The 144,179-nt window shown below is 37.2% G+C and overlaps 4 protein-coding genes across 5 annotated transcripts; 3 read left to right on the top strand and 1 right to left on the bottom strand.

The window, feature by feature from the left end:
* Positions 1-3,830: 3,830 nt before the first annotated feature.
* LOC128854980 (uncharacterized) lies at positions 3,831-70,485 on the bottom strand. 2 transcript variants are annotated; one of them, XM_054089512.1, is made up of 2 exons: positions 69,967-70,485; positions 3,831-6,834 (listed from the first exon to the last, which is right to left on the bottom strand). In XM_054089512.1, the coding sequence occupies exon 2, from the start codon at positions 5,279-5,281 to the stop codon at positions 3,965-3,967; it is 1,317 nt and encodes a 438-aa protein (XP_053945487.1). In that variant the 5' UTR covers positions 5,282-6,834; positions 69,967-70,485; the 3' UTR covers positions 3,831-3,964. The 2 variants fall into 2 exon arrangements, with proteins under 2 accessions (XP_053945487.1, XP_053945486.1); XM_054089511.1 differs by having other exon boundaries at positions 69,979-70,484.
* On the top strand, positions 17,087-84,729 carry LOC128854981 (caspase-3-like). Its single transcript, XM_054089514.1, has 5 exons — positions 17,087-17,295; positions 77,917-78,264; positions 78,321-78,496; positions 80,225-80,387; positions 84,233-84,729. Exons 2-5 carry the CDS (start codon positions 77,934-77,936, stop codon positions 84,619-84,621), a joined length of 1,059 nt encoding a protein of 352 aa, XP_053945489.1. The 5' UTR covers positions 17,087-17,295; positions 77,917-77,933; the 3' UTR covers positions 84,622-84,729.
* A 10,545-nt stretch (positions 84,730-95,274) lies between these two features.
* On the top strand, positions 95,275-111,792 carry LOC128854982 (caspase-3-like). Its single transcript, XM_054089515.1, has 4 exons — positions 95,275-95,756; positions 110,707-110,882; positions 110,953-111,115; positions 111,176-111,792. Exons 1-4 carry the CDS (start codon positions 95,414-95,416, stop codon positions 111,442-111,444), a joined length of 951 nt encoding a protein of 316 aa, XP_053945490.1. The 5' UTR covers positions 95,275-95,413; the 3' UTR covers positions 111,445-111,792.
* Positions 111,793-120,066: 8,274 nt separating this feature from the next.
* LOC128871689 (putative gustatory receptor 89a) lies at positions 120,067-121,278 on the top strand. The gene is made up of 2 exons (XM_054113646.1): positions 120,067-121,056; positions 121,120-121,278. The coding sequence occupies exons 1-2, from the start codon at positions 120,067-120,069 to the stop codon at positions 121,276-121,278; spliced, it is 1,149 nt and encodes a 382-aa protein (XP_053969621.1).
* Positions 121,279-144,179: the final 22,901 nt, after the last annotated feature.

A 144,179-nucleotide genomic window follows, 5' to 3' on the forward strand; every position in this document is an offset into this window, starting at 1 on the left:
AAATCCTTTCGAAAAATTTTCGTTGTTGAGTAACAGAGGCCCAATTGCTGCGAACCGCGACGAATCGATAATTAATGGTCATCATTAACACTGGGCGATACAGCAGCGATATTTTCTTCAGTTCGCACTCTACGTAAGCGTTTTGGTGGTTTAATGTCAAATAATGTAAATTTGGTTCTAAATTTAGTCACAATAGCTCGAATAGCCGCTTCAGTGGGTCGATTAAACTGGCCATAAAATGGAAGAAGCGCGCGATAAACTTTCTTAACCGAACACGCATTTTTATAATAAAATTCAATGATACGCAAGCGTTGCTCGTTTGTAAGACGATTCATGGTTAAATTATAGACCAAACTGAAGATGTTTGACAGTGAAACAAAACACGAAACGTGCGTCAGCTGTTTAAATCAACTGTTTAAGAAGATAATAGCTTAAAAAGCACCCGTTAGAAACAAGAGGTGCTTTGTTCTGAACACTTCGAGCCTATTTATTCAAAATAGTCCCGTCTGGCCTAGATACACTATTTTGCGGGATCTAAAAGCTTTTCGAAAGAGTGTTTCAGGTCATTGACCAGAATGTCCTCCAGGATATCGGTACAAGCCTTTTGGATAAAATCTACGGATTCCATTGGAATCGTAAAAACAAATGAGCATCGACTTGATTTTTGACTTTTCCAAACTCGATTTTTTGGGTGGTGTTTCGTCTGGGGCCTTCCATTCGGCCTTTTGACGCTTAGTTTCAGGTTCATGTTGGAAGCACCACATTTCATCACCAGTTGAAATGTTGTAAAGGAAGTTATCGTCTTTTCTCGCCTCTTTAATGAGGTCTTTCGATTGTTGAATTCTGAGCAATTTTTGGTCCTCAGTTAACTTGTGCGGAATGAAACGTGCACAGACCTTTCGTAAGCCCAAATGATCAGTTAAAATGCGATAAATCGATGTTTTGGAAACATTCAACTCCGATTCCATGAATTTCAATGATGATTTCGGTTAATTTTCAATAAATTTACCAACAATTTCGATGGAGTTTTCGGTGATTACTGATTTTGGGCGGCCCGTACGACCCGTTCATTGTCATTTATGTCCTCACAACCATCTCTGAAACTTGTAAACCACTCATGAACTCTAGAACGAGATAGACAATCATCGCCATATACTTTTTTCCATCATTTCAAATGTTTCGGTAAACGTTTTACCGATTTTACATCGAAATTTGATATTAGCTCTTTGTTCGAAACTCATTTTTGTACCAATGACACAAACATACTGACACTTTAGACGCAATAACTTCGCTTCCAGTGAACCGAATGTCACCAAGCTTTCACTGGATGTCAGCTAGGGATGTAACTTCCAACGCACTAACTCACTAAAAACATTTTTATGACGCCAGTCTCGTTTATTTTGCATTTCAACTTGTAAATGTCGATGGAACCAAACTACTACTTATTTTATCCACTATGAACTAGTTCAGTAACTGGTATGATACTGATTAATATTTAAATTTAATTAAAATACTACCTCAATAGCAAAGCAAAGTGGTCGTAAAGCGGTTGAGAACTACTAGGTTTGTCTGCAGTGATGTGTGAGTGTACAAATGTATGTATGTATATGGAATCAATAACAGTCGTATGTACATATGTATACATTGGAATATTTAACCCATAATTTACATACATTTAGCTTTGGCATTAGGTGTATGGATTTCGCAATCAATGCGTAATAACTCAATTATTATTTGGAGCGAGTTATCTATGTATAACCAGTTTGGTCGGGACTGGGAAATTACACCTCCCCAATGGCCCAATGTAATAACATAATTGGCAATTAGCACCTAGAATTGCCGTTAAAAGCCAAGAAATGTCCCTCCAAAAGCACACCACAAAATATGCCCATAGTTAGTTGAGGAAATTATTAAGCTCATACAAGCCACTCAAGCACTTTTCAATTCTTAATTTATCTCATTCAAGTAAAGTAACCAAGAAATAAAGTTAAAAAGTAAACGAAATATATTTTTACAAACCTAAAAAATATTTTAAATTAGGCAAATTGTACCTAATTACGCTTTTCGAAATGCTTCGACGATAAAGCCACCTAACATCAACAGCTCCTGCTAACACTATTCCGATGAAGGATACGCTATAATACTCTCTGAAAAGTTTTCTACTTATGAGCTGTAAAGTGATAATGCATATTGTCGATACATAAGAAAGTTCAAACCAAATTCGCAAGATATCGGAGATATCAGATAAAAAAGGTGTGTGTGTCAGCTCCGACACGCGACTGGAGTTTACTCCTTAAGAACGTTTACCGTGATATTTAAAAATATATTTAATGTGCAAAACGAGTAAATGAAGACCTTTTCTATATTACTGGAAAAATATAAATTTATTTATTCTATTCGCTATAGTAAGCCACCTGGAATGAACAATTTTTTTGGGGTTTTTCTTTTTTAAGCTGTCGTTGCAATGTCCACTTATAATAGCACTACAAATATCAAATAGGTATTTTTGATCCGTACTTAAATCTTTTTCACTGGATATATCTGGTAGTGTGAATATAATTGGTTTATAATTGACGAAAGAAAGCTTCTCACAATCCTTCAATTTTTTCTCTATTTCACCGTTAAAGCTTTCAGACGTAGAGCCATCAATGTATTCAAACAAATGTCTAAGCGGTAGTTCATTGGCGTGTAATTGGCAGATGAACCATTGTAAGGGTTTTTGAAGACAATCTCCTCCAAAGGTTCAGACGATATCACTGGTATATGTAGGTTCTCAACGAACGCACAAGCGCTAGATAGGAAACGGAAATAAACAGCAAAATGTGGGCAGTGTTATTTCTGACTAGAAATTAGCAACCACAAGGAAATATATATTTCTGACAAGTTTGCACCAACAAAGTAGCGCCACAAGGTAGGCAGTGCTTTTTCTCACTAGAATATAGAAAAAGGGCAACGCGTCACTTCCGTCAGCGTACACTTCCAGTGATTCACACGATTTTACTACCCATATTTTTCATACCATGGGCTTATATGTATATCGTTTCTTAAGGAGTAAACTCCAAAAACGTGTTGCCCAAAGGAGGTTCAGTTTACTCATAACCCTCCCTAAGGGTAAACTGCGAGTGCTTACGGGTCACTGCAGATTGCATAGTCATCTGCACAGGTTTGGGATGTGGTCCACTGACTCGTTTCTGCTTTTGCACTTTACAGTCCGCCTCTAAACTCACCTTTTTAATATGACTAGGAAATTGTCATTGGCTCACAGTTCTCTATAGATTGCGCAAGCATCTGCATATGGTCCACTGACACTGACACATGACGTTTCTATGATGAATCCCTGGAAGCTCCTGCTCGATGAATTAGGAAACTCGGCTGGATGCGGTCGGAGAAGAGCACATACACTCTATCCGACTCTATCTTAGGTTTATTGAGGTAACTCGGTTTGGATGAGGTACAGTTATGATTAGAGGGCACAAAAGACAATGAGGTCGAAGTGCAAACTCATATTCAATCACTCATTCATCAAAGCCTGAATTACTGAGATATACAATTAAGTAAGCCGGCGTGATTTCCAATTCGTCAGCGTATGTAATTTAAAAATATTTTAATAATTTTTGTGCCGGTGAGGTCTCTAAATGCGACCCTGTAATTTGAAATTTTTTGGGATATTTAGTAATTTTTGAAAACTAATTATATACATAAAAAGCTCGACTTTGGGAGTTGTTTTCGAATCGATCCAGCTCATGTAAATTTTAGTAATTTTCTTAAATATTTTGGTGAAAGTCTTTAAATATAATAAATTTCATAGCAGCTTTGCTTGGTGAGGCCCCCTGCTGTGCCTACATTGACAAATTCGTATTTAATATTTTTATTTTATTTAACTCCCAATCTTAAGGTACTTAAAAAAATTATATTTATATTTAATTCTGCACATACATACACAATAAGATCTGCGTTTGTGTAGTTAGCACTCACCTGCCGTACATCCACATTCACCCGAATGCGCTTGCTGCGTTGTTGGTAAGAGTAATCCATCCGCTGTGGTCACCGTCGCCAGCCCCGCCTGCCGTCGCTGTTGTTGACGACGCGACAATTGCAAATGCGAAACATCGCGTCGCAAACGATGCAAATCGCTCACCTGCCGCGACAATCGGTGCAACGTCTGTGTCACATCTTCGGGCATTTGCTGCTGCACCGACTTTGGTTGCTTTTCTTGCTGATTATGCAAATTACTGACGTCCGGCTGAATACGCTCAGTGCTGTCACGTTCATTATTTAGCGTTAGTTTCATGCCTGCGTCGGATTGTTGTTTCTTTTGCTGATGCTGTTCTTCACATAATTGCAACCTCAACTCCAATGCATTTATTCTTTCGTCCAGTTGCCACACTGCCTTCAACCGCTGCTCGTTACGTGTATGCCGGTTAATGCTGTAAAACGCCAATACCAATGCAATGAGGCACAGCATGAAAACAAACATATTGAGAGAGAAGATAAATGCGCTGCATTTGTGGTTTTTGGGATCGGTCCAACGGTAGCATTTGTTGAACAACGTGAAAAATGTTGATGTGTACAGTGCGCTGCCCTTTGCGTCACCTGCTGTTGCCGCTGCTGTTGCTGCTGGCGTTGATTTTGTGGTCGTTGTAGTTCGTTGTTGGTGATGATGTTGGTGGTGGTGCTGCTGCTGCTGCTGCTGTGCCAACAATGTATTGCTGATACTGCCGCAGCCGCTGTTGCTTTTGTTCTTGCTCTTATTATCATAGCCGTTATCAAATGACGGCAGGCGACAAGCTTGCACTGATGTTGATTTCATTGTTATTGTTTTTGCTGCTATCGGCAATTCAGCTGTTATGGTCGCTTGTGCTGCATTTGGCAGCGTTGTTTGTTGAGCAGCATATAATTTGTGCGTCGCTTCCTCTGTTGCTGCTAACAATGCGCTGCTGCTGCTGCTGCTGTTGTCCTCTAATGTTTCATTGCTGCCCAAGGACATGCCTATCGTGGGAATTTGTTGTTGCTGCGCAGCGTGAAAAATACTGTTGGGACGTTTCATGTCAACACCATCCTCACCGATCGCCGTATTTCCGCTTTTAGTTTCTGTTGCTACCCTTGTGGTGCCAGCTGACAGAGCTGATGCTGCTGCTGCTGCTGGTATTGTGGACTGATGCATGTTGTAATGTTGCTGCTGTGACATGGCTGTAGACACTTGTGTTGCTGTTGGTATTTCGTTTTGCTGGCTGCTCCTGGCTGCCATCGTACCAACTCGCAGTGCCTTGTCCTTGCGCATTATTTGCTGCTGCTGTCACGTTCTGCCCTCGCTGGTTGGCTGAATGGATCACTAGCTGATACTGGCCGCTTGCCGTTTGCTGTTGGTGACGTTGCAACTGCTATGCTTGCTATTTGCAGCTTTTAGCTTTCAGCCAGCTCACTTACTCTACACTTGGATGTTTTTGTATGCGTTTTCTACTGAGGTAATTGTTTAGTTTTTTTATTTGTTTGTTTGTATTTTGATGGCAACAATCTGGTTGTGCTTTTTTGCTGCTACTGCTGCTGTCAAATCATGCAAACAAACAAAATTCACCGTCAGCAGCATAATATTACATTCCGTTTATCCTACTGTGCGGATCTCTGACGTTGTTGGCATGGAATTCCAATGTCCTTGCGGGCATGTATCATGCAGAGTGGTCGCAATGCGCTCGTTTATTCGTGCCCTTGGCTAGCGGGTGTTGTTATTTCAGCTGCCAAAGTTTCGATTGCTTTGCTTCTTTTGTGTGGCTCAGAACTCTGCCACTTTTCACCAACTTTGCGTACTTATTAAGGTTTGTTCTATGTTTCAAATTGTCTGCTGCTTATTTTTTAGTTTGTTGTTTTTGTTATTGGGATTTGAAAATATGCTCGTATTATCTACATGACCACATATTGTAAGCCAACGTTACTGTTTCCATCACATGCATACAACCAGTGGAAGACTTTTTTCTAAGCACTTGAGCTTAAACCCTTTTATAACTTTTTTTTGTTTTCTGTTTCTTCAGCTTTCACCCGGATATATGTATACAGCAGTAGCGTTGTCGCATCAATCTAACATTTATTCTTCTTTTCCACACCTTCTGCGCAACTCAATCACTCTTAGGTCTATGTTGCCTTTTTGGGGTTTTCAATCCTTCAAGTGCCCTCGGTTCAGGTTGCTGTTCCTTTTCGTGTTCGTTACTGGTTTTATGTCCTCGCTCCGCTACACTTTATGTTTTGTTCGAATAAGGCTTGTACTACTTCTTTTGTTGATTTTATTAGTTGTACTGCTTCTTCATGACGCCCAAGACAAAGAAAAGGACTTTGGTGAAAAAAGGATACAATAAAATATATTTTTTTTCTGCTGCTTGTTTTTCTCTACAAAAACTTGTTTGAGCAGTGTTCTGCTTCTTCTTCATGCGCTTCTTAGCTTCCTCGTACTAGTGACGCGCCGCTTTTCTTGTTCTTGTTCGTTCTTGTTTTTTTGCTTTCATAGCGTTGCCACTTGTGTGTGCTGGTTTGACAAGTTTTTGACAGTCTACGCTACTTGCAACAACTGGTAATTGTCGTCGTTCCAACCATTTTCACAGCGACCTCACTACACATTTGTTCTGCGTTTTCCGCACTCCACGCGCCCTTCCACTCTTAGCTCAGGCCTTTGGTCTATCAAGTTCGCTGCTATACTTGCTTTATTGCTTTTGTTTTTGCCTTAGCCCACTTGTTTTAGCTCGGCTGTAGCAACTTTGGTATTTGTTTTTGTATTTCGTTCGTTTTTTCTGATTACTGCTCCGTATAACGAAAATTGTCCAGTTGTCATTCTATTTATACATTTTTCTAGGGAAGAGAAAGGGAAAAATAAGTTAAAATGCAATCGGCACATAAAATAAAATATAAAATCAAGTGTACAAATTTCGCAGACGATGAAAGTTTCGAGAACTTTTTTAACTTACATGCATACAAAACAAGCAAGCTTTCATTCACACACGCACATATACATGCATACACTTATTTAGTGCATACACACATATGGAGGTAATAGTATGTCTCACCGAGGAGCGGCCTGGTCAGTTCACATTTATTGAAAGCCGTCGAGCGGTTGATTTGCACAACGTGCTGACTGAGGAACAACGACATGACACGTGCCACATTGTATGTATGTATGCGTATCTAATAAACAATATAAAGTTTTCAATCGAAATTTCGGAAATCATTGGCATTCTAAAGATGTTTAACAAAAAGAAGAAGAAGATAAAATAAAAAGACATCTGCGGCTATGCGAGAAGTTGCAACCGCATTTTCAAATTTTCTTGTTATATCAAGGCGGAACCATAATAATACCTATGTATTTTTATAGTGCTTAAAAGAATAAAAAAAATACTTTAATGCTTAAAAAATTAAAAAATGTAAAAAAATGTGTGAACTAAAGAAATTCAGTGACATTATGAGTCTATTTTAAAACCAACAATTCTATATAAGGTGCCTTACTAGTCAAGGCTAAGTGCGCTTGATCATAAAATGAGCGGCAGATACCTGAAAAAGTATTTTCTTAACTTCTTGTTAGCGAAAGCCCTTAAGGGGACCCGGTAGTCTAGAAATTTCAAAAAGTCTATTTTTTGTTTATTCGATATTTCGAAAGTATAGCATCTTAAGAATATATTGTGAAATTTTCATGCGGAAATTCCCAATATTATAGCTTCTACAGCCCATTAACTAGGTAGAGAGCGGTCCGCGCACCGTCCAATTTTTCGAAACAGTCAACTTCAGCGCCATTTTTAAAATTATGAAAATTAAAAAAATAATTGTTTTTTCATTTTGGTATGTAAACAAGTTAAATAAAAAACCTAGAAAATTTAAATATCGTTTTTCATTTTTTGTATTGTAAAAACCTCCTGAAAATATCCTCCATTTTCGTGCCCTAGGCCCCTTAAGATATTTAGGTTAGGTTACGTTAGCTTGGTTGGTAATAAACCACGCATAGATCTTTTGGTCCCTAGCGATACCAGATGGAGACCGGCCTCTATGAATACCGAAAGTAGACATCATGTAGGATGGCAGCGCTTTTGGCGGATCTAAGCAGAGCTGGGAGATCCACTTTTGAGACGTCCTCCAGACCCTCAAACAATGGGGCTCCCATTCATCTTAAACGCGTTTTTAATAATGCCGGACAGACGCACAGAAGGTGTTTTAAAGTTTCTTAAGATATTTAACTTCCGGTAAATTTTATCTGCCAGTTAAGTTCTGGTAAAGATGAGCTACTAATATAATTTGCGACAAACCAAAACAAAATTCGCAGTTTATGACAGTAAAAAAGTAAAAAATACATATATGTTTTGCCACTCATGCAAGTATACCGAGATATTTTTTTTAAACAAGGGCACATTTAGGATGCAGTTGTCTTCTATCTATATTAAGTGTAAAATGTTCAACACTCTTCACATCCTGCAGCTGTGACAAAAGTCATTAGAACGAACCCCCCTACATTTCCCATGTGTTCCTGGCAATGTCCAGTGATGATATCAATTACTGCACTGATTGAAAGCTGGACGAGGTTGATGGGGGTCCTAGCTTTGCTTCTATTCATTCTAGGATCGACGTGTCTAGTTACCTCGCAAGTGGACGCCGTGGTCTATCTACTATTGGCCAGCCCGATCCTAACCTTGCTTGAGGATAACAAAAAGAGATTACTACATTCTAGGCAGAATTTACTGATTTAAGATCAGTTCTAGTCCTAGCCAGCACATCGTCGATACAATTTCCAGGTATGTCTTCAGGGACTGAGTTCATAGGGCATCACTTATCCAGCTCAACTAGAATAGCTCTATATTCCACTACTATAATACTTTGAATGAAATATTTTGAAACTGCAGAATTTTTATGACAGCTTGACTATGAAAGAAGGAAATGAACCGCTGTGCAGCGACAGACGAGTCCCTGACCCACAAGGCAGCTTTTCTTAAAGCTCTTAGTTTAGCTTGAAGGACACTTCAGGAGTCAGGTAGGCTTAAGCTCAGCTGAGTGAAGCAGCTGCCGTTCCCATTATTTAGTCTTAAGCCATCAGTGAAGATAGACACTAAGTCTGGTGCAAGGTCCTTAACGTTATCACATACAAATGTGTGTGGAGTTCTTGTAGAAAAATTATTATCAAAGCAGAGTTGTGGTGCAGTTTTGCCTAGATCCCTGTGTGTTGAAAAAATTCATAAAATTTTGGAATGCCCAGCTTAAGTTTTAGTTATCGTGTACTCACAATAGGGGGTTTCGAACTAACTTTCCAAAATATTCACAATGATTTAACTTATCCGACGTCAGGACACTAAATCTGGGTGAAACTTTAATTGCTATTTCAAGCCATCATTATAAGTTGCCACCGCTTAAAAGCAATATTAATCAGACATTGGAAAAAGTTCCTAAGAATTTTGCTTGGACATTTCTTCGATTAGAATTTATTCCGGAGTACCCGAACTGATCCTTAACCGTTTTATCTATTCTAGGGCGTGTCTCATTTTAGCCTGGTCTACGCACCGGAATAACTAGAGTTTTTGACTAGAGTTAGAACTGCTACCCCAGCAAACAAACCCTATCAAAAAAATGTTCAGCAAAGAGTTGGGCTTTGAAACAAATTCCCACGAACTTAAATTGCTCTAGGTTTTGAAAGTTTTTTCAAATCGGATTTTCGCAACCAATCTAGTAAGGAATGTTCTAACAACCTTTAGCTTTTGCAAAGGAAAAACACAATAATGTGTTGGCTAAAAGTTCAAGATTGCAGGCAATGAGGCCACCGATAATGTATAGAGAGAAGGTGTATCAAAGAATCTGTGGTCAAAGTTGATGTAGGACTAGGGAACCAATAATTGAGTGGACATACTCAGGGCGTATTAAACACAGTTTGGACGCTTGAGCAACGCCCTAAATATGTTAGGCTATTTGCTTTTAAACCATAGATACTCGTACAATTTTCAATTACCTACCGCATTATTATGCAGTCGAAATATACTGCGCACCTAGTGCAAGCAGCGCAGTTGACTCAAGCAATGCAACCGCTGCACTAGCAGTTGATTACACTCGCCCACATGCTGTTAATTTTGCTACACTGCAATGTGAACACTTCCTAGTAAGTCTCCTAAATACTTAGTACTCGTCAATTACACCGACTTACTAATTACATTTTTTTCGTTACTGACCGCTCAACTTATACGAATGCCTTTGTCCCATGAAACGAAATAATTACCCGTTTTTTTATCGGTGGACCGCACAATTACTCGAGCTCGCTTGCAGTCGCCGTAGTAAATTAAGCATTGCAATATTGCAATTGAATTTGATTCGAATTTTAAAAATGAAATTCTTTGTATTAAATATTGTATATAGTTTTATATTTATTAAATTTTGTACGTTTTATATAAAAAAGGATTGCTCTATATCTTTTTGTATGAAAAAAATATTATAAAAAATTAACCCCATTTTTAAGCTACTTGAAACTTGCATTTTATTATACTAAATATACCAAAAATCTTAATAGAAACTCGGGTCAAAAAGTTTGATTTTTAAATTTAAAAAAAAATTGTTTAATTCGTACAAAGTTTGCAGTGCTGATTAATATGGTTTTTGTAGTAGAATTAAGATTAAATAAGGAACAGATAAATTGTCGAAACTTGTCAACTAATCTTTCCGCCTTTAGTTATGAAACTATTTACCTATATCTATTGTATGTAAAAAAATAAGGGATGTATAGGTAAACTGTGGCGTTTTAAGCTTTTTGACCTGGAAAGAAACATAAAAAATTTGTATTTCTGAGAGAAGAAATAACGCTTGAAAATTAGTTGAATTTTTTTATCAAAAATTATTATTCTGATTATCATTATTTTTATGGAAAATTTTAAAGCTCAAAAACTAATGACTATTTCTGATCAAAAAATAGGAACTCACAAACCATTCAATATTTCAGAGCAAAAAAAATAATAATACTTGAAAAACTTGTTTTATTTTTAACAAAAAAACAAAAAAACTCTGTATACCATGATTCATTGATAAAAGGTTTGCTCAGTAAGCAGCTTTCTCTTTCTCTCTTGACAAATCGGTTCCCTTAGCAAGACACTGGGTCGCTAGCTCTAGAAATGTTGAGTAAAAGTGGAGGATAAGTGAAATTTGTAGAAAAAGCATTTCATTTTCAAAATGGTCTGCCTATGAGCAACAACTCTCTAAAGAGTTTTCATCGGTATGTTCAGGACTATGGTAGTATGACATGAAATACATACCGCTTAAGTCAGGACATGATAGAGTAATTGACGCAATCCGGGATCGATGAGTGGAGAGTTCACAAAGCTTTATTTCTTATGATGTGGTGATTTAGACGGAATTCATATTTTGCAAAGAGCTAGCATTTCCCAAAGAGTTACAACATTGAGAATAATTGGATAGTCCCGACGCGATCGGTAACATTGCATACTTCTGTCCAGAGAAGGCTTAGCAAAGCACAGTACCAGCATGAAAAAGCTCCCCATAAATAACCATCTGCCGGAAACTGTGGGTCCTTCCATTTGTGAAACAACAACAAGACGCGCGCTACAAATAGAAGGAGCATCTCGGCCAAACACCTAACAGAATTGTACGTGCCAACTATGTATTTATTTCTTTTTAACAAAATAGTTTCATATTGGCGAAACTTCGTAACTTCGCGATCGGTTTTAAATTTAATAATTAATTCACAAAATAAAATCTGGGATTAGGTGAAATATTTTCTTATTTTAATATTAGACTTGGCAATATCCGCTAATAACTTCTATTTTTACCATTATTTACATTCAAATATTAATTAAATTTAATTTTTTAAATCATTCATAGTTTGTTTCCATTTAAGTAAGAAAATAATTTTTTGCTACCACTTTTACCAAAAAGGATTTAATTTGTTTCACTTTATTCACCTTCTTCAATACAACCTTTTGTAAAGGAGTGTCAAAAATCGAATGCCACTAGTGAGCAAATATCAATGGTTTTGATAAAATTCATAATGATTACGGCCTTGCTGGATACTACCCCAAATGCGTTGCGAAACTGTATGCGATACAGGAAAATTAGGGCTTTGATTTTAGCAGTACATACATGGCTAATTTAAAAAAAATTAAATATACTAAATTTCGGTAAATTTTTTATTAATACTGAGCTTGTGATAATAATTAAATGCCCAGTTAAAATTTGTTTCTTATTCTTCTCCTTCACTGCTCAAAATGTCTTTCGATTCGGAATTTAGGTAGATAATAGGTATATTTAATTTCTCATCGACGTATCTAAAATAGAGCGACACCCAGTAGTCAGCAAGGCCATATTTCTCGCAAAAGATTACAAAGACTGCTTCGATCTGAATGAAATTTCATTATACTAAACTTTCGTCATGCAGAATTCAAGTACACTAAGAAATTCGTACTTTGAAAGTCTTGACTTTCTTAAAAAAAAAAGCAACTTTCCAAATATCACACCCCTTAGGTTCTAGGAATCGTTAACTATGTACGAATTTTAAATGTTGACAGTTTTTAGATGTCAAATAAATTGTTATTTCATCTAAAAATAAAAAATAAATTTCGATAACATGACGCGAATTATGTTTTAGAACTCACTGACGACGAAATTTATTTGAAACTAGCGAAAACCCGCCCGTTCCGCTGGTCGTCTTTAAAAAAATCTAGATTAATTAATTAAATTAAGCCGAAAAATACTGTGTGTATTTTATAAAAATTCTCGCGGATGAATAGTAATGAAAGAAGTTTTAAATAGTAGTAGCAATTAAAAAACGTTTGATGTGATTTACTTTATTACTTTTTTATTGTAATGCTCTTTGGTATACAATATTCTTCGTTTTTCCATGCGTTGTTGAATAAATGAACAATACCGATGGCTTACCAACTCTTGAGCATGAAACATAAAGTTGGCCATGAGAAAAACATGGGTATTCTAAATCAATACCACAAATTGATAAAGTTTGGCCTTGTGACTTATTAATAGTAATCGCGAATGCAAAGCGAACAGGAAATTAATACTGCGAATACCAATGATACCATCGGATATGCCGTTTGAATTCAGACGTCTTCACCAGAGTATTTTCCATTAAAAATTGTTGCTTCAATGACGTTATTCATCAATCTCTTAACTGTTAATCGAATGCCATTACATAGTCGTGGTTGATTTATGTTTCTCAACATAATAATCGGTGCTCCTATTTTCAAGTTTAGCATGTGTGGCGGTAATCCAGGTAAATCAAAGGAATTCAAAAATTCAGTGGGATAATTTACAATATCATCTTGATTTGTAACAGTGTCAACGGATCGATATGTTTCTTCTGGACTTGGTATGTTAGACAAAATAGCCGCATTCATTTCATTCACATCTTTATTTTTGCCAGCCATAATGGCTCGTTCACTAAGCCAATCATGATTTTTGTAATTTTGAGGCAAATTTGGGAAAATACTTTGAATTAACTGTTCTTTCGTTTGACTTATTTGACAAAAGTTTGGTTGTAAAGTTATTAAGCCAGTTAAATTATCGACAGGAACTTTGCCATTTCCAATATCCAATAATTGCTGTGAAAATTCAGCAGCTCTCCACAAATATGATGATTTCAAACATGCATCCAATTCATCTGCTACAGTTGCTCGAGGAATAACAGGCAGTGTTTGTCTAAAATCACCTGCCAGCAGCACCAAGGCACGACCAAACTTTTCCTTTTTACTACGTAAATCTCGTAATGTCCTATCAAGCGCTTCCAGTGACTTTTTATGTGCCATCGTGCACTCATCCCATACAATTACGTGTGCGAAAAAGCGGAGAAGGAGAAGAGAACTATTCTATTCCCCCCAGCTTTAACCCAGCTATGTGTTCAGGTGCAAAGGACTTTTTTGCGTGAAGTCTGATATAAAAGAAGTTCTATTTACTCTTCTTAAATTTATATAAACTTTTCCAGGCGAAGTAAAAAAACTGACATATATTTGCTTCAACCGTATATTTGTGAGTACACAGGTAATACGTAAATATATGAATGAAATAGGTGATATCTCATATTAGCATAACCTTTCTGCAAAAAATTAAGGAAACGATCACCAATCACGCCAGCAATGATACAATGAATTTTTCACTATAACTGACTTCAGATTAACGTTTATATAATAAGCGTATATGTAACATTTTAAAATTTTTTTTTAATTTTTTTTTTAATTTTTAATAATAAGTGGTCTTCCTCTTCCTCTCCTTCTTCCTCTACCTCTTCCTCTTGCTCTTCCTGTAGCTATTCCTTTTCCTCTTCCATCTCCAGCTCCATCTCCTTTCTTTATCCCGGAAACGGGCAGTAAAAATTACTTCACTTAAAAGCTTTCATCAACAGCTTCCATCTGATACCCATATTGTACAAACACATCCAAGGGTACCTTGGTCCACCTTTTCGGCTATATCTTGAGACCCTGGTCACTCAGAGATCTAAAAAATACTCTGTATTAAAGCACTCATCAGTAGCTTTGATTTGATACCCACAATGTAAAAACACATCCTAGAGTTACCCGGGTCCTCGTTTGGCCTTCGGCAGCATATTATACTAACCTTCACCGTGGAAAAATATATATACAGTAGGTTCTGTTTTTATGCGGCTTTTTTTTATGCGATTTTGAAATAGTGCGGTTTTTTTTTAAATTACAAAATGCATGTCGACCTATCGGGAATGGTACATATAAACAAGATTCTAAAGCAAAAACTCATCACAGATTACATCAGAAATGCTAACCCTACAAGTATGGAAGATATATAAAGATATAATTTTCAAAGATACAATATTTTGTTTATGCGATTTTATTTAATTATTTCAGATTCATGCGGTCTATAGAACGTATCTATAGTAATAATATGGGACTAGTGCCCTTTTTTATGCGATTATTTCAGATTTATGCGGTTTTAGCATTTGAAACGCATCTATAGTTTTACTATAGAACTAGTAGCTTTTTTTATGCTGTTTTTTTTTATGCTGTTTCTTGTGGAACGTATCTACCGCATAAAAACAGAACCTACTGTATATACCAAATTTCGTAAATGAATGATACCTATGTGCGGTACAAAAAATACGTGCGGCAAATAGCAAAAACACACTCACTTAACCGACGCACCGCACACACACGCGTTATCGGATTTCAACCACACTTTACAGAAACTTTTGCCAAAGCAACAGCAACAATGTGTGAAACTTTCATTGTTTTCCTTAAACGCGTTGCTGAGATTACCGGCGACAAATGCACACTTTTTTTCGGCTTAATTTTTATATATATATATTTGTACCTAAATAGTTCCCAGTGACGTCAGTGAAATCTGCCGCAAAATGAGGGAAGCTCTCGCTTGTCTGTACGCTGCTCATCGCAAAAGCTCATATTTGGTATATCCTTTTACGAGTCTGGTTTACAAAATTTAGTCAGAACTCACAGGAAATCGTTTCTTTACTCAAAAAACCTGTACCTGAAAGCACTTCCGCGAGAGTTACTGAGCAACTCTTTCTAGTCAGAATTTATAGGATTTAAACCAAAGTTTATCTCCTGGCAAGCTGATGGAAAGTGTCAAGCAATCAGCTGTTTTGCATTTGCCGTAGATATATGTTTGTATATATTCTTTACTATGTGAAAATAGTACAGTGACCAAATTTACTGATTGGAATGTAATGGCCTCGTCAATAAATTTGAAGTCCAGAAAAAGTTCTGAGTATCAATTCAGTGCACAGAAAAGAAAAATGTAGCACCTTTACACCTTAAAACAACATGTGAGAAACATCATCCTTCTTCCAAGTCAAAAATAAGAACCTCGTTTCAAGAACGCTCATTTCACATGTATTTTTACGCTCATCCAATCAGTCGTTGTTCAGATGGCAACGAAGTAACATTCGTAGCAATCAAGCTGATTTTTTCCTATATCACCAACACAAGCTCAGTTTTTTCCCAATTGTAAACAACACACTGTCATTAGATTTATTGTTTCAGCAAATCAGCTTATTCCTTCGCGTTCGCTGAGAGTCTATGAACGGTGTAATGTTGGCCACACCTTTGCGTTCTGTACATCGTGGGCTCATCAACCACGGCAACTACTTAAGTCACGGAAAAAGTACCACAACTTCCTGCTTCATCAAAAAAACCTTTTAAAATACTGTGCAATAATGATAGGGTCATTGCCTGCGCGAAATGACTTCAATTCAAGATGATTCATATACCAAAACCTTCAACGCTTTTTTGCATTAGCACGTAAAATTTGTTACGGTCTAATGAAGTTTTAATTCGAAAGAAAATGGGGAAAACCTTTAAATTGCATATTTAATGTATAGTTCGCTCAAGAAAATGCCGTTGTGATCGTTTTTTTTTTTTTTTGTTATTAGGAAAATCATTAGTTATTTTACTTTCCTTTGGCTTTTGCTTCGTTTACAGTTATCTCATGAGAAGCCTAGTGAAATTTTGTAGGAAGTAATTATTTTAAATATTTTATCCCTCCAGCTATACCGCACTTTTTTCAGACTTCAAAAATGATCAAAAATACCATTTAGTGCGAGGACTAATGGGTCAAATTGTTCACAAATATTTTTCAAGAAGTTTCAAGTATACAACCAAAGTATTTCACTCTGATATGGATTTCAACAGCTTTTTTTCAGATTTCCAAAAAAAAAAAAAAAATTTATAACTAAAAGTTAATCAATCATAAAAAAGCACAAAGCTTTGGGGGCTTCACTTTATGCATCGATCACAATACATACAAACACTCGTATAAAATGCGTATGCGATGTATAATAAGTATATTAAAACAATGTGTGCAGACAGGCTGATAAAATGTGATTCACAATATAAATAAAATAAAAAATAATGAACTGCTAAAATTTTATTTTGCGCAAAAAACATAAAAAATATATGCTTGTGTATTTCCCCGGAATGAGTGCGAAAATTACATGAATACATGCACACATACGTACGTACATACATTAGAGCTAATACCAATGCTTATCTACATATGTACATACATATATTAATTTTTTATTGTACCTTACTAACTAATTGTGAAATCTTGCAACTCTTGGCAGTCTGGCCACAAGCAGTGCGCTCAGTTGAATTTTTACTATCGACCGGTTTGCACCGCATGGGTATTAGTAAATAGTGGCACGCGAGTTTATATTTTGTGAGAAAATTTAATTCAAATTAAATATAAAAACGAAAAGTAAACAATAAAGAACAAATGACAATCATTTCCGTAGCCTAACAGCTGTACGCATTTTACGTTGGGTTTTCCATTCAGTTCAAGTTTAAGGTATGATAAGGCGATGCTGCATTGTGCTCTGTGTGTGTGTGTATAAACATACATATATGCGTACAATCTCATATTTATGTATGTATGTACATTAGAGTGGGTCAATGTGTATGAAACGATTTTTCACGACATGGTTCACAGCAAAATTGGATTGGATATAAACTTGTAAGAAAAAAGTTCATTGGAGCATTATTTTAAAGTCAATTACGAGCCCCCCAAATTTTAAAAGAAGCAATCTTTAGTTCACATCATAAATAGGAGAAGGTGCTCGACCAAACACCCAATAAAAGGTTTGGCGCCAATTCTACATATACATATATACCTTAATTAAAGCGGGGTTATGGCAATGAAGATAGCCGGAAAAAAAAACTTGTGATTAGAAAACAAATTATAAAAATTAGTTTTTAAAATATTGTAAAAATTTATGGTTTGCAGTTTTTTGTAAGTTTTAGTTGTATTGTATTTACATATAAAAACATTGCAATATTAAAAATTGCATTAAATTTGCTTTATCGCGTCATCCTGGGGTCCTTTAAATAAAAAATATAAATATTCAAACATAAACTTTTCACAAAAAATAATAAAATACAAATTCGTATTAAAAAAAATAGCATTCATCACACTTTGATAAATAATAATCTCCATATTAACTTCAAGTTTTGCATTATTTGGAGAGCTCGAAATTGACTTTAGAGTTATGCTCTAGTGAGCTTTTTTCTTAGTATTGTATGTAGCAACCGATTTTGCTAAGACTGATTTTGAAAAAAAAAATGGCCCACTCTACTGTATGTGTATGTATAGATGTACGCCTTTAATTATTCAAATTTATATTTGCTTAAGTTCTACAGAAATTATCATTCATCGTGCAAATATAATTGGGAACTCAAATGATTTTTTTCTAAGAAAACAGTTTAAAGCTACAAAACGCCAGCTAATTTCTTGAACCCATGAAAAAACTTAGTAATAACGTCTTGTGCGAACTTACATTAAAAAATGTGTATATTCGAAAAATGTTTTGCGTATATTCTAAAAGAGAGTATGTTCCATTTTTTTTTAACTTTAAAACCAATATAATGAAAATATTTTCGCAGCATATAAAGAAAGCGAGTCTTATATAGGCGGTACATGTTTCCAGTGAAATTCGTGATATGAGCCATAGTCATTTTACGATCAAAAATTCTTCTGGCTCAGGTACAAGAGATGGGCCAGTCTAGCTCGTACTTCAGTGAACTCTTAAATTAATAAATTAGTGATACAACTTTTGCTTGCAAAAACAGTATAACAACCCGCGACAAAATTATGGCACCTCAAAATTGTGACGTGTTTTGCCCTTTTTTTTTGTTTTCTTTCTAAATGCTCATTATGTTTTTATAAAAGCTTAGTTCTTTTTAAGACAAAAAACTATAAGTGCAAATTTCAAACTCTATGCAAAAATTAGAAAAATTACTCAAACTTTTCATCACAGCTTCATGGTTTTTACATAGTTAGAGCTTCTAGAAAAATTCTTGGTATGCAGTTTTATAGCTCATTAAATTTTCGGATAACAAAGTGCAATTTTGAAAGTGCTAAAGTATCCCGCTCTGAGTGTACGTGCCAATTATATATATAAAGTATCCCGCTGATTTTTTAAAAATTGTTAGCTTAAGGTGTTATAAAAAATTACTTTGTACATACGTACATATATACTTATTTCTCCGAAAGGGCAACACTCAAATGCTACCACCGTGATTTTAAAATTTTTTACAGCGTTAGAAAGCGGCAAGTTCGCAAAAAGTTAGTATGTAAGACGTTGTTGCCACCTGTTTGTACTTAACAAAAATTAGTATGGTAAAAAATAGGCACTACAGCAAGGATAGCAAGGCTTTTACTTAAAAAAAAACAACAACTTAAAAAAAAAAATTATAGTGTTGCCACCTGAAATTTATTACACACACGTTTAAAAAAAATACAAATTCCATTGAGCAGCATTATGACATTTTAATTTCCATATATAATATAAATAAAAATATATATGTAGCTCATTTGAGAACAAATATCACGATTTAAAAACCATAGTATTATAGCTAGGCAATTAATTTTAAGAAGATTTTTTTTTATAGTTTTTTTATAGCATTGCCACCTGAAATGATTGCAAACATAGTAACTTATCAAACAAGTCCCTCGAATATTGGGCATGTTCTAGTTTTTTTTTCTTGTTCACTCCTCTCGGGAGCATAGGGCGTCGACACGTTGGTTTGGTTAATCTGTTTTGATTTCTGACAGTGTAGGTGATTAGCCTGCTGCTACCAGTCCTAAGTAGTGGGATTGCCCACCTGTCGTTACTTAGGAACAACGCTTTCTTACTTCTTGGAGCGCCATCTGTGTTTCACATTTTTCTGGCAGAAGGATCACACAGATGGTTCAAGACTTCGCTAAATTTCGTTTGTCTACGCTATTACCACGGTCGCCCGCTAACTCTTGCTGGCGCCACTGATGCAATGTGTAACTGAGTGTTTTTCTGTTTTTGCTTGTTTTAGCAGCCACAATGCAAATAATGCGCAGACCATTGTACGAGAGTAAGGATGAAAAAGATAGGTTTTTGGAATTGAGGAATGGAATTGGAGGAATTTTTTTTTATTTAGAAACAGGGAAAGTAGGTAAATTTGGAAAAGTACGAGAGCCGTCCTTTACGTGGGGTGTAACTCATAGGAAATATTAAAAATATACGGCATTTTGACCAGTTTTAATTTTCATAAATTAAAAAAAAAATTATAGGTACCTTTAGAACAAATATCACATATGTACATACATATATCAAAGTTTAGAACTTTCTAGAAAATTTATAAAAGTTTGAAGTTTTTCAGTTTTTATCGAAATTTTAAGCGTTTTACTCAGAATTAAAAACAATGGGTATGCAGTTTTACAGCTTATTAAATGTTAGCAAAATGAAGTGCAAGTTTGAAGTTACTAAAAAATTACGTTGATTTTTTACAATTTTTTCTAATCTTGGCGAATTTTCTTCATTTAATGAATACACAACGCTTATAAAATTTTATTATTTTCTTTTTTCAGCATTATTTATTTACATTTTATAGAAATTCTGAATAAAAAAACCGTGAAATTGTGATGAAAATTTCTTGGAATTTTTCAAATTTTATAAAGTTTGAAATTTGAATTTATATGGTTTTTGCTATACAATGAATTAAACTTTTAGGTGTTACCGTTTTGTTTGGGACTGTATTAGTTTAGCATTTTCTGCTTTCAAATAAAAATGATTTCATTCTGATCCTGCACAATTAATTTTTTTAACTGGTGTGTCCCGTGAATCCCGAACATATCAGTCTATCGAATTTTAAACCAAAAATCCAAACACTATGGAAGCGTGATCAGCCAACAATTTGTATTAACAATAATACATCAACCGCTGAATAGCAAAATAAGTAGGCATACGTACACTGAAGAGCAAAACTGTAACAAAATGTAATACTTTCTATTTCAACACATTTTTTTTTAGACATGTTTTAACAAATCAAATATTTTTTTTGCATAACTTTATTGGCATGTATGTACTCTCTCTCTCAAACCGGTTTGGTGTCAATGCAACAACAACAACACTAGTAGCAAGCAATAATGCAAATAAAGACAAATGTTACAGTTTTGCACTCACTCTTAATTTTCAAATTTTCCGTTATTTTTCTCGTAATTATATATTTGGTGGATTTTTAATTATTATAAACGTGACCGTGAATAAGACAAAATGTTAAATCGGGAAGTACAACGCCAAATAATTGATTTGCTGAAGAAGGGCGAGTCTATAAGAAAAATAGCTAAAAAATTCGAAGTGAGCCACATGGCTGTGCAAAGGCTGCGGAAAAATGTACCAGACGCTGTTCCCAGTAACAAAGGAGGCCGGCCAAGGAAGATAAGCGACCGCGATGCCCGCCATCTGGCAAATTTGGTAACAAGCAGCAAGGCGGTCACTCCCAAAGAAGCACTAAAGATGCTGGATATTGATGCCAGTCAGTGGACAGCCAGGCGCAGCCTGTCAAAACTGGGGCTAAAGGTAGCGGAGAAGAAAACCAAGCCAATGCTGACAAAAAGACATGTGCGGTTGAGGAGGGATTTTGTTGCGGCTCACCAAAGCTGGACAGTTGAAGATTGGGATCAGGTACGTCTTTATAAATGGATTATAAAAGACCTTTTTTCATAAAATTTCAAAACGATTGCAGGTTATTTGGTCTGATGAAACCAAAATCAATCGATTTCAGTCAGATGGTCGGGCCTGGTATTGGGTTAAAGACCCAAATGCAGTCCAGCCACATCACATCAAGCAGACAGTAAAACATGGTGGTGGCTCCATTATGGTGTGGGGCTGCATTTCCAAAAATGGTGTGGATCCTTTAGTACGAATAGACGGTATAATGCGGAAAGAGGAATACCTGGCCATATTGCAACAAAATCTGCCGGGTGTAGTGGAAAGTATGGGTCTTGCTGCTGAAAAAGTAATTTTTCAGCAAGACAATGACCCTAAGCACACCGCACATGTTGTACGAAAATGGATGCAACGCCAAAAATTTCGTAACTTGAAGTGGCCTCCACAATCACCGGACATGAACCCAATCGAAAATTTATGGAGTCATGTAAAATCGAAGCTTGCCGAATATTCAAGTCCGCCCAGTGGAGTTAATGAGCTGTGGGAGCGAACACGCGATGTATGGGATGCTATTCCGACTGACTTTGTCTTGAGGTATACACGAAGTATGCCCAAAAAACTATTTGATTTGTTAAAACATGTCTAAAAAAAAATGTGTTGAAATAGAAATTATTACATTTTGTTACAGTTTTGCTCTTCAGTGTACATACATATATATTACCTTCACACACAACACACCCATATATAACTTATTATTGCTTGTTTCGCTCACAGGTATTTTTAGATGAGAAAAAAAAAATATGAGTAATTTTCTCTCGCTCTCACTCTCTTTCTCTCTCTCTTTTATCTATTGTATGCATTTATTTCTGCTGGTTTATGCTATTCACCTGATCATCTCTACTCTTTTCTAAATACACACTGATAAGTTCCGTTAACTTTTTTGTTGTCTGTACTAACGGAGTCTGTTTTTGCATTGACAAACAGTGAAAATTAAAATCGCGGTTGGTTTTCGCGGAGTTTTTCTCAGATATTCAGTGTTAAGGTGCCAAAAATATAGAAGTTACAAAAAAATAAAGATTTTTAAGTGTTTACAATATCTGCATGTAAGTATTTATAAAAAAATATAGTTTTCCACTTATTTCTACATATGGTCTTATAATTACTACATAATGGGATTCTTCGTTTTGATTAAAATTTATACTATCCCTAGAAAATTGATCCTGGAGATATCCGAAAAATCCTGGAAGACAAAGCTGATAGTACCAGCGACTCAGCTAGGAGAAGTTCCGACACTTTTCTTCCAATTGATTGCACTACTTCGAGTGATAGCGAAGATTCAGTAGATGAGGAGAATGAGGCTGCTGACGAGAGATTCTTACCTAGTGGTGTCTTGAGCTCTAACAGCGGTAACGATGATACTGAAAGCGACATTGATGACGACGCTTCAAACCCCGGTGCATCGAAAATTAATATTATTTGGAATATGCCTGATGAAAATTTTGCACCAAAAAAAAACTGTTTATAGACTTCAGAACTGCACAATATCAATGCCCTCGGCAGGCAATGGCAAACCTCGGAGTGTATTTCTGCCATGAAAAAGCTCCTAAAATATCTGCCGTTCGGAGACGGCTTAAAACTGTAGGTCCCTCCATTTGTGGAACAACATCAAGACGCACACCACAAATAGGAGGAGCTCGGAAAAACACTCAAAAAGGGTGTACGCGCCAATTATATATATATATACTTTCCCAAAAAAATATACTGCTGGAAAACAATTTTATATTTTTGTTGAAAAGTCTTGCGAACAATTTCTTTTGTCAGTGCCACCTTTCGAAAATATTTATAAAAATCTCCTCCTCAAATATTTGAGAGTGCGGTAATAATGAAAATTTAATAGCCTCATAAGCATATTTAGAACAATAATACCATATAATTAAAACTTTAAAAATTATTCTGCAGCGAAATTACAGAACTTGTTCAACTTTAGTGTCGGTAATTTTTTGATTTCCGAAGAACGGTATATTTAGCGCAAAAATGGGTAAATTGGCAACGCTGGTTGTTGAAGAAACTGCACAACGATATATTTCTGCTCTTCTCTCTGGCGCATTTTATTTATTTAATTTTTTCTCGTTTAGCAATTGCTCTTTTGCAAACGATAAGGCTTTTAGAGCAATAACTTACACTTTGTCGCAAAATATACAAGTGTACATACATATATGAGCGTAACACGAGGGGCGCTATTCATTTATTGAATTTATTGATTTTATAGAATAAAAAAGGTATTGTACGAGTATTTTTCATCAACTATGCATTTGCTGTTCTCTTATGGTATTCTAAATACAATTGAACCAATTATTTTCCCAGCAGACATTTCACCAAAATAAAGTAGATCAAAAATATATCAGAACTAGCAAACGTTTACTGTGCACAAAATAACTCAATTTACTCCTTCCAATTTTTATACCATTAGTAAAAATTTCAATACGCATGCATCGAAAGAAACTCAAATAACGTAGGTATAAAAAATTAGTTTATAGATTTATATACAGAAACTAAGCTCTTGAATGTCTTAAGATAAATTATTTCAGAGCAAAAAAACACAATAAAGGGTCCTTCTTTTATCTCGAAAAGTATTTATTTATATGATACATACGAGTTTTCATGAATGTTTTCGGTTTTGAGAACAAAAAAAAAGTTGCAGAAATTCAAGACATGAACTACTTATATAAATACGGTGGTTGGGACATGATTATTGTGCTATTTTTGGAGGAGAGGAGCTCCGTAGCCCAAAAACTAAGAAGAGAAAGGCAGGAAACCCCCAACTGGTAGCAGATGACTTCTTCCCATATTTGCCACATATAAAAATCTCTACAGCATAAAATCCAATCCATCGACGAAAAAGTAGCCGCTATCGGTGTTTAGTACATTCCCCAAAACAAGGCACTTGACTCAATTAACAGCCAAACCAAAAATGTCAATATGCTTCGCAACTGCAGTTTACTTGTGCATGTGAAAAAATCAAAAGATTTCGGGGGATTGTGTCCAACTTCAGTAACGCTTCACAAAGCATTAAACTCCAATAAAGGGACAATATGCCAAAAAAAATCTCATCCCAAGCCATGAGGAAGAAATACTGCAAGACCTTAAGTTCCAAAAAGTCGCACAATTAGAAAAAAAAAAATGAACGAAAGAATTTCTCCGATTATCCTAAAATTTTGATTTATTTGAGCCACCGTAGTCCATAAACATTGCTTGGTATAAAATTCGTTTTTCGCTCAATTTCGTTTTTCACTATAGCTTCGAGCTACCATCAAGACAGGCATCAAGGCAACCCAAGGATGATAGATTACCAGGTTTGACCACTCTGGTATGGTGAAAAACAAAATTGAGCGAGCAGCTTCGGCTGCCATGTCACCGGGTACTCGCCTTATGCCCGCTCATTTCACACGTATTTACACACAATCAGTCGTTGTGCAGACGGAAACGAAGAAATATGAGCGAAGATGGTGTTGAATTTTTTTGTATATCACCAACACAATCTCTGTTTTTTTCGTAAAAAAAAACTGCTGTCATGACCCCGTTTATGACAGCCAATCAGCTGATTCTTTCAAATTCTGGGAGCCGGTTAACGGTCTTATTTTGCTCACACCTCTGAACTCTTTTCATCATGATCAATTATCTATATATTTAATGCATTCAGTATCAATTTGAAAATTTGTTTAGAAGATGAAAAATCAATTTACAATTTTATTAAATTATTTCAATGGCCTATGTATCGGAGCAGATCGCTGCAGAACTAATAAAGCCAAAAACTCCGCAGTTTTTTTTGCAGAATTTAAAAATAAATGCCATCTAACAAGAGAAGGACAGTAAATTACACCATCGATGATATCAAAAATAAAGCTGAGTGAAAGGATACTCCTTCTATTTTGTAAGGCACATCTTGCGAGATACGACAGAATTGGAGCAACAAAATTAGGCGACCTGAGAGCGAAACGAATGAGGTCCTTCTTAATTCTCTTAAAGTCTATTAACATGGCAAAGGTGATGTGGCCTCCATCTAAAGACATCCAATTTAGATCCTAAAAATAAGAGTAATTCTAACGTATATGGGCCAGTAAAGTCTTAAATAATGGGCCGATTTATATAATTTAAAGAAGTCAGAAGTTGATAAAAAACTTCTTCATTCATAATGACGAGACGCCAGTTCTTTATAAGCGGTAACTGCCTAGACTTAGAAAATGACTTCTGAAAACATATCCTAAAATTTAAGCGAAGGCGATTTTTATCACACCGTGGACGTTAGCTAAAGCTAAAAGTACAAATAAAAATGTCCATCACTTAAAATCATTTTATTTATTTAGTAAAAAATGTATTTAAAAATAAAATTGGATGATTAATTTTGCGCCACCTTGCGCATAAATGTCAATATCAAAGCTAGAACAAACACCTGAACAGTTAGCTTCTCTTATAAAAATGTTATGTGTAAGTCTTATTTATAAATGATTTTTAAAAAATAAATGAATAAAAAATGTTTACAGTCCGCACCAAAACGCACCCGGTAGCTCACACCTGCCCACCTACTCAGGGTTAATATTCCTAAGGTTATTAAATTTGAGAATAAGTTAAGGCTCCAAAATTGAACCCTACACTGGTATGCAGATGGATCGAGGACATCTGAAAGCTTAGGGGCTGGATTATATGGGCCTGTGAGGATTGCCATTAATATCTTCAAGACGAAAGTATATGTCATCTGTCTACATGTAGAGATCAACTTAGTTAGAAACCTTCAGAATGAGGGATTGCCATTTTGCGGTTATGTACTTTTTAGTTATTGAGTGGATCAAGAAATTGAATTTACTAGGGTTACAGGACCTAGGTGCAAACCTGCGAACAAAGTAATGGATGCAGTGGCTGCGGCCTCACTATTAATAAAATCAGATTTCTTCCTTGCTATGGGACAACACACCATCAAAGAGGAGCTTAGAAGCGAAGAACTAAGGCTACGAGACGCGACCTGGCACTAAACTAAACGTCGGGCGAAGTCCTTACTATACACCCAGCAATCAAAGAACCGCATTCTCACAGGTCTCTCCAGATTGTGTAGCCATCTGCACAGGGTGGGGATATGCTCCACTGGATCCTGGTGTTTGTCTGAAACTTCAACACACCTTCTTCTCGAATGTGATACTATAGCGAGAAGAAAGATTAGAAGGATATCTCGGCCGGATGCGGCACAGGAAGGCACAGATGCTGAGCGCAACATTGTTCCATCTTCGCTCTGATCTAAAACAAGTTCGCCAAAGACTGAAAGATTCTCAATTCCGGTTAAAGGCGTAGAACCGACTATTTTGGCTCATTTTCAACTGAAGCACTTCGGATTGCAATATTTTTAATATTTCGTTCGGCGTCACAAGAACATTGAATAGTATTTCTTCAAAACATTCACTATACTCCACATATACTGTCTGCTGAGACGATCATCACCACCAACTTAAGGGGTCACGGTGGTCTAGAGGTCGAAAATTGAGGGTATTTTCCGGATTTTTTTTACAATAAAAGAATTAAAAACGATATTTAAATCTTTAAGGCTTTTTATTTAACTTCTTTTACATTCAAAAATAAAAAAAACAAAACCTTTTTTTGAAACACAAAAATTAAAAAAAATTATTAACCGGTACTAGAAAAAAAGTGACAAAATGGCGCGGTTTTAACTTTGAGACTCTAAAAATCAGTTTTGTTTTTCAGTTGTTTAATAAAAAAAATACGAAATAATAGAAATATTAATATTATTCTAGTACGGGCAATAGCCATTGATGTTGTGACAACATATTAAAAGTTCGGACGGTTCGGTTAAAATTTTTTTTTTTTTTGACAACACCAGGCCGAAAAAAGTAGTTTTGAGATAATTGAGTTCAAAGTTTTGAGAGTGGCCGCTTGATGGATCTGACTCTACCTACCAAAACGGCTGTATAGTCGAAAATACAGGGAATATCCTTCAAAAAATTTAACGGTGTATTCTTAAAAGCCTATACTTTCAAAATATCAAAAAAAATAAAAATCAAATTATTGAAAATTCTAGACCACCGGGAGCCCTTAAACGACTTCAAATGACTCAGGATAGTTGCTTCGGAAATTTCACCCTGATAAAAATGTCAGTTTTGAATTTCATGACGTTTTCACATCACCTTATCATAAGAAAAAAAAGTATATTAAATATTCAATTTAAGTAAATATTAAAAATTATTATTTGTTCTATTGAAATCGCCCATATTTGGAGGTCTGCATATTTAGCTGACCTCCTTTGTAAAATGTCCAATATACCATTCTTGTTTGACGAAAGTTCAAATACAATTTCAATTCTAAAATTGTTTGCCCATTACATCACAAATTTCCAATCAATCCTATAAAATATTACTACAACAACAAAGTTCACTTGAAATTACATTTCTGCCCTTTACCACTTTCATTACACTTCTGCCACAAATAGTTTAAAGGCTTTAATGAAACTAATTGAAAGGCCAAGACCAAGTCGTTGCAAGTGGCAATAAATCCGTTATACCAATGAAACCCTTAATTTAACAAATGCCGTAAAGTAAATATATGGATATGTGTGTGTGTGAAATGGCATTTCAAAGAGTAAACACATTTATGCATACAGACACTTACACACGCACACACACATGAATACTTTATATTTGTATTTTGCCGCTTCTACTACCGCGTCTTCAATATGCATTTCATCAAAACACTTGAGTGGCATGATTAAAGGCCCTTGGCGTTGCGAGTAGAATCCAATTTCAGTACAAATACAGTACAGTTTAATGCGCTACATACCCAGTAGAAAATTGGACTGCTTCAAACGCAAAATACCGCGCGCAAAGTAACCCTCAGCAGAGCTGAATTGAATTCATTGCCTTTAAGTGAAGATTTGACTGCCAGTGTCATTATTGGCAAATGTATTTTGAAAAGCTTTTCATAAAATTAAATATTTGTACGAGTTTTGGTTCCTGCTGGAAGCTGCTGCCGTGAAAACCAGTTTTGTACGTATCGAATGCCGGTGTGTGCCCGCAAAATTTCTAAATAAAAATGGCATTTATTTCAAACCGGTTTGAAGGCCTTCACGAAGTGAATAGAGCGGAAAGAGTTGTTGTGCTGCCTACTTGTACCCGTATGTATAAAAAATATTGTCAGCAAAAAAATACCGACAACCTTTTTAGTTAGATATGATTCTTCCACTCCCTACAGCTCCGACAATTCTCCACAGTTGTCTAAGGCGAGGGATGGGATGCACGAAAATATTTGATTCTCAGCAATCTGGTCCGGTCTTTAAGTACATAAAATTAAATTAAAAAATTGAATGTGAAAATCTACATATATCTTTTCGACGTGTGTATTTTGAGCAAAGAGCAGGTAGCAGCAGTAGATCAGCTGGTCTAATTTTTTGTGTTTATTTGGTTTTTAAAATGTGTCAGTTTCTGTTTCGATTTTGTCACGTTTTTTCATTCAGGCTTTTTGCTGCCTTAACATTTAATTTTCAAAAAGGCATCAAACAAATCGGATCGCTGTATTCGCGCATGCAAATGGCGCTGTAAAATGAAAATTAAGTTGTCAAATTACGAAATTACAGCTGATGTTAAAACAGTGATGCCAAGAATTTCTGTAATTTCGGAAATATTTTGACAGTGAAATGCACGGTCTCCACATACATTACAAAGAATTTTTAACACAACCTGTTTGACGGTGTTGGGTGTTTTCTTCCTTATAAGAAATTCTCAAGCATTCGGGGAGACCGATATTAGAAATAACTTGTTTCAAACTTTTAGTGCTTCTAGGCTACAGTGGGTTTCGAGCACGAGCCCTACCGAGTGGTGATCACTCAGAACCCCATACGGTGATGGGGTCCGACGTAACAGAATTTTACGAAATTTCTATTATTTACACAAAATGTTGCTAAGTAGTGAAAAATATTTATTCTTTGCTGTTAAATTATGGTGAGCGGCTGTGGGATATGGTGGGAATGGTGGGAATATTGACATATAAGAAGTTTTTAATAAAAAATATTTTCAAAATAATGAATAAAAATGTAGTTCATTATTTAATAGAAGCTATATAAGATACCAGATAGCATCACGAGAATGGCACTGAACTGGAACCCACAAGGGAGCCGAGGTCGCAGTCGACCAAGAAACACTTTTAGAAGGTCGATGCTGCGCGAACAAGGAAACAGAAAATTAGCCAAATCTCCAAACATTGCAAGAAATTCTGAAGGTTTGGTTTGGCAGCCGCATCGCACATAGAGACAACGATGCCACTTAGACCACGAAATGGGTCCGTTGTGAAATTCAGAAAACTTCATAAAATTTTCCAGCATGACTTTTAACTTTTTTTAGAAAACTTTTGAGTAAGCAATTTCATAGGCCATTCAATTATAATACAATATATTGAAAATTTGAAGTACTTCAAAAATCCAGTTGATTTTCAAGAGTTTATATGTTCATTGTATCCTACCTTTATAAAACACGTATTCTATATGAAGGAATAATTCAACACCGTAGCAAAATGCATTTACCAAAATCAACACGATTTTTGAGGTACTTTAAACTTTCACTTTATTAAACTAAAAGTAAATCGGGCATGCACATTCTAGAGTTTTCAAAAAATTCTAATTGAAAAGTTGGGAATTTTGATGAAATTTAATGAATTTTTTAAATTTTTTCCTTATGAATTTTCATTCATACGGCTTTTAATAAATAATAAACTATATCTTTATTAAAATTCGTTAAAATTAAATTTAAAAAATTTATAATCACAAGTGGTGCGTGAGTTTTGTTTTCGACAATGGATGTGGAGTTCAATGCCAACAACTCGCCATCTCATCACTGCTTTGTTTAGCCTCCAAAAATTAATATCAAATTGGAGGTTTCTGCGCAAAGCCTGCTAAAAGGCACAAGCATTGAACATCGTAGTAAATTGAACTAAAAGGAAAAACATACTTTTGAGCCATCTCTACACAAAAAAATGCTTAGTGTGTTTTTTTAATTGTAACCACCCAATTTTTCATGACTAATCGGAAAAATTTATTCTAATAGTGGTTGCCCCTCGGCAGGCAATAGCAGACCTTCGAGTGTATTTCTGCCATGAAAAATCTCATCATAAAAAAATATCTGCCGATCGAAGTCGGCTTGAGTCTGTAGGTCTCTTCATTCAACACGCACGCCACAAATAGGAGGAGGAACTCGGTCAAACACCCGAAAAGGGTGTTTGCGCCAAATATATATATAATCCCAAACAAACATTTACTGATGTTCAAAAAAGTATTCTATGTAAAACCCAATTAAATACAAGTGTCATTTAACACAGTTGGTAATTTTAAGACCCCTTAAATACAAACCCAGAGATTCAAAAGCTTTTTGCTTAAACTCACGAAGAGAGGCGTGCAAAACAACCAAATATATTGTAAATCTAACTAATATTAGAAATATTGATTTGATATTCAATTTAATATCGACAATCATACAGGATGGTCCAAGTACCAACATCTTGACCTCCATCTCAGTCGATGTGAGGATCGGAAAACTTGCGTGTAGAGAAACTAATTCATCAGCGCAAAATGGATTGTTTGGCTATTTCGACTACGAAGCAGTGGCTACTTTCTGGTACCAATATAAAAGAGTATGGCTGCTTCAGAGCTGCAATTTTACAAAGTTGTTAAAGTTGTTATTAAGCAGGTAATCAGGAAATGCCGCAGGTGCTTTCCATTTCAATTCAACCGGGCTATTCGGGTCATCTTCTTCGATTTCGATGTTACTCAAATATGTTGCTCTATGGTCAAAATAATGAGACACGTATTTTTTTGTGCGCCCGAAAAAAAATTTTTTCAAGCTTTATCGGCAATTTTGTTTTTCGGCTCAAAATCGATTATTTTTAATTATATAAGAAAAAATTCTTTTAAATGCTCATAACTTAGACAAAAATAAGCCCATTTGAATGAAAATAATCGCAATTACTTACACGAGCGACTTCATGCAGAAACCATTGCAAAAAAGTAGTTGAAAATGTTTTATTTTGGCAAAAAACAAAAAGTGCGAAACAGGTTTTTTACTCAAAAACAACTCATTTGAGCTACTGGGCATTCAGCTCAATTAAAGTTTGAGATGTCCTTTTGATTTGGAAAAAGTTAAAAAAAAAAATACACTTTTCGAAATATTGAATTTCGAAAAAATTTCAAATTTTTTTGTTTTTTGCAAAATAAAAAATGTTCAACTACTTTTTTGCAATTGTTTCTACATGAATTCACTCGTGCGAGTAATGACGATCATTTTGAACCCAGAATCATTAAAATCGGTTCATTTTTGACTAAGTTATGAGCATTTAAAAAAAAATGTTTCTTATATTATTAAAAAAATTGACTTTGAGCCAAAAAACCAAATTGCCGATAAAGCCTGAAAATAATTTTTTTCGGGCGCACAAAAAAATACGTGTCTCATTATTTTGACCAGAGAGCAACATATTTGAGTAACATCGAAATCGAAGAACATTACCCGAATAGTCCGGTTGAATTGAAATGGAAAGCATCCGCACACTCTTTCAGCAAATATCGTTCAAGTCACGCGCAAGCTAGAGAGATCTTTTTTGGAAGAGCATTCTATAAATAATTGTAATATTTGACACTCTCCCGAATAAAGGCGCTAACACCCTTTGTGGGAATTTGGTCAAGCTCCTCCTCGTATTTGTGTCGTGCGTCTTGATGGTGTTTGACAAACGTTTGGAGAGACCTTCATATTTAACCCTACTTCGCACGGCAGACGTTGCTATTTTTTTTCTTTTTTTTTTTTAATATTAAAATATCTAAGTTGAATTTATGTAAACAAAGATTTTATTTGGCACACCCTGTATGCATGTACAATATTCAAATTCATTGAGGTGTAAAAACAAGATTGTTAAACACAAACATATTGATGGGCATTACTGACGTTATTCCTTTATTGTATTTGTTATTTCCGCACAAATGAACAATTTCAAATGCGCCCCAAATATTAGACGTACATATGTATGTAGGGTATGTACGCAACGGAAAATATAAACGAGTTAAGAAACATGGTGGGGGAACAGTCAAAATTTATAGCAATAATAATCAGCTTTATTCTGGTTGTCGGAATAACAGTTGTTCGACAAAAATTTAAATAAGCCAAATTCTCATTGTCGATATTAGCAACTATCAACATAATAAACATAATAAACATAATATTCATATATATATATATATATATATGTATTGTATATGTACAAGGTCCTTAAAATTCTTGTATCTTTCTAGCGGTTTTTCGTTTTGGCAGGCGGCATCCCTTTTGATAGATGTTAAGTGGCAAATCTACTATTTGATTTGAATAAGTGCGATTTGTATCGAGAACCGTATGAAAACAATAGAATTAAAATCCACCACGAAAATAGTAGGCCATTGAAAGTTGTAAATGCTAGATCATCGTGGATTGTCGCCATTTTTGGGTGTTATTATTCAGCAGACACCCGTATAAGAAAATGTAAAAAAGTTGTTATAAAAATTTACAAAAAAAAGAGAATAATGTTGGGCATTGCAAAATCCTCGACAATTTGCGCAGCAGCTTTTACATTACTGTGGTTGGTGCCCACGTCAGTTTGCTGGTCGAATTTGTCCATTTTTCAGCGAAAATGCAGCTGGAAATGCGATAACAATGATTTTTTGAGCTATTATTAATGGTACGGGCCTTGGTACCAATAAGTGATTTCACTAAGGCGGTGTGGCATGCAACACATTATTCCTTCACGATATTTTATAAAAATTTAGACGCCAAGATCGCCTATAGCTAACGCCTTTGGACAATTTGCTGTGGGGGATCTCCACAATAGAGTTTATATGAATAAACCAGAAACTATTGTAGTTTCGGAAGCTAACGTTCACTGCAAAATGGCCAAGATAATTGCCCAATTATGCTTATATGCTATGAAAATGTTCACCCAAAACATCGAAATTCCTGAGCTTTTAAATTGAATTTAAAAAGTAAACTCAGAACTCGAACCACCCTGTGTTATGAGCAAGCAATTTTATCGTCGCGTCGTTATGGCCAACGACATAGAAAGATGTCAAATATTCACTTCACGTCAAATACGAACTTCTTTCAAACGATAAACTAGTGGATTTGGATATGTATGCATGGAAAAGTGTTCAGAATGAAAATATACTGAGATAGATGAGTCTTAGACGGTCATTGTCGTTAAAATTATTCCATTTGTAGGCATGAGTTTAATAAGAAGAAAACTGAAAAAAATTTAATACATTTGAAAATTTTGGTAAGCTGTTTTTAAGTGAAATATCTTCGGTTAGTTACAAATATTGAAAAGCGAGCAGTTTCACATATCTTGGCTGTAAACGGACAACAATAAATAATACAGCGAGTCCTATTATATATTAGAAAAACGAAATCAATCAGCTAAAACGGCATACGCATCACTAATAAAACTTTGCAAGCTGATACTATATAAAACCGTAGTTCGACTGGTCCTGTGCCACGGAGCTGAAACATGGATATTGAGTTGAAAAGATATGATTGAAACTACAAACATTTGAAAGGAAAGTTCTCAGAGAAATATTTGGCTCAGTCAGAATTCCTCAAGACGAATGGCGCCCACGAAGAAATGATGAACTGGAGCAACTAATTAAAGGCGAAAATCTAGTTCGTTACATTAAAGTGCTACAAATACGATGGCTAAGTCACGTCACGAGAATGGACAGTACAAGAGAGCAAAGGAAACAATTAGAGACGAATGCGTACAAAAATAAAGCAAAAGAAAAACCAAGATCGAGATAGATAGATGACATGAAGGAAGATCTGGAACAACTTTAAGAGAGGTACTGGAAGGGAACGGCAACGGACAGTGCAGCATGAAGGTGTACTGTTCAGCAGACCAAGGCTCACAAGCAGCTGTAGCGCCAAATAATGATGATTATGACCTTCGGTTATTTTTATAAATTATATTTTTTTTGTTTAGGTCAAATGTACCTGCTACAACATGTTTTATTGTTTTTAGGGAAAATGTTTATTTTTTCTTTGTTTTACATTTTTAGGAAAATGTTTTTTTGCACTTTTTGAAAAACAGCCCTCGCCTGATTTTTATTTTTATTTTTATAATTAATATCTTAGTAATCCCTGATAATAGTGGTATTATCATGACTGTACGAGTTATATTTAGAGTAAATATATTTTTTCAAAAAATTATTTAAAAAAAATTTTTTGAAGAAATGTTTTTTCTTTTTTTTTAATTTTGTTTTAAAAACACCTTTCTTATAATGAAAAAAAACTTATTAAAAATGCTAAATAGAACCGAGAGATAGAAAGAATATATACCACAATTTACAACATTTAATAAATCTCAAAATTAATATTTTTTTTTTCAAAACTTTCTGAGATTACTTCTTATAGCCTGTGAACAAACCAATTTTTAGAAGAATTGACGATAATGTCCAAAATACTTAGACCACTTCACATAAATTCGCTCACATATGTATATCATTTCAGTTATGTCTGTCTGTTCATTCTCTAACCTCTGCTCTGTACAGCAAATATCGCAAACCAATATTGAAAATGTGTTATACTACAAACACTTTAGGTATTGAAAATAAACAAAATAGATTGATAACCACATCAACCTTCCGTAATTTTCAAAATTGGAAAAAAATCGATAATTCAGTGCTAAGGAAATAAATTTAAATATTTAGTATAAAGGTTGGTACTGACAAGGAAAAGAAACGACTGTTGATGCTTTCCATTTCAATTCAACCGGGCTATTCGGGTCATGTTCTTCGATTTCGATGTAACTCAAATATGTTGCTCTCTGGTCAAAATAATGAGACACGTATTTTTTTCGCCCAAAAAATTTTTTTTCAAGATTTATCGGCAATTTTGTTCTTCGGCTCAAAATCGATTTTTTTTCATAATATAAGAATTATTTTTTTTTTAAATGCTCATAACTTAGTCAAAAATGAACCGATTTTAATGATTCTGGGTTCAAAATAATCGTCATTACTTACACGAACGACTTCATGTAGAAACAATTGCAAACAAGTAGTTGAAAATTTTTTATTTTGCAAAAAACAAAAAGTGCGAAACAGGTTTTTTACTCAAAAATTAATTACTCAAAAACAACTCATTTTAGCTACTGGGCATTCAGCTCAATTGAAGTTTGAGGTGTCCTCTTGATTTGGAAAAAGTTATAAAAAAAAAATACACTTTTTGAAATATTGAATTTCGAAAAAATTTCAATTTTTTTTATTTTTTGATAAATAAAAAATGTTCAACTGCTTTTTTGCAATTGTTTCTACATGAAGTCGCTCGTGTAAGTAATGACGATCATTTTGAACCCAGAATTATTAAAATCGGTTCATTTTTGACTAAGTTATGAGCATTTAAAAAAAAAATTCTTATATAATTAAAAAAAATCGATTTTGAGCCGAAAAACCAAATTGCCGATAACTCTTCAAAAAAATTTTTTTCGGGCGAACAAAAAAATACGTGTCTCATTATTTTGACCAGAGAGCAACAAATTTGAGTTACATCGAAATCGAAGAACATGACCCGAATAGCCCGGTTGAATTGAAATGGAAAGCATCTGTTACAAAATGAGTCCAAAGTTATGATTTTTCTCAATCCGACTATTTCTACTTGGACTAGGTTAGGTTAACCAGGTTGCTTGTCTAAGACAAGACTCTCGGTAGCCCTAAGGTCCGTTGTGATACCTACATTTCATGTCACTTTTTAAACCACTTAGATCTTTTTAAGAAGAGTCCCATTTTGCAAATTTCCCAGGTATTCAACGAAATAGTCGCCAAGATATTTGGCACGGTTTCTTTGAAGTGCGGGACATTCACAGAGGAGGTGTTGTACCGACTCAATTTTTTCTTCATCTCCACAACTCCTGCAAAAGTCATTGTGAGGTACACCCAGTCTACTGGCTAGGGTGCCAAGAGTGGGGACGTTGGTAGTTGATATGCTGAATCCAAGCCATTTTGTCCTTTTAAGATTCAGTTTTGGCCAGATCGCTTTGGGGCTCTGCTGTTAGTAGTCAGAGACCACCTACTATTGATTTCCGTGCTTATTCTCAAGTCAATCGCAGTGTATAACTCGTTTGGAAGTATGCCTATGGCCTCTACCACTCGTTGAATGTCAAACTCAGCGCCTTTCCCTGCACACTCATCCGCACTTTTATTTCCCCTCACTTCCGAGTGGCCGGGGGACGCAAGAAAGTGTGGTGTTGTGTTGTTGGATAAGCGGGAGCGACTTCCTGCATTCTCTGCACATCTTGAACTGATGTGCGCTGAGGCCAGTGCCTTGATCGCTGCTTGACTATCAACAAAAATGGTAAGGTTTGCCGGAGGTTTTTCCTGGTTTATCTATAGCGTAAATCTCAGCTTGGAAGACGCTACACTGGTTTGGGAGTCGAAAGCAATTTAAGGATAGTTGTTCCGTGCACACACCCAGAAGGAGTAACTCAAAAACAAAAAATGCCTTTCGTTGGCGAAACTTGGTACCCATATATGTAACTCTTATCCTATATCCCATTCCCCCACATAATGGTAATTGTAAAATATTCTAAATAAATGGAGTTTTACTTCACGGCTCTATGGAAGAAGTGTTAGGATAGGTTAGAATGGTTGCCCAAGAGTGGGCACACTTGGACGAAGAAAACGAATTCTTCCTTTGTGATACCATTGTGAAGGAAGAGGTAGCATGGGACGAAAAGAAAGGGCGGAGAGAGGTGGGGGTGGGGTGGTTAGGAGTATGGGTTTAGCGTGTGTGCTATAACTGTGCTGCGTTCGCGTCAATCGCTTTATACTGCCGATAAAGTTCATCAGATTTTTAACGCCAAGGCCTACTAGATCAGCAAGCGTAGCAAAGAAGTAGGAGCCAAGATGCCTTAATCTTAGCCCCGTGAGAGCAAGGCAGCTAAGCTGAAGGTGCTGAGATGATTCCACCTCATCCTCCAAACAACCGAAAGGACTCGAGATAATTCCAAGTCTCACACCTTGTACACCTCGTGGATAGTGTCCTGTGAGAAAACCCACGAGATTCGAGAGCTCGGATTTGGCCAACCTCAGAAGCTCTCTCGAGCACTTCCGATCCACATGTGGCCAGAAGGATTTCGCGACCTTACAAGTTTGTGTACTTGCCCAGCGCTCGCTAAGTTGGCGCGAAGCCAGACCGCAGGTAGTCAAGAGGATCCCGATTCTCTCCCTTCGCGGAGAAATCTCCTCACATGCCCCTTATCTGGTCAGCTCATCCGCCACACGTTGTCCTGCAATGTCGCTGTGACCAGGAACCCAGACGAGCCTTATGTCAAAGAATTCGCATGCAATCGAAAGTGAGGCGAGACGAGGCATTCCCTAACCAGTTTCGAATGCACCATAACTGACATGCATCAAATCCCAGTGTACACCAGCTATCTGGCGTAAGGCAAAGGAATCGAAAGGTACTGCGTTGGAAAGAGAAGTCCAACGCAGTACCTTTCGCTTCTAAAGAATAAATTTAGACATAACCTTAGGGTATGTTGTTGTTGTTTTTTTTTCGCCGGACAAATATTCAGTGTAACAATAAAGCAACGAAGTATTGTGAAAATTCCAAAAAAATATTCACTAACATTTGCTCATTATATTAAATTTCAGGCCTGAAAAATTTGGCGACTTTACATAGTTGTTTTTTTTGCTTAGGTTACCGTTTTTTCAATTTAAATTTGCTTGTATTTTACATTCTATCATTTCCTAGTCATGCTTTGAAATTAGCAACAATCATCAGAAGACTAATCATAGCTGGACTCATCATTAATACCATGCACTGTTTCACTTTCAATCTAAATTTTTCCAGTTTGCAGCTGTATGTAAACTCGCTAGTGAATCAAAAATTTCCCATATTCGATTATTATCACCTCTATCGGTGTTTCATTGCTGGAATTTCAATTTTGCACTTGTACTGCAACAAAAGTAGTTATGAGAGTATGCGTGTTTGTAGGTATGTACACGTATGATTGGAAAGTCAATCCACACACGCTTGCTTGCAGGTATATGTATGTTTTTTTTTCCAAAAGTTCGCAAATGTGCACTCGAAACGCTTCCGGAATTTCTGTGGCACCTGTCTATGTATGTAGTATGTATACACACACGTACATATGTAGCATCCATATATAGACGCAAGCATGGGCATGCTTCAGCTACTTCAACCGGAGCTGCTTTAATTTGTTTCTTTTTTATTTGTATTTTTTCACGAATTTCATGTTTTATTCTTTTTCGCAAATTTGCGCTACTGGATGTGGTGTTGCAAGGAATTTTTACGAGCTAGCATTGATGCCGCATAGTGTTGCAGACCTCGTTGCACTACACAACTGCAAACATGTATGTACACAAGTACAGTTACGGACGTAAAAATTCGGCACCAAAAACCAAAAACAAAAATTTCTGCTGATGCTACAATTTTTTAAATGTAAATTTTTTTTTTTATCTTCAACGGGCTCTTCTAGTATAAATTTGGGTGCCGTCATCTGGCAACTATCCGCTCTTAGTAGGCTTTTTCTTTTATGTTGGGGGTGGAATAAAAATGTCAGAAATATTCAATTGGTACCGTCGCCCCAATGATATGTGGGGCATGCTCCGACTAAAACAAGCCTCTTCTCTTCGGCGGACTTTCCCCCGGGACTGCATGTGTGCATTACACCACAATAGGAACCTGCGTACAAGCCCTCTGCCTGGGACGAATGGAGGTAATATGTCAAAGATGGTATCCAATTGCTTCCACTGTAGGTGGGATGAAAAGGAACATCGAAAATACGGTAATGTTATGACCAATAAAATCTTGTCTTGATAAGAGAGTGATAAGGCTTCCTACGAGAGGTAGGTTAGCACAAGTAGCTGTAATTCTGAAAAGAGGGACCTTTTCTTTAGTTTAGTCAAAGTTTGAAGTCAGCAACATATAATATTTGGAATATATTTTATGCGTACTTTTTTGAAAGCAGGTTCGTGAAAATAAGAAACTCAGCAATTAAATTTCTACTGAAATATTATCGCATTCAGAGCTACAGCAGTGATTGAGTGAGTCAGGTAGTCAATGGAAATGTGACCTGGATATTTGAGCAAGACCCGCAGATACCCGCAAACAGATTCAGCAGTGGATCGGAAAGGCTGTTGAGCGACTGTCAATGAAAGCAAAGATGTCCAAATCGTAACTGAAGGCAATATTGATAATGGCTTTTGCTGGACAAGCAGTGACTGAATGATTCTATATTAACATTCTGGAGTAGCTGCAGGCACAAATTTTCCGTCTGCTGCCGAGAGCTCATAGGCAACAGCTGGATTTGCAAAACTACGCAACTGGACCGACCACGTGCATTGTTCAGTTGTTTGCTGAAATAAGGCAGTATTATCGCATCCACCCTATAGTTCCGATATTGGCTTCTATGACTTTTCCCCATTCAACGAAATCAAGTCGCACTTCAAAGTAGGCCAAAAGCCGTAACCGCAGTACTGAACCGGTTAACTTCGGAGGATTACCAAAGTTGATTTCCAAAGTAAGAGGAACGTAAATTATAAAAAGTATGATCAATAAAAATAGCACTAAATTTCATATTCTTATCTGCTTAATTGGATGAGTTATAACGCAAAGCCACATATCTGAACAATCAGTTGTTTGGAAGTGATTTCGATGACTTTCAGAAGAAGTTAAATAAGCAAATTTTCTAATACCGTTATTAGGGAAACTGGTGCCAAAACAGAGGACACCACTGAATTTAGAAAAAGCCAATTAACTGAAATCAACCATCAGAAGCATTTTATGTGTAAGTATGTAATTTGCGGTTACACCCTTTTTGGATGTTTGGCCGAGCTGCATAATTCGAGGCAGTGTAATTAGCGTTCACGTAAGGTTCCACCATTGCCGAATGGGTTGGTGCGTGACTACCATTCGGAGTTCAGAGAGAACGTAAGTTCGAGTCTCGGTGAAACGCCAAAATGAAGAAAAAGTTTTTCCTAACAGCGATCGTCCCTCGGCAGGCAATGGCAAACCTCCGGGTATATTTCTGCCATGAAAAAGCTCCTCATAAAAACTATCTGCCGTCCGGAGTCGGCTTATTTTGTTTTTGAGTTAGAGGTGAAAATTGGATAGAGGAGAAAACCTTCCCCGAAGCTTGCACCTCTGACTCTACTGACGGATCCAAGATGGAATCGGAAGTAGGAGCGGGGGTTTTCGCTAAATCAGCCAATTTATCTATCTCCCTTAAACTGCCGAGTACTGCTGTGTGTTTAACGCAGAAGTCTTTGTGATCCTGAAGGCAAGTGGGAGATATTAACATTTTCTCCGATAGTCAAGCCGCGATCAAGGCTTGATTAATGACGCCATGGTGCAGAACGAAATTAGTAAACTGCTGTATGGAGGAGATCAAATCTCTTGGGTGTGCGGATAGCATTTCTCTAATCTGGGTTCCAGGACAGAGGAACATAGAGGGAATGAAATTGCTGATGAGCTTGCCAGGAAGGGGACTGAATTAGCCTCAGGGACCTCCTATCCGGTCATCAGCATCCCCCTGACAGTTGTTTAAGGGGAACTGCACAAATATTTTCTCAGGAAAGCGCAAAAAAGATGGAACTCTGGTTCTTCCTGTGCTATTTTTAAAATATTTTGGACCCAGTACAATAGACACAGGATTCAGAAAGTCCTGGTGATTCTACGCCCTTTAATTTCCAAACCGATAGCTTTGTTTAACGCTCACTGGACACGCGGAAAAGCTAAGTTTACCCATTGCAGAAGCTGTGGGACCTTTCAGGGAAGGCGACTGTGCAGCACTTTCTCTGTAAATGTACGGGTTTGGCAGCTAGACGATTACGATCACTGGGTGCTCCTTTCTTCGATAGCCTAAGACAGTGCGTCAACCTAAATACCACCATTCTTCTCCATTACATCAACATCTGTAGATATCTTTCTGTTGTAGGTCTCATAAAGGTATCAAAACGGTGTTTCACTGCTACTTGGGGACTGCCTGGTACTTCAGCCATTTCACCTACCGAGTTGGTGTTTTTGTTTTTTCAAAAAAGCTCAACAGACGGCTTTTATAAAAAGAAAGTTCTGTATGACCAAGTCTACCTACACGAAATGCAATAAAAGCATTTTTGCGGCGAGCATAAAATTTTAAACGGCAACAATTGCTCTTAAAACGAAAAAAGTGTTATTTTTTAAGCATTGTACGGATTTTAAATTTAAATTTATTTATTTTTTTTTTTTTTTTTTTGATATATGCATATATTTATTTTTTTAATAATAATGTATTTATTATATAAAACTTTTGCTGATTATTGATGCCTAAAAAGCGAAAAAGAAGTAGTGTTTGCACATAAAAATATCATTAGTACTCTACAGTTAAGTTGACCTGTCCGAATTTTTATATTGACAACTGTATCTCAGTATTGACTGCGCCTGCCCTGTGTTGGCTGTTTTCTTCATATTTTTACTTCACTTAAATTTTGTCGGTACGCACACTGTGTGTGTTTTTACTACCTTCTTTGTTTTGGTTTCCATTTTCTACCTCAGATCGTACGTGCAACCCACACACATGGAAAACACGTTTGTATATTTGTATGTGCATGTATTTATGCCTGCCAATGCTGGCATTTTTGTTGTGCGAGAAAAAGGTGCTTAATAAAGTAAAGCGGAATCACAATTAACTGCACACCATTGCAAATAAACCGACAAGTCGAGTTGAATAAACAGCAGACAAACGCACGAGCAGACATCTCGGCGGTCATATCCTCACATTCTCAGCTAAGTCAGCTACTCCAAGTCTTCCAACTGGCATGGAATATTTGTGCGCGTGCAAAAAATACCACACGCGTATACGAAATTTCCTGTTAGTAAGTGCATACATACATACAAACAACATATGTACATAAGTATGTACTAGCTTAGTAAACTCATACTTAGCGTAGTTGTTTTAGAGCTGTGCAAAGAACGCACGAATGGAAAACACGACAGCGACTGCGATGAAGGTTTCTGAGGTTTTCGTTTACTAAACAAACAGAGTTAATGTTGTGTGTATATCTAATAAAAAAACAAAAACAATGCGCCTCATGGTACCACGCACTGCATATCTATTGTTTAGCATCAAATATGTCTGCTCACAAGTTTTGCGTACGATGGGAAATGAAAATATAATTTACTTTAGCTCTAGCAAGTGCAATAGCAAGTGCAAGTGCCAGTGTTGATACTCCGTAAATGCGTATAGAGTAAGCGCATGCTCGTAATAAATGTCATGTGACGTGTCAAAACTAAGTGAATGTTCTTATAATTGCATCTATTTCAGACTGCTCAAATTATTTAAGCGAGTTACACCAATTAATTTATTATTTAATACGCTAAATGCACATTCGTGACTCTCAACCAGCTTATGAAATAATTTATTGAAAGTGCGTGCTATTTGGATCTCCTAAACATAGTATTTGCACAGCAACCAACGACAGATTAACTCAGAGTCCCTAGCCGGAAGGCCAACCCCTTTTAATACAAATATAGTGCACTAAAAATTATAGAAAGCGAAACAAGCGCCTAAAACCATGCAAAGAGTTGGCATTTTGCATGATTACGACTGGCTTCACTAGATTAGCAAATTTGATCTTGCTGAGTAAACTAAATAAAATAATTCTAAAGACATCATAGTTGATATTTCTGATACCATAATACCTCTTTCGAAAGTACCTTAGGCTATACTTGGGGATTTTAGGTACTGTTTCCATGGTGAAAAGATTTTTAGAAGTGTGCTTTTTAACAAACCGTTCTTCGGCTAAGAGCAAATCAGACAGAATCAGATGATGGGCTGGGATGACAGGAGTTGTGTTTACAAAACAACTGAGATTGTGGTGGTGATATACGAAAAAAATCAATACAATGTCACGTCGTTGCCATCTGAACAACGACTGATTGTACGAGTGTGTGAATATATGTGAAATAATCGTGCAGAATCCGGCTGCCGAATCTCCCTTGTGACGTGGCAACCGAAATTCCCCGCACAATTTTCTTGTTCACCATATATAAAGAGCAAACCTTGTAAATCTATCATCTTTGTACGGTTTCTGTAGGAATTCTGCCCCCTCATTTCACACACTCTTCCAATTAATCGTTGTGCAGACGGGAACAAGGTGACATGAACCTAGACTGTGTTGATGTTTTTCGTATACCACCAACATAATCTCAGTTTTTTCGTACACAAACCATTTTCATGACCCCGGTAACGTCAGCCGTTCAGCTGATTAATTCAAACGCGCTGAGAACTAGTTGACGGTATGATACCGATACTCAAGTTAAACTTTATGAAGAACTAGCTGACCCGACGAACATTGTTCCGCCCTAGAGGCAATAAAAAGCAGATTTTTGATTTTATTAAGTTAATTTTTTTATTAATCAAGTATTTCAATGGAGCTTTAATAGATTGCACTCTTCAGTTAAGCACCTTGTGATACACGACATTTTTTGTTTTATTATCAGGTGCAACAACAAACAACGCAGATGGTTGAATGCATTATTCCAATGATATCATTTTGAATTATGTAGTTTAGGTCACCTACATCTTTATTCTTAGCCGCTAAAATTGCTCGCTCACTCAACCATTCATTATTTTTGTATTTATTAATGATGTTTGGGAATACTTTATTGATAAGTTCGTCTTTCGATGAGAGAAATTTACAGAAATTCTGAGGAAATGAAATCAATCCGCTCGATTCGTCGGCAGGTTCTCGACCTTTACCGATAGTCAGTAATTGCTCAGAGAAATCTTCAGTAGATGTATCATTAAGTAATGCAACTCTCATGCTTGTTGTCAGCTGAAGTTTCTTCACATAGCGCCATAGATTCGAGAATTTGAGGCAAGGGTTTATTTCGCCAGCAGCCGTTGACCTTGGAATTACTGGTAGTGTTAGGCGGAAGTCGCCAGACAGTAAAATCATTGCGCCTCCAAAACATCGCGAGTCATTGCGTATATCTTTCAATGTTCGGTTAAGTGCTTCTAATGCACGTTTATGCGCCATTGTGCATTCGTCCCAGATGATGATTTTCGATGCTGATAAAACGTTGGCCATTGCTGAGTTTTTTGAAATATTACATGTTGGTTCTTCAATTTTTTGAAGATTTAACGGCAACTTTAATGCTGAATGAGCCGTAAGGCATCTTTCTAACAATGTGGCTGCAATTCCCGAAGAAGCAACTGCAAGCGCAATGTTGGATTTCGCACGAACTGTGGCTAAAATTACTGACATGCGGAATGTCTTACCAGTTCCACCAGGGGCATCAAGGAAATATAAACCACCATTTCCATCATCAATTGCCTTCATTAATGTATCATAAACTTCTTTTTGTTGGCGATTCAACAGTGGTACATTCGTTTGAACTACTAAATCTACTTGTTGATCTCTGTTATTCGCTCGACGATTTCGCATTGCCAACCGAGTCATTTCACGGGCTGCCTCGCTTAGCTCTTGTGACTGAGAAGCACGAAGCCGAGCGGTACTAACGCGGCGCTCTTCACGGGCAATTCCTTGTGCTTCTTTAGTCGTTTCATTACGGTTAGCTTTCATTTGCATTTTGTTATACCACATTTTATAGTGACTTCACGGAAACGCGTTCGAATGGGATAAAAAGTTTCCTATGTCCGTCTCCAGGTTCTAAGCTACCTCTCCACCAATTTTCAGCCAAATAGGTTCAGCCGTTCTCGAGTTATAAATAGTGTAACTAACATGACTTTCTTTTATATATATAAATTTTAATGTATAAATTATTACAAGCAATTTTGCGGTGACTTCCGGAAGCGATTTAAATTTAATAATTGTTCAAAAAATTAGATGTATTCTTTTGATTTCGACCTGCAAACGAACGCTCAAAAGAGTATGCATGAGTACGGCAAGAGAGAGAGATCTATAGCCATTGCAAGATAACTTAAACTCATTACATAGTTACACTCATTTGTAGCAAAAGGTGCTAATTGAGCCTGCAACTTAACATTAGCTCTGTTCATGTTCGTGATAATTCGTAACAGTTGTTACAAACTACCGCAAACTATCATATTTTGGTGTTTTCGCACGCAAAAATTTACACAGAAAGGAAAATTGAGAGAGCAAACTGAGACTTGATTTTGAGGGAAAGCTGCATGTTTTTACTGGTTAAATTTTTACTAGTTAGAATTTGCGAGTAAGCATAACAGCTGTTCACAAGCATATGCTCAATATGCAAATAAAAAGCTGAATTTTGAAAATTATGTAGTGAAACAGTTTAAGACGAAAAATGTTAATATAGGGAAAGTTTATTTCGTAGTATAATTTGCAACCTTTTAACTTTTTTAGATAGCGCGCCATGATAACTTGCAAAAGTTCTTACTAATAGGTCTATTTATAAGTTCGTGCGGTTTTACAACAGATGGCGTAACTTGATTATTATTCCATCGATCCACATTTCCAAACATTCATTGGAGAGCTACTGTCGTAAGGCACAAACGTCAGTATAAGTTTTTTATTTGAAGCGTAAACAACAATATTTTTACCACACTTGAAAATGTCGAATTTCGTGCCAAATAATGTGTTTTTGCGGGGAATTCTTCTTCATTATTTTAATATGAAGAAAAAAGCAGCCGAAAGTCATCGTATCTTGGTGGAAGTTTATGGTGAGCATGCTCTATCTGAGCGAACGTGCCAGAAGTGGTTTGCACGCTTTAAAAGTGGTGATTTTGGCTTGGAAGACGAAGAACGCGAGGGTGCGCCGCCAAAGTTCATGGATACCGAATTGGAGGAATTGCTCGATCAAGATCCGGCTCAAACGCAAGAAGAGGTTGCAAAAACTTTGGGAGTTGATCAATCAACCATTTCCAAACGTTTAAAAGCCATGGGAATGATCCGAAAGGTAGGCCATTGGGTGCCGTATGAATTGAAGCCAAGAGACGTTGAAAGCCGTTTTATGGCATGCGAACAACTGCTTCAACGGCACAAAAGAAAGGGTTTTTTGCATCGAATTGTGACTGGCGATGAAAAGTGGGTCCATTACGACAATCCAAAACGTCGGGCAACGTATGGATACCCTGGCCATGCTTCAACATCGACGTCGGCGCAGAATATTCATGGCCTGAAGGTTATGCTGTGTATCTGGTGGGACCAGCTGGGTGTTGTGTATTATGAGCTACTGAAACCGAATGAAACGATTACGGGGGATGTCTACCGACGACAATTGATGCGTTTGAGCCGAGCACTGCGAGAAAAACGGCCGCAATACGCCGATAGACACGACAAAGTTATTTTGCAACATGACAATGCTCGGCCACATGTTGCACAAGTGGTCAAAACATACTTAGAAACGCTCAAATGGGATGTCCTACCCCACCCGCCGTATAGTCCAGACCTTGCGCCATCCGATTACTATCTCTTCCGATCGATGCAACATGGCCTGGCTGACCAGCACTTCCGTAATTACGATGAAGTCAAAAAATGGATCGATTCGTGGATTGCGGCAAAACCGACCGAATTTTTCACAAAGGGAATCCGTGAATTGCCAGAAAGATGGGAAAAAGTAGTAGTAAGCGATGGACAATATTTTGAATATTAAATTTGTAACCATTTTACGTCAATAAAGTTTCAAATTTCGAAAAAAACCGCACGAACTTATTCATAGTCCTATTAATTTGGCGTTTTTGTACTTTTTGCATGATTTGCTCTTAGGGAAAGAAAAGTTAAGAATTCTTGGAAAATTAACGCTGGTACCAGTTAGAAATGGTGAGCGCTGATATGATCTTCAGCACTTGATGTGGTCTGCATTTTCCTCGTCTTTCTTTTTGGGGTACCGTTTCCTAGACTCGTCTTGCTAGAGCGTCTTCGTTTATACGAGAGAAATAACCAAGCCAGCGTAGCCGCTATATTTTTACACGTTTAACTATGCCCATGTTCTTATATAGCTCATACCGATCGCTGTTCCACAATTTCCAAAACTTTCTCATCTGCTATTAACAGGAAGGAATAGTGAGAGGAAAAGGTGTTCTAGTATTATATTTGCCCCGTATTTCTCTCGTAAGAAAATTTTTCGAAATTCATTTCTTTCATACACAAATATGCATTCCTCAGAAATGTTGCATGCTATGTTGAATAGGTCAGAAGAGCATTTTGCTTCAACGAAAGTGCTGCAAAAGCTAAAAATTCATTATGTGCTTAAGCAGGTTTTATATCTAAGCATGTTTGACAGCAAGTACATATGTATGTATGTATGCAAATGAGACACGCTGTGAATCTGGTTTACCTAATGCCAGAACGCACATTGAAGGGTACATCTGTATTTGTTCATGCAACGTTAACGCCGTACAAAGAGATGTATCTCAACAAAGGCGGCAGTTACACTTACTTAGCCGGCGTTAAAAGGACAAGGCGGCAAGCGAATACCCACTCACATATGTACATATGTACGTTCATACATACATAGTTAAGTGCATACAAGCGAAGACAAAGGTTATTGCGCTGTTACGCAGGCCGACGTGACCACCTCCGTACAGCCATTCACATGTACATATGTATGTAAATGTATACTCGTGCAACCGCAAATGGTGTGAAAAACAAGAAACGACTCCAACAAAAGCAAGAGAAACAGCAATTACTGCCCATAACAAAAGACAAAATGTAAATAGTGTAAACAGAACGACCGAGACAGAGTAGCAAAGGTCTCGCGCAGTGACACCTTACCCACCTAACTATCACGACGGCCAATCTACCTAGTGAATGGCGAGATGCTTAGCTGCTTGGTTGACTGGCTGACTGGCTGAAATACTGAAAATAATTTTGAAAAAATGCACCAAATGTACGTACATATGTTTGGACGAGTGTGTAGTACCTCGGCCTGGAGACCTGGAGACTGAAAGCCGCAGAGAATGCGTTGGCGCTATTGGTTTTGGTGAAGAAAGAGCATCGCATGGCAAACAGTCGAGCCGGTAACCAAACACAAGTTGACGACGGAGGAACAGCAGAGTCGAGCCATTGAGCGGCCGGTCCGAAGAACAGACGTTCATTTTGCATTGCGATGACTTATGCTGATAGCACAAGGTGAGCACAGCAAGTGGGCTTAAGCATTTATGTTTCCTCCGAACAGCCAGCAATTCAGTAAACCATAGAGTCGCATGCCAGAGGTGTACATTCAAATGGCTACTAATAGCTATACCGCCACCATCAACACACCCACCTAGCGAGCGACATGTGCGCAGGCCAGGAGTTAGTAGCGCAGTGGCAGCAGGTCACATTAGCTGCCGAAATGTGCAAAGGCAGTCAGAACGCAGAAGCGAAACGAGAGCGGTAGGCATAGTTGATGTGAATGTGTTGGAATATGTGTGCGTGTGTGTGTGTGTACATTAGGGCGGATCAGCTAGGGCTAGCTTTTTAAATTAAGTTCTTAAACTTTTTAAATATATAATAATTCCAAAGACATCAAAATCTATTCGCCAAAATGCAATAACAATGAATTTGGCTTGGAGGAAAGTTCAAAATTCTTCTGAAAATTGTATTCTTATTCATAAACTAGCTGGTGCTTACGGCTTCGCTTGCGGATAAACCTTTTAACTTTCATTTTAGGTTTTAAATTTCTTGAAAGTATTATCGGCTGTCTTAGCTGAATGGGTTTGTGCGTGATCAATTCCGTCTCCTGCTATTTAAAAACGAAATAACAAAAAAAAAAAAAATAGTTGTACTTTCACCCTATGAAATAAACCATATGCAATGGATACTACTTATATAAAAATCTATAATTGTTCTGGTGAAAAGTGAACAAACAATTTTTTTGCATAGCTGGGTATATCTTCTCTCGTTTGATGTTCATATTAATATCATAAAGTCAATATAAGTATTTAAAATTATTTATTGAAAATTTAGTTTTCTGAAACTTAAAAACCTTTAAAAAAATAAAGTTAATAAAAAAATAAAAAAACTGAGTATGCAGTAGAACTGCAAAGTGTTTTGCGACAAGCCCGAACAGAAAACTGCCGAACTTTCTTTTTAAACTTGGAAGAAAAGCCGTTCGGTTGATGGCCGGTATTATTACAGTACATAATCCCAGTGGCCAGCATATGACCACCATTGAAATCATTGAGGACACGATTTGCCTGTCTCGCTTAGAGGAGCATTTTCTCTGTGAGTGCCTTGTATTTGCTAGAGCAAGGCTGCGAATTTTGGGTTCCGATGTCACGAGAATGAATAAAACTCGCTCTCTCAAAATGAAGGATATTTTCAGATTTTCCAAAGAATCTGCAAAATTCTCACAAGTCTAGCCACCTCTATTTCTTTATTCTATACTATCTTTTTACTTCTGTTACTTCGCTCCTTTCCTCTTTGACTATCTACCCGCACAGTTTCCAGAGCTTTAAGTGCAATGGGCTTTTTGCCTCAATGTTTTAGAAGTGGCTTCTGGGCTCGACTTTCAAATTTTAAATCAAAATGCAGCATTACTTTATAAAATCTGTAGTTTAACTTGCATGCGAAATTTTTTTCTAGGCATAAAAAAAAGTTGATTTTTGTCACACGGTGTGTTCGCTGGCAGCTCATTTACAATCCCAGGGATTTCTTCTTCTATAGTGCTTTTTACCTGCAAGAGTATATGACATATTTAATATTATAAGGCAATTCCAATACTTTTTGATTTTGAAAATAAGTGGCAACGCTATTCAAGAAATACTATTGAACTAAAGCATTATCATTCCTAATTTGTGTAATACTCGCAGCCAAATTATTTTTGTTTTTGTTTGTTCTGTTATTTACCATAAGGTGGCAACGCCAAACACTAATAATTTTGATTAAAGCTTTGTTTTTTGTTTTTAATACAGTTTTTTGATACACATATACCAACTTTAACTAAATTTTGGTGTTGTTTAATTTTTTTGGTTAAAATTACATAGCGAAGCCGTTTACACATTTTTTTCAAATTGAAACTATTTCGACTTTTGAAACGATAAATGTATGTACGTATATACATTTTTATATGTATATGCTATTTTTGAGAACAATTTGTAACAGTTAAAAAAGCAGTGTGGCAACACCAGCAAAATTTTGTTTAATAAAGTTTGTTCAAACTCCTTTCATGTGATACTTATATTTTAATATGCATATGAAATTTAGGATAGTTTGCAATTTTCGCAATTAAAATCATGTGGCAACATCAAAAAAATATTTTTTTAATAAGGCTTGTTTAAAGCCTATATTTTAATATTGAAATGCGTTATAAGTTGCTTTTTTGCAATAAAATTCAGGCGGCAACTCTACGAAAAAAGGTTTTCATTGTCCAAACTTGTTTGCCACACAGTAGAGTAAGAATGACGAAGCGCAAATAAAGTGTGATGTTTGCTCATGGAGAGAAAACTTTACTTCTCAGTTGCCTACTGAGTCCAAAGTAGCACCTGCTGACCCTATTTCAAGTCATTCTGACGTCCTAACACACCTATATACACAAAAAATGCTCAGAAATACTATAAGATACTTTCATTAATATTTTTGTCAAATTTTTGTTGGGATGTTATGACCCGGCTTAATGTATTTTCAGCATTTTTTACAACGATCTAAATATGCATGTATACATGATTTACGCACACGGGTATATTGTGGCCGTGCACTTATGTATATACTATGTATGGTACGTTGGTGTGGATGTATGTATGTATGTGCGTTCATGCCGTTGCGTCTTCACATTCTTCTGGGAGCTTTTGTGCGCACAAATGGGCATTTAAGTAATTTGCACTGCTCTCCGGTGGCATGCAATTTTTCAAATATGTAATACGAGCTGCTTGTCACACTGTGGTTACTGTAGCTTTTTTCTCGCCCTTGTTGTTGTTTTTTTCTACCGTTGGCACTGCTGCAGCAGGAATCTTTTGTTGTCAGCTTAACTTGAAACTACCGATGCAGAGATTTAAGCCGTTCCAAGTGCGTGTGCGTATACATAATTGCATTGTACGTGGAGCGCAGCGAATACCCGTTGCGAAATTGTTAGAATAAAAGCAACAAATTTGAAGAGAAGAGTCGCTACGGATAACTATAGACAGAGAGTCACAGTTAACTATAATATTTAGAATGACATAAGTTTTTAAAATTTTCTTCTTTTTTGGCCTGGGGCCTGGGCCGACTACAGCGATTTTGGCTGAGTGCCAGTCAAATTTTTTTAGCTCCAGTGAAGGCAAGTTCTTCTCCATTTGGGTTTTCTAATATGGGCATCCATTTTTCGCCAAGCACTCTACCGTGTGGCCGAATGCTTTAATATAGAGTAAAAGGGATAAATAATATACCTAGCAAAACTCAAGCTTAACCCTCTATATCTGAATTTGGTACAACTTTATTATTACTAATACCGATCTATAAAGTGAAGTTGAGCAATAACTCTACCTATGTCGGAGTTATAAAGGATCTCGCCGTGTTATTTGGTATATCTGCACTCTGCTCACTTGACGAAAAATTTACATTTGAAAGCAACAATTTAGTTCGCCGCTAGAGAGAGAGGTGGTTAACGTTATGCGGTTAGCTTTCGCATGCCGGAAAATGAATAAAATCGAGAAGTGCAGTATGCTACACTATCCGGAACGTCAATATGTCAGAGTAAGACGCGTCTCACGAGGAAACCGAAGCTCTTCATCTGCTGAAGATCGGGACTGCACTCCGAGAATGGCATTTAATGGGTTCAATAGCAGATAAATGTACGTTCAGATTTAATCGGTCTTATGGAGATGATGGCGAAGTGTAACTTCTGAAGTGCCGAGGAGGTTCTTCTCAAGTTTCAGCAAAAAGCTATTCTGTTGGCTCGTTTGCTCCTTTACAGAGCGCATGCACGCCTCACGACGGAGCTGATGTTCAGGTGACATCACAAGTTCCTAGCTTCTTCGCTGTTCTCTGAGTATCAGAAACGTACCAAACCCCTAAGTTCTTAGGAAATATTCTAGGGTTATTGCTTCCTTACAAACCCCCCTAAAGAAAAATGACCGAACAAACAATGGCGCTAAATTCAAAATATGAAGCATAGGCAATATTTATCGAACTCGAAGAAGCGTGATGAAAATTTGCCACTAGCTGAATTGAAATATTTTGGCTTATAGGTCCGTTAGTTAAAGTGAATACAGTGATTGCCATCTTCGCATAGCTTGAAACCTTACAAACCTAAATAAAAGTGTTACGCATGAAAATGCGATAAATTTATGCATTTTGTTAGCGCTTTTGGAAACATGATGATAAAAAAACCTAATTCACGGCAAGTCTTTCCACTTGGGATTGCACACCTCGGCTTTTGGCCACTTTGCGCCCAACTACCGCTCATTCGGCTTAAGCAGCGGCATTAATCCCGCACTAAAATGATTTGTTGCGTCTTGTAAGTGCGGTTGCTGCTCTTTTGAGAGACACTTTGCCTTTTATATGCATTGTTCTGAAAGTTTTCTACATTTCTTGCATTGCCCTTTATGCGCATTAAATTAATTACGTTCACAACGGTGGCTTTTGCGGCAGCACGCAGTTACTGGTTGTTGTTTTTTCACTTATTCTGAGGCTACTAAAAAATACAGATTTTTATTACATCATAGCGATGCAGTATCACCTTTTTTGTACTTTTTTACTAGCTAGAAATATTTATTTTCCATTTGAGCGTGTGCCTGCGTCTCACAAGCAATAGGAGGCTTACGAGGTGTGTCATTTAAGTTCCATGAACTTAGTTATAACTCAGGAACTGAAAGCACTTCGTCGTACAGAAAAAAACAAGGATTTTGTAGGGAAGAGGGGACCTTCTTTTGTTTCTAGTGGAAGCTTGAAGCTGATAACCCACTTTATTTGTGTTTTATGTGGGTTTTTCGAAAGCAACTTTTTAGTTACGTTACGAGAATGAGTGACTCAAATTACAAGCAACGTGTTGTACATCCAATTTTTACTGAATTCTTTGCACATTCAGAGTGATAAAACGGGATTCAATGAGTCAGATAGTCACTGAAGTTCATATCTGTATATTTGAGTATAACTCCAAGGACCGCAAATAAAGACAGCAGTGAAATGTCGCACCCACCCAAAACCCTGATATCGCCCCTTACAGCTTATTTGTATTTCCCAAACTGAAGTCGCAGTCAAGGCAGCTTGCCCTGAATGAGTTAGCTTCGGTTGATTACAAAGTGTGCTTCCAATGGTGGAAGCAAAGCTGGAAACATTACGTAGAGTTAAAGAGAGACTAGTACTGAAAAGAGTCAGAAAGTGTGGCCAATATCACACCGTTAACCGGCTCTCAGCAAACTTGAAAAAATCAGCTGATGCGCTGACGTAACTGGGGTCATGAGAACGGTTTGTTTACGTAAAAAATTGGCATTATGTTGGTGATATACGAAAAAATCAACAGAGGTTACCCATGTTGTATCGCTGCTATCTGAACAACCACTGACTGCAAGAGTGTGTGCATACATCTGAAGGCAGGCAGAACTCTGCTGTCGAGTACTTGGCGATTTCGGCATTCAAAGTTACTCGCTTAATATCGTTTCTCACTATAGCTGCAGGACAAACCTGGCAATCTTATCATCCTTAGGGAGACTATTGAAAAAAAACCGATTTTAAACAATTTCTCACGAAACTTAATTGCCACACCTCGTAAACAGCCAAAAAATCATACATATGCCAAGGAAAACAACAAACGCTATGCCGCTGGAAAAATGTCATGTATGACAAGTCAGCAAAAATACGCGTAATTAAGTTGCAAGTTGTGCTAACCAACTGCAGCGGCAATGTGGCAGTATACGCCGTATAAAAAACATCAAGCGAGGCATTACATGCAGGCATTTTACTGTAAGTAGATGTATGTATATATGCACAAGTTGATGGTCATATGCAGAAACGTTTAAGTCGAGAATGATAATTTTTAGATACCTTCAGTTTTCCCTTATTTTTATGGTAACTTGAGCTATAAACCCGAAACAGTTTTAGTGAAAAGCATTGCAAATAATGCTAATATATTAAGTAGTCAAGATGATAACTGGAAAATAAAATTTATTAATAGATGTTAAAGATTTAATTGCTTTTGATTTCTCCTTGAACACGACTTACGCTTCTTTTCCAGATATGCACTTCTAGGCGCACTCAGTTACATGTCTACAGACATTCATATGCGCAACATGCATGTGTTTGTATGCATGCAGTGCCATACAGCAGCATAAGTTTAATTTCAAAAGCTTTTTATTGCAACCAATTTAAGCCACAATGGCGGCTACATAGCATCGCAAAGCCTTAATAGTAATTTTGTTCCATGCTCAATCGCCACAAATGCCTCATATATATAGAGGTTTATGTATGTGCGTACATACATATGTGTATAAACTGGTATGCATGCAGTTTTAGTCGTTCCACTAGGCGGTAATAATTTCTTAATTTTCACCTTCCGTTAAAGCGCTGATAGCAGTCCTTCAATGCTGTTTAGCCCTACGCTCCTTTATGCAAATTTACATGTACGTATGCATACAAACATACGTAATACCCTCATACATATTAGTACTGTTAGACTTCTTTCGCATTAGCTATGGCATTCGCATTCACAAAACGGCGCATTTAATGAGAATATGAATCTGTGAGTGCTCCACCTTCAAGTTGCCCATGCATGCGCCCAATGCATCGACTGTCTGCTCGTTTTGCAGAATATCGTCCATTACTGCATCATTTAAAATAAATTTCTATCTTTTGATGATGCATTACGTACTACTTATTTAGTTGGCCATATTTGTATGTGGTAATGATGATTTGAAAAGTGGAGAGCAAAAGCCTCAAAAGAAATGTCATTGAATAGAAGAGTTATTCTGTGGAATATGCACAGGATTTCATTAGCCTTATTCAAAAATGGATTTAAACCTTGTTTTCTAATGGCATAGCGTAGACAAAATGAGAAACTGAGTACGTTCAGAAACAAATTTCAGGGCAAATCAATTACCTATATGTTGGTAATACGAAAGAAAATACATGGTTTTCACTAAACAAAACTCAAAACCACATTTTACAGCTTTTCAGTAGCACTTTTCTCGGGCAGTTTTTTTATTTTTATTTGTTTTTTGTGTGACCTGAAAGAGGTACAATAGTTTATTATCTTTCATGCTTCTACTCTCTCCCTTATTTAATTTTTTATTGATTTTCATTTGGCACAATAATGGCTATGAGCTGTTTTAGTGCTGCCAAGTAAATTTTAACGATCTGATCAATAAATGGCGGATCGTTATTATGTTGGAAAACCACTTAACCAAAGTAGAGCGGAGAGTTAGAGAGAGGTGTGTGAGTAGAGAACCAGTATATTACCAAGAATAATCGAATGCAAGACTTAACCCAACTATAAGGGTGTGACGTCACACTGGTGCAGTTACGTGAGAGAATTGAGAAGATGCGAAAAAGTATGCAGAAGAAGACGAAATTACACAAACAGCACACGAAAAAATTGCAAAAGTGTGACGTCACACATGAAATTCACACAGTGAAATTCCCCAAGAGTGAAATGGCGGTACGCGATGGGCACCACATTTGTATTCTGAGATAAGGGGGCTGCCCTAAATGCATTCGAAATTGTTCAAATTCTATAGTTAAAGTAAGAAACACTTTCTATTGATGAACTTATAAACACTGCTCCGATGTGATTGAACTTTCTGAATTTCAATGCCTTATTCATGCTAAGCTAATAAAATTTGTACTCTGAAAACTGGGTGCCATCAAATTAACCCTCAATTTGTACTCTGAAAACTGGGTGTCATCAAATTCACCCTAAATTTCTCTAGAAATTAAAAAAACAACTTCCCAAAGGTGACACTCTTAGGCTTCAGGATTCATACATCGCAGCATAGTTTGCATTGACAAAACTGCCCAATAAACAAATGAACTATTCACTAATCTGCGTCACAACTGTCTGTCACACGACAATTTTAATCAGAATTAGCTGCGCCGGTAATCCCGATTAACGCCGCAGTCTGTCTGGACTATTAGAGTAAGAAAAATCAAAGTCTAGGGAAGAAGAATAAGCATTAAATTCAGCTACCCTCCCAAGAAGGCTTTCACCGTCACTAATTTATTACTTCAAATCTCATTTACCACCACAAAATATAAACAATAATGTCACACTAATATTTTCCAGCTATTGAGCGAACATGTCGCTATTTACAGGCAGAAGCTTTCCATGCCGGAGATAGGATAAATGGCTTCCAGTGCGAGTGGGCCCACTTGGACAAATACTCAAAAGAAGGAAAAGAACCATACAGGTGGCAAAGAAAAAAAAGGCTTTCGATTAGAGGAGGACGATCAACAGTGGCTAGTTGCGTTCGTATAAACCGTTTCAAGCTACTGATGAATATCATCAGGTGTGTGATATTTAAAAACATAATATCCGCGGATGTAGCATACAAACGAGAGGCCAGATGTCTAAATTATTCAGATGATTCCTGACATCCTCCAAACAGCTTCTGCAGAAAGGACTTGAAGCAATCCCATATCTCACCGCATGGACACCTAACTGGCTACGACTTCCTTAGTCGTAGAAGTTCTCTCGAGCGCCACGGGTTTACCCATGGCCATTCGGATATCGCGACTTTGCATGTTTGCGCCACAGGAGTAGACCACAGGTCTTCAAGGGAGCCCCAATTCTCCCGTTTTGCGATTAAACCGTCTTCAGGGCCCCCTGGTGGAGAACTCTTAATAGTTTTAAATTTGTTATGAATGCGAGGGGTGCCTTTTATATTTCGGGATTAGAGAACAAAAACAAATTTTAATCATCGAAAATCACTTTATTGTTTTTCAAAATATTCTCCATGAAGATCTTTACACTTTTGCATGCGTTTGAACCAATTGTCGAAGCACTTTTGCCACTCTGAATAAGGTACCTCCAAAACATGCATTCTGAAGGCCGCAACCGCTTCTCTCAGTTTATTTTTTACGTACGGAAATAAAAAGAAGTCATTCGGTGCCAAGTCAGGACTATACGGCGGATGACCCATTAATTCGATGTTTTGGGTGCTCAAAAATCCAGTTGTTTGAGCCGATGTGTGAGAGCTCGCACTGTCCTGGTGAAGAGTGATCCGTCTTTGGCGATTGGTTTTCCTAATTTCTTGGAAGACAACTGGCAAACAAATGGTTGTGTACCACTCAAAATTTACTGTTCTGCGTTGTTCTAGTGGTACGGTTTCGACATGTCCAGTTTTTCCGAAAAAACGGGCGACCATTTGCTTGGAAGTGCTTTTATTGGATTTGGCTCATCTTGAAACACCCATACAGTCGACTGTTGTTTACTTTCGCGCTCATACGCGCAAATTCATGATTCATCACCTGTCACGATGTCATAGACGTGTTTCGAAGCCCCGTGATCGTATTTTTTGAGCATTTCCTTCGACCAATCGACACGAGCCTTTTTTTGAGCGATTGACAAATTGTGTGGGATCCAACGCGAACAAATTTGTTTGACAGTCAAATGTTTATGCAATATTGAATGTATGCTGGTCACACTAATGCCTAAGATTGTCTCAATCTCACGATAGGTCACATGACGATCTTGCAATATCAGTTCGCGCACAGCATCAATGGTTTTCGGAACAGCAACTGATTTTGGACGACCTTCACGAAATTCGTCTTGGAGTGAACTACGACCACGATTGAATTCACCATACCATCGATAAACACTGGTCCTTGATGGAGCTTCATCGCCAAAAAATGAATTAAGTTCATCCATGCAATGTTGCTAAGTTAATCCACGTCGAAAGTTGTAAAAAATAATCGCACGAAAATGTTCACGATTTAATTCCATTTTTGGACCGAGATGAATCTTTTAAGTTACTGTAAACAACACAAATAGCGCTGCTATTTCAAAACGTTCTGAGTACGTAAAAGCCAAAAAATGTCAAACTTTGCGATACAGCTGTCAGTTGCCGGATTGCAATATCAGGGTTGCCAAATCCTACCAAATAAAAGGCACCCCTCGTTCTAACTAGCCAAATTCCTGTACATAAAAATATTTCATGCTCAAAACTTCTGCGTTATATAAACAAAATTTGTATAAACAATTTTTTTTATTATTTTCTATGAGGGAAAACCGTTTATAGAATGATGTTAACTATATCGAGATTTTACTGTTGTTTTGAGAATGAGAAAAAAATATAATCACCAACAATCTTGATACACCTCTTATAAGAGAGTATAGGTATAATATTATTATGTCAGCTAACGTTCTCACCGGAGTAGCAAATGAAACACAACAACAGAAAAAACTATTCGGAAATCATTTCAATCATGCCATACTAATTTTTAGTGACACCAAGCCTCGGGCTGCGTTGCCTACACTACCATGATACTGGCATCATTATATCGCACGTATAGCACACACACACGCACAAGGAGCATTCACCGCCCCCGCACCCAACAGAGCTTACAAATTATTTCCGTATTTTCTATTATTATATAAAATGTTTATTGTTATGACTAAAATTATAGTAGCAACCATCAGCGACAACAAGACAGGAAGCATAAAAAAGTAGAAAAGGAAAGAAGAGCCAAGTGAACAGTTGAATGGGGTGCACAGTTGATTGGAAGCTGTGGTTGCAGCAACAGATACCCGCCTTTGTGTATTTGTATTGCTACCGTTTGTCGCTGCTTTTGCTGTTATCAATAAACGTCATGTGTTTGTTGTTATCATAAAAAAAAATTGTTTTCTCTATTATTTGGGAATGCTGTGACTGAAGCACAGCACATTGGGCAACGATGCTTAAGAAGAGAATGTTGCATATACACATACTCGCATAGATGTACATATGTATGACGCAATTTAAATGGACTGCAAATAAGTACGTTAGCTAGTTGTATTATTTATTATATGATACATATTTGCTTGTCTTGCCTTGGTGCACAGTGAAAATTCCCCAACGCTGTCCGCTTGAAACAATAATACGTACTTTGTGCTACGCCAGGTTCATTGACAAAGCGGACAAATAGCTGGATAATGGAGCACATTTATACAAACTTATGTAGATACGTTGATGTTAGCCAGCGCTGCAGCAACCCCCCATCAGAAGCGGCAATACAATCAGAAAATAAATGTACCATGCCGCATTTACTGCTTCTGGGCGAATTTCACTCTCTAATGACACTGCTGCGAGTTTAGTTGCCGTTGGCTCTGCAACAGCCACCATGAACACGCCAACATACTTCTATATATACATACACATACATATACAAATATATATATATATATATACAAATATATATACATATATATATATATGTACACGTGCATACTTCCTAACGCAGGTTTGTGCGTTTGCTGGCAATAATGTTGTTGTGTCGCGCCTCCGGTTACTCAATTTAGCCTCATAATTGTGTTGATAGCAAAGCGTCGTCGCTGTACGTAACCCATTGGCATTTTAGTAGCATTTATTGCATTTGATTTGGCTTGACTTGACTTTCAGTTAAACTTCCGACCATTTTCGTCAATTGTTGTCACTCTGTCGTTGTACCGCGATGGTGTACCGAATGAGAGGGTTGATTTTAGTTCATAAAATAGTCGTTGTCGCCGATGCTTCATTCATTACCACTACCACCAGCAGCAGTAGTCGCGTCAATGGCATCATCAGCAGTAGCATTAGCTGTTGGTCTGTCGGCAGCATTTACTTCATCAACTCACTTTGCTGCGCCATATTCGCCCCTTCGTCACCAGTTGCTTCATCATTACTCTCATCTCAATTCAATGATACTTCACTCCACTCCAGTTCTTCACTGATGGGTACTTCATGCCACTTCATTGTGCGTTTCATTTCATTTATTGCGGCTACTGGTATGCTCTTGGTTGGTGAATTGACGTGATGGTGAGTTGGAAGTGATGTCGTAACGCGTTTGCGACAAAGCCAAAAAAGTAGCGCTTCAACGCGCCTTTTTCACAATTATACGCAATCAAATGCTTAGAATTGTAATGCATACTTTTGTACTGGTTGTTGTTGTTGTCGTAGTCATTTTCATTATAGCAACGCTGTTAGGTGATATATCAGTACTTTGAAGCAATAAAATGGATATGTATGTATGTGTTTAGATTAAAAGTTATGATGCAAATTAGCAACCTTTTAAAAACTGTTAAACTGCTAAAATTACACAGGAAGGATCTCGAAGCTTCGGAAGCATTTTATTAGATGAGTAAAAAGTGCAATGTCTTTTCGCTTTAGTTCGACGATGAAGAAAGTTAGGATTAGCCGGTTGAGATAATTTAGAGATAATATTCGTGGACACATTGTTCACATATTTCCACGACTTTTCACGCCTTTACCCTACCATAAGTGTTTCATCTTCAACGTCCATAATACCACAGCGGAATCGTTGGATCCACTGTCTTGCTATTGCACTGGGTTCTTAAACAGAACTAACTTGTTGAGCCACCTGTTCCACCTTTTCACTTACCGCAGGCACCGAAGAATGTATCGAATTTCCTTGTTTTTGACCAACATTTTGGAACTGGCTTTACCAAACACAAAACTGTCAAATAACTTTTTCTAAAGTATAATGCCATACTTAAATTCTATACGAGTATTCTGGGCTGGTGCTGCTGCTGCGCTATTGAACCCAAGTACTGAAGCTTCGGTATACAAGCGAGTGCACACGCCGCGATTACAGAATATTATAGATATACAATATAATAAAAACCTACTTAAATAATTTTATAAGGTTTCTCCAAAGCTCAATTGGTTGTTGGTCTTGATATGAATCCAGACAAAACAGCTTTAATACGTTTCACAAGAAAGTTCCCGGTCCCGATTTGGTCTCACCTCAAACACAGAATTTTCACATTTATCTCAAAATCGTCCTCGAAATATCTTTGGAATCACTTCAAAGAGTAAGCTGAAGTGTAGGTTGGATACAGGGAAAAATGTTAACAAAACCATCAATTCCGTTTACTTTAATACGGCTATCATTTAGCGCATAAATCTCGATGGTATCGTAGTGTGAGAGATGGCGGTGAAACGTATGGCGAGAAGGCGGCCGCCGTGGCCGAATACTTTGGTATGTGACTACCATTTCGTAGTACCCGAGTTCAAAACCCGCTGTGGCATGAATCACCATTATTATAGAAACTGTTTGTTTTGTAATAGTGGCTGCCAACCACTGCATTTAAAGCAGTTAAGCCGGTAGCCGAACTAGCCACAATAATGCGAATACTTTCATTACTAGGCAGTCAGCCTAGTCAAAGTAATAATGGCTGCGATAACCAATTCGCTTTGTGGGTTGCATAGCTTTAAAAGTAAATTGTGTTCTACTTGGTGCTAGGACAGAAGGAATCAAAAGGCATAAATGAGGCATGTCACACAACTATCTTAAAACAGTTGCAAGGCAATGGTGTCAAAGTAAATGCCTTGTGGAATTTAAAGGTTAGGTAAGGTGCTTGCCAATCTCAATGAGGGTGCAGTGGAGCCCATTTATGCCGGTGATACCACTTGTTTGAGCTCAAGTCTCGCCCTTTTCTTCATGATACTTCGCCCTCTATCATGATTAAACCGATTCATCTCTCTAATAAATGATAAAATATTGTGGACGTTTGCCGATTCCAAGTCAGCTAAAAATCCAAAGAAATAAGAATTTAGACAGCGGTGGCGCTTCCGGGCTCTTCCTCGTTCCTGCAGCTGCAACAATGGTCATTAGAGGGAAACCCTATACGTTCCCAATGTGTTCTTATTTGGCAGTGCTCCGCGATGGTAACAACGAGTGTACTGAAGCAAGGTCTAAATTAATGAGGGACTTAATTCTGTGTTCATTCATTCAAGGCCAGACGTGTCTAGTTATCTCACACGTTGAATCTGGACCACTGTTGGATTATGCGAAGTAGTCCAGTGATTATTTGAGGATAAAAGGGTTGCCCATATACTGAGCAGAATTGACTGAGTTAAGATTAGTTCACCTCCTAGCCAGCACATCCGTGATACAATTTTCAGACAACGTTTGTGATCTTTTAGAATCGCTATACATTCGATTGCCACTTTGGAAGAAGTATTTTGACTCTGTAGTTATTTTATGGTAACTTGACTGTCAGAATGGATGGCCGTCGGTCGTGCTGTAATAGATGATTTCCTGATCCACACCGCACCTCTTTTATACCTATTAACCCAATTTTAAAGACGCTGAAATAATCATGTTGCCGTAGACTTAGGTTCAGTTGCAAAGTTTCTCAGTGAAGGCCGCTAATGACCCTGTTATTTACTTCTAAGTCATCAGTGAAGATAGCCATTGACCCTATTCACATCTGTTTGGGATTTATGTGGAAAAATTATTTTCACAACCGAATTGGGGAGCAATCTAAATCTAGCTTCTTGTGTGTCCGCAGGTGAGCCTCGAGAGTTTTTTAGTGCTCAAATTTAACATATTTCCAGGGCAGCCATGTATTCAGTCTGATTGCATTGCAAATAACCTGGAAATCGACATGAATATATATTTGGAGAAGGTCTAATAAAGTCTCAAGAGCGTCGTGGTAAGCATCTCTTGTGATAAGCATCGATTCCGCATTTTATGTTCTTTCCAGTTTGCTCTTGGATACCATCTTTTTCAACGTTGCCAACCAAACCACCATCTTGTAGAAGACAACAGGCCTCACAACCGTACTGTACAGCCAGTGCACGTCTTCGATGTCTTCCATATTTCGGTACCAGTTGAGTGTACGGTCTATAATAATCCCAAGCTACTTAACCTCGGTAGCAGGTGTTAGTGCCATCGCATTTAATGAAGGAGCTTTGAAAATAGGTATTTTATATTTTTTAGAAATGCAACATCATCTTACTGGATTGCCAAGTTTAGGCTTCACTCATATCTCGCAAAAACTACCAACTATTTGCTATCACTTTAAAGGGTAGTCTTAAGACTAGCTGGGATCCTGCCTGTTCCGAAGGTAATGTTAAGCGTGCGCTAAAGCTTCGAGAAACAGCTAAGACCCCGCTAAAGTAGACAATTTTGAAATCCCATGGGCAATAACTTCTAGCAACCAATACTGCTTTGGACTGTGTGTATAACTGAGAAGTGGAGCGCTCTCTCAAACAACAAAACCCACACTCACCATGAGAAAGAGTGTCCAACCAGTGCAACTAGTGGATACTGAGAGTGTGAATGTGCTTGGGTTGCCCACACACGTTGTAAAACTTAAAAGTTAAATGGCTTGTGAATTCAATTAACTTGATCAACCGTTTACTAATTCTCTTGCAATAAACCCATTTTTCAACGAAGCCATACCTAGAAACAGTTTTTTGCGTAAATTTTATTTCAAAAATTCCATTTTATCTTGAAAACACTCAAGCGTAAAAATTTCAACACAAAAAGACAACTAAGTATATTCTAAAGTGAGAAGCAAGTATTTTTTTACGCTTCTCAACAAAATAAAAAATTGTCAAATTGAATAAGTAAAAAACTTCAAACCACTTCACCAACTGGCAGAACGTGGTCAAGTCGAAATGAGGCATTACGGCACAAACAATTCCATCACTAGAAATGCGAAAACTTTGTCGCATCTAAACGAATTTATACCATAGCAGGCGGCGGAAGCTCAACTTCACCATTAAATCCAGCTCCAACCTCTAATCAATCCAAATTGAAGCCTTCCCTTCTCTTCCCACTCCGGCGTAGTCGTAGTTGATGGCCTCACAACTGATTGGACTCATGGTGATGGACTTACTTGGCACTTGATAGTTTTAGATAATATTGAGATAAAAACTTTTGCAAGTGTTGCAGAGTGCTGGAGTTTGAATGTTCACTTGCAACTTAAAATCAATTTCAGAGCAGCCATTGCAGTCTTGCTTTTAGTATTTTTATATAATTTCTTCGTGTTTTTTTTTTTTGTTTTGTTTTTTTGCATGAAAATTTGAACAAAATGTTGCCAACCTCCCACAGTTGATGACGTGGTAAGTGTGTCAATGGTTGCAAAGGCATCTACTGCCTGCTTGACTCACCAGTCGTCAGGCAACACCAACAGCTCTTGCATCCCCAGTGACAATGACGCTAACGCCAATGCCTTCGTTACTCCATTCCAGGCCACTTGATAGTACTCGAGCGACTGCCACTTTGATAGTGGTTAAAGTGCCTTCAAGTACTTACTATGTAGTCTGCTACAGTACCGGCCGTCGGCGCGCACACCAAGTGCTTGGCAAGCAGGATAAGAGCCAAATGTGGACTGGGGTATGTACTCACATCTGTGTGTGTGTATGTGTGTGTGTGTTTAGTGACGACGATGTGTTTGTATGAGGGGGTGGAAATAGGCCAATGGTTTTTAGGCGGTTTTTATTGTTGCAGCACGCTGCTGTTAAGTGTTGTTGTACACCAGTCAAAGCTCGACCAACCGCCAGACCAGCTGCATCAGCAAGTGAGTGCGTCACTCAGTCAGCGAGTCGGCCAGTTAGACGGAACAGTCAAACAAGCTGACAGCCAATGAATTGCATTGCACGAGTATTTTGATAATTTTAGCTCGCTCGTTTTACGACTCCAAGCCTCAGAGGCATATTAATTCCTAGCTATTAATTGTGTAGCCAATTTGCATGTACATGTACATAAATATAAATGTATTTGTAGATGAGTATGTGTTTGTTTATTTGCACATAAAAGTTTTTTGGAAGTTTATTTGCAGAGAAATTAATTTTTCATGAATAGTAAAAGAGAGTGCAATAAAATTGGAATAGTTCATAGAATGAAATGATACTTTCATGGCCCAATGGCCTAGACACTTATAAATGTATGTATTCGCTTGAAAAATATTGAATACTATTTAGAAAGTAGAAAAATTGTAATAGTTACCACGCAGCTCGCAGTTATGCAGTCTGGTTGTTCGTTTATAGCGATATAGTAATAATACGAATATTACTGCAACAATTAGTTAGTTTTTTAACACTTAGATTTAGTTTTTTGTAAGAATGGATCAAACGCCTATAATCTGGATTCCTAGCCGATAAGCTAGGCACAAAAACTCTTGTCAAGGACTTCAATTACTGACTCCATGCACCATATTAAACATACAAGGTGAAGTCCAAAATAAACAAGCTAAAATAGAAACGACAGGAGCTTTGCTCTGATAAATTCGTGTTTATTTATTCAAAATATTCCCCTCTGGCCTCGATACACTGTTTTGCGCGAACAAAAAACTTTTCGATTGAGTGTTTGAGGTCATTGACCGGAATGTTCTTCAGGATGTCGGTACAAGCCTTTTGGAGACAATTTTCCGAATAGGTAGAAGTCCCAGGGATCCATATTAGGTGACTACTCTAAGTGATTGATGGTTAAAATGCGATTTCTAGTCAAAAAATCAGTCACAAGAGACGATCGATGAGATCGTGCATTATCATGCAATAAGCGCCAGCCTCCTCTTCCGCGGTATTCAGGGCAAATTCGGCGAATGCGATGCAACAAATGCTTCAAAACGCCAAGATAGAAAATTGCATGGACGGTTTGGCCCGTTGACATGAATTCCTTGTGAAAAATTCCCTTGGTATCGTAAAAACAAATGAGCATGGACTTGATTTTTGACTTCTCCAAACGCGAGACGCTTAGTTTCAGATTCAGGTTGGAAACACCACTTTTCATCACCAGATACAATGTTGTAAAAGAAGTTCTCGTCTTTTCTCGACTCTTTAATGAAGCCTTTCAAGAGTTGAATTCTGAGCAATTTTTGGTCCTCAGTTAACTTCTGCGGAATGCAACGTACACAGACCTTTCGTAAGCCCAAATGATCGGTTAAAATGCGATAAATCGATGTTTTGGAAACATTCAACTCCGATTACATGATTTTGATTTCGATTCATTTTTGATACATTTTTGAACAATTTCGATGGAATGTTCGGTGATTACTGATTTTGGGCGGCCCGTACGACCCGTTTATTGTCATTTATATCCTCACAACCATCTCTGAAACGTGTGAACCACTCATGAACTCTAGAACGAGATAGACAATCATCGCCATAAACTTTTTTCCATCATTTCAAATGTTTCGGTAAACGTTTTACCGATTTTAAATTGAAATATGACATTAGCTCTTTGTTCGAAACTCATTTTTGTACCGATGATACAAACATACTGACACTTTAGACGCAATAACTTCGCTTCCACTGAACCGAATGTCACCAAGCTTTCACTGGAAGCCAGCTAGGGATGTAACTTTTAACGCACAAGCTCATTAAAAAGATGGCACCATTAAAAACATTTTTTTTGTGTTTATTTTGGACTTCACCTTGTATATGCATGTATTGAGAACTCCAATTTAGAATTGTGAAGACTTCAATTGCAAGATTATTCGAGAAGTTCCATAATACGGGTACATACAAACAAAGCAACACTATATGACTACGATACTGGATGCTAGAAGATCAAACCCTAGACAGCTTAAAAGTAGATGACTCTCTTGTCGAAAAAATACCTTGCCGACCAATTATTTTATGTATTTCATATAGAAGCAAGCAATATTGTGCTTAGGACACGATTTCCTAGGGATAACGGTTTATCATTAAGAGTACCGTATATAGAGCAACACTGTCTCGGCTTAACCTTCCTAATTTTGTTCTGATAGCCTTTACATTTAATAAAAATACGAGTGTGCGTTAATGAATCCCCGATAATTTAAATAAAGAAGCATCCGAAGCAAAAATTCTTCCTTTCCCGATGCATATCATCTAAGGTTTCAGCAGTTTTTTATGACCTCTAAGTAATACGATTTCTCTAGGCCAATAAATGTCCATTTGTATGTTTCATCGATGATCTCTTGGTGCCACCCAAATATCTTATCATAGTGCTATTTCTTCATATATTCTTATCTCAGAGGATAAATTTGGAGATTATGTTAGGTGAGAAAGCAATTCGTAACATAATTAAAGCAATTTTGCAATTATAATCGCGGACTTGTGCATTGACTTGGTGGAATCTAATTTTTTCTTCAAGAAATGCCGGGGTTTTTGTTTCAAATCTGCATCGGATCGATCGATCCAATAACTCAACTTTTAGACTTTTTTAATCGATGAAACAACCGATATGAATCGAGCGCAGCCCAAAAAATTATCGGCAATTATGTATAGACGAGACGTCCATCTTGCGATTAGTTTTTTATCTCTCGGCGTATAAGAGGCTGTCGTTGAAAATATTGCAATGCAGTAGTAAAGTTTAAGTACGGTAAAAGTGGAAATCTCGAATGCAACCCTGATACTTCGTCCATACTTTTAACTTTATTAACTCATGTGGGATCAGTTTCACTACACACAATTTTCATTATTAAATTTCTGTCTAAAGCTGTCTCAGGGTATAGAAACGGATAAAAAAACTCATTTGTGCGGGTAACTGCGAGGAAAAGAAGAGGTGCTGTTCTTATAGTCAATCAGTTTTTTTTGTTTTCATATTGCATCGGAAAATTAGTGAGGCAGCGAGATTAATCGAAAATTATTGAGTGCACCATTGACACAGTTTTGATGGCACTGCTTTTGATCTGATTTGGTTCCAGAAGGTGCTGGACTACATATATAGGAGGACCGATTTAAGAAAATGTTATGCTCTTAAAGAAATATTTTAAAACTTTAGAAACAAAATTCTTCTCGAACGACTCCAACCAGAGTATCAACAGAACGAGGGATGCGCGTTTTCTAATTCAGCCCAAGTGCTGGATCAAGAAGCGCACTTGAAATCCCGCCCACAAGCTTTATTTATGTAGGTGGTACATAATCGTTGCAATAATTTCGGCGAGAGTTCAGTACATTTGGTATAAATAATAAACGCATTTTCAAAAAAGGAAATTTAGAATCTTCTTTACTAAAAATGTTTACCAATAAAACGTAAGAAAATTTTCCTGTGATCGAACCAGATTAAAAGGTTTGACAACAGTTCTAAAGTAGTCGCGATAATTTGTCAAACTGTTTTTTACACAGGTTGGTTAAAAAGCATTAAAAGCGACACCCTTTAACAAGCGAACGAATCAAAAATTCGAACCTGTACACATCCGAATGGTAGGCAAGCACCAATCCATTCGGTCACTCCAATTTGTCATGCTTTTTTTACACAGGTTGGTTAAAAAGCATTAAAAGTGACATTAACAAGTAAAGGCATCCAAATTTATATGACATTTCCATATTTCATTTCAATACACAAAAACTTTCATTTCAATCTGACACTTCATTCCTTGTAGCAAGCCATTTGAAGTAGAGATGCCTGGGAAGTATTGTGCAATCATAAAATTTTGGAAGATTTGCCGGCAGCAGAATATACATGTAGAACTTCATAAACATTTGGTGAAAGTGTAGAAGGAATCCACATCTTCATTTTCAACTGTGCATCGATGTGTTTAAAGGGGGCCGTAAAGGCGTTGAAGTTAAATCACGTAGTGGTTTGGCATAACTTGTGAAGACCCAAGCTTGACCAAACGTAAAATTTCTGATACCATCAGCATTTCAAATGAACCAATACTCCAGGTTTTATATTAAGAATTGCATAAAGAAAACCTGTTCGAAGAGTAAGTGGCGCACTCGTTAACAATTCAGCTAAAAGTAGTGAAACTATATTTTGCAGAATTTTCGGAAAATTATTACAGAGATAACATAAAACTATTGGAGGATTTTATAAGAACATATACTTATATATATGTATTAATTGGCGCTTACCCCCTTTTTGGGGTGTTTGACCGAGCTCCTCCTTCTATTTGTGGTGTGCGCCTTGAGGTTTTCCACAAATGGAGGGTTCTAATGATTTTTTATGAGGAGCTTTTTCATGGCAGAAATACACTTGGAGGTTCGCTTGTTCTATCATTTGGTGTTGCATGAGCGGATATTCGAACCTGTGCACATCCGAATGGTAGGCAAGCATCAACCCATTCGGTCACTCCAATTCGTCATGCTTTTTTTAAAAAGGTTTGTTAAAAAGCATTAAAAGCGACACCCTTTAACAAGTAAAATAATCAAAATTTATACGCCATTTTAATATTTCATCTTTCATTTGAACGCAAACAACTTGCATTTCAATCTGTCACTTCATTGGCGGCCGCCGCGTATTAAATATTGGCATAATTGTATTGAAGTTGGGGGAGATCATATTGAATAAGAATTATTTTACTTTTACTTGCGATACTTTTCAACCAACCTGTAGTCCATTATAGAACAACTATTTCGCGGTAATTAGTTCAATGCTTTCCTCAATTATTCTACCGATTTTCAAGAATATATGGCACAGGTTATACACTTTGCATAACAAATGTCCTGGTCGCACACACAGGCATACACTCCAACATACAACAATGCACACCAGTATGCATGCATACACCTCGCATACATGCCACCTCGCGATCAGGATTCACATTTATTGCGCGATGTTCCTTTGTTGTGTTTATACGTTCATTCGTATGCTCGTTCATGCGCTCATTTCGTACTACGTCCACCCACACACAACTCATATCGACTCTTTTCCATATTGACTATTTATTTCCTCCTCTTGCCAGCCATCTGCTTGAATTGTTTTCACTACTTGTTGTTATTATTATTGTTTTTGTAGTTACCGTTGTTCTTACTTGAAAATTCCTTTTTCCGTGTTTGTTGTATTTTATTTGATTTGTAATCCACCCCGCATTGTACTTGGCGTTGTTTTCTTTTTTATGTTTTTGTTGTCACTGCCTTTCGTTTAATGCCGTTGTTGTCATGTTACTGCCTCATTTTATGCATTTATTAAATCTTAACTTTTTTTCAATAATTTATTGAGACACTTTATTTTTAAATTTATTATTGAAATTTTATATACAACACACTTAACACTCACTTCTTGTTTAAACACTGTTTTCTTATTTGATTTTTCCTTTCTCGATTGATTTTTCGTTTATTACACGCACTTATTGTAAACTTTTATTTGTTGCATAGAATTTTATTTTTTATTAACCGCATGCATACACTTTCTTGCTGCATTCAGCTCAGCGTGTCTGCTGCAATTTATTCGAATATGATGGACTTTCTTGCGTTGAGTCCGTAACCGTCACGAACAACTTTGCACTACACCACTTTAATTCTTCAACTGAATGGAAATATTGCCTTTGCCTGGTCTGTGCGACCGAAACTGTTGGTGGCTGTGGCGAATGGCTTCGTACATTTCCGATGGTTAGCTGGTTGTTCGTTGTGTGTGAGCGCGAGAGCGTACGAGTATTGTTGAGAACATAAACTGTCGGGCATCATGTAGTGTAAAAAATCGGCCGCCATAGGCAAATGTTTAACCGGCAAAGGTGGTTAAGTTTGAACATAAATATGAGTTCATGTACAATTTTTGAAGGACATTTTTTTTAAATAAGTTTTTTTTGACAATCATTTAACTAGTGCATTTGAATCGCTGGCATTTTGACATCACAGATTTCCTGAGAAACATATAGTGAAAATCTTAATATGCATCTCTCTTTGTTGAGTCACTTGTTTACACTTATACAGCTGTTTGTATGTACTCTCCAATTGTCACATGGCTATACCCAAGGTGAATTTATTACAGGTGACAGCAAACACATATAAGTAAAACACTACATGTATTTGTTGTTGCGTTTGGTGCAAGCATCATGTCAAAATCAGCAAGCAAATGTAAACATACGAATGTAGACATACCAATACATACAAACAAAGCATATCACTTTGACGTAAGCCATACCTACGGCGAAAAATTCAGCTGGGTGAATGCTGTCAGCTTATTAAATCCACCTTGGCTATACCGGCATCATTTGCTTTCAGTGCAGCGGTGCCACCATTTTCGAAAATTATTTTAAATTAAATTTTTTCAAATAAATCTAATTTTACTTATTTAATATTCCTTGGTGCGTTCATATAAAATTTATAACTTTGTGCTATTTGCTATTATAAAATAGCAACTTACTCACTAACAACTCAAAAATCTGATACCAATATTAACCGTTTCGTTCCATCAATAAGTAGTGGTTGGTTAGTTTTAATTTTGACTTAGTTTGTAAGTGGTCATGTTCAATTTTTTTCAACAATTTAGTTCCACGCTTTACAGAATTTAGACCATATGAACTTCTCAAACTAAGAGTGGGCATCTTCTTTTTGCCAAGGGTTAGCAAGTGGCGAATAGAGGAAGCAACTGGTATTAATCAACATACATTAATAATGCTGGAAAAGAGCTGCCTTAAATTACATTTGTTTATCAGATAGTGAGTTGTGCCAGTTTTATGAGGTATAACCACATTCGCTAGCGGCGAATCCTGCTCGATAACTTTGTTGTTGCTTTCACATGCAAATTTTTCGTCAAATGAGTCGGATAGAGAGATAGCGAATAGAAGAGAAGTAGCGAATACATTGAATAGCGAATACATTGTTTAAAAAATCGGGTTTCACTTCACATCTTCGCGGCATCGGCTAGATAAAGTTCCCTTCATTTTTTCCATTTCAAATGCTTTTAAATATTCTCGATGACGCTCTGATCAGAAGTGCAATAATTCCTCAGTTTGGAAATGTTATCACAATCCCTTCCTTGTATTATCGACCTCACAGTTTGTCTCGTAGTGCAGTTGATATCTTTCCATAATTTTGCTGACCTGTAGTGGTACTTTCTTGCTAACTCCAAACATCTTTTTGCAATTTCCCTCTAAGAGCAGGCAGCTGTTATTCGCGACCCATGCGCAGAGGGTCACTTTTTCCAACATTTGCGGCTTTTTTACACTATTTGTATGATTGATATTGTATTGTGATGTGTATGTTTTTCGGCGGAGGCTTGTGAATTTTCATATATCCGAAGAAAATAAATCAATGACGAAAGAAGAAGAAGAAACTTTTTTGAAATGAAAATGCAAGCGTTTTAGAACTACTATTTAAGGATAGATTGTGCTATGGTTGTTGTTGTTGTTGTTGTAGCAGGTGTGAAAGGTCCTTTGTCCAGTTGGTTGGTGTGTCCAATAGTTAATATCACAAAATATTGACGATGGACTGAAGAAACACTTTGTCAGTGTATTACAGATGGCATATAAACAATAGCATATAAAGGATAGCATATTCTGTCACAATAGAAGGTCAATGGATTCGAATAGTATTTATACTTACGAATGCTGTCCTCGCCTTGATAGTGAAATCGAGCTTTGCCACTTCAACGTCAGTGTAGGCAAATATATGTTCTTTAGATCAACACTCAAAATATTCAAATTCTATGATGAAACATTTCATATTGAACTTAAAGTAATTGACTAAACAAGTATGATACCTCTTAGTCTTTATAATAATATGTAACTACCTCCAAACTGTAACTATGAATTTCGCTCCTATTCTCTCTATTCTTCGTATCAGCATCGAAGTAATATATTGACTTCAGTGTAGCTGAAAAAGGATGAGAAAAACCCGCAAGAGCAGTAGAAATACAGAATGACCCCGCGCTGCCTTAGAAAGAGTTGTGTATATAAGTGGTAGCTAGTTTGAATTCCACAAAGCATCAGCTGTGAAGGGCCTCTCCCAGCTATCTTTTTATGAGTCATATGAGTCAGAGAAACTGTGGCGAACAATGATGACAAGAGCAGCATTGTAGCCAAGGAAAAGCATCTATGGTAAAAAAACAAATTTGTGCCAAGAACTTCGGCTGCCACGTCACAAGGCTCTTGATAGCCGATTTCTGCCCGCTCGATTCACACGTATTCACTCACTCGTCTAAGCAGTCGTTGCTCAGACGGCAACGAAGGAATACGAGCGAAGGTTGTGTTAAATTTGTTCGTATATCACTAACGCAATCTCAGTTTTTTTGTAAACATATCTTTTCTTATGTCAGCCCATCAGCTGATTCTGTCGAATTCGCTGAGATCCGGTTAACGATCTGATATTGGCCACACCTATAAATATCTATTCACCGTGATTCAAGCGAGCTTTCCTACACAAAATCTATGATATTTTCAATGGGAATGAATCCTAGAAAATTGTATAGATAAAGTTCTCCAGCTCGAAAAGTATTCGATGCAGTACCTGCCTGAGGAAGAGAAATGCCACTCTCTGCTAAAAAGTGGAGAAGAACTTGACTTTCAAGTACAACGTAGCACAAAATTAATCACCATATCGAAAGATTTATATTTTTTGCAAATATCGTCATACGTAAATCATATTTGACACTTGTGAACTAAACAGCTGCGGTATACAAACAGAAACCAAAGGAGCGTGTAAATACCAAAATAAAAATGTCCGTAATTCAAAGTAATTTTTTTATTTATTAAAAAAGTTATTCAAAAACCAAATTTGATGACCAATTTTGCACCTTCTTGTATAATTCGCCTCAGTTAATATAAGAAAGCGACGGCTGAAGCGGCTAAAATCTTTCAAACCATAACATGAAGAAATCATCATCATAAATTCCTACAGTTCCAGTGACGAAAATATAAAATTTGCTCTTAATTTGTTCTTAATTGGGAACATTGTTAATATATTTATTTTAAGAAAAAAAAATTTTAAGTCAAAAATTATTAAGCAAAAGTTTATTTTTTATTTATTGTTATTTAAATTTTTTTTTAATTCATTTTTATATTATTATATTTTTATTATTTAATCATAAATATTTACGCTATTTCAGATGTTATTTTATAGATAAATATTTTTATATTTAAGAAATATTTAAATATAAAATATTTAATATTTATTTGAACAAAGAAAACCAATTACTCTCATTTTATAATTTGTCACCCACATCTCGACGAGCCAACTTTTGCTTTCATTCTGAACTGAAATCTTCCAACACTTGTCATCATGTCAAACAAGTAAACAGATTTTTGCGCCGATATGTCATGCCTTCCCTCGCGCTGTCATTTCCGGCTTCCGTTGCGCGCGCACTTCAGCACTCTCTGAACTCACACACAACCACGAACGCGCTCATACACGCACACACACATAGCACATTTGAATTGTGAGCAACTGTTACTGTGTCGTCTTGTGGTTGTCACATTGTCACTTCACTGCTATTACAATTTTATGCGCTAATTAGATTTTTATTGGCAATGTGTAAATTTTGCGCATTTCCTCAAAATGTCTGCGTTGAATTTTTACAATTTCCGAAAATTTCAACCCCCTTCCGTTCTCCCAACACCCCCCCAAAAACAAGACGGTCTTAGTACTTTTGATGACATTTCAAAGCTTTTCACCCTGACTGAAAATTGCTGATGATATTTTGCTTAAGTGTTTCCTCTATTGGGCGTGACATGCTCCCTTTGCAAGGCGTTAGTTGGCTAGAAACGCATGGCAAAATCACATTGTCGCCCCGTCAGATTTTTAATGGTAGTCAATAACTTATTGGCGTGATAGTAAAAAGTGAATATCCTTTGAAAAGGCTAATCAGTCAATTGCGTAGTAAAAGTAAACGTACAGGTGGAGTCTTGCCATCCGATGTGATTCGTTTTTAAGGGCATTTACGCAAGAAAATTGTCTGTTTCATCCACATTTACGTTTTTGTATTTAGATGTAAATATAGTATGTAACTATGAATGTGTCATATTATTTACTTTTAAAAAACCAAATAATTTCTTACATGTATGTACAGGGTGAACGATTGTATCTGTAAAACAGCTCATGACATCAACGTCAAAATTGTTCTAATGACAGTTCAATATATTTTTTATAAGACATCAAAAGCATTTGCGTCTCAGTTTTGTTGATTTTTTTTTTCTGTGATGAAATTCAAACGTAGTAGGGTGATTGCGTTATATTATATTTGGCTGGAAAATCACAACCAGCCATTGTTCGTGAGCTCAATCACCTCATACGAGAATTTGAGCCTACGTATGGTCACTCGAAGCAATTTCAATGTGTGTGAAATTAGTTTTTATTGATTTAAAAGACAAAATTTTTCAAAAATGGTTATAATTTTAAATTATATTCACTTTAGCTCGATATGACCGCCTTTTGCCTTGACTATAGCCTTCAAACGGTCACAAAATGAGTTGCATGCTGCACGAGTGTGATCTTGAGGTATTTTGGCCCATTCTCGTATAATCGCTTTTTTCATCGCAACCATACTGGCATATTTTTTAGTCCTCACCTTGCTCTCCAAAATGGACCAGATGGAATAGTCCATCGGACTTGCGTCTGGCGAATTCGAAACCCATTGTGTGGACGAAATATAGTGTGGAACATGATTTTTAACCATTCTTGGTTCACACGAGCTTTATGAGACGGTGCCGAGTCCTGTTGCAACGTCCATGGTCTACGACCGAAATGTTTGCGTGTCCACGGCTCTAAAGCAGATTCTAAAACATTTTTTCGATTATAAGTCGCATTCACTTTGACATCAGGCTCGATAAAAACGATTGGAGAGCGTCCATTAGCGATCACTGCGGCCCAAACCATTACTTGCGATGGGAAATTGCTTCGAGTGACCATACGTAGGCTCAAATTCTCGTATGAGCGTTCATTCAAGTAAACACGATTGTTTTGAGTGTTTATGAACTGCTCAATTGGGAAATTTTTTTCATCAGAAAACACAAGGTTAGGAAACTCGCCACGTTTGTGCAAGCGCAACAACTCCTTTGCTCTTTCGCACCGAACTTCTTTTTGCTGGGGTGAAAGATCGTGTGCTTTTTGAAACTTGTAAGCCTTGACCTTGAGCTTATTTTTCAATATGTGTCAAATGCTGTCTTGCGATATTTTCAGTAATTTGGCCATTTTTCTTCCACTTCGACGTGGATTTCGTTCAAGTCGAGCCTTCACTTTCCGAACCATATCTGGCGTTGTTTTGCTGTTTTCTTTGGTGCACCTCCATAGCGTTTTGCAATGCTACCATTATCATTGTAACGTTTTATAGTGCGATACACAAACATTTTATTCACTTTGAGGTGATTGAGCTCACGAACAATGGCTGGTTGTGATTTTCCAGCCAAATATAACGCAATCACCCTACTACGTTTGAATTCCATTACAGAAAAGATTCAACAAAACTGAGACGCAAATGCTTTTGATGACTTATAAGCAATATATTGAACTGTCATTAGAACAATTTTGACGTTGATGTCATTAGATGTTTTACAGATACAAGCAGTGTGAAGTTGGTAACACTTAATATCGTTCACCCTGTGGATTGTGATGTTTTGATTTTTTCCCATCAAGTGACGGGTTTCATCGTTTTTTTTCTGCCTTATCTGTTCAATGAAAACTTTCACGTCTCGGCCCAGGTTTTATACAGATCTTTTATATATTGGAAATTTGGTTTTATGGATAAGTACTTACAAACATGAATAGGCATTTATGTCTTCGTCATCGAAATCAGTTTTCTTACCTTGAGGTTTCATCATATTACTCCTTTGATGGAAGATCATCATAACCCAAAAAAATTAAGATGTTTTTAGTTAAATATCTATTAACTTTTACCACTCTGTTCACGACCCTCTTACCCTCAAGAAAGAATAGAAATATGATGTTATAAAACAAGGCGAATTCATCGATGCGTACAAAGATGTTTCAAAGCCCGAAATCGAGGTGGGCGGAGGAGTAAATTGCAAACATCTGGAAATCACGTTTAGTTTTCTACTCCCTAACTATTGTAATGTTTGTCAGACTGAACTGACAGCAATAATTAATAATACCTTGCCTAGTAGAGTATGATGCGATACCTGGAGATGACATCCACATTTTCATTGGCAACCTCCATTGTCACCATGAATAGCCATAGATATTTTACTAGGCCACATCGACCGGAAATGTACAGCTGATAGCCTAGCAAGACTGCCTAATGAATACATGGGTAAAACGATAAGGATGTATTCTTACAACAAGCAAGCTACTTATTCTAGACAAATTTGTAAGATCAGCGATTGTGTAGAACCCCCGACAATTGTGACCGACTCTTAACGCTAAACGCACAGAATCTTTACGGAGTCAAAATAAACATCTAAGACCACTCAAATTTCTGTGATAACTGGCAGACATGTCCTGAGGCTAGGCGTGCAGATATGAATTCAGCGGAGGCTGTTAAGATGAAGAAGAGGAACAGACGATTTTGCGTTTTCTGTCCAGACGAAGATTCGACATTCTAGGCAGAAAATTCTTCAATGAGCTGGAAAACCTTGGCACTGTAGAAACCAGGGATCTTTTAAAGATTTAGCTCAGCTTACATTGGTTTTAGTAGAGATTGGGGCAAGTTAACTATGCGACTTCACATTGGATCATTAGCTAGAGTGAAACTCATATTGGGCAATAGCTACAGCTTAACCTAAACTAACCTTGACTTGGCAAGGCATAGTGAGTTGAATACTGAAAACTGAATTTGAATTTGAGTTATTATTCGATACATCAACAAAATTTGTTGAATTGAATTGAAATGTAGCTTATCTGGGTTAGTTTTCACTCGCAAAAAAATGTATAGCGCCGATTACTAATTGGTTACTTACAGATTCCTGATCTGAAATTTTTGATAAGCATTTACCCCTGCCCTCATCGATTGCAAAACCAAGATTTTCTATTTTTACCGCCAATACTTAAACAAAAATCACACAAATTTTTCTTTATTCCAGATTTTCCAAAATTTATAATGGACGAACGGGACATTTTCTTTTTCAACAGTAAAAAAATCGAAAAGGACCGTCCGTCATCTAAATTGCAAGCCGAGCCGCAAAAGCCAAACGCAGCACAAACCGAGGTTATTATCTCACGACCTACTACAGAAGTTGATTATAGAACTAATAATCCATATATTGGGCTTGCTATCATCCTCAACCACAAGCATATGCGGGGCCAATCAATTCGTAAGGGTACTGAAAAAGACAGCGAAGATATTACAGCATCTTTAGAGAATTATGGGTTCGAAGTGCGCACTTACAATGACTTGAAAATAAAGCAGATATCAACACTTTTGGATTCAGGTATGTAAATAGAATATTAAGGTACTGCAAATGATTAATTTAGTTATTTCTTATAGTCGCCACTGAAGATCACAGCCAACATGATTGTTTTGTGCTCGTCGTTATGACCCATGGAGACAGGGGCAGAATATGCGCAGCTGATGATTTTTACTCAACTGAAAAGCTGTGGGAGCCATTTCTTGGAACTAATTGTCCAACCTTATTGGGAAAACCGAAGCTATTTTTTGTGCAGGTAATAATTCATTACTATTACCTGTTGCGCAGCCGCCGTAGCCGAATGGGTTGGTGCGTGATTACCATTCGGAATTCACAGAAAGGTCGTTGGTTCGAATCTCGGTGAAAGCAAAATTAATAAAAACATTTTTCTAATAGCGGTCGCCCCTCGGCAGGCAATGGCAAACCTCCGAGTGTATTTCTGCCATGAAAAAGCTCCTCATAAAAATATCTGCCGTTCGGAGTCGGCTTGAAACTGTAGGTCCCTCCATTTGTGGAACAACATCAAGACGCACACCATAAATACGAGGAGGAGCTCGGCCAAACACCTAACAGAAGTGTACGCGCCAATTATTTATTTGTTTATTTCCTGTTGCGAAGTAGAGGGGTGGTAGGCATATTGGTAATAATAAAGCAAGACAGCTAGTCTACTGTCTGGAGGCAGATTACTGATCACTTTATTCGAGTTTTGATCTCAAGTACTTCAAGGCCACGCGCTTGCGACTTGTCAAAAATCCCTTGGATTGTGTGTTTCAACTTAAATGTCATTTCATTTCAGTCTAGTATATAAAAATCTTTTGAACAGATTTATGGCAAAGGCTGCGAAAAACAATTTTCAAGCTTACATCGTCAAGGCAACAGCTGAAGATTGTGGACATAAAACATGGATTTTAAGATAATGAGGCAGTATGTGGAAAAGTTTATACGTAACAGAACTTTTTCACTTACGGTCTTTATTTGTTCTTGTTTGAGTGAGTTCAAAAATTCATTTGCCCAAAATATAGAATTAACTCAAGAAAATTTTCGTGCGATGATTCATCAAGGCAGTGCGAACTATCAGGTATCGGCTCACACAAGAAAGTTTTTGAGCACTCAAAAGATCGAGTTAATGGCACATCCACCCTACCCTGATTTGGTACCTAATGGTTCCTGTTTGTTCCTGAAACCTTTAAACAACTCGTTTTGAAAGTATCCACTTCTGAATGCAAAAATGCTTTGAAAATTGATTGGAGCGAATGCAGAAGTGTATTGACTTTTAAGAAGAATATTTTGAAAAACAATAAAGACGTTTTCATTATTATTTTACTGTGTCATCATTATTGAGCGCGAAGTATAAAAAGCAATGCTCGTATTTCGTAGAACTTCGTAGCTTTTATAATTTTCTATGAAAGGTAGAATTTCGGAAGAGAAACCCCAAAAGAAAACCACATAATCTTAGGAAAAACTTACTATCGTATTAAAGGAAATCTAACCTAGGAAGCGGTTAAAGAAATTGTGTGTGTATTGGTAAAAAGTGTGACAGTAAGGTGAATAGAAAACTATAACTTGTCCTTGAGCAGTTAATACAATCGAAATTAGACTTCGCTTGGTTTTTTCTATAACCCCCAACTAGAAATAACGCCCCTTCCCTATCCTTTTTTCTGTCTTTCTCGAAGGCCCTCGCAAAAGCGGCTATATAACTTGACCCAACGTAAAGCCTTAACCCTAAGTAAGTCATATGAACTGTCACACATAGCTCGGAAATAAGCCCTTTAGTAAGCGGAAGCCTTACTTCTCGTTTATTTCTTAAGTTTTAATGCGAAAAATGTGGCTAACTTGCCGTTTACTCCTTAACGTAAGCGCTATATAGTCTGTTGAGAATTTTAGCCCCAATTAATGTATATTTAACTTGAATTAAATGAAATAACCCAAAGAAAAAAACAATAAATGGCTATCCTTAAATTATTATTATATTTTTCTTTCCAAGGCATGTCGAGGCAAACGCGTGGATCAACCAGTATTGTCGAGATTGATGATGCGTTCTAATTTTGATGCAATTCCAGAATTCTCAAATTTCAGTGAACCCATCTATACGACCTATGCTATACCATCTACAGCTGACATTTTGGTTATGTACTCAACGTTTGAAGGTAAATATAAACTTTTCCAATTTATGTAATTACAGGGTGTTTAGAAACATTCCAACTACAGTAAATTCTGCGTCAAGGCTTTACTCATTTCTTGGCATATTAAGGACAAGAATATCACCTCACATACCACTTAACATAATTCTATAGAAACTTTGATAATATTAGTTTACAGTCAAAAAAGCCCAAAAACCAAACCGTTCAATTCCTATTTTAAATCAGTCGTTGAGCCCGAAAACCAGCATACTTTTTTTCTTTCATGTAATTTTAGATATACAGCCCAATAACTATTATGGATTGAAAAAAAAAGAGTAGATCATCAAAATTTCAAATATCCGGAGAACTCATTAAGTGATCAAAGCAACTGATCTATTAGCTTAAAAGAAAATTAAGTATTCCATATTTCAATTACACATCATTTTTCATCAAAAGTAAGGTTGGTTGGTTGGTTAAAGTGGTGATTCTTCCAGAATCCAACTAACGCTTCCGCGCCATTTTGTTGCCACATCCTCGTTACCAACTTGTTTAACGGTTATTTACAGCATAACTATATCCAGTCTGTGCGGTTAAGGAACCTTATTAGGTTGTTAACGTCTAAGCCAGATAGTTGTTCGAGATTCTCGAACAGCGGTTGGTCCAGGGTTAACATTCTGTCCTTCCATAGGGCAGGGCATTCACAGAGGAAATGGAAGATTGTCTCCTCTTTCTCCGGTTGTTTGCAACTGTGACAGTATGTTTTGTGAGGGATGCCAATTTTGGCTGCTTGTTCTCCGATAGACCAGAAGCCAGTTATAACTGCCGTTAGTCTCCGTCGTTTCATTCTTATTAATGCCGACGATTGCTTGAGGTTGTAGGTGGGCCATAACGCTCTGCTAATTTTGCATTTCGTCTGGACTTTCCACCTACAGTCCGCGATTAGGAGATATTTTTGGGAAATTGTACTCTTGACTGCACCTAATTGTGTGAGTACCGATTCTGCAAGAGCGTTATTCATGGCAGATCCCCCTCTTGCCAGTTCATCTGCTTTTTCGTTACCTTCAATGTTCCGATGTCCCGGGACCCAGATTAAGGTAACTTTATGGTTTTCACTCAAGATGGTGAGGCTATTCCTACTTTGTTCCACCACTTTGGAGGTTGTTGTGGCCGAACCCAGTGCCTGGATTGCAGCTTGGCTATCCGAGAGAATGGCGATATTACCGTTAAAAGAGAAATCTGCGATTAGTAGCCTACAGGCTTCCCCAATCGCCAGTACTTCCGCCTGGAAGACACTGCTGGTATTAGGGAGCTGCACAGATTTCTCAATTTGAAGTCTGTGAGAATATATACCAGCTCCAACACCGCAGCCCATTTTACTTCCATCAGTATAGACTGTAGTGTCGAAGCTGTTTAGAGAGAATCCCTTATTCCATTCTTCCTTAGTTGGAAAGAGAGTGGCAAAATTCTTATTAAAAGTTACCGTCGGGACGATGTAGTGAGTTCTCACCGAGATTAACTGAGTTTTTCGCAATAATAGACTAGCATGACCATACGTTTTTTCTCTCCAGCGACCCGCTGCGTTTAACCTAAATGCACTCATGGTTGCCGTCTTCTTAATATTATATGTAGGTCTATTGGAATAACGTGTGTCAGTGCATTGAGAGCCTCTCTAGGACATGATCTGATTGCACCGACCGACATGCTGATCTTTGTATTCTGCCGAGTAGTTTGGTATTGTACTCTCTCCCTAGAGGCTTCCACCAAACTACCGAACCATGCGATAGAATAGGTCGTATAACCGCCTTATACAGCCATAATGTATGCTTAGGTTGAAGACCCCATCTTCTTCCAAGCATACGTTTACAGGCATATAAAGCAATTTCTGCCTTCCTTACCCGTTCTTCAACATTTAATTTTTAGCTTAGTTTGGAGTCCAGAATTACCCCTAAGTACTTTGCGCTGGGTGATAGTGAGAGAAATGAAAAGTAAGACTTATCAAAATATTAACGAATTAAAAAAAATTGTTTATTTTTTTGTGGAAATGAAAAAAAAATTCGATTTATATATCAAGAATACGATTTTTGAAATTTTTTTCTCTTCTATATATGAAAAAGCCTGCAATAGACAAAGAAATAGAAGGTTTCCTCTTTTATATCTTAACTTTTAAGTTCAAATTAATCTTAAGAATTGAGTGAGAGAATCGTATTCTTCTATATTCCTTAAAATATTTGGTATGGGAATAAGTTTCCGCCCTCGTAAAAGAAATGTCGCTGCTGGTACTATTTTTGTGTTCGCCCTCGAAATATACCACTGATTTGAGGGTGTATATGTGAGGTCTCGATCGCAGTAGTTGACATACGTTTGAAGCGTAAAGATCCTTTTTTATCTGACGCCAAAAATGTCTACGTTCGTCCCGAAAAAACAGCATTTGCGGCTCACTATTATCTTTTGAAGAAAAGTGAAGCTGAAACGTGTCGTATATTGATCAGTATTTACAGTAATCACACTCCATCAAATACAAGAGTCGTTTCGATGCTCCAAAGTAGCACTTTCGACTAGAGTGATAAAGATCGCAAAGGGGCACCGAAAAAATGCAAAGATACTCAACTACAACAATTATTGGATGAATACGCATAACGAACCCTTGATGATGTGTCTAAAGACTTGGATGTTGACAGATCAACCGTCGCTAAACGTTTGCATGCGATGGGAATGGTCCAGAAAGCAGGTAACTGGGTGCCACATCAATTTAAGGAGGGGGACATAGAGACGTTTGGTGACGGGTGAGATGCTTCTTGAACGGCAGAACTGGTGCATCGTCACTGGCGTCGAAAGCGTCGAAAAAGTTGAAGTCTGCCAGGAGAACCAGGTCCAACGACAGCGAAAAAAAATCATGTTACAAAGGTTATGTGGTGCATCTGGTGGGATCAGATCACTGGCGATCGTTACCGACTGCAGCTAATGCGTGTGAATTGAGCTCTAAAAGAAAAGCGACTGGACAAACTGATTTTGCTGCATGACAACGCCAGACCACACGTTGCTAAATCGGCCCAGAAATATTCAGAGGGACTTAATTGGCAAATCTTGCCCCACCCGCCGTATTCCTCAGACATTGCATCTTCGAATTACTATCTGCTCCGATGAATGCAGTCAGCCATTATTGGAGAGCGGTTCCCTTCTTAAGAGAGCATCGCAAACTGGCTCAATGGATCAAGTGAAAAGAACTCGAATTTTTCGTCAGAGGAATCCGTATGTTACCTGAAAGATGGAGTAAAGTGGTAGCTTCGAGTGGCATATACTTCACATAATATCATGTATTATTTAATTGTTTAAATAATTCGTAACTGCGGCTAAGAAAGAACGGAAATTTATACCCATACCCAATAACTCAAGAAACCCTTTAATCTTATAATTGCCTTGAAATCGTTTAGTTTTAAGCAGAACCGAAAGATAGCAAATTTAATTGCCTTTAACTTGATACAACACTCGTTTTGATCAGCTAACTCACTTTTTAGATATTAGAAATTTGTATTATTTAATTTTTTTCATTACACAAAAATCATTATGTGGCGATATCTTGAAAACTACATATAATTACGAAAATATTATATAGATTTAAGGCTCAACCATCGATTTTGCATACGAATTGGACGGTCTCATTCTTGAGTGAAAAAATATTTAATTATATGTGAACCAGGGTTATTTCCTATTTATTTATTGCTTTACTTACTTTTAAATTTATACAAGTAAAAAATCCTCTGAATTATATTACACCATATTTTTAACTTTTAACACAATTCAAATAGTGGATCAATCCTAAAACTATATTTACTAATATAATGAACATTTATTTTTTATATATTTTTAAACAGATTATTACTCATTTCGCCATAGCGAATCTGGTTCGTGGTTCATCCAAAGTCTCTGCAGTATTTTGAATGAGGCCGCTATGGACGTTAAATCAAAAACTGAAGGTGTTGAATTGCTCCGCCTACTCACCGCCGTGAATCGCAAAGTAGCTTATGAATATCAGTCTTATCACTTGAAAGCACAGTTCGATCAAAAAAAAGAGATGCCTAATTTTATGTCAACACTAACCAAGATGTTCTATCTAAAAGTGAAACCTAAAAAGGCAGCTGCACAGATCGAAGTTAAGGCAGACACCGAAACCGATGATGTTGGAGATGAAGAAAAACTCAACAGAATTTTTAACTTAGACGTAGAATATTCTTTAATTAAAGGTCCAGTGCAATTCATTTAATGGCATTTAATATATGTATAAGTAGATACGAGAATATTTATATTATTTTATAAGATATGTATTTTTCAGTATTGCAAAAAAATTAAGCTAAAGCATTGTTTTTGTTTTATAATTAATTTATATTTTTATAAAATAGTAAAATTATTATTTTTTTAATGTAAGTAATAAAAAAAATTTAAAATCATGAAAAAGTAAAAAATAAACGATTTTTTTATTCATTCACCCCCTTTTTGGGGGTACCTTTTTGAGGGGTAGTTGGGTGAATTAAAATAAGTCACATAGCGCATAGGAAATAGTGTCTTTTCTTTTACTTTTGGAAGCATAAATATTTGCGCTTAATATAACTGAAGCAGGTCACATTCTTAATAAATTAATACAGAAAAAATTAAATTCTAAAAACCTTGCTTATAAATTTCAAATATGGTAAACAAGAGAGAAATTCTTTAACAAGCACGTAATCAAATTTGAGCCCCACACAAAAATGCCAAAGTAGCAGAGGAGTTGCAAAGGAGTTTGAACTGGTGAATCAAGCTGCAGACTATGCAGTGAAGCATTCCACAGAAGATCGTACAATTGCGAACATAAATCGAGGCGGACGACTCCAGCAACAAAAAATCATTAACCCATATTCTACCGGTAATAGATTCCGTGTAGATAATTGCGTGAAATTTTGTATGGTTGGTATTAAAGGACTCCTGATCACCTTTACAAATTTTCAGACCGATAGGTCTTCCGGATGCACCACGACAGACTGTTGCGAAAACGCAACGCTGGTTGAAACGCTGTGATCTTATTCATAGAAATAATATAACTTACGCAGAGTTGTAGTTGGGTATTTTTTTGAATTCTCTTTATTAATATAGTTGTATTTTGTTAAGTTTACAATGTAATAGTTTTGCAATATTTAAAAAAAAAAAACATAATTTTTTCTTATTTCCTAAATCTGTATGGTATTCATCAAAACATTTTGGATGTAATCTCAAATTACATTTTTTACATTCATAAGCAGTTTGGGAGTGACACATAGCACATCTTTTACGTTTGTTGCCTGGAGGTTTCCATACAACATGATCACGAACATTTATGCGAGGTAAATGGACTGGTCTCTCTGCTTCTTCGATGAATGAATCACTTATTTCATCAGAAACTTCTTCCCAATATAAAAGTAAAGATTCTGCAATTTCAGTTTTAAAAGAAATCTGAGACATATGGCGAGTTCCTTCTGCCTTACAAATCAGGCAATGAATTTTCCATGCGTTAACAGTGGTACTATTGACTGAATCAGTCCATAACGGCCACCACCATTTTTTTCCACGAATACCAACGCGATAGTTAGCTACGGCATTATCATGTAGGTCTACCCCTCCCATGTGTTGATTGTAGCCTTGAATAAGTCTAGGTTGTTCAACAGATACTTTTTTCTTCTCGGCTTTGCACCAACGTTGTGAGACAGCTAGTGGGTCGACAGACTTGAAATTAAAAATGACTGTTACTTCTGCATTATCTTGCCAACGAGCAACAAATAATTTATTATTTATCTCGGAGCAGTAGTCGTATTGGTGTTTTTCAGTTTTTTCCCAGTGCTTAGCAATTTCTCTGCACATCTAAAACGATTTGATCTTACAGTTCCTGTTGCTTTGAAACGTTTTTAACTCAACAAACAAAACAAATAATATGACGAAAAAAAATTATCAAAATATATGGCATGGTTATCTGGATATATCTGTTGTTTGCTAATATCCACTACGATATTATTTTCGTGAGCATACATATTTGTATTCACGACCAGCATTTCCATTATTTCTTCGTCGAAGAACTGCAGAAACAATTCAAATGGTGTTTTGCCACCTGAAAGAAAAATTTTATGAGCCAAAAATTATCATTGGAATAAAATATTCAGACTCACTCATAGAATCAACAATATTGCTTTCTAAAGATTCCACACCTGATTCGTCCAAATTTAAAAACAATTCGTTTGGTTTTTTTCCAGTTTGGTGTAGCGAAATCTTTTTCTGCTATGTACCTAGTTGTTTTTGCAGAACAGGATGGTCCATCATCGGGTACTCCAACTAAGCATGACGGCGGCGACGCAAAATCTTCCACATCTGATTCATGTTCGACCTCCGACTCTCCACAAACATCCGTCATAGCTGGTACCTCTATTATCATCTCATTATCGTCAATAAGTTCTTCGTCACTTACAGCATCAACATCTGCTGGTGGAATATATACGACAGAAGTTATTTTTTTTCGAAATAGGCTTAACAATTTTCATTCGTGTAGCTGAAACTACTTCGCTTTCATCCTCACTGCGCGAAGTATTTATGTAGGATTCTATTTCCCCAATGGTTAAGAAACGTCGACGATCCATTACTCTTCAATAAAGAATTAAGTAAGGGTACAAAATTTTGGCAAAAAATATCAAGAGCACATTAGAAACATTAACCAAAACGATAAAAGCTTTCAACGAAATACTTCTAAATGTATTTTAACTTGCACAAATAAAAAAAATAGCACTTATGGTACAAATTGCCATATGAAAATGACATAAACATCAATTTTCCCGCCAAAAATAATGTCATGAAAACGTTGAAGTCATATGAGTCGTTTCAACCAGCGTTGCGTTTTCGCAACACCTGTTTTTAAGAGTTTATTTTTGCAAGAAAACTTCAGCTGCATTAGCAGCTGGTATCATAATGTTATTATTTCATATCTTATTTTTAAGAAACTAGTAGAAAACGTAAGAAACAACTATTTTTAGTTGTCAAACAGATTTATGAAAAAGTTAAAAAGAAAATTATTTTGCACACTTTTTTCTACACATGTCCTGATTTGGAACAAATCCGCACACAAAAAATCTTAGAGCATAACTATAAAGTCAAAAGTCCAAATTACAATATGAAATATAACATTTTAGAGATATCTTTTTTTTTACTGTAGCCACAAAGGTTCAAAGTTGCTGTTGCGAAAACGCAACGGCGGTAGAAAAGGGTTAGTCAAACCGGCAAATATTTACTAGGGTTGCATAATATGCAATATTGTGTGTCCAGTAATGAAAATATCTTTAGTGTTTTTCAAAATATTATCCTTGGAAATCAGTACACTTCTGCATTCGCTTGAACAAATTACCAAAGCACTTTTGCCACTCAGAACCTCCAAAACCAGTTGTGTAAAGGCTTCAACAGCTTCTTCAGATGTTGAAAAACGTTGACATTACTTTTTATTTTTGATATTCGGGAGCAAAAAGAAATCATTACGTACAAAATTAGAGCTGTAAAGCGGATGTCTCATTTATTCGATATTTTAATTGCTCAAAAATTCTCTTGAGTGAGCCGATACCTGAGAGCTCGCAATGCCTTGATGAAGGATGATTAGTCTTCGACGGTTGGTTCCACTTAATTCACCGAAAACTTCTGACAAATAGTTCTGTACCACTCAGAATTTTCTGTTTGAAGTATCTGTAGTGGTACAGTTGGGACATGACCAGAATTTCCGAAAAAAACAGGTGACTATTTGCTTTAGGCTGCTTCCTCCGTGAACAACTTTACTTGGATTAAGCTCTGTTGTTGTTTTGTTTCCGGTTTATATGCATGGACCCAAGATTCGTCACCTGTTACGATGTGATAGACATGCTTTGACCCACTGAGACTGAATTTTTCGAAATTTCTTTACTCCAATTGATAAAAGTCTTCTTTTGAGAAATTGTTAAATCATGCAATACCTAACGAGAAGAAATCTTCTTGAATACCAAATGTTAATTCACTATTATTCACTGGTTTCACTATTGCCCAAGAATGCTTCTATCTCGCGATAAGCCACATGATGATCTACGTGAAACAAATGGCGCACAGCATCGATTGTTTCTGGCACAAACAACTTTTTTGGACGGTATTCACGAAATTCATCCTGCAAAGATCGACGGTCACATTGAAACTCTTTGTACCAGCGTTTCACAGTGGCTTCAACGCCATAAGTCGATGTAAGTTGATAAATGCGCTCCTGTCTCGATAATCCTCGTCGAACTGAAAAATGAACAAATAAAGCTTATAAGTGAAAAAGTAATAAATAAATGTATGCTAAAAAATAGCAAACTATTTGATAAAAATTTCATCATTTGAAATTGCAAAGGCGCAAAATATAAAAGGCAACCCTACAAGCAAATAATATCAACGCGTAACAGCTTTAGATTTATTAAAAAAAAAACACAAAATAGTTATATCTTTTGGTAATACTTCATCAAGAAACCTTTCTCTACGGTTTTCATCTGGAAATAATTATGATAACTTCTATGAAGTGGGAAAAGAAAATTGCTGATGAGCTTGCCAGAAAGGGGACGGAATTGGTCTCAAAAACCTCCTAACCTGTCATCGGCATCCCCCTGACTGTTGTTAAAGGGGAATTGCACAACTTATTTCTTAGAAAGCGCAGAAAAGAAGGAACACCATTTTTTAAATTTGTTTCAAAAATCTGTGGAACCAGTACTCAGAAAGTCCTGGGAACTCCACGCCATTCAATTTCCAAACTCGTAGCTGTGTTTACCGATCATTGGCCGATCTGCTCACATGCAAAAAGCTTGGGGTTAAATGTTAAACCTAGCTAGTTAAGCAGATGCTGTGAGGGCCTTTAAAAAAAGGCTACTGTTGAGCGCTTTCTCTGCAAATGTCCAGGCTTGGCAGCTACACGATTAAGGTCACTGGGTGCTCCTTTCTTCGACAGTCTGGGGCAGTGCGCTAACTCAAACCCCATCAAGCTTGTTAAATACATCAACAGCTCTGGCTGGCTGTAGATATCTGCCTCTTGAAGGTCTCATAATGGTATGAAAAAGGCGCTTTTGTGCTTCTTGGAGAGTGTCAGAGTGGTACTTTAACCATTTCACCTACCTATCTATAAAGCGGACAATCTAAAAGGTTACACCGTTCTGTATTTTTAAGACTGTTTACACATCCTCAGAGCTTAGACTTCGCACGAGTTCGCAGCAATGCATTTAAGTAATGTAAAGGTCATTGCGCCAATCAAGTTCGCTGCTTAAGTCTTTGATTAATAAGCTGGAAGGACGATTTTACTTGTATGTATGCATAGCCTGCACGAAGATCAACTAAAACCACAGTTTACTAAAATGAGTGCATAGAGCTGTGACAATGATTTAACAATAACAATGACATTAATCATGGTTTGCCGTTAGCAGAGAAAAGTGAATATAACGTTTCTCCTATTTTCCTCTGTGAATAGCAATTTCTTAAGTTTGTATTAAAATTGAGTGAACGGTTAAAATGATAAACAATATTTTATAATACTGAGCGTCAATTTATTTTGGTAAACCTTATACAACTTTCTAAAATTTCAAAAATTCAAATAATGCAAATATTTTAGTAGAATGGAAACTAATATTATTTCAGAATACTAAAAAGAACAAACCCTTGATTACCCTTACCCTACCCTTGAAACCCAATAAACATTAATATCGTATTGCTTCTGACCTACGAATTGCACAACGTACGGATTTATATTAGAATTGAATTTAAGATATATTTTTAGAAATGAAATTCCGCATTTAGTTCCTCTACGAGAGCGTGCTGAAGACGGTGAGTTTGAATTTGTGTCTGCAACAGAGATGGATTGGATACAGTGTGTACATACTGTCAAATCGAATGCTATAGGGACCGACAGCATTTGTCTTAAATTTCTTAAAATTATTCTACCATTTATAATATAAAGCACATAATTAACTTTTCAATCACCTCATCTACATTTCCATACCTCTGGAAGATAGCAAAATATAATGCCAAAAATAAAATGCTCTACCGCTCCTCAGCACTTCAGACCAATAAACATTTTACCTGCCCTATCGAAAGTATTTGAAAAATTTTTGGTGCGACAAATTACCTGCTACTTGGACAAGAATAATCTGCTGAGTAATTTTCAGTCGGGTTTCAGAAGTCTGCATAGTTGCTCCACGGCTATGCTTAAAATTTTTGAAGATGTTCGCTCTGCTTATGATAAAAACTACCTAACAGTGCTAGTACGAGGGGTGCCTTTTATATTTGGGGACTTAGCAACCCTGGTGCTGCAATCTGGCAACTGACAGCTGTATCGCAAAGTTTGACATTTTTTGGCTTTTACGTACTCAGAACGTTTTGAAATACCAGCGCTATTTGTGTTGTTTACAGTAACTTAAAAGATTCACTTCGGTCCAAAATTGGGATAAAATCGTGAACATTTTCGTGCGATTATTTTTTACAACTTTCGACGTGGATTAACTCAGCAACATTGCATGGATGAACTTAATTCATTTTTTGGCGATGAAGCTCCATCAAGGACCAGTGTTTATCGATGGTATGGTGAATTCAATCGTGGTCGTAGTTCACTCCAAGACGAGTTTCGTGAAGGTCGTCCAAAATCACTTGTTGTTCCGAAAACCATTGATGCTGTGCGCGAACTGATATTGCAAGATCGTCATGTGACCTATCGTGAGATTGAGACAATCTTAGGCATTAGTGGGACCAGCATACATTCAATATTCAATATCAATATAAACATTTGACTGTCAAAAAAATTTGTTCGCGTTGGATCCCACACAATTTGTCAATCGCTCAAAAAAAGGCTCGTGTCGATTGGTCGAAGGAAATGCTCAAAAAATACGATCACGGGGCTTCGAAACACGTATATGGCATCGTGACAGGTGATGAATCATGGATTTGCGCGTATGAGCCCGAAAGTAAACAGCAGTCGACTGTATGGGTGTTTCAAGATGAAAAGTTGTTCGCGCACGAATCACTTCCAAGCAAATGGTCGCCTGTATGAGACATCAAGAAAAATAAGATTTTTTTCAAGAAAGATATGTGACTAAACTCGCTGTCTCCAGGGTTAAGTGGGTTAGCCTGCTTGCGGTATGGTAGGGGTGGTTTCTAGGGGTTAGGGCTGTGTGTGACTCGGTACCCGTGGGTTAGATAGTGTAGGGGTTTGGTGAGTTAGCACACTTATGGTGTGAGACAAAATTTTAAGAAAAATAAGACTCAATTCAAGAAAATTAGTAATCGACTATATCATGTCTATGTTATCTTAATCGATTTTCAGGTGTAGGAAAATTTAAAAACATGAAAATTTCAAAGTGCGATATCTCAGCAAAAAAAATGATATTTGAGCAAACTCAACGTCATTTGAAAAAAGAAGGCTTGTATTTAAAGATGCCATCCTTTAATTTTGGTGAAAGAAAACATCTGCAAGGCTACATAACTTCAAATATGGGCAAAAACGGTGTTTTTTGCACTTTTAGGTTAGGATATCTCAAAAACCAGAGCTGATAGAGCAATTCTGAGGCCAGGTTTGGATTCAGCGCATCAAAATCCTTCGAAAATATATAGTCCGGTTTCTGGGTCTGAGATGCTGTCGGCCTGTGTAATACTTAATGAAGTAAATATTAACCTTGATGACATAGTAACTAACCTGGGTTTCAGAATAAATTCAAGATTATCATGCGTTGACCATGTAAACTTTGTTGTAAACAAGGTATATAATATTTTTAGAAAGCTATATTGTACTGCCTACTTACTGCCACGGCAACCTAAATTAAAACTTGTTAGATCACTCATTGTTCCTCATGTATCATACGCTTAATTAGTATGTTGCAGGCTTGATAATAATTTGAAACGTAAATTGCAAATCGCTTTAAATAACGCAACGCGTTTTGTGTTTGAAAAAAGGAAATATGAGCATATATCTATCTACTCAAAACAGATTCTGGATCATAACCTCGACTCGTATCTCAAAATACGCTCTCTTTTGTTCCTGCAAATTAATATACACACAAAAACCATTGTACCTGTATAAAAACATTAAACAATGCCAATGCACCCGAACATTGAATCTGATTATTCCGAACTACGCTTACTTGGAATCAGAACGCATGTTCTTTGTTAGTACCATAAAACTATGGAATTCTATTCCAACTACAATAAAGTTAATAAAACAAGCAAGGTGTTTTAAATCTGCAGTTTCTAATTACTTCTAACCTTTAATTCCCCTTCTAAGTTTTAATCTATAAGTTTAATAGTTAAAATAGTTTTAAAATTTAAGTAGCATTTTTATGTATACCATCCTCGTATTCTAGAATTATAAGAAGATGTACTACCACAAGGCTTTGTCTTACTATGTGCTAAACAAATCAAATAAATTGAATTGAATTGAATTGAATTATTTCATCTTTTAATAAAAAAGAGCTGGTTGAAAGTCCTTCTATAAAAAAATTGCAATTGTATGTGCATACATTACATACAGTACAACATTGTGAGAGCCTACATAACGCGCTTTCCAGTATATTAATTACTAAATTATAAGCGATTGGTAGTGCCGAAGGTGCTCTAGATTACGTAAATAAATCTCAGAGATTCCTCTTTTAAGCCTCTACCAAGACCACCATCGCCGAAGAATTACAAACAACACATAAAAAACATAAAATAATTCCGTCCGGCTAACTTATATGGAACGCTCCACTGTGCGTTGTATCACATTGCTTGATTCTGTAAGCAAATTTAAGGATTTGCCGGTGTACTCGTATATGAGACTAAATTCATCTTTGCTTCTTCTTTTTCTTGATATCGCTTAAGCGAGTTGAAGAACCAACAGATTCGGTTTTTTTACGTACCAAATAACATAATGAAAAATATTGTGTTGAAGTAATAAATTGTTTTTGTAATCCTATATTATTGATTCGTTGAGTAGCCCGAGCAGTACAAAGTAATCCGAGTATCTAATTTAACAATTAATTGAAATAAAGAATTTACATCTTCAAAGGACAAAACAGAGAACAATTTTTAATTTTTTTATCTCCAAGCAACGCCGGGCGCTTGGAAATTAGGTGAAACCTGTAAATAATAAATGAGAGCTATTATTCCCACGGTCACCTTTTTTCCTCCAGGAGAAACCTAGTTATTTTGGAAAAAATTAATTTAGTTACAAGGATAATAGATACCAGATTTGCTCGTTAGGTATGGTAAAAAAAAAGTTTTAGGGGAACTTTGGATTCTACGTCATTCGGTTTGTGTTTCATAAAATTTAGCCTTTTTTGTGACGGGACAACTAGCAAGTTCAGCACTCAGACATTAATTAATTCCATTGTACTACACTTGGATTTCCTTTTAATTTTCTTTAAATCTACCCGATCTCCGAAGAAATCTGAGTAGATCTTGTGGTGCCAAGGAGCCAAGGTCGCTTCTTAACACATCAATGCCAAAAAACCTCAATCCTGATTCGAGCGAAGGCGGGGTAGACGCACAGGAAGTGGTTCGCCGTCTCATCCTCCTCTTCACTAGCTGGGCAGATACACTGTCTGAAATGCCCACCCTTTCCATGTGTTTCGCCCACAGAAAGTGACCCGTCATCAGTCCAACCAGCTGTCTACACTCCCTTCTGCTTAACGACAGGAGGATTTGCGACAGTCGATCGGACATGACAGGTAACATCAGTTTAGTCCATCTGAAGCCTCTCTCTGCCTGCCAAGCTCGCTTGTAGATTGCAGTAACCCATTTGCTAACCGTGGCTTTGATGGCCGCAGAAGAGAGTGGCAAAACGGACTCTGGGCCAAAGAAGTTGGCCTTGTTGTCGAGGCGGCAGCTTTCAGCCACCGTCTTCCTCCGCTTACGTCGAGAGCGAGACAATTTGGGAGTGTCAGTGCCCACCGAGGACCCGGTAGCTTCTGTGGGTGTCACTTCCGCCGATCGAGGCCTTTTGGGGGGCACAGACGCAGAAGGGCCGACAGAGCCCCATGAGGATTTCTCCCGCATGAGTCTTGCCCGCCGCTTTCTCCTTTCCCTTCTTGCCACGTTCTTCGATTTCCCGGCTTCTTTGGGAGGTCGTGCCGCCACCGAAGCAGCCTCACAACTCACGACCTCCGAAACTGAGGCCTTCCGTCTTTGAAGAAGAGGAGATTGCGATACCAACCCCCGTCTGCTCCAGGATGCGCTCTCGCTCATAGAATTAAGAGGCTTGGGTTATGGTTGGGGCCTCTCGAATCCATGCCCCTTCCGCCGAAGTGGGTGGATTGCCACCTGTGTGGGTCCACCTGGAGTAATTGATCCATTGTTGTCCATTACCTTTTCGGTTTTTGTTCGGGACTCCTAACTAGTATATCTGTCAAATTCGCTCAGAGCCGAATAACGGTCTGCTAGGTAGTACATCTCTAAAAATGTTTTCACCATGATTTAGTTATACAGTATTACTGAAAAATAACTGTTTTCCTAGTATCCTCAAAGGAATCTTACTTTATTCTTGTTCTTATTCTAGTTTCTTTATGAAAACCTATTGAACTAAAAATTGTAGTAGAAAATACATATTTGTAAAAAATATTAATTGAAACTTAACTCCACTAATATGCCCGTTTCTGAATCAGCATATCACCGCCACTGTATTACCATTTAATAATATTCATACAATATTTGGCTTCCCTGCTTTAACAACCAATCGTCCCCCCTAGGTTTCCACAGAGACTATTGGTTTACTTAGCCAATGCGCACAAGTACTTACACACACATACATATAGTTTCTGAAAAAGAGAAGTAACATGAGCTGATGTTTTTTTGATAAGATAAAAATTACCTTCTAATGCTCGTATTCATTCATTCACTTAACTGTTCACTTAGATTCCAGCCAAGTGTGGAAAATCAGTTTGTGAGCAGACGTCGTGGTCGTCACTAGGGGATCGGTGTTAATTAGTGGTACAAATAGTTCAATAAACAACTTCAAAATAGGTAACTGTAATCCATATAGAAATAATCGCAAAACTGACAACGACGACGACATGTCGGATGAAGCAGATTTTGAACTTTTCTCTGGCAAAAAATCCAAAGCGAAACATGACAAAGCTGACGCTGCAAAGAACGCGGGGCAAACCCATGACATCATCACACCAACAAATCAAGTAATTGTTTCACGTTCTACTGAGGAGGAGTACTACCCAAATAATAACCCAAATGTGGGTATTGCCGTTATACTGAATCACAAATACGTCAAGGGTCAGAAAGATCGTATGGGTACGGAGAAGGATCGTGATACGATCGCGCAAACATTAAAGTTATATGGCTTCGATGTGCGTGTATTTAATGATCTCACATTCGAGGAGGTGGACGGACAGCTAAGGGCAAGTAAGTATGCATTTGTTTTTGTATAACGGAAAATACAAAATTTGCAATTTGGAGCGAGGTTCGATGTAAGCACGCACAGGTACATATTTGAATGTGTATGTTTATATGAGTATAGGTACGTGTATACAAGCGATTTGATAGAAAAGTACAAATAAATTCATATCTTTAATCGAGAATGGCTTTATTGCTTTTCAAAATATTGTCTATGAAAATCAATACAGTTTTGCATGCGCTTGAATAAAGTTTCGAAGCAATCGACATGAGCCTTCTTTTGTGCGATTATCAAATTATCCGGTATGTGATGTAAAGGAATCTTTTTCACAGCCAAATGTTTATGGACTATTGAACGTGCATTAGGGTGGGTAAATTTGTATGGAAATATTTTTCTTGACTTTGTTTCTAGCAGATTCAGATTCTACACCAAAATGCTCTAAGTTAATAGCTCTAAAGTCAATTTCGAGCCCCCTAACTTTTAAATGAAGCTGTCTTTAATTAATACAAAATTTGTGAGGAAGTTATGGCGTTGAAAATAGAAAGTAAAAAAAGTACAACTGTTGAAAGTAAAAGGGATCTAAAATAACTCTAAATACGTTGGAAATTGCAAAAAAAAAATTATGATTGAAAGAACATTTACAAGCATATTTTTAAAATATTACAAAATTTAATTATTTTTGTTTTGTTTTGCAAGCTTTAGTTTGATTTATAGATAAAAAATAATTCCATACAGCCACTTTTTCTATTAAAAAATAAATAAATAATTGGCGCGTACACTTCTGTTTTTTATGGTTTTTTTTATGAGGAATTTTTTCATGGTAGAAATACAATCGGAGGCTTGCCATTGTCTGCCGATATTAGAGCGAGCGATATTAGAAAAAACTTTTTCTTCATTTTGGACTTTTTCCGAGACTCGAACCTGTGCACCTTTGGTTGGTAGTCACGCTCCAATTCATTCGGCAACGGCAGCCGCTCAATTTTGCTAATCTATATATATAAACATGAAGCCGAAAAGAAGTGTGCATTTGTCCGGGATAATCTCAGCAACGCGTTTAAGGAAAACAATGAAAGTTTCACACATTGTTGGTGTTGCTTTGGCAAAGGTTTCTGTGAAGTTTGGTTGAAATCCGATAACGCGTGTATGTGCGGTGCGTCGGTTAAGTGAGTGTTTTTGCTATTTGCCGCACGTATTTTTGTACCGCACATAGGTATCATTCATTAGAATTGAATACATTGTGGTCGTGTGTGTCTGGGCCGATTAATAGGAAATTTGGTATATATATATATATTTTTCCACGGTGAAGGTTAGTATAATATGCTTATATTCCACTCGCCACCAGGTGGCGCTGCCGAAGGCCAAAACGAGGACCCGGGTAACCCTAGTAAGTGTTTTTACATTGTGGGTATCAAATCAAAGCTACTGATGAGTGCTTTAATACAGAGTATTTTTTAGATCTCTGACTGATTATGGTCTCGAGATATAGCCGAAAAGGTGGACCAAGGTACCCTTGGATGTGTTTGTACAATATGGGTATCAGATGGAAGCTGATGATGAAAGCTTTTAAATGAAGTAATTTTTACTGCCCGTTTCCGGGATAAAGAAAGGAGATGGAGCTGGAGATGGAAGAGGAAAAGGAATAGCTACAGGAAGAGGAAGACCACTTATTATTAAAAATTAAAAAAAAAATTAAAAAAAAATTTTAAAATGTTACATATACGCTTATTATATAAACGTTAATCTGAAGTCAGTTATAGTGAAAAATTCATTGTATCATTGGTGATCGTTTCCTTAATTTTTTGCAGAAAGGTTATCCTAATATGAGATATTACCTATATCATTCATATATTTACGTATTGCCTGTGTACTCACAAATATACGGTTGAAGCAAATATATGTCAGTTTTTTTACTTCGCCTGGAAAAGTTTATATAATATAAATTTAAGAAGAGTAAATAGAACTTATTTTATATCAGACTTCACGCAAAAAAGTCATTTGCACCTGAACACATAGCTGGGTTAAAGCTGGGGGAATAGAACAGTTTCCTTCTCCGCTTTTTCGCACACGTAATTGTATGGATGAGTGCACGATGGCACATAAAAAGTCACTGGAAGCACTTGATAGGACATTACGAGATTTACGTAGTAAAAATGAAATGTTTGGTCGTGCCTTAGTGCTGCTGGCAGGTGATTTTAGACAAACACTGCCTGTTATTCCTCGAGCAACTGTAGCAGATGAATTGGTTGCATGTTTGAAATCATCATATTTGTGGAGACATGTTCAAACACTCAAACTAACTACAAATGTACGTGTTCTAATGCAAAATGATCCATCAGCTGCAGAATTTTCACAGCAATTATTGGATATTGGAAATGGCAAAGTTCCTGTCGATAATTTAACAGGCTTAATAACTTTACAACCAAACTTTTGTTAAATAAGTCAAACGAAAAAACAGTTAATTCAAAGTATTTTCCCAAATTTGCCTCAAAATTACAAAAATCATGATTGGATTAGTGAACGAGCCATCATGGCTGGCAAAAATAAAGATGTGAATGAAATGAATGCGGCTATTTTGTCTAACATACCAAGTCCAGAAGAAACATATCGATCCGTTGACACCGTTACAAATCAAGATGATATTGTAAATTATCCCACTGAATTTTTGAATTCCTTTGATTTACCTATATTACCGCCACACATGCTAAACTTGAAAATAGGAGCATCGATTATTATGTTGAGAAACATAAATCAACCACGACTATGTAATGGCACTCGATTAACAGTTAAGAGATTGATGAATAACGTCATTGAAGCAACAATTTTGAATGGAAAATACTCTCGTGAAGACGTTTTAATACCGCGAATACCAATGATACCATCGGATATGCCGTTTGAATTCAAACGTCTTCAATTGCCTGTTCGCCTTGCATTCGCGATTACTATTAATAAGTCACAAGGCCAAACTTTATCAATTTGTGGTATTGATTTAGAATACCCATGTTTTTCTCATGGCCAACTTTATGTTTCATGCTCAAGAGTTGGTAAAACGAAGAATATTGTATACCAAAGAGCATTACAATAAAAAAACTTCTTTCATTATTTTTCATGCGCGAAAGTTTTTATAAAAACACACACAGTATTTTTCGGCTTAATTTAATTAATTAATCTAGATTTTTTTAAAGACGACCAGCGGAACGGGCGGGTTTTCGCTAGTAGAATATAAAAAAGTTACAAACATTTTGTCAACAAAGTACCGCGAATTGACAAAATAATTCTTTAATCATCAAAATTTATTTTGACGCCTTCGAAATAGGATCCATGTACAGTGCGTTACCATGGGTTTTCTTTCCACAAATTGGGGTCGTTTCCTACGCAAATTTCTCTCTCAAACGTCGCATAACTTCCAAATAGTATTCTTTATTTACCGTAAAACCATTTGAAACGAATTCCGAGTGCACAACACCATGATATTCAAAGAAAACTAGTAGCGTGTGTTTCACTTTTGTCTGATTTTGAAGTGGTTTTTGGGGTTTTGGCTATGTGGATGAGCCATTCAGTAGTCTGTTGACTGGTTTGCATATCAAATTCATATACCCCCGTCTCATCACCTCTTATGATGGGCTGGATAAACGCTGAGTCCGAATTCACTTGCTCAAGCATGCCTTCAGCCACCTTCTTCCGATGAATTTTTTGAAAGAAATTCAACTCTCTTGGAACGAGTCGAGCAGCTACGCGTTTCATGCCCAATTGATGGTGTAAAATGTTGCGAATTGATTCGTAAGACAAGCTAACGTCACAAACTACCTCCCTCAACTGAAATTATGGTTATCCAGCACCATTTCCTTGACTTTGTCGCCGTTATCACACGTTGAAGACGTTGATGGGCTACCAGATCAGGGCAAATCCTCCGCGACTTCTCGGCCCACTGTAAAAGTTGTATACCCATCGTAGATCCGTGTTTTTGATAAAGCACACTCGTCATAGGCTTTCTGCAACATTTTCAGCGATTCGGCATACGAGATCCCATTCAGAACACAAAATTTAAGACAAATTCTTTGTTCGACGTTTTTACCCATAGTGAAAATCGCAGAACACAGCTGCGGTTGACTGATATAATTAAATGCCAAAAACCAGCTAATTGACAGATCACGCTTAAACTCTGCGACACTATAGAGCAGTGGTCGCCAACCTTTTCAATGTGTTGAGCTACTTTCAAGATTTTGAAATAGGCAGCGAGCTACTTGCACAAGCCAACATGAATTAAATAATACACAGTTATATTCGACATACAATACATGTATTTATTTTACTAATATACGTTCTATATATAATAAACTTATGACTTATAGGGCTTATACTTATGCATAACTACATCCATGTTCACACCTATCAATCGTAACAAAATTTTTTGCAGTCATAATGGCAAATCACGAGCGACTTAAAAAAACAACAAAACAGTAATAGTACATTATTATATAAATAAAATATGGGCAGATAAAAAGAGCATATTTAATGAGAAGGTTGACATTCTCACTCATCGATAATTTTTTTAATATTTGCAGTATAATTAGATACAGTCATTCGAATACAGTTATCCAAATGTATATCTGTAAGCCGATTGCGGTATTTATTTTTAATTAATTTCATATTGGAAAAAGAAGATTCACACAAATAAGTTGAACTGAATAACGCTTTCACTTTCAACGCAACACGACATAAAACTGAATACTTATCTTTACTTACTAAAGTCCATATACATTTTGTATTTGAACCTAAAGATTTTAAAGTCAAGTCAGTTTGAAAAGCAATCAGTTTCATTTCTGTCACAGCAATGTCTTCGCCAAAGTTGTTCATAACACAAGTTGTAAACTGCAATGCTTAGTATCGCGGTTTTTTAGGTTTTGTTCCCAAAATTCAAGTTTTGTAATAAATGCATTTATATCAGAAATCATTTCCGCTAATTCTTTATCCCTGCCTTGAAGCTGCAAGTTAAGCTCATTTAATTTCTCTGTAATGTCCACAAGAAAACCAAAATCTCTGAGCCAAGTCGAATTTTCCAGTTCAGGAATCGGTTCATCGCGTTCTTTGAAAAATTGGAGTATAGCAGGCAGGACATCATTGAAACGTTTGAGCACTCGTCCTCTGCTTAACCATCGCACTTCAGAGTGAAGAAGTAGCTCTCCGTATTGACAGTCAATTTCATCAGCCAAGGTTTTGAATAATCTTCTTTGTAACGCTTGAGCTCTAATCTTGTTCACAATTTTACCACCAGTTTCATAGTTCAAGTTTAGAAAATTTCCACATAATGCTTGCTGATGTATAATACAGTGGTAACTAAGAAATCGTGGAAAACTTTCATCCTTATGACATAGCGCCACGAGCCCCTTGTCACAACCCACCATAGCTGGAGCACCGTCACTTGTCAGGCCTACCATTTTTGATATTGGAATTTTCTCAGAAGAGATGAGATTTTTTAAATGAGAAAACAGCTTTAGCCCAGTAGTATGTCCTTTGAATGGAATAAACTTCAAAAGATCTTCTTTAATTGTAAAATCACTAAAAGCCATCCTGACAAATATGGCCATCTGTGAGGTGTCAACTACATCTATTGATTCATCCAGTTGCAGTGAAAAATAAATACAGTTATCTAAGTCACTTCTTAACTGTAAAAAAATATCATTGCTCAATACTTCTACTCGCCTCATCACTGTATTAGCAGAAAGTTGCATAGATTTTATAGCAGACACTATTTCGTCTTTATTTCTAAAGTTGGCGAATAAAGAATTTGCAGCTTCCAAAAATACTTGTTTTATGATTTCCCCGTCTTCATAAGGTTTTTTCGTTTGTGCAATTATCTGGGAAACACAATAAGATGCTTCAGTTGCAGCCTTATTTTTGTCGATTGTTTTCAAAAATATTGACTGTTGTCCAATTACCTGGATTTTTAAATGTTTCAGTTTTTCTTTTCTGGTGGCAGATTTTAACGGGAATGCCTTCTCAAAATTCGAATGTACAGTTTTATGATGCCTCTCAATATTTCCTTTTTTAGGAACTGACACAGATATATTACATAACAAACAAACACTTTTGCCTTTAACTTCTGTGAAGAAGTATTGTTCTTCCCATTCCGAATGAAAATGGTATGTCTTCGCCTTCTTACTACTGCTAGCCATAATGTTTTGAACTCTAACCCAACCGCTGCACGCAGAACGTTGATAATGCCGTTCAGTATTAAACTGAGCGCAATGTCGACGTGCATTGCGTATATATAAAGCCAAAAAATTCTCGAACACGCTAATCGGTTCCAGCCGATCCTAGAACGGAGCCGCGACTTCGCGACGTGTTTGTCGGCGCGAAATCGCTTACCGCAGAGTTGCCGCTGTTTATCTATTTATTATGAAAATTTCTGAAATTTTCTAATACTGGTATGATTTTCAGACTTTTGGATTTTTTGCAACGTGAGCAGCGCGAGCTACCAGAATTGAATTTGCGAGCTACCGGTAGCTCGCGATCGACGGGTTGGCGACCACTGCTATAGAGGACAGTTGTACCAACATTCCAGCAAAAAAAAATGAAGGCATATATGCAACGTGCGCTTTTTAAATGAACAATACCCGATATTTTTTTGACAGAATGTATAACTTGTTTTGTTGCACCATCATTTTAGGTTATTTAAATAAAAACTAGATACCCTAGATGCTAGAAAATAAGTTCTTCGTACCGAAAAGTCAGAATTAAATATAAAGGTACTCTTTCTTATATCATCTTATTATGATTGACCATTTTCATTCCATTTATCGCCAAATTCGTGATTTTTTGGTGGAAATAATCGTCTGAATGAACCAACTATTTAAATGTTGGCGAAAAAATTTCAAGAAACTGGTTCTGTTGGATTCTGCTGAGGAAGAAGGACTGGCACCAAAAAAATCGATATCTCAACTCTTTGACAATTTTTACTTGTAGACGTGCTCATGGCGGACATTTGAATGATTTAGTTTTCCACATATAAGTGATAGGAGCCGTATTTTGAACAATTGTATTATAGAGAAACCTTAAAGAATCTGAATTTTTAGATATTTTGTTTTAGGGAGGTGTTATCCGGATTTTTTTTTATAATAAAAAAATGAGAATCGATATTTAAATTTGTTAAGCTTCTTTTACATACTAAAATGAAAAACAGATCTTTTTTTTAATTTTAATAATTTAAAAAATGGCGCTGAAATTGACCCTCCGGAAAAATTGGACCTGGACGGTGTTGTCCATTTTGGCTCTTCCATTTATCTGAAACACAAAAACCAAAAAACTTATTGATCAATATGACTGTAGCTACATATGTACCGCTACTAGAATAAAAAAAATGACAATCTAAAAATCGGTGTTTCCTTCAGTTTTTTAATACAAAAATTCAAAATAATTGAAATAATAACATGATTCTAGTAAGTTATTTCTATAGTCTAATTAATTCTATTGAAATAATAATAGGATTTTTGATGTTTTGAACAACAAAATTTCAGATGATTCGGTTGAATAGCTTTTTTTTTGACAATATCAGGCCAAAAAAGGTGTTCGAGAGAAATGAGTTTAAAGTTAATGGGCTGTAGAAGCTATGATATTGGGAGCTTCCGCATGAAAATTTCACAGTATATTCTTAAGATACTATACTTTCGAAATATCGCAAAAAACAAAAAACTCGATTTTTTGAAATTTCCATATCACCGGGTCGCCTCAAAATAACATCCTAAGTAGCATACATCGAAATCAGCTTTAGAATTATGCTCAAGCGAACTTTTTTCTTCAGTTTTAATGTAAAGGGTCCGCCATATAACTTTGCGGAATTAAAAATGCTATAAAAAAGAAACTACTCAAAACTGTTTGTTTTTTATGTTGAAGTACAATCCTTCCGGTTAATGATGGAACACAACTTCATTCATGTGGCTGCCTCGGCTAGCCATGCACCATCCCATACGATCGGTCCAATTTTCCAACACATTTTTGATTGTATGCGGCTGTATTTCAGCTATGACATCGCGTATGTCTTCAGTGCATCAATTGTTGCTGGTTTGTTGGCATAACGCTGGTCTTTGACGGCGATAATAATCCAACGGCGTCAAATCGCAGCTCCGAGGCGGCCAAAAGATATCAGAATTTCGGCTGATAATGCGATCTTCGAAGACAGTGTGCAAAAGATTGATCGTAGCATTCGCTGTGTGGCAAGAATGTTCGTACACATTCTGCCACATTACCATGATTTTCAAAGTAATGTCGCAATATTTCCCAGCGTTCTTTGAGCGTATACACAACCATTTTCGTTCAGCGGAAGAATAAAACTAATTTTCTGTCAAATCAGATGACAGCTAAGTGTTACCATTCTTCAAATAATACCTAGTTCAAATCCATAACGGTAGATGGCGGGCCCTGCATAATCCGAATCTGACAGGTACAATGTCGAAAAAAATTGGCTCGCACTAATGTGTATACATACGAATATGAAGGAAAGGTAAAACGAGTTTATCGACACACTGTTGTTGGTTTAATGCACTTCGAATGCGATATATTTCAGTTCATTTTTAACTAATTTAATATTTCAGATTCCTGTAAAAAACACAAATAATACTCGTAGTTCGTAATATAATAAAAAATTATGCACTGTTTGGAAACGAATGCATGTGAGTGAAACTTTGAAAATCGTACCTATACAAACGCGCATGTATGTATTGTATGTAAACCTATACTAGTGCATTTGATCGCATGCAATTACCTATAACTCTTTTGAATACTAAGTATGGGCATATGAATAATTCTGTTTCTATAGTTATCTACATGTGAATGATTAACTGTAAATCCATACATGTGTGCATATGCATTCGTACATACGTAATAAATGCGTGCCTGCAAAAATTCTAATATAATATTTCCGCACAGTTGTTATCGCCTTGGAGCAACAAAAAGAAATCCATATACACACATACATGACATATGCACTTTATACATATAAGCAAGGTCATAAAAAATGCAGTAGCCTTTTGAGCTTTGATGCTCTAATGAAACGATTTTAGATATTTCTTCGACATTAAAATATCGATTACTTATCGAAAAAAAACTTTTTGTGTTTTGTAGCCATATTTGAATATTTTTTAATATATAATTTCTAGGCTTGCTTAGTGAACTTATTTTAAAAAGAAATATCGTTTAAGGATTTTAAGGACTTGGCTTTATAGCATCAAAAACTCGGACATAGGAAAAATAAGAAACAGAAATACCAACATAAAACTAGTAGTTTGATCTACATCGACAGCCCCGAATGAGAACCGGTAGTAATTAGTATATAACATATATTATATTTGGGAAACCTACAGATCAAATGCTCACATAGATCTTTGCGTAAGCGAGCTAACTAATCTACAGCGAAGTAAACGTCTCTTATTCATTGAAAACCCAAGTAAACTAAAGGCAATAAGAGCCAAGATAGTGGAATCAAGAACTGCAGTTATTGGGTCAATCTCGGGCATGCTAATAATCAAGGAATTCATATAGTGGATTAAGTGACTGCGTGTGGCTACGAAATAAATTATAAGGCAGCATTTTATAATCACAGTTTTGCGCTGAATATTAACGAATATGGTACAGCCACAACAAATGGAAAGTGGACTAAATGCAATGACATTGACTCTTCAATGACCCTAAGCCCAAGGTTAGAAATGGAAAGGCAAACAATCTGTTAAGATTGTACACAGCACTGGATGCAGATTAAGGAGGCAAAGGACTAAGATTGGACATAGCAAAGCTGGGATGAAAGTATTTCAAAGAGGTGCTTTTCAAAAAGAAAATAAAGCAGAAAATTCTAATGTAAGCTTCAGAAACTCTTGAAAACTTTGTACAGTTCATTTTAAAAATGAAAGTCATACCACTTTGAGCAAAAAGTTCGCGGAATATATTCAGAAAATTCAAAACACAAGTTTATTTCTCAAAAGTGAGTTTTATCGCCTCAAAGTACTCCCCATCAACGGCAATGCACTTATCCCTGCGTTTGATCCAGCTCTCCTCTTTATTTCTGGAAGTCTATTTTCGGTGTAGCCATCAGAGCCATCTTCGATTTTTCAATTACTTTCTTTCGGCTGTTAAAACGCCGAAGTGGTTCCCCGTAGTGGTTTTTTGACTCGATCAACCAGGAAAAAGTTATAGGGAGCCATATCAGATGAATACGATTACTGTTGGTACTGTTGGATGGTATTCGTTTCGATCTTAGTCACAATTTCACGAATAATAATGGCACTGGGCGACGGTACGCTATCGTAGTGAAAAATTCATGAGTTATTTTCCTTCAAATCATTTCTTGTCTGACGAATTGCATCTCGTAACTGTGTCATAGTGCCCAAATAATAGTCCTTATTAACTGTCTGACCTTCTGTCAAAAATGCGTGGTGTACAATACCTTTGAAATCCATAAAAACCGTGAACATCGCTTCATTTTTTGACTGAAAGATATGTGGTGTTTTGGTTTCGGTTCAATCGGAGCTTTTCATTCACTCGTCTGATGTCTGGATTGCGTGTCGTACTCAATGTTCAAGTCTTCTGCCAGCTGTCTAATGATCACTTTCTGCTATTGATCAACTTTTCTTGCAGTTTATTGACGTTTATCAGTTTCCGATGTCGACGGCCTGTCACTACGTTCGGCATCTTTCATGGACTCTGAACTCATAATCTCTTATGAAGATTTCATCCCACTCGTAAATGGCTGTTTTCTTTAGAGTATCATTACCGTCTACCTATCACCGATCATTACCCTCGGCAGGCAATGGTAAACCTCCGAGTGTATTTCTGCCATGAAAAAACTCTTCATTAAAATATCTGCCGTTCAAGTCGGCTTAAAACTGTAGGTCCCTCTATTTGTGGAACAACATCAAGACGCACGCCTCAAATAGGAGGAGGAGCTCGGCCAAACACCCAAAAAGGGCCAATTATATACATATACATATATATATCATTACCGATTACCTCAATATGGCGTAACTTTTACAAAAAAACATGTTTGATTAGTTGATGGAGAAGTTTGAACAATCTTCCAAATTTAAGTGAATTTTTATTGTCAAAATGGCAAAAATATACATTTAATAGAGGAAATGAACAAAAAAAGTGTTAAATGTAAAATTCAACTTCCTGTTAAATTTTGAATCAAGAAACTTAATTCCCAGAAGATATATAAAAGCTAAAGGATGATTTTTTAAGAGCTATAGGAAAGTTAAAAAAAAAAACACACGTAAAGTTCAAAAAAATGCATGAAATTTTTATTTAAATCAATAGTACAGGCCATATAATTTAATGTTTGAAGATTATTTTATAAAAATGTTGACCGCGACTGCGCTTCAAATCGTCCATCCACTTAGTCCAATTTTGACATACTCTTTCCAATGCTTCGGCCAGTATCTCACATATAAATGCTTTAATTTTGTCTTCCAATGCGTTAATTGAAGCAGGCTTTTCTGAATAGACATGAGTTTTAACATAGCCCCACAAAAAATAATCTAAAGGCGTTATATCGCACGATCTGGGTGGCCAATTGACAGGTCCCGAACGTTAAATAAAATGTTCACCGAACTCGCCTCTCAACAAGTCCATTGTTACGCGTGCTGTGTGGCATGTAGCACCGTCTTGCTGAAACCACATGTCGTGCAAGAAAAGCTCTTGCATTTTGGGCAAAAAAAGTTGGATATCATTTCACGGTAGCACTCACCATTCACAGTTACGTTACGATTCGCAGCATCTTTGAAGAAGTACGGTCCAATGATACCTCCAGCCAAAAAACCGCACCAAACTGTGACCTTTTCTGGATACATTGGTAGCTCTTGCAATTCTTCTGGCTGATCTTCACTCCAAAATGGACAATTCTACTTATTTACGTACCCATTGATCCAAAAATGAGCTTCGATATTTTTCGATAAAAAAGTAGATCTTAAACTTTCTTAACAGAACACGCACTTTTATAATAAAATTCAATGATTTGCAAGCGTTGTTCGTTTGTAAGACGATTCATGGTTAAATTATAGACCGAACTGAAGATGTTTGACAGTGAAAGAAAACACGAAAAGTGCGTCAGCTGTTTAAACCAACTGTATAAATATGTAGATAATAGCTAAGAAATCACCCATTTATAACTACATATATAAATAAATAAAAAATTACAAATTACGACTTAAAAGCTATGCAGAGTTTTATTAAGTCTCATTATTGCAATAATAATTCACGACTTAAGGTAATGTAAGCAAGCTTTTGATAAATTTGGTCTTACTTAATAAGTCTGCCGCCAGTGTCATGTCAAATATTTCATTTGAGATTCATTAGAAAATTCGCAGCTTACATCACAAAAAAAAATTGCTTTAAGGTAATAAATTTAATTAATTATTATTTTTATACTAATTCAAGGTTAAATACTTATAAAATTTTGGTTTGCAAAAATTATTCTCAAATTCAAGCCGGATTTTTACAAAAATATAAAATAAAAAATATTTTAAGTCTATCAATCAAATTTGATTCTCATTTGACAGTATCCTCTACACTAAGATAATCTTCTCTTCTTCTTAATTGGCGCGATAACCGCTTACGCGATTTTGGCCGAGATTAACAAAGCGCGCCAGTCGTTTCTTTCTCGTGCTAACCGGCGCCAATTGGACACTCCAAGTGAAGCCAAGTCCCTCTCCACCTGATCTTTCCAACGCAGAGGAGGCCGCCCTCTTCCTCTGCTACCACCAGCTGGTACCGCATCGAATACTTTCAAAGCCGGAGCGTTTGTATCCATTCGGACGACATGACCCAGCCAACGAAGCCGCTGGATCTTTATTCGCTGCGCTATGTCTATGTCGTCGTAAAGCTCATACAGCTCATCGTTCCATCGTCTACGATATTCGCCGTTGCCAACGTGCAAAGGTCCAAAAATCTTACGCAGAATCTTTCTCTCGAACACTCCAAGCGTCGCTTCATCGGATGTTGTCATCGTCCAAGCTTCTGCGCCATACGTTAGGACGGGCATGATGAGAGTCTTGTAGAGTGTTAGTTTTGTTCGACGAGAGAGGACTTTACTGCTCAATTGCCTACTTAGTCCAAAGTAGCACTTGTTGGCAAGAGAGATTCTACGTTGGATTTCAAGGCTGACATTGTTATCGGTGTTAATGCTGGTTCCTAAATACACGAAGTCTTTTACAACCTCAAAATTATAACTGTCAACAGTGACGTGGGTGCCGATACGCGAGTGCGCCGACTGTTTGTTTGAAGACAGGAGGTACTTCGTTTTGTCCTCGTTCACCACCAAACCCATTCGCTTTGCCTCTTTATCCAGTTTGGAGAAGGCAGAACTAACAGCGCGGTTGTTAAGGCCGATGATGTCAATATCATCGGCGTACGCCAGCAATTGTACGCTCTTATAAAAAATTGTGCCTGAGCGATTAAGTTCTGCGGCTCGTACGATGCTCTCCAACATCAGGTTAAAGAAGTCACACGACAGCGAGTCACCCTGTCTGAAACCTCGTTTGGTATCAAACGGCTCGGAGAGGTCCTTCCCAATTCTGACGGCGCTGCTGGTGTTGAGCAACGTCATCTTACATAGCCGTATTAGTTTTGCGGGGATACCAAATTCAGACATCGCGGCATACAGGTAACTCCTTTCCGTACTGTCGAATGCAGCTTTGAAGTCGACGAAAAGATGGTGTGTGTCGATTCTCCTTTCATGGGTATTTTCCAAGATTTGGCGTATTGTGAATATTTGGTCTATGGTAGACTTTCCAGGTCTGAAGCCACACTGATAAGGTCCAATCAGTTGGTTGACGGTGGGCTTCAGCCTTTCACACAATACGCTCGCTAGAACCTTATAGGCGATATTTAGAAGACTAATCCCGCGGTAATTGGCACAAATTGCAGGATCGCCCTTCTTATGGATTGGGCAGAGCACACTTAAATTCCAATCGGCAGGCATGCTTTCATCCGACCATATTCTGCATAGGAGCTGATGCATGCACCTTACCAGCTCCTCGCCGCCATGTTTGAATAGCTCAGCCGGCAGTCCGTCGGCGCCCGCGGCTTTGTTGTTCTTTAGCCGTGATATTGCTATTCTCACCTCGTCATGGTCGGGTAACGGAACGACAATTCCGTCGTCAACGATTGGGGTATCGGGATCTTCACATTCTCTATGACATGCGCAGCTGTCACCATTTAACAGGTTCGAGAAGTGTTCCCTCCATAATTTAAGATTGCTCTGTACGTCAGTCACCAGATCACCGTCTTTGTTCTTACAGGACAACGCCCCGGTCTTAAAACCTTCTGTAAGCCGCCGAACTTTCTGGTAAAATTTTCGGGCGTTGTTCCTATTGGCCAGCATCTCAAGCTCCTCGCACTCACGTATTTCGGCCTCTCGTTTCTTCTGTCGGATAATACGTCTCTCTTCCTTTTTCAGCTCTCTGTAGCGATCCCACATGGCTCGCGTTGCGCCCGATCGCAGCGTGGCTCTATAGGCGGCATCCTTTCTTTCTGCGGCAGCATGACATTCCTCGTCGTACCAATTGTTTTTTCGGGCTCGCCGGAATCCGATTTCTTCTTCGGCGGCGGTACGTAGGGAACGAGAAATGTTGCTCCATTGCTCGCGCATGCCGGTTTGTTGGGCAGTGCTCTCCGAGAGCAGGAGTGAGAGTCGAGTGGCGAATCTTCTGGCTGTCTGTCGTGATTGCAGCTTTTCGATGTCGAACATTCCACTAAGATAATCTACTAACAATAAAATTGGGCAGTTATTCAATTAGTATGGGTAATTAGTATATCATCCCGTAAATTTTTGCCTTGATAAATCGTTGATAATTTTTTGTAATGCTTACTTTTCCTAATAGTTTCTTATGGAAGTTGTTGCACTTAATCCATCATCCTTCCAAATTTCAATTCAATTTTACTTTACTAACGATTTTTTTAATTTTTTATTTTTAGTCGCCAAAGACGATCACACCAACAATGATTGTTTTGTATTGGTTGTTATGTCACATGGCGCCGAAGGGCGAGTATTCGCCAGCGATATGAGTTATCCGGTGGAGCGCCTCTGGCAACCATTCTTGGGCGAAAATTGCAAGAGCTTGATTAATAAGCCAAAAATTTTCTTTGTGCAAGTAAGGTGTAGAATTAATTTCCAAAATCCGCCATAGCTAAGACGTCTCATTTCTTCTTTTTGGTGTTTAGGCGTGTCGCGGTGAGCGACTAGACAAACCTGTCGTCTTTAGTGAATTCGCTGTGATGACGCGACAAATTGGAGGACCTAGCCTACCCGAAGAAAAACCGCCTGTGATAACCTATGCTATACCAAATACAGCCGATCTAGTAGTAATGTATTCGACATTTGAAAGTAAGTCCACAGAGGGAAACTATAGAGACATTTTTGTAATGTTTTAAAATTCTTTTTTAGAGTATTATTCATTTCGTAACGTCGAGAATGGTTCTTGGTTCATACAGAGCCTATGTAAAGTCTTAACAGCGAGCGCCCAGAAGTCAAATGCAAGCACTGAAGGTGTTGATTTCCTACGCCTATTGACCGCAGTCAATCGCAAAGTGGCTTATGAATATCAGTCATTCGCCAAAGTTGAGGCATTGAATCAATTAAAGGAGATGCCAAACTTTCTATCAACACTCACGAAAACCTTTTATATCAAAGTGAAGTGTCGCCACACCAAGTGAATCATTAAAAAATAAAGCCGTTGCAGAGCAACTAACAGCACATAATTTTTGCGCGTATCAGACATATACGCATATGCATACATATACATTTTAACAATTTTATGTAACAAATGACAACAAATATAATACAAGGTGGCGCAAAATTAATCACCCTAGCGGCGTCATATGTCAAACCTCTTTGACACGTGTGAACTAGACAGCTGCAGTATACAAATAAAGATTTCCATCATGTTTTTTATTTAGTAAAAAAAGTTATTTAAAAATAAAATTGAAAAACAAAGTTGATTAATTTTGCACCACCCTATACTAATTGCAAACAAGAAATCGTTTTTATCATACACCAATATACGCATACATTCAAACATATAACACAAAAATATTCAGTGATTGTGTATTGAATCGCTAATCGCCTTGCTCGTCTTATCAGTAGTGAGGTATGTATTAATGTTCCCCAAGCAATGACAAAATCAGTAAACAAATTTTATTTCTTTGTAATTTCACAAGTTATTAGGTGACATATTTAGGTGCAATTATTTCATGATGTCTTATTATTAAGTTGAATTTAATTCAATTTAAAATTCATAACAATTAATATTCATATGTACATACTATATTTATTATATTAGGCGGCCGCAGTAGCCGAATGGATTGGTGCGTGACTACCATTCGGAATTCACAGAGAGAACGTAGGTTCGAAGCTCGAAAAATTATTGTAAGGAAAACATTTTTGTAATAGCGGTCGCCCCTCGGCAGGCAATGGCAAACCTCCGAGTGTATTTCTGCCATGAAAGAGCTCCTCATAAAAAATATCTTCCATTCGAAGTCGGCTCGAAACTGTAGGACCCTCCATTTGTGGAACAACATCAAGACGCACGCCACAAGTAGGAGGAGGTGCTCGGCCAAACACCCAAAAAGGGTGTACGCGCCAATTATATATATATATGGGGCATTCTTTCTCAACGGGAGACCCCCATCCATCCAAAAATGTTTTTGACCTAGAGAGTTCTAATAGGGCTTAAAATTTAGCTCTTTTTATCTACTTTTCAATGCAGAGTGGCCGAAAACGAAATTCAAGATGGCTCATTTAATATGGCTAAAAATGTAATCGAAATTCATTAAATTCATTCTAATAACCTATGCCAAAAAAATTCATTTCAACGGAAAGAGTTGTACGAAGTCTCAAAATTTAGCTAATAAAGTTTACTTTAAAATACAAAATGAAAAATTAAAAAATTAAAAATGGCGGATCCAATATGGCGGACGGATTTTTGAAAAAACTCATGAATTCGCATGAAACTCGTTACTCAGGGGTTTTTAGTCGAATCTTTTGTTAGTTTCAAAAAATTTAAGAAGGCGGATCCAATATGGATAGCTAAGGTCCAGACAGTTAAGGCAAGACTAGTTTTGGTCCAACCAGCAATGGTAAGAGAAAACCATAGTCCAGACAGTTAAGGCAAGACTTGTTTTGGTCCAACCAGCAAAGGTAAGACAAAATCATTTTCCTGACAGTTAGGGCAAGAATATTTTTGTTCCAACCGGTAAAGGTAAGGCAAGGTCATAGTATAATTATTTTTTAATGTTCAATTTCTCGAAAGCAAAGAAGTCAATAGACTTGTTCGACATATGACATAGATATGATGAATGGTATATTAGTATGGTATGTGGGGGTTAGGGCATAATGGTATATAAATAATTCTTTATATATCCGTGAAAATTAATTATGTAGGTAGAAAGAAAAAACTATTTTTAAAAATAAGATAGCCAAAATTAGCGATGGTTATCTTATAATTCAACTGCTGAGTGATAATATCTTCCTGACATATATTTTAAGTAAGGTAAGACATTATAAAAATTCGCAAATTATATTGTTTTATAATATAAATATACAGTAACATTGTTAATTGGTTCCACTGATTTTCCATCATTTGTCATTTTTACATGAATTTATCAAATAATCGCTTGGGTTTCAATGAAAATAACGAACTAAACCTCAAAAAACTCATCAAATTCTCAACTTCAGCTAAAAAAAAAAAAAAAAAAAATTCAGGATGAATTGTTACAAATAAATTTTTTATTTAAATTAATTTAAAACCGAAAATTTCAACTTAATCAAGACAATATTTATGAAGTTATTAAGCAAAGATTCTGTTTATGAAAAATCACCCTTACAGCCATATGGTAGCGATCAAAAAGTAAAACAAGGGATATGTCACGAGACACGAAAATTGTTATGATTGGAACTGATTCCAAATCTATTAGGTATCAAGAAAACAAGCCAACTTCAATTATTTTGTAAAAAAAATGTAAAATTGTCAATTGTATCTAAACAGCTATAATTTTAATTGTGGATTTTTAATGTCACATTTGTATTAAGCGACCCCCAAAATCCTTCAAGACACAAATTCAATGTAAATTAAAAATATTTTTCACAAATCATTCGCCATATTGGATCCGCCATTTTGAAATTTGGAAATCTAACAACAGATTTGTAATCAGCGACCCAAAAAACCCCCGAGTAACGAGTTTCTTGCGAATTCATGAGTTTTTTCAAAAATCCGTCCGCCATATTGGACCCGCCATTTTGAATTTTTTAATTTTTCATTTTGTATTTTAAAGTTAACTTTATTAGCTAAATTTTGAGACCTCGTACAACTCTTTCCGTTGAAATGATTTTTTTTGGCATAGGTTATTAGAATGAATTTAATGAATTTTGTTTACATTTTTAGCCATATTAAATGAGCCATCTTGAATTTCGTTTTTGGCCACTCTGCATTGAAAAGTAGATAAAAAGAGCTAAATTTTAAGCCCTATTAGAACTCTCTAGGTCAAAAACATTTTTGGATGGATGGGGGTCTCCCGTTGAGAAAGAATGCCCCATATATATATACATATTATATTTGTATCATTCAAATCAGAAATGTAATCAACCGCTGCATAGGTGGATATGCTCTTAGACATGACTCATGAATCTCCAATTAAGGAATACTTTTATTTGCTGATAACGCTCTTATCTGGCATTATTCTAATATTTTTTAAATCAGCGTACATACATAGGTACTTATGTGAGTATGCATGCATGTAGGTATGATTCCTACAATTTTACATTACATTTACTTGGTATAGGTTATGCATTTCTTGCAAAACCGGTAATTTTTACAGGGTAGTCTAAACTCGAGTTTCCAAAGTTGAGAGCTAATTAGACCATATGAACCAGAAGAATCATACTCGCCTCTCCCAAGTGAATGGCGATCAGGGACTTTTCCCACTTGCGTAGACCTCTAGATATAGAGCAATCCTCCTGCGGAAGATTTTTGGAACTTTGCACGTAGGCGACGGCGAGTATCGTAAGGGATGGGCATAGCCACATATAAGTAGACATAGCGCAGCGAATAAAGATCCAGCGGCTTCGTTGGTTAGGTCGTGTCGTCCGAATGGATACAAAAGCTCCGGCTCTGAAAGTATTCGATGCTCTGTACCAGCTGGTGGTACCAGAGGAAGGCCTAATCTAGTTATGATTTTTTAAATGTTTAAAAGTCAATAAAAGTCAAGCCGATAACTTGCCGCTCTACCTTTTATTTTTTTGTTAACATTATATTTTTTTACATGGCAGTTATTTGAAATGGGTGTGGTAGGGGACAATCCGCACTAATGTCTAAATAATTAGTTTTTCAACTAACATACAAATGTATACCAAGTTTCATCAAAATGAGATCATATTTAACAATATTATTATTATAATTTATTGCTTTTATGCAGTATCGAAGGCGCATAATGAGAGATTTCTATTTTTGCCGATTTCTCGCTAAAGTCGTCAGCTGGTTCCATGTTAGAGCTCTGTTAACTGTTTGGAATTAAGATTGAATAGAACCTTTGGGTATTCCTCGTCCACGTGCGGCATGGGGGTTCCACTCTAGTGACAACATAATAAGATAATGCTTGGCTTTCCGGAGGGTGGGCCGCAGCCATCTCCGCTTTCTTTTTTAATTTCAATACTGATGAGTTTTTGCTTACCCCGCTTCATAAGTTCTTTGTTGGAGGTGCAAACTTCCGACCACCAGATTCGCAAGATACTACACAGGCATCTGTGGACAAAGGTCTACAGTTTGTTTCTTTGGGCGCTAACCATGTTTCACAGTCGTAGAACAGCACATATTTGACAACTAAGTTGAACAATTGCAACTTGGTTTTTGTGCTCAATTCTTTTGAATACGAAGTGTTGATGCTTATTGTTCTCGTTTCCATAAGGTGTTCATACCACCGTTTAAACTGCTCTGTTTTCCGTTTCCCGCTCATATCTTTAAATGGCATTTTGGCTTCTGCGTTAGTACCAGTCACTTCACCTGAGCAAGTGTAGAGAAGTTTGATATGGCCAGTGGCATCAGCTTTCTCCGCATCTTTAGCTATGGAGTTAATGTAGCTACGCTTGTCTCTTCAGCATACACGTTTTATGTTTCGGAAAATTGGCGTTGCGAAAATTGGCAATCGTGGCATGTGGTGTTTTGGCTCCCTTTATGGCGCCCTTAGCCTTCCTACCTCGTCGATTTTCTGGCATGTTTCATGTATCAGGTCAGTCCATAAGTTCGTGCTTTTATTAAAGGTGGTTTTAAAATTAATAAAAAAGATGTTTAAAGTATTTATTAATCAATAATATATTTTCCTTCATTATTTACAATGACTTTCCAACGTTTAGGCAAATTTTTAATTACCTGCTCAGAAAATTCTTTGTCCTTGGAGCCAAAATACGCTTCGATATCCAATTTTATAGTTTCTTTTGAGGAGTAATTCTTGTTACTCATATGGGATTGAAGTCCACGGAAAAGGTGATAATCACAATGTGCAATATACGGATAGTATGGTGGATGCGGCATTAGCTCTCATCCGAGCTCCTTCAGCTTGCCTAATGTTTGCCTTGCGGTATGAGGTCTTGCGTTGTCGTGGTGAAACAAAACTTTGCGTCTATTCACTAAAGACGGTCGATTTTTTTTTTAAGTGCCTCATTCAGGTTTGATAACTGATGGAAATAATAATCAGCAGTTATCGTCTGGTTTGGTTCCAGAAGTTCATAATAAACAATACCCGCCATAGGGATCGGTTCTGGTGTTTGATCTTTTTCTAACCATTGGCGTTTGCGAACAAGAACTATTGTAAAGGACCCATTTTTCATCACCAGTAACGAAACGGTTCAAAAAACTTTCATTTTCAAGCCGTTGCAGCAGCTGAAGGTTGGCGACGGAAAGTCTATGCGGAACCAATTTTCCCAGCTTTCAAACCTTTCCCAACTGAACCAGGTGCCTGTGAACTATTCCATGCGATGAATTTAACCTCTGAGGTATCATATCGACTGTCAAATTTGGCTCAGCTTGCACGAGTTCGAGCAAGGCGTCAGAGTTAAAGACTTCAGGACGACCAGCGCGCAGGGCATCCTCCACGTCGCAGTTACCACTTCGGAATTTGAAAACCACTTTTGCGCAGTCCTTACACTCACGGTATCCTCTCCGTGAACAGTGTTTATTTCTGGAATTGTGTTTTACGGATGGGACCTGTAGCTTATGAACATTAAACCAAAGAAAAGTGGAAGTCTAAATCGGTCAAAATTTGGTTCAGTTATTCAAATTTTACTTAAACCAATCTTTCAATAAAAGTTAAAAACAGCATAAAATATCTCTAATTTAATTCCAGTGATAAAATTTATGGTTTGATTATGCTTACTTCCCACTAAATTTAATTGATTTGTGGATTTTCCACTACGACAACGCTCCATTGAATATACATGGCGCTATGGTTGGTTAGTACGGTGGACGGCATGTGATAAAAAGACGTACGTTAAAATATTGGAGAACGTGCAGCGGTAACAAAAAGACCTCTCGACTGATGTCTAATCAAATTAGTATCTAATAAGAAACCAAATGATCTGCACTAAGGCTATCACAAAGGCTTTTTGGTCATAGTAACATAAAGGGCATAAACGGAAGATCCGACTACGTTATTTCACAAGAAAACTTTAGCTAGTGGCCTGGTTTTGTAATAGAACAGAATTGCTGGCAGAAGAGTTTACAATCCGGTCACCATAGATACAATTTCTTTACAAATGGTACCGGAAAGAACGGAAGGAGTAGGAGCTGCTATCTTCTACCCTCAGTTTAATCTCCAAAAGTCCTTCAGGCTTCTTAATCACTGTAGCATATTTCAACTTGAGATCTATGCTGCAACGAAAGCAGCGCTGGAATTTACCCCCTCGACACTCGTATAACATTTTCACCGATAGTCAAGCTGCTATTACAGGATCCGGCACTCGGAACGTAACCAACTTCTCACCGCTCACGCAGCTGATGCACGGGCACCAGTTGTCTGTTAGTTAACTAAACGACAGTCCAGAGTATTGTTTACAGGCGCGCGGAAGCATTTTGCCGAGAGTAAACGCGAAAAGAGAAAATCAGTAATTTCAAACTTAAGAGTGCGATTGCATTTATATTTGGCTGGAAAATCACAACCAGCGATTGTTCGTTAGCTCGAGCACCTTAAAGTAAATAAAGTTTTTGTTTATCGCACCATTACTCGTTACAATAATACTGGTAGCATCGCGAAGCGTCATGGAGGTGGTCATCAAAAATGAAAAAGGTTCAAAAAGTGAAGAAGCGACTTGAGCGAAATCCTCGACGAAGTGCCAATCAAATGGCGAAATAACAGAAAATATCGCATACTGTAAAGTTATCTCAAAGTCAAGCCCTACAAGATCCAAAAAGCGCATGATCTCACACTAAAGCAGCAACAAGTCAGACAGTCAGACTTGAGAGAGCGAAGAAGTTGCTTCGCTTAGCCGAAAGCGGTCAATTTTCGAACATTGTATTTTCTGACGGGACACTTTTTTTAAGCAATTCGAAAACTCCCAAAACGGTAGGGTTTATTTGACCGAGAATTTAATTGGCCACCAGGAGGCCACATCCGCCACAGGTAATGATTTGGGCCGCTGTAACCGCAGATGGGTGCTCTCCAATCATTTTCATCGAGCCTGACGTCAAGGCAAATGCGAAATCGGGAAAGTATTCTGGAGGTTGCTTTGAAGCCGTGGAAGGACTCGGCACCGTCTAACAAAGCTCGAGTAAACCAATAATTGCTAAACTAAAAGATTCACCAGTCTAGAGGCGCTGAAAAAAGCCATTGTCCGCGAGTGGGCCAAAATACCTGCAAGTCACATTCGGGCAGCTCGTTTCTCGACCGTCTCAAGGCTATAGTCAAGGCAAAAGGTGGTCATACCGAACAAAAGTAAATTGATTCTAAATTTTGTATTATTTCACACATTTTTTGCTTTAGTTAATTAATAAAAGTAATTTTCCAAACTAAATGTATGGCCTTTTTAATTGGTTACACTTCGAGTGCCGCACCCTGTAAAGCAATAACTGCTGTAATGACTACCTCGGAATGCACGCACACTCTAGATCTAAAATAGACGAGCTCTGCCAGAATAGACAGATCACAATTTACTGAGTACCAGGGCTCAAGGGAATAGAAAGAAATAAGAAAGTTGACGAGCTTGCTAAGGCAGGCACTCGCTTGCCTAGGATGAGTACGTGTGAAGGCAAAACTAGACGAGAAACTAACTCCGACTAACGACGTTGAACGATTGTTTCTACGAAGAACATCACGAATTTTGCGATATGCTGTTCTTAAAGATCTTAAAGATAATTTTAACGTGTTGTTTTATAGTGCAAAATTGTACATCTGCCTACTTTATAAAAGTCAAAGAAGACATGGGAAGAAGACCATCTAGGAATTATGGTAATCACTAGTAGCACCTAGGTGCACTTTCCTAATGCCATGACGCCAAATCATTTGCACTCAATTGTGAACTATCCTATGCAGCATATTTTTTAATTACTGCTGACAAGTTTAATTAGTACTTACTCACATACACACGTATGAGTACACATGCACATATACACGTAGGTATAAAAGGTGGAGCAAAATTAATCATCAACTTCTGTTTTTGAATAACTTCTTTAAAAAGAAACTATATTATTTTGAGGGATATAAATCTTTATTTTGGCCTTTACGCACTCCATTGCTTGTATATTTGTATACTCCAGGTGTTTTGTTCAGAAGTGCCAAATATGATTAACGTACGACTCCATTTGCAAAAGTTATAAATCTTCCAATAGGGTGATTAACTTAGCGCCACCTTGTTTGAAAAGCAATCGCGCCAGAATAACTATAATTAGTTCGCTCATATCGATAAATACGAACATTTTCACGCCCCATTACGAATAATAACAACTAAGCCGCATACCCACACTGACGGATGTCCTTTGGGACAAAGCTGGCCAATGAAACGCGGCAAATAATGACTTAATTTTTGCATAGCAATTTCTAGGCTGCCTCATTTAAATACCATGAATTATTTAACGCTAAGGCATGGCTGCATGCTAAGGGATGCACATATGTACTATACATTACATGCAAATACTCGTACATTCATACTTACACGAGTGCACTATTTACTATAAAATTACAGCAAGAATATTCCTTAATGGCAGTTTTCCATAAAACGGCAAAGCGGAAAAAGTTATTACTCTATCGGGGCAAAGTGCTCGTGGCGTAACTGTAATACAAGTGAAAGACCTCAAAATGCTGCATTCTTCACATCAACGCCGTCGTCTCTACACTGTCGTCTACTTATTCAGCATGCGCTTGGTTTTACTCACCGCACAGGTAATGCTACTAGCGCCGGTTCTTCGCTGCAAGCAACGCGACATATATCGAACCCATTCCGCCTTCAGTTGCCTTGCAATCCTGACATTTTTGTTGTTGTGCAGCGCCGCACCATTTCTACTACGTATCATCGCCTCAACGTACGAACTTGTAGGCGTCCAATATGACAATATTTTCGTGCTAATCGCCATGGTTTCTCAGGTGAGTGATATCGGCATCGTGTTGATCAGCATGATTTCGCAGATTTGGCAACGTCAACGGTTGTGCGATTTCTTAAATCAACTACAAAGCACTGTGCAGCGAGTGCGCACCCTACGCGGTCGCAATTTAGTGAGTGGAGAAGCGCTGCTGTTATTCTGGTTGCAATTGGGACTGACGCTGTACGATGTACTCACGCAACTGGTCTTTCTAGCGAACTTGGCATTTAAACTGGATCCGTGGCAGTTTTTAGTGAATCTGGCATCATTGTATCTGCAGCAATGCCGCGCAACACTACAACTTCTAATTATGGGATCTGTGCTATTGTTGACGGTTTGTTATGAGCAGTTGGCGCTTCGCATGGATGACATCTCGCAGGGCATAGCTCTTGAGCTGATACACTTTGAAGAGCTGATTTCGTTACAGAATGGGTTGGATGAGCTTCTTCGGCAACTGCTCCACATATTTCAGCTGCCTCTCTGCCTCGTTGTTGGTGGGGAGTTCATCAATGTATTGGCCAACCTATACGCACAGCTTTACTATTATGTAATAACAAAAGCTTTGTGGCTGGCTTTTCTTTTCTACTGCGCAAAAATCAGCACAGAATTGTATTTACTCATTCACGTGGTTCATTTTTGCTGCGAGCGACATAAAAACGTTATATGCCTTTTTCTCGAACGCGACATTGACCTGGAGGAGGGAATGGAGGTAGAGTGAATATCAACGCAGGTTAGGTGATGTAAAAATAAAATCTGTTTATTTTTTTTACAGTGGCGTTTCGAATTAACTCATTCGGATGCTTTGTGGCCGCAGCCGATTAAATTTTACATTCTTGGCCTTTTCGAGCTCGATAACAAATTTTGGCTATTCCTCCTCGCCTATTCCGTGAATTTTATAGTAATTATTTTACAGTTTGGATTTTATACATAAGCGAATGGGTTATGGAAAAGCACAAACATGGGTATATGAAAAAATATTTACATTTAAAATGAATGATTTGTGCCAATGGAAGTTATGTAAAAGCCAAAGGCAATTGGTAGATCGAGTGGTTATTTTTTAAGTATCTAAGGGGTTAGATGACTCTGAAACATATACATATGTATCTTTTACATATGTATCTTTGAAATAAGAAAATTAATTCAAGCTCGTTGGGTTGCTGCTTAATGTGGTGGGTTAGGATATATACGAGTGCTGCGCTATTATTTTACAGCAAATCGTGATTTATTTAACTTAAAAGGCAATGAAGAATACATATATTCTTCAGCTATATTAGATTGGCACGATAATCATGGACCCACCAAGTGAAGCCAAGGCCTACGCAAATGAGGCTTTTCTCTTCCTTTGCTACCACCAACAGGTAGCGCATCGAATACGTTCAGAACTAATATAGGGTGGGCCATGTAAAATTTGCTTTTTGAATCGGCTATAAAAAAAAAAAACTGATCAATATTTTTTCAAACTTTTTTTTTTTATTTTGAAGATTGAACCTTGTCATTTATGAATGAAAAATAATATCGTTGAAATGACTGCCACGACTGGCTTTACAGTAGGCCATTCGGTCAACCCAATTTTTAAGCACATTTTCGATTGTTTGGGCTCCAATTTCATGAATGGCAACTTCGATTTCGTGTTTCAAAGCATCAATCGTCTCTGGATGGTTCGCATAGCATTTGTCCTTAACGGCTCCCCACAAAAAGTAATCCAACGGGCTTACTCCGAGGCTCCGAGGCGGCCAATTGATATCGGAATTTCGGCTGATTATTCGGTTTTCAAAAACGGTAGCCAAAAGTTCGAGTGTAACTTTGGCAGTGTGACAAGTTGCACCGTCCTGTTGAAACCAAATGTCGTGCATGTCATCTTCTTCAATTTTTGGAAACAAAAACTCGTTGAGCATATCACGCTCGCCATTTACTGTAACCGCGAAAGAAGAAGAAGATCCACCACTTTGGAAATAGGTTTTCAATATTTTCCAATTTTGTTCAAGCGTACAGCGTCCCATTTCGTAAATGTCAAACCTTTAAGTAAATTATGAACACATTTGACATGTCATTTGTGTTACCATTCTCAAAAAAATTGGTGGTTCAAAAAGCAAGCGCTATATGGCCCAAACGCTAATATTATAGACATATGCCAGCAGCCGTACCCTCTTATAGGAAATGGTATCTGAGCGACTGAGTTCTTCAGCTCAAACAAACTTTTCCAGCTTCAGAGCAAATAGTCACCAAATTACTTAAGCGTTATTCCAAATCCCAGGCTCAGCTGGGGCCCAATGTAGAATACAGGGTGAAGAAAGCTAATATTGCACTTTACACATGTAAGAGAACGTTGGGTAAAAAATGAGGTACTCAACCAAAGCTATCCAATTAGTCCTAGACAGCGATTGTAAGACCAATACAAACATACACGGCACCACTCTCATAGGAAATAAATACAACCAAACCAAGCTGAACAAGATACAAAGATCAACGTGTACCCTATCCACAGGAGCGCTTATCACCAGTCCTACTGAAGCGCTAGACTAACATATCTATTACCATTAGACTTACACATAAAAACAACCGCAGAAACATAGGAAGTTGGTCAACAAGATTGTACAGTCACAGCAAGATCCTCCTACAGGGATCCTCACTGCTCAAAACCAAATCATACTTCACAATACCCGACCTTAAGTTCAAGACACATTATACGCTCCGTTATCCACCGAGAGCCGAATGGAACAAAGGAAAGGTGATTGGATGATTCTACATTGAAATCTACACTGACGGTTCTGACTTTGTTGTGGGAGCTGGCCTCTATTCGGAGCCGCTCAACTTATCCAAATCAATTCGACTTTCTGACTATGACTTTACAAAGAAATTAATGTAGCTATCTTTTCAGATAGTCAAGCAGCTATCAAGGTCTTAGATTCCATTTCCAAACTAGTTTTACAGTGTAGAGTGGAACTAAAATTGCTTGGTCATTGGCTTAATGTGGCACTGGTTCCCGGTTATAGAGATATCGAAGGCAATGAAATATCAGATGTGATAGCAAGAAAAGGTTCATCACTAGACATAAAAGAGGCAGTGGCAGTTGCTTCCCCATTCAACACAATAAAAACATCCGTTGCTTCACACTACTATGCTTTAGTCGAGGGAAGGTGGCAGCAATTAACTGCATGCACTACAACAAGAAAAACATTGCTGTCGTACAATATCCAGAGGACAATTAACCTGTCAAGATGCGCTCGCCCAAGCATCTCACGTATCACTGCATCCCTTACAAGTCAGTGGAAGGTAGAGGATCATGCAGCCAAACTTAACCTTCCTTTCAATCCCATCTGAAGAAGCTGTCAGGCGGAGGGGACAGCAGCAACAACAAATAATAGCACGAAGTGTTCCCTCTCCTAATTCTGACGTAGCTGCTGGTATTGCATAATTTTACACAGCTGTTCTCATAGGGATACCAATTTCAGACATCACAGCATATAGGCATCTCGACAAAAAAATGGTGTGTGTCGATTCTTCATTCATATGGGTCTCTCCAAGGCTTGGCGTAAATATCTGTGCACAGTTAATTTTCAATGCTGAAATTTTCATTTCACGTCTGCATCCACACTAATAAGATCCAATCATTTAGTTTATGATGGGATTCAGCCAATATGCTCGATAAAACCTTGTATGCAATATTCATTATACTTATTTCGCCATAGTTATGGATCGGGCAGAGTTCACTTAAATTTTTAGCGAAAGGCATGTGTGTTATATTATTCGTAGAAGCCAATGAGTGCACCTCTAAAACCTTAGCCGAAAACCCATCGACTCCTGCGACGTTGTTGTACTCTAGCCGCCCTATTAATTTTTATGGACGAAGTGTTATTTTCATAATTTAAAGATGCTCTCGACGTCGGCCATCAAATCACCATCTTTTCACTTAAAGAAAATCATTCCACACTTGAAGCCTTCTGTAAGCCGCCAAACTTGCTGAATGCGCTTAATACGTATGCATATCTTCCTTTTTCAACACCCAGCAGCGATCCCACATGGCTCACGTTGTGCTCTATCGCAGCGTGTCCCTACAGTCAACATGACATTTCTCGACGTACTAGTTGTTGTTTGGGCTCGCCGAAATCCGATTTCTTTTTCTGGAGTGGTACGCAGAAAGCGAGAAATGTGACTATATTACTCTCACTTGTTAGTCTACTGAGCAGTGCTCGCTGAGAGCAGAAGTGAGAGTTGAGTGGTTGATCTTCTAACTGGGTGTTGCGTTTACAGCCTTTCGATGTCGAACTTTGCTTACGCGATTTGATTCACGTGTTTTGCTGTATAGTGAATCCTTCGTATCTTATCTGCCACAAGTCCGATTGTAGGTGCTTGGATCGTAAGTACATCTAAAACGCTGAACGAGTGTCTTTCATCACTTTTTGATGCACTTCAGTTCCTGTACATAAAGTCCAACTAAAATTTTTCTATGCCCAGACGTATTACTCTAAAAACCTGTATATTTAATAGAACTTCACTACCAAATTTTTTCCAGCAACATTATAATTTGTTCCATCACTCTAATGTTATGTCAGTATTCAGTAAGCAGGCTCTAGTCACAATATTCACAAAAAGAGAATTGCAGCGATAAAATCTCATTTTTAGACCAGTTGCTATTCAGCTAGCAGTCTATAGTCTCTATTCTATTTTGTCAGCAAAGTTTTGGCAGGTCCCGAAAAAAAATATATGGAATAAGAGATTAAAAAAGTGACAACGCCGCGTGATAATATTTTCTTAAATTTAAGTTTAAGTTTAATGAATACAAATAAAAAGAAATTTGTTTATCTTCCAGAAGTGCGCGAGAAAAAAACAGGCCACTTTACGAAGTGCAAAAGACCCATTTGTGCCAGAATAAAATATGTGATAATTCGGATATTTAGAATTCCATTTGTACTTCCGGTTAATTAACTATTCATACACAGAAAAAATACATTTTTTAGATAATTCTGTCATTTTACTTTATTTCAGTCCAAATACTTCCTTTCAAATGGCCCCTCCCAAAACTGCATAGGAAACTTTTCTACAATGAGCCAACCTACTGTTTGAGAAATATGAGTTATATTTGCAAGTTAGAAGTCGAACTGGAACACAGGACCTCTTCTATTCGTCACTTCCCTACTCGATATCTCTCTGCTCGACTAACTTATCGAAAAATTTGCATGTGGAAGCCAAGAAGAAGCCTACATTATCAGTTGATTGTCTTTGTTGACTTCAACAACTTCTTGTCTCTAACATACTAGAACCTTAAATTTAGTGACCTAAGACTGGTATAAATTATTGAATGCCAGCACTTGCGTGCACTAAACCGTCCGCAAGAGCTCCTCCACCCTGTTTCTCCTACAGTTTCAAGCCAACTTCGAACGGCAGATATTTTTATGAGGAGCTTTTTTATGGCAGAAATACACTCGGAGATTTGACATTGCCTGCCGAGGGGCGACCGCTATTAGAAAAATGTTTTTTTGCTTAAATTACTTGTGTTTGTAGGGCAGTGAGTTATACCAGTCTAATGAGGTATGACCATACTCGCTAGCGGTGAGTCTTGATCGATAACTTTGTTGTTGGTTTCACATGCAAATTTTTCGTTAATTTAGTCGAGCAGAGAAGTGGCGAATAGAAGAGGTCTGATAAAACCGTCCACGATGTTGACATCATCGGCCTTAACAACCGCGCTGTTAGCTCTGCCCTCTCCAAACTGGATAAAGAGGCATAGCGAATGGGTCTGGTGGTGAACGAGGACAAAACAAAGTAGCTCCCGTCTTCAAACAAACAGTCGGCGCACTCGCGGATCGGCACCCACGTCACTGCTGACAGTTATAATTTCGAGGTTGTAAAAGACTTCGTTTATTTAGGAATCAGCATTAACACCGACACCAACAATGTCAGTCTGGAAATCCAACGTAGAATCTCTCTTGCCACCAAGTGCTACTTTGGACTAAGTAGGTAACTGAGCAGTAAAGTCCTCTCTCGACGAACAAAACTAATACTCTACAAGGCCGTCATCATGCCCGCCCTAACGTATGGCGTAAAAGCGTTACGATGACAACGATGAAGCGACGCTTGGGGTACTTGAGAGAAAGTTTCTGCGGAAGATTTTTGGACCTTTGCACGTTGGCAACGGCGAATATCGCAATCGATGGAACGATGAGCTGTATGAGCTTCACGACGACATAGACATAGCGCAGCGAATAAAGATCCAGCGGCTACGTTGGCTGGGTTATGTCGTCCGAATGGATACAAACGCTCCGGCTCTAAAAGTATGTGATGCGGTACCAGCTGGTGGTAGCAGAGGAAGAGGAAGGCCTCCTTTGCGTTGGAAAGATCAAGTGGAGAAGAACTTGGCTGCACTTGGTGTGTCCAACAGAAATTTGGCTTACAGTTGGACATTAACACACAGGCTCGCATATTTCTTTAAACAATTTTGGATAACATTAAAAATATATTTTTAAATTTGAAGACGAGCATTTTAACATTTTTTCAAATGAAGCTCGGCTTCACCTCGACGATTATGTAACAAAATTAATTGTCGCATTTTGAGGTATGCACATCTACACCTAATTATAGCAAAACCACTGCATCTTCAGCGATTGGCTATTGGTCCGGATTTTGGTTGGGCAGCAGCATCGGACTGTCGTTTTTCTTTTGAAAAATAAACAGAAAGCGATTGTTACAATCAATAGCGAGCGTCGTCACCTTGCCATGTTGTCTAAATGTTTGTTCCCCCAAATTGAAAAGGGTGTTGGGATATGTATGTGTACAACATTTATCTTGGAAAATTGATTAATCATCCCAAACCGCGATGTCAATTGGCTGCCTGGAAGATGCGATTTGACTCCATTAGACTGTTTGTGAAGCACCGTTAAGGATAAATGCTACACCAACTATCTAAAGACTATTAAAGAGTTGAAACATGAAATCGAAGTTGCCATTGGTGAGATAAGTGCCGAAACTTAAGAACATGTGATGAAAAGTCTTGTTGGCAAAAACGGTTACTATGAAGCTAGCATTGGAAGTCATTTGAATGAAATAGTGTTCCAGGTTTAACAACAAGATTTACTCTTCCCAATAAAAAACAATTTATTGAAAATATTCATGCGTCGTTTATTTACTATGTATAGCCGAATTAAACAGCCAATGCTAAATTTACAATCCTGTATTTGCTAACAGCATTATGTCAAGATTAAGTTTATAATTCTGACTATAATAATCGAGATTAGTTGACAAAATTGGCTATCGGGAACAATATGGAGAGTTTGACGTGGATAAGCATGTGAATAAAGGTAAACAGCCCCTTGAAGTTCAATTTTTTAGAAGAGTCAGAATATTCGTACATATTAAAGTAATAATATAATCGTGACATCTTTGAAATTGATTTCAATTAATTGCTTTATTAATTTCACCAAAGCAAAGAACGTAAACTTTCCAATTTACGTGATATGCTCTTGTCAACTTGACTCCTAGATGGTGCTGTGCAATAGAGCTACATCGCTACAGTGGCAATCAAACTGCTTATTGAGCAAATTTAGCTTGGCAGCACAGATACGCGGAAATGATTCCAATGGCCGTTCGCTTGCTCATAACTGTATACGAAAATATGTATGTGAGTAATAATGGGAAAGGGCTTACGAGTTTCAAAGAAATTCAACAATATTAGATAAAAACAAACAAATAACATTTTGACCAAAAAAAAAAAAATCTTGAAATTTAATTTCCAAAACAAAATAATTGAAAAAATAGGCTTTTCGCTTTACGTGATGCTAATACTTTTCCTGAGACATTTACGACTTAGGATATACAGTGTGTATAATAGAAGCTTGACTTGGAAAATTAAAATTTTCGTACCCTTTTCGCAAAACGCGTTGATCAATTTGTTAGTTGTGTGAGAAATTCATAACCTGTTCGTTATTTTTACATAACAGGGGATGTCACAGTGATTTGTTTACGTCAAAACTAAGATTGTGTTGGTGATATACAAAAGGAATCAACACAGCCATTACTAAGGTTATTTTGCGGCCATCTGCGCAATTTCGGTGCGGTCGCACAATTTCGCTTCGGGTGGTCAAACCTTGTAATCTATTATCCTAGCCTTTAGCGGACAGATACCTGTAAAATTTCGAAAAAAAATTTTTTTTTCATAAAATGTTAATATAATTCTTTAAGAATATATCAAAAACTTTTTAGAACGTAAATTTAAGTATGTCTTATATTATAAGTAGATCGCCAACCCTGACGACTCTATTCTTTGCGTTCGAGCGCTGGGAGAGATATACTTAGTTATATATTCAAACTTTAGACGCGTTTTTCTCAAAACTATATTTTTCGAATTGGCGTACACGATAACTCGAAAAGTTATTGATCGATCTCCCCGAAATTTTGCACACATCTTTTTTATGATATTACTTTCTATGTGTATTTACAATTTACAATAATTTTTTCGAAGCAAAAATAATATAGTAGGAAAATTCGACCAAAAACTCATCTCATCTTGTCCTAAAAAATGTTCGCCAGAAAAAATTATTTACCACAAAAACATATGATTAAGCTTATTGAAAACAAACTATTTTTTTTTTGTTGGGATCTGATATTTTGCGAAATTTGCAGTTTCCAATCCGAATCGAAAAAAATTCAAAATCTAAAAATTTATCTTGAAAAACCGTTAGACTCAAATCTGGCTAATTTTGTTATCGAATACAAATTTTTCCAGCTCGTCGCTATTAATATGTGTATCGATGAGCGGAAAATAGTTTTTATTTTGCTTTCGTGTCTAAATACAAAGGGTGATCAATTTAGAGGCATCGGATTTTAAATTGAACTAAAATAACGAAAATTCAAATTGATTGGGCAATCTTTATTATTTATGTGTAGAACCATTCTTGAAATTTATTTTTTAAAGATAATCTCTTTTGGCCGCAATAGCGCCGCAATGTGGCTATCCGTAAACACCAATTTGAAACGGCTCGCTGGAGGACTTCGGTCGGTATCTCGTGAACAAATTTAGTAATGTAGGCTTCCAATGCCTCATTCGAAGCTGGTTTATTCACAAAGCACTTATACTTTACATACCCTACAAATAAAAGTCCAAAAGCGTGATATCACACGATCCACTGGTCCGAAACGAGAGATAAATTGCTCACCGAAACGACGATGCAGTAAATCCATTATTTCACGTGCTGTATGGCAAGTAGCGCCTTCTTGTTAGAATCACATGTTGTGGAGATCACGGCCTTCAATTTCCGACATCAAAAAGTATTTTATCATAGCGCAAGAGCGTTCGCCATTCACTGTCACTGTGGAGGTAGCCTCGTGTTTGAAGAAATATGGGCCGATGATTTGTCCGACTCATAGGCTGCACCAAACGGTTACTTTCAATGGATGTAATGGCTGTTCTTGACGTAGTCATTAAGCCAAAAATTGGCCTCATCGCTGGACACCATAAGTGGGCCTGAGTGCGCGATAAACACTTTTAACGGAGCGTCGATGTTCGTAATACAGTTTTACGATTTGTAAACTTTGTTGAGGCGTAAGCCTGTCCATGATGAAATGTCAACGAATACTGAAAAAATATATATCTTATATATAAAAATGGAGACGTTTTTTTGTGTTCGTTAGTCGCCGATTCACGCCTAAACGCATTCACCGATTTCAATCAAGCTTTCACAGATCATTGGTATTGGTCCATAGATGGTTTATGTGAAGTTTTAAAGAAATCGGTAAAAGTATGTGTGCGTTGTGTAAGTGTGAAAAATACAATATTTGCGTGTTTCCCTTATACGGACATTACGTATACGGAATGAGAATACACACAAATGAATAGAATATACACAGACATGAATAACATTGTTTCGATGACGAGTGACGTATGCGACTGCATTATTCGTAACACAATAGTTGTCATCTCTTTTCTTTCCTTTTTATGCATGCGTGACACGGCATCAAAGCACATTGCTTTTTTTTAAACTGGAAAAATATTTTGAGCTTCATTTGAACGTTTTATGATTTAGATAAAATAAAACTTCGTTAAATATATTTCATTCCATTAATAACCATAAGCCTGTATTTTTCGAAGTTCAAAGTTTTTGGACAAATATTGAAACGTTTACTTAAATTAAATATTAAATACATCTTCTTCTTCTTCTTAATTGGCGCGATAACCGCTTACGCGATTTTGGCCGAGATTAACAAAGCGCGCCAGTCGTTTCTTTCTCGTGCTAACCGGCGCCAATTGGACACTCCAAGTGAAGCCAAGTCCTTCTCCACCTGATCTTTCCAACGCAGAGGAGGCCGCCCTCTTCCTCTGCTACCACCAGCTGGTACCGCATCGAATACTTTCAAAGCCGGAGCGTTTGTATCCATTCGGACGACATGACCCAGCCAACGAAGCCGCTGGATCTTTATTCGCTGCGCTATGTCTATGTCGTCGTAAAGCTCATACAGCTCATCGTTCCATCGTCTACGATATTCGCCGTTGCCAACGTGCAAAGGTCCAAAAATCTTACGCAGAATCTTTCTCTCGAACACTCCAAGCGTCGCTTCATCGGATGTTGTCATCGTCCAAGCTTCTGCGCCATACGTTAGGACGGGCATGATGAGAGTCTTGTAGAGTGTTAGTTTTGTTCGACGAGAGAGGACTTTACTGCTCAATTGCCTACTTAGTCCAAAGTAGCACTTGTTGGCAAGAGAGATTCTACGTTGGATTTCAAGGCTGACATTGTTATCGGTGTTAATGCTGGTTCCTAAATACACGAAGTCTTTTACAACCTCAAAATTATAACTGTCAACAGTGACGTGGGTGCCGATACGCGAGTGCGCCGACTGTTTGTTTGAAGACAGGAGGTACTTCGTTTTGTCCTCGTTCACCACCAAACCCATTCGCTTTGCCTCTTTATCCAGTTTGGAGAAGGCAGAACTAACAGCGCGGTTGTTAAGGCCGATGATGTCAATATCATCGGCGTACGCCAGCAATTGTACGCTCTTATAAAAAATTGTGCCTGAGCGATTAAGTTCTGCGGCTCGTACGATGCTCTCCAACATCAGGTTAAAGAAGTCACACGACAGCGAGTCACCCTGTCTGAAACCTCGTTTGGTATCAAACGGCTCGGAGAGGTCCTTCCCAATTCTGACGGCGCTGCTGGTGTTGAGCAACGTCATCTTACATAGCCGTATTAGTTTTGCGGGGATACCAAATTCAGACATAGCGGCATACAGGTAACTCCTTTCCGTACTGTCGAATGCAGCTTTGAAGTCGACGAAAAGATGGTGTGTGTCGATTCTCCTTTCATGGGTCTTTTCCAAGATTTGGCGTATTGTGAATATTTGGTCTATGGTAGACTTTCCAGGTCTGAAGCCACACTGATAAGGTCCAATCAATTGGTTGACGGTGGGCTTCAGCCTTTCACACAATACGCTCGCTAGAACCTTATAGGCGATATTTAGAAGACTAATCCCGCGGTAATTGGCACAAATTGCAGGATCGCCCTTCTTATGGATTGGGCAGAGCACACTTAAATTCCAATCGGCAGGCATGCTTTCATCCGACCATATTCTGCATAGGAGCTGATGCATGCACCTTACCAGCTCCTCGCCGCCATGTTTGAATAGCTCAGCCGGCAGTCCGTCGGCGCCCGCGGCTTTGTTGTTCTTTAGCCGTGATATTGCTATTCTCACCTCGTCATGGTCGGGTAACGGAACGACAATTCCGTCGTCAACGATTGGGGTATCGGGATCTTCACATTCTCTATGACATGCGCAGCTGTCACCGTTTAACAGGTTCGAGAAGTGTTCCCTCCATAATTTAAGATTGCTCTGTACGTCAGTCACCAGATCACCGTCTTTGTTCTTACAGGACAACGCCCCGGTCTTAAAACCTTCTGTAAGCCGCCGAACTTTCTGGTAAAATTTTCGGGCGTTGTTCCTATTGGCCAGCATCTCAAGCTCCTCGCACTCACGTATTTCGGCCTCTCGTTTCTTCTGTCGGATAATACGTCTCTCTTCCTTTTTCAGCTCTCTGTAGCGATCCCACATGGCTCGCGTTGCGCCCGATCGCAGCGTGGCTCTATAGGCGGCATCCTTTCTTTCTGCGGCAGCATGACATTCCTCGTCGTACCAATTGTTTTTTCGGGCTCGCCGGAATCCGATTTCTTCTTCGGCGGCGGTACGTAGGGAACGAGAAATGTTGCTCCATTGCTCGCGCATGCCGGTTTGTTGGGCAGTGCTCTCCGAGAGCAGGAGTGAGAGTCGAGTGGCGAATCTTCTGGCTGTCTGTCGTGATTGCAGCTTTTCGATGTCGAACATTCTTTGCGCAGGTAGATGTACGTTTTTTGCTGCACAGAGGCGGGTGCGCAGCTTGGCTGCAACAAGGTAATGATCCGAGTCGATGTTGGGTCCTCGGATCGTGCGTACATCTAATACACTAGAAGCGTGTCTTCCATCTATCACAACATGATCGATCTGGTTTCGCGTTTTCCGATCAGGAGACAGCCAGGTAGCTTGGTGTATCTTTTTATGCTGGAATCTGGTGCTGCAGACTACCATGTTTCGGGCCCCGGCGAAGTCGATCAGCCTCTGTCCGTTACCGGATGTTTCGTTGTGCAGGCTGAATTTTCCGACTGTGGGACCAAAAATTCCCTCCTTGCCCACCCTGGCGTTGAAGTCGCCAAGCACGATTTTTATGTCGTGGCGGGGGCAGCGCTCATAGGAACGTTCCAAGCGCTCATAGAAGGAATCTTTGGTCGCATCGTCCTTCTCTTCCGTCGGGGCGTGGGCGCAAATTAGCGATATGTTGAAAAATCTGGCTTTGATGCGGATTGTTGCGAGACGCTCGTCCACCGGAGTGAACGACAGTACTTGGCGACGAAGTCTCTCTCCCACAACAAATCCGACACCGAATTTGCGCTCCTTTACATGGCAGCTGTAGTAGACGTCGCAAGGTCCCATGGTTTTCTTACCTTGCCCCGTCCATCGCATCTCTTGGATGGCAGTGATGTCAGCCTTTACTCTCACGAGGACATCAACCAGCCGGGCAGAGGCACCTTCCCCATTAAGGGACCGGACATTCCAGGTGCATGCCCTCAAATCATATTCCTTATTTCGTTTGCAGGGGTCGTCATCAGTAAAGGCAGTTCTCATCCGAGGCTTGTTAATTCTTTTCATTGGGGGGGATTTTTAAGTGGCGGGTCCCAAACCCAGCGCACAACCAGCTATCCTGGAATGCTTCGCCTTCTCACGTTAGCTCACTCCCGAACGGGTGTTCGGAAGCTACCCAGAGGATACGTGGGCTAATCCCGGCCGTTGTGAGCTGCTTGAACCATATGTAGAAGAATCGTCCTGGCCACTCCCAAGTGAATGGCGATCAGTAACTTTCCCCACTTGCGTGGACTTCTACACATGGAACCATCCTCCATATTAAATACATATGTATATATAAATGCGCAAATGTAAAAGTTTAGATGGATTTAAAATATACGAAATTATTCAGCGGTTGAATCCATACATTTTTTGAAATATATCAATATGGATCGACAGCCGCCATAAATGTTCTTTTAAAAAATAAAATGTGTTAATTTGATAGTAGCTCGAGTATTAAGATCAGGTTTCTATTAGTATAACTTTGTTCACGAGTTTGCGCAATTTTTTTGTGGTGAAAGTCTAAAACCAAGAAAAGAAAACACGAAAGCCGACGAGCAAAATGTAAAAAATAAATCCTCCTGTATGTATATATACTCGAAAAAGTTATGCTAACACTTTTTTCATGCATTTAGGTAGACAATTTTATATGGGCAAACGTACGTTCACGAGATAATGCCTAAAAGCAGGTATAACTAAAATAGCGCTCTCAGGGATTTCTGTTACAATACTTCTGTAAATTTCATTCTCCAAGTGTTCGAGCATTGGTATAGCGCTGAAGACAAATGCTCAGGATATCATACAAAAATGCGTATTTACTTGATTTCACATAGTAATATTATCATTGTTAAAAGAGAAAAAGTTTGTATTAGGTAATAATTAAATAATGCAACCTTATGTGCTGCTTTGTCGAGTAGAAAAACCAAAATAAATAATTATATTTGTATGTGTGTTTAAAAGAGTTGGATTATTTTGTGAGTGTAAGCAATTTCAAAGCCAAAGAGTAGTTGCAACATTAAAAAGTACTTGAAACACATTTTCATTTAACAACTGAAATAGCAAATATGAGCAAAATATGTACTTTCTTCAATTTTCTTCTGTTGCCAACTTTCTGAAAAACGTGAATTCACCGCGATGCGATACAGAAACTCTCTAAAGAAATTTCTCTAAAATTTGCAATTTTTTTTATGATTTCTAAAGATTACTTTATTTTTCCCAAAGAGCAACCTTGCGTACAGAAAATTGTGTTGTACTTAAAACTTCACCACTATAAACTTGGTCCTTATAAAGGACTTTCACCACAGTTTGCTTAGATAGGAAATGGACAAATTCCTATTGATGCCGCTACTGGGTTAATCACTTTGCCAGATAATTTTTGTAATTTCGAACACACAAAACAAGAATTAGTTTCAAGTGTTTTTCCAAATATTGCGCGAAATTATCAAAATCACAATTGGTTAGCTGAAAGAGCAATACTGGCTGCGAAAAATAAGGATGTTGGTCAATTGAATGCGAATATTTTAAGTGATATGCCTGGTGAGATTGTAACATTTAAATCAATTGATACAGTTATAAATAAAGATGACGCTGTAAATTATCCAACAGAATTTTTAAATTCCTTGAATTGAAAGTTGGTGCACCAATTATTTTACTTAGAAATTTAAATCAGCCACGATTGTGTAACGGAACAAGTTTAGCAGTCAAAAAGGTCATGAATAATCTTATTGAAGCAACAATTTCAAAAGGAAAATTCAAAGGTGAAGACGTATTGATTCCGCGTATTCCGCTGATTCCACCAGATTTAGCTTTTGACTTCAAAAGATTGCAATTTCCAATACGTCTTGCATTTGCAATGACAATAAACAAAGCACAAGGACAATCGCTGGAATTATGCGGAATTAACTTAGAATATCCATGCTTCTCCCACGGACAATTATATGTATCATGTTCACGTGTAGGAAAGCCATCAGTTCTGTTTATTTATACCACAACTCAGGGCAAAACAAAAAATGTAGTTTACGAAAAGGCTTTGCGTTAGTTTAAGTTTAAAATTAACATTAATTTTATATTGTAAAAAAAGAAAAAATACACATAGAGTGAATTTAAATCGAGTGTTCATTATTCATTTCTAATTTTGACATGCCTAGCGAAGCAGGCAGAGGGTCCGCTAGTATACATATATTTAGTTTCACAGTATTAAGGCGTGATCTGTCAAAAAACCCCTATTGGAAAAAGTACCACCAATCTAATCACCCTTTATTTACTATACTTCCCTATTCTTTCACACTTAACCACAATGAGCTGATTATTATTTCACTGGAATAAAATCACACTTCGGATGCACCCCATTTACACACGGAGACATCTGGAATGGAGACACTGGAAATTCTCTTTTCATGTCTCATTCGCGGACACACGGGCAAAATTGTTTTCGGCGACATTTTGACATTTAATACTTTAGCATCGTCTGGTTCGGATGTATTCTAGCACGCGCTTACATGTAAAGCAGAGAGCGTTCGACAACAGTTTCTTAAATATATGAATGAAAAATGCAAACTGGTTAAATAATAAATAATTTGTTGTTTTTTTTATTGAAATATATTTATAAATTCTTATACTTGAATAAAAAAATTAAATTAAAAATACTTCATATGTAAATAATTAACTTAAAATTAAACTGAGTATCTAGAAATGCAGGGAACAATTAGAAATCAACATAAACATGTCCCATAACTATTTTAAATTATACTACTTTACTAGCAAAAATAATTGTGCATTTCCCAAGCAGCGTTCGTATGTTTGTCATCGTTGTTATCTTCCGTTTGCTTGAAAACCAACACATAACTTAGAACTTTCTTCCAAGAAAGAAGAAAACGAATGAAGCAACTGTCAAAAATTGCTTTAAGATTGGAAATAGGAATAAGAAGCACAAAGCGTGTCGCCAGTACAGGAGACAAATTCCCTTCTCTCTTCCGCGGCCGTCCTTCACCCTCGAACAAAATGTTTCCCTTCCAGAGGAGACATCGTGTAAATGGGCACATGGATATACTGCATTCATATTCTACGCTATTAAAACCAAACTATTCACCCAGACAACTAAGAGCAAACCGCAAGCCCAGCAAATGAATGAAAGTGCCTTTGCGTGGCGTGAGCGTACAAGTGTTTGCGGTCATTGTGAAAATACAAGTTAAGCAGAGCTTTTTAGTTTTATATTTAATAACCACAAATGCAACCTCAACGACACGGTTGGCAATACGTCATTATCCCCCTCACCACACACCACAATAGGCACTGCTAGACAAAGGGGCCAGGCGACTAAATGCTTGAACTTGTCAAACCAAAACAGGACAGCGTGCAGTGCGAAGAAAATACAAATAAAGGCAAAAAAAGATAGAACCACCCAAAACTTCAAGTACAAGTACAAGTCACGTATTCGTATTTGTGGTGTCTCTTGTTTATGGAAAGTAAATAAATAAATATATATACATACAAACATATATAGGATATACATATGTATATGATTTTTTTCTATTTTAATAAATGTTTTCTGCAACTGCGTGCGCAACGTTGACGTCGCAAAAGTGCCTGCAACATGTGCATTGGTTGGCAGTCTCCCCAAGTTGCAGCTGGATCACCTCTTTCGCCATGCTTGACCGCATTTTCTCGCGATTTTCCTGTTTTTCTACTTATAAAAAAACTCCGACAGAAAAAGGAAAATGTGGGTTTTGTACGCCAATAAAAACGATAAAATAAATGTTCGGTGGATAACCGAAGAGAGCAAATTATGTAAAATGTGGCGTGCGTCAATTACAACTTTGCATGAATGCACAAGCAACATGCATGAATACTTATGTATTACTTAAATGCTTAATAATAATTTCATATTTTGTGTGAGATCTAGAATGTTGACAGTTTATACATATGCACATATATTAATACATATAATTCGTGCGCACGTCCTATATGATGAGTTTAGCTGAGCTTCTTCTCTAATTTTTGGTGTGCGTCTTGATGTTGACCTACAATGGAAGCGACCTACACTTCTATGCCGACGCGTAAAGCAGAAAGTGTTTGTGAGAAACGTTTACTCCACGCCTTGATGTGTTTGCAACTGTAATATACCGTTTTCGAATGGCTGATGGTTTTTTAAGAGGAATTTTTTTATGACAGAAATACTTATAGGGGAGACCGGGGATGGTTGACTAACTTTTGACTTAAGCTCGTATATCTCTGATGTTTAATTTAAGATAACAAAAACAACAATTGCTACCGATAAAAGAACTATTCAGGTACCTAAAATACTATAATATGACCTATATATTCACTTTATAATATTTAGTTTGCTGATTTTATAAACCCCTGACGCTTGGCCAACCTACCCTATGTCCGGGGCAGGTTGACTTTATGCATGAGGTAGGTTGACTTAGGCAGTAATTAGTATAAATTAAGAGGATTGGTATAAATTAAAACATAAAAATTTACTAAATGATAGAAACTTTTTAATTAAAATGAACAAACTTAAGTTCAAGATCCTCTTTCAGGTCACAAAGAACTTTGATAAATCTAACAAACAATCTTTAATTCTCTCACTTTAAATCTTGAAAAAGAACGTAAAAATAACCATAAGTAAGATTTATCCTTTATACTTTCTTTTCAACTTTAATTGTAATTTTAATTAATGTAATAAATCGCTAATCAAAAATCACATTGCCCTTATATTAATATTATTCAACAAACCTAATCTAACCTTAAAAAAAAATTAACATTCTTGTAATATAGATCTTTTTATCAAAACAGAAAAAGTATTTTCTAAATCAAAAGTTATCTTTGAGTAAACAAGTCTCTTAATATCTGCTTATAGTAAAAACCTATTTAAGTTCAGTCCTTCATATCAGTCTTCTAAATCAGAATCACAGTTCTTACATTGGTAAAATAGCAAATTACCTTTTGCACATTTAGGATGAACCCATAACTTACACCTAATTTTGGTGAATCCACTGTTCACCAGGTATAGTGGCTAAATAGGATGTGGAGCATTCCAAACAAATTGCATCATAGTCGTCGCTTAAATCTAAATAATCATCGTCTTCCGTAGTTTTCTTACTCTTCCCTTTTCCTTTACCTTTGCCCTTGCCTGTTGCCTTATTTTTTCCTTTTGGTTTTAGAGTAATTTTTTCTTTTTTTATATTTTTTGAAGTATTCTTTCGTAATTTCTTCATTTTGTTTTCTAAAAGATTTCTTTCTCAGGACTGTCTGTGCTTTTACGTTTTCGAATATTAATTCTACTTCCTAATCGTAGTGCTGCTTTCGGAAAAGGCCTTATCTCTTCAGGTGAAAAAAAAATATTGGTCGGATCCAGATGGAGGTGGTGTTACACTTGGATATGGTTCATTTTGTTGAGATATGTTTTGATTTAATCCAGGTAGACGTGGAATTTCAAATGGATGTGCAACAATACCTGACTGATATACGTTTTCTATTAGGAGCGACTGGGGTTGATTGACTAATTAGTCAACCTGCCCTGAACAAAATTTGTCAACCAGCCCCTGACGCCATTTTGCGTTTTAATTGCTCATAAAATGCAAACTCTGGCACTAACATAGGAGCAATACTGCGTTATATATAGTAGATCTATTATGTTTTTATTTGACATAAGAACAAAATTGTTTCTAACAGATACATAGGCACAATAACAAAAAAAGTACGAGCTAAAAAAATTACTTACCGAGAACAAAAACACAACATGTGATCTCACTCACGAACGCCTTGCGACTGCCGCGGCTCACTTCGCACAAGTTCGCGGGTTATGAGGAGGCATCGATATTCATGACTGGTTGATGAAAATCACGTGATGATGACGAGTTATTGTTACTTAGTCTACCTGCCCCTATAGCCAACCATCCCCGGTCTCCCCTACACTCGTAGATTTGCCATTGCCCACTGAGGGGTGACTACTATTAGAAAATGTTTTCCTATCATTTGCTATTACGAATAAAAACAAATTTTGCTATCATTTCATTATTCGTGGACCCTGGTTTTACTGAATGGTACTTACGCACAAATTATTCGGCTACGGCGGCCACCATAAATAATAAATAAATAATTGGCGCGTATACTTCTGCTAGGTGTTTTTTTTACGAAGAAAATGAGAAATATCGTCAGGGAAAAAAATTGTCAAAAATCAACGAAAATTTTAAGCGACTTCTATTGTAATTTCTAATACAAATTAATGTACTACAAAACTGCTCACCCAACTTTTTAATAAAAAAAAATTTTGAAATTTTTATGAAAATATGTCGAATGTTTATGAATTTTGTACAAAGTTTGAAACTTGTATTATTATATTGTTTGTGGGAGCATAAACTATATTTTTATAAAAAACATAATTGAAATTTAAATTAAAAAATAAAAAAAAATTGTGAAAACTTGTCAATATGTGGTGCCTTTATAATAATTTCGGGTGCTGTATTACAAAATTATTTCATGGAATGCAAAATTATCAATCAAAAATATCGAAAGATTCACATTATTATTATTATTATTATGAGATTTAGCACTCTGACCTGGAACATCTATTTTGCCCTCCTCATGGATTCAGAGTATTTACCGGAATCCAACTTCCTCCATTTTTTTGTATTCCTTGATAAATTATACATTTAGATGACATTCTCAACTGAAAATAAATTTAAGACAAAATTCATAATGCGTATTATATCGCATATAGATCGGAAGCAAATTTTCCGTAACTATTTCTGTCACCCGCAATACATATGCCAGATTTGGTTCCAGGTGGTGGTTGAAGGACTCCACTGAGCATCCATTTTGGCAACATTATCGTCTTCTCTGCGGAGAATATGTCCAATCCAATTCAACATCGGTCCTTTTATTTCCGAATTAATTGGGCAGCTTTTAGTAAGCAGAGGAAAGTCCATATTGGAGATTTTTTCTCTGCCAAAGATACGGCATATACCTATTTCTGAGGCAATTGTTGACGAACGTTTGAAGGTGTTACGGGGTCAGACACAAGCCAGGTCTCAGAACCATATAGGAGGTCCGATTTAACGCTGGTATTGATGATTTTAAGTTTGTTTTTTAGTGACAGGGTGCGAGATCGCCACAGTCTGCTAAGCTTATAAAACGCAGCTCGTGCTTTACAAATACGAGCTGCCACATCTGCAACTGTGCCACCTTCTTTTGTGATTTGCCTATCGAGGTAGCAGAACTCATATAAATATTCGATAATGATGGCGTTTTCGTTGGTAGTAAGTTCAGGAAAAGATAAACACATCTTTGTGTATTCTCATAAGTTTAGTTACTGTGAAGTTTATTTTAAGACCAAGAATGTACGCATAATTCTGTCCCCATAAATTTTAGTATTCGTCCTATTTTATTGAGTTTTCAAGATTCACATTACAGGCCCGATTAGTTGAATATCTTTCAGCAGCAGCACTTTCCGGATATGTTTTGCATTCCCGCTTTTTCGAATTAGATTGTCTTTTGGGGAAAAACAAGAGTATTTTCAAAATATGTTTTGCGTTGCATATAATGCTGATGAAAGGAGCTCTGAAAGTCATCAGAAAGAAGATCATATCGATGAAGATTATTTGGCTTACGACCAAGATATGGAATCAGATCCTGAAAAAACCGGGGAAATGATTTCAATAATGGACTTTTGGTCATTGATGAGCTCACAACATCAATCGTGACTCAACTACAATGGGGACCCATCTTATTACAATAAATATTTCGCCAGTTAACACTTTTCTGTCATTATGAGCTCCGCGGTAAGAGACCAAATTTGTAGGTTGTTCAAAAGTAAGCTTGAAGATCCTCTGGATTCACGAGTATAACTACATTTATACAGATGTGAATATGGTTGCAATTTACTTAACAGCTCAATTTTATTTCCCCTGTTCGTTCACACATTCGTAGATATGAGAATTATGGTGTGTCAACCATCACTGCTGATTCGTGGTGTACGATACACTGCGCTAAAACTGTATCACTTTGATTTTTTGATAATTTGGTGATTTCTTATTTAATTTTAATAACTTAATTATATAATTCATTCTCCTACCAAAGCCATGTAAATTTAATTAAGTATAATTTAAAAAATTTTCATAAAAATTTCACACTTTTTAAATGAGAAAAAATCTCGTTTTTTTAATTTTCGATTTTTTCGCGATGATCATGTGGATTTTTCCCATACCTTCTGCTCAAATATGAACGAGACTGGTTTAATAAAACACAAACGGTTAATTATTGCTCAATTTTTATTTTATCTCCTTCAAAGTAATCACCATTGGAGGCGATACACATATGCCAACGTTTTTTCCAATCATCATAGCATTTCTGGAAGGCCGATTTCGGTATGGATTTCAGTTCCTTCTTCGAATTCTTTTTTATGACTTCAATTGTCTCAAAATGTTTTCCACGGAGCGGCAACTTGAGCTTGGGAAACAGGAAAAAGTCACATGGAGCCATATCAGGCGAATACGGTGCTTGCGGAACGATATTAACATTATTTTTGTTCAAATAATCGCGAACAAGACGTGATGTGTGAGCTGGTGCATTATCGAGATGCAAGAACCATGACTTGTTGTCCCTTAATTTTTGAGCGACTTTGGCGTGGTTTTTTGGGTTGATGTACGGCCCTCTTTGAACTATTTGTACCACTGGAAACACGTGCACGCGATAGAGCAGAGTCCCCATAGGTTGTCTGCAACATTTTTAAGGCGTCTGAAGCCGAAATTTTGTTGGAATAACAAAATTTCAAACAAATTCTTTGTTTAACTTGAATTTCCATCGTTAAATTCGAAAAACACCTTCGAGCTTGACTTGTTTACAGTAGCACAGAAAACAAACTATGTGACATATCACGCTGAAATTTGCCATGTAAGCTTATAACAATCCTACCATCCAACAAAAAATTTAGTTTTGCCATATGTCATCCGCGGACCGTTTTATTGATAAAGTCTCGTTCATATTTGAGCAGAAGGTATAACGATTACATGACACTTTGTTTTTATATGGGGGAAAACATCCAACAGCTGCGGCAAAAAAATCCACTCGATTTTTGAGTGCTGGGAATATGAAACTGCATACTCGGAATTTTTCGAAATAATTGCACGAAACTTGAAACTTGGAATTATATGCAGAGTGAACAATAAAGTGTTTTTCAAAGGTGACCCCTAGATGTCAGTAGGGAATAACTAGGCGATACCTTTTCTATGCCATCTTTGACATTTTTCAAATTAGATGTACAATTTAAACCATGGATACTTACAGCCGTTAAAATTATTGAAACTTATTATGAAAATAGTCAATTTTAAAGAACAACATATCGCAAAATTCGTAGTTTTCTGGTGGAAATAATTGTCTGAACGAGTCGATAATTTACGCGTTGGCGAAAAAATTTCAAGAAAATAGTTCGGTTGAAGATAGAAACAGGGATGTCAGACCAAAAACTCTACGTTTGGTGCTGTAAAATGTTGCTGAAGAACTCATATCGATATCTTCACGTTCTCAACAATTAGGCGCTCATGACTCGACTGCTTGGCAAATTTGACCTGTAGATGTGCTCTTGTTGGACATTTAAATGATGCCATTTTTCACATACATTTCGTAAGAGCCGTATTTAGAATAAAATAAGTTAAACCTGAAGGAATCAAAATTTTTACATGCCTTTTTTTAAAACAATATCTAAGCGCGTCTTTTGAAGAGCCCATTATTTTATTAAAAATATTATTAAAATTAGATGAAAAGCAAATAAATCCTCAAAACTGATCAAAAAGCCCCTATGCTGTAGTATGCTAATCCCATGTCGATGAATCGTTCGCGTACGCGCTTATTTCCACTATATAACGCCAACAGAAAGCTAGAATATGATTTTTTGGATTCTTAGGTGTCTTCTACGCTTTAACTAAACATATCCGAAGAGATTTTTTCAAAAAATTGTATTATAATATAGTATATTTTAGATATTGGCTCGTAGAGATTATTGTAAGACAAAAATACATACAACATATCATTGAAAAAAATATATATATATATATGCAAAAAACTCACTGTCTATTACGCTAAAAATTTGCTGCTTACTTGTAATTTTCGAAAATCGAATCATTCATAATTTTATTTTGTTTCAATATTAATCAGAATTTTTTATTATATCTTTTGATGTGGTTTTCTTTGTTATACCTCCACTTATTTTATTTTTCAAAAATCGACCCAACCTAATGCACATATTTGCTTATAAATGCTACTGCAAATAATCATATTAGTAATGACTGGTTTGCTCGATTTGTTGATTTTTAAATGTTTTGTTTTGATCGGCTTCTGCAAGACGCCGTGTCGACCAAAAGTTGAGCGAAGTCGATATTCAAAGTTATTACACAAGCATTGCCATTTGAAGAATTGTAAGCTAATTCGATCAGAAGCAGAAAGATAATAGCCAGAATAAAAAAACATGTAATTACACATATAATGGACTTAAAATTTGCAAAACACGGTGTTGACTCCCGGAAATCGATTTTCACAGTTCAATCAATACTTCTCATCATGCTGTGCCCGGTAGGACTAGAGACTAGGAACAAACCAATAGATAACAATCGTAGAAAAAGGAAGCTCGCAAATATTTCAATTACCCAAATATTTGTTATGTAAGTATGTATTTGTGGAACAACATCAAGACGCCCG

The sequence above is a fragment of the Anastrepha ludens genome, chromosome 2 (assembly GCF_028408465.1).
Source record: "Anastrepha ludens isolate Willacy chromosome 2, idAnaLude1.1, whole genome shotgun sequence".
Taxonomy (NCBI): domain Eukaryota; kingdom Metazoa; phylum Arthropoda; class Insecta; order Diptera; family Tephritidae; genus Anastrepha; species Anastrepha ludens.

Bases quoted from the DNA above. Each gene is read 5' to 3' on its own strand.
- LOC128854980 (XM_054089512.1), bottom strand. From the start codon at position 5,281: ATGCGCAAGGACAAGGCACTGCGAGTTGGTACGATGGCAGCCAGGAGC.
- LOC128854982 (XM_054089515.1), top strand. From the start codon at position 95,414: ATGTCGGATGAAGCAGATTTTGAACTTTTCTCTGGCAAAAAATCCAAA. The intron at 95,757-110,706 runs GTAAGTATGCAT...TTTTATTTTTAG, and splicing joins GGACGGACAGCTAAGGGCAA to TCGCCAAAGACGATCACACC. The intron at 110,883-110,952 runs GTAAGGTGTAGA...TTTGGTGTTTAG, and splicing joins CAAAAATTTTCTTTGTGCAA to GCGTGTCGCGGTGAGCGACT.
- LOC128871689 (XM_054113646.1), top strand. From the start codon at position 120,067: ATGCTGCATTCTTCACATCAACGCCGTCGTCTCTACACTGTCGTCTAC. The intron at 121,057-121,119 runs GTAGAGTGAATA...TTTTTTTTACAG, and splicing joins ACCTGGAGGAGGGAATGGAG to TGGCGTTTCGAATTAACTCA.
- LOC128854981 (XM_054089514.1), top strand. From the start codon at position 77,934: ATGGACGAACGGGACATTTTCTTTTTCAACAGTAAAAAAATCGAAAAG. The intron at 78,265-78,320 runs GTATGTAAATAG...TATTTCTTATAG, and splicing joins ATCAACACTTTTGGATTCAG to TCGCCACTGAAGATCACAGC. The intron at 78,497-80,224 runs GTAATAATTCAT...TTTCTTTCCAAG, and splicing joins CGAAGCTATTTTTTGTGCAG to GCATGTCGAGGCAAACGCGT.